Source organism: Tasmannia lanceolata, unplaced genomic scaffold (genome assembly GCF_043159265.1).
Source record: "Tasmannia lanceolata isolate RefF3 unplaced genomic scaffold, GAP_Taslan_0.1 ptg000023l, whole genome shotgun sequence".
Taxonomy (NCBI): domain Eukaryota; kingdom Viridiplantae; phylum Streptophyta; class Magnoliopsida; order Canellales; family Winteraceae; genus Tasmannia; species Tasmannia lanceolata.
In genome coordinates, this window is record NW_027518700.1 from 5,654,172 (window position 1) to 5,764,482 (window position 110,311).

Sequence of the window (110,311 nt, forward strand, 5' to 3'; positions counted from 1 at the left end):
TTCTCCGCCATCTTCATATCATAGGATCACATTAGTAATCTAAATTATAACTCATATGAGATATGTTTATGTTTAGGGTTTATCTTGTGATACCCTAATTCTGAATATGGACTGAGTTATGATATGATGACGGATGGACGCGTTATAGTCCTCCATATGCACGTGGGTAAAGACGACTCTAGAGAGTGTAAATCTAGAGGATTATGAGCCGAGGTATGGCTACGGTAGACGCGTTATAGTCCTCCATGTGCACGTGGGTAAAGACGACTCTAGAGAGTGTAAATCTAGAGGATTATGAGCCGAGGTATGGCTATGAATGGGCCGAGATATGGCTATGAATGAAAGCATCTATGCTTAATGAAGTCTATATATCTTGATATCAAGTTCTGAAAGTTTTCTCTATACGTTTGGAAAGCATGTTGTGCTTATTCTTTCTTTCCATGTTTATAATGTGAGATGTCCTATCTGCAAAATATCATGTTCTTATGAGCTTGACAATTCTACATCACTTGTTGTTTATACCCTACTGGGCTATTTGAGCTCACCCCTTTTCCCTTGTTTTATGGTTCCAAACCCCAGGTGAAGTATAGATGGAAGATGAGGAATGCTAGAGTTGAATGCAGAACTGTTCTAAAGAACAATTATGTTTTAAATGTGTATCAACTATGTCTTGAATTACGATGTAATAAGTTAGACCTAATTTCTGTAAATCCTCTAAACGTATTTGAGATCTTGGGAATAATGAAAGTTTTTTAGAAATATGATGTCATATTCTTCTACGCACCGAGTTGGTATTTTCAAGAAAAACCGGGGCGTTACAGTAGTAATAAGATAAATTGATTACCACAAATCAGCGCTATCAATTACCAGAAAATAAGTATCAAAATCAGATTTAATTATCATAAAATGAGTATCAAAATCAGATTCGATTAACATAAAATGACAGATTCGATTAACATAAAATGACACAAAATGAGTACCAAAATCTCACCCAAAACCTAAATTTAAATTAAGTCAACTTAAATTTAAATTAAGTTAGTTTGTGTTAATTACTTGACTCATGCCAAATTTAGCATCACTACATAATTACGCAGTGTGTAAGCCATCCTTCAGCATCATTTCCACCACCTCCTCCTCCAGGAGCATTTCCACCACCTCCTCCTCCGCCTCTAGCATTTCCATCACCACCACCTCCTCCAACATTTCCACCACCACGACCTCCTCCTCCTCCAGCATTTCACCATCTGGATGTGCCAAGATTTCTAAGAGATGGCCCAAAGCAGCAGTGCTCATTGAATTTTCTAGTTGTTGCTGAAATCAAAGAAGAATAGCCGGGAGAGCCTCATTAAGATGATTTTTAAGGCTTACCAGCTGATTTAGTAATTCGGCATTAATAGCATTTAACCATGCATTTTTTGCATGAATTCCTAAGACAGGATCCAAGACCCTGGCTTTTTCTTGTTCGACCAGTGCGTCGAAGAAAGCGGCTAGACGATCTGATCTAACACAGCATGGAACTTCCTTTGGATCTTGACCATGCCATTAAAGTTATGCAAAGTTGTGAAGTCTTGAGCTCTCTGAATAAGAAAGTATCGCCTATACCAACCAGAAAAGAATTTACCCTAGCACGTCGGAACTTAAATGTGATAAACCATAAGAGAATTTACCATAGCATGTCGGAATTTAAATGCGATAAAGCAGAAGAAAATTTACCTTACTCGTCGGAAGTTAAGTGCGATAAACCAGAAGAGAATTTACCCTAGCTCGTCGGAAAAATGCGATAGACCATAAGGGTAAATAATTTATCCTAGCCCCCCACTAATATTAAGGAGTAGTTATAAGACAAACTATTTACCACAAATTAGCACTATAAATAACCAGAAAAAGAGTACTAAAATCAGATTAAATTACCTTAAAATGAGTATCAAAATCAGATTAATTTAACGTAAAATAACACAAAATGCGTACCAAAATTGAGCTCTCTGAATAGGAAAGTATGGCCTATACCAACATTGCCCAGGACGGGGACAAAGCTGGCCTCGAGCCCTACAGCCGCCGCATATAAGTTCTTCCATGAGTGATAAACCATAAAAGAATTTACCCTACCACTTCGGAACTTAGATGCGACAAACCAGAAGAAAATTTACACTAGCACATTGGAACTTAAATACGATAAACCAGAAGAAAATTTACCTTACTCATCAGAACTTAAGTGCGATAAACCAAAAGTGAATTTATCCAAGCTCGTCGGAAAAGTGAGATAAACCATAAGGGTAATTAATTTACCCTAGCCACCTACTAGTATTAAGGAGTAGTCATAAGATAAATTATTGACGACAAATCAACGCCATCAATTACCACAAAATGAGTATCAAATGAAATTCAATTATCATAAAATGAGTATCAAAATTAGTTTCGATTAACATAAAATGACACAAAATGAATACCAAAATCTAACCCAAAACCTTAATTGAAATTAAGTCAACCTAAATTTAAATTAAGTTAGTTTGTGTTAATTACTTGGCCTATACTAAATTTAACATCAGTACAAAATTACGCAGTGTGTAAGCCATCCTCCAGCAGCATTTGCATCACCTTCTCCACAAGCAGCATTTCCACCATCTCCTCCACTTTCAGTATTTCCATCACCACCACCACCTCCTCGTCTAGCATTTCCACCGCCTGGCTGTGCTAAGATTTCTAAGAGATGGCTCAAAGCAGCAATGTTGATTGGATTTTCACGTTACTACTGAAATGAAAGAAGAATAGCAAGGAGAGCCTCTTTAAGATGGTTTTTAAGGCTTACCAACTGATTTTGCAATTCAGCATCCACAACATTTAACCTTGCTATTTTTTCACGAATTCCTAAGACATGATCCAAGACCCTAGCTTTTTTTTCGACTAGTGCGTTGAAAAAAGCGGCTCGACGATCTTGATCTAACACAGCATAGAACTTCCTCCCAATTCTGACCGTGTCATTAAAGTTATACAGAGTTGTTAAGTCTTGAGCTCTCTAAATAGAAAAGTATGGCTTGTACCAACATTGTACAGAACCGGAACAAAGCTGGCCTCGAGCCCTACAACTGTCACATATCAGTTCTTATACGAATGATAAACGCGAAGAGAATTTACCCTAGCACATCGGAACTTAAATGCGATAAACCATAAGAGAATTTACCTTAACACGTCGGACTTCAATGCGATAAAATAGAAGAGAATTCACAATCTTCGTCGGAAGTTTTGTGCAATAAACTAGAATAGAATTTACCCTAGCTCGTTAGAAAAGTGCGATAAACCATAAGGCTAAATAATTTACCGTAGCCGCCCACTAGTATTAATGATTAGTTATAAGACAAATTAATTACTACAAATCAGCGCAATCAATTACAAGAAAATGAGTATAAAAATCAAGTTCAATTAACATAAAATAAGTATCAAAATAAGATTCAATTAACATAAAATGAGTAGCAAAATCTCACCCAAAACCTAAATTTAAATTAAGTTAGTTTGTCTTAATTACTTGACAAATGCCAAATTCAACATCACCAAATAATTACGCAGCGTGTAAGCCACCCTCCAGCAGCATGTCCACCACCTTCTCCTTTACCAGCATTTCTACCTCTTCCAGCATTTCCATCACCGCCTCCTCCTCCTCCAGCATTTCAACCACCTAATAGTGCTAAGATTGGTAAGAGATGACCCAAAGCAGCAGTGTTTGATTAGATTTTCTGTTTGCTGCTGAAATGAAAGAAGAATAGCCAGGAGAGCCTCATTCAAATGGTTTTTAAGGTTTAGCAGCTGATTTTGCAATTCAGCATTCACATCATTTAACCTTAATATTTTTGCATGAATTTCCAAGACAGAATCCATGACCATAGCTTTTTCTTGTTCGACATGTGCGTCGAAGAAAGCGGCTCGACGATCCTGATCTAACACGGCACAAAACTTCCACAGAATTCTGAACATGCCATTAAAGTTATGCAGAGTTGCGAATTCTTGAGCTCTCTGAATAGGAAGTATGGCCTATACCAACATTGCCCAGGACCGGGACAAAGCCAGCCTCGTACCCTACAGCCGCTGCATATCAGTTCTTACATGAGCGATAAACCAGAAAAGAATTTACCCTAGCATGTCGGAACTTAAATGCGATAAACCATAACAGAATTTACCTTAGCATGTTGGAACTTAAATGCGATAAGCCAAAGAAAATTTACCCTACTCCATCGGAACTAAAGTGCAATAAATCAGAAGAGAATTTACCCTATCTCGTTAGAAAAGTGAGATAAACCATAAGGGTAAATAATTTACCATATCCCCACACTTGTATTAAGGAGTAGTCATAAGACAAATTGATTACCACAAATCAGCGCCATCACTAGAAAATGAGTATCAAAATCTGATTCAATTACCATAACATGAGTATCAAAATCATACTCGATTAACATAAAATGAGACAAAAATGAGTTCCAAAATCTCACCCAAAATCTAAATTTAAATTAAGTCAACCTAAATTTAAATTAAGTTAGTCTGTATTAAATTCCTAAATTAAGTTAGTTTGTGTTAATTTCCTTATCAATGCCAAATTCAACATCACTACATAATTACGCAGTGTGTAAGTGTAGACACCCCATTTTGCTCTACCTTAATCGATAAAGAAATTAGGGTTTGTTTTCCGTCGGTTTTCCAATGTCTTTCTTTCCCGCATCCGTTTGTTACATTTCTAAATATTTTTGGTCGTTTCCGTCGTGTTTCGTATTTTCCCGCTAAATGTTGAGAAGGATTATTCAGAAAAATCTAAACCAGAGAGAATTGGGACCCGTTTGGTGGGCCCGCATTGGGTGCTTCGATTAAATTTGGATCGAGAAAGTTGGACCCATTTGGTGGGGCCGCATGATGCATTTTGATTAAATTTGGACTCGTTTGGTGGGCCCGCATTGAACATTTGTTTAAAATCGAATCAACCGAGGGCCCACATTGTGGGGCCCGCGTTGTGGGGCCTCAGTGGGGCCTCTTGTGAGGCCTCTTATGAAGAGCAATGATGGTAGCTCTCCACTAAGAAACATGATGGGCCCTCCACTAAGAGCAATAATGATGGACTCTTCACTAAGAAACATGATGGGCCCTCCACTAAGAGCAATAATGATGGACTCTCCACTAAGAAACATGATGGGCCCTCCACTAAGAGCAATAATGATGGACTCTCCACTAAGAAACATGATGGGCCCTCCACTAAGAGCAATAATGATGGACTCTCCACTAAGAAACATGATGGGCCCTCCACTAAGAACAATAATGATGGATTCTCCACTAAGAGGGACAACATGATGAGCTCTCCACCAACATATCTCTCTCTCTCTCTTTCTCTCCCTATATATATCTCCCTTCCCATCCACCAGAGGAAAAAAAAAAAAGAAATTTATCTTCCATTATCTCTTCTAATCACTCCCTCCAATCCCTTTCCTCAATATATTCTTCCATCCCTCTCCCTAATATTCTTCTTCCATTATCTCTTCACTCCCTCAATCACTCCCTCTAAACACTCCAGAGAAAGCGAAAGACGGCGGAGCGGATCGGCGGCGGCAGGATTTTTTATATTTTTTTGGATTGGGCGGAGATCTTCACCACAGGTAGGTGCATTGTTCTCAAAATATTTCTGTATTTTTCCGAATTTTTCTGATTTTTTCCGCAAATTGTGTTTTAAAAATGGAAAACTCTTCAAAAAACATCTTTTGACGAAGAAAAATTAAATTATATACCAAACAGATTCTAAAATTAATGAAATTTCGTGGGAAAATAATATGTTACTGATTCATTTTACCATGAATTTGTAAAGATTTTTGGAGTTTATTTGGTATATTATTTAATATTTTCTTTGAAACTTATCAGATTTTAGGAGAATTTTTACTAACATCAGATCATCATTAAAATTCATAAAATTTTTACAGTAGTCTTATCTTCCATATTACTTGTTACTGTAAACGTTTCGTGTGATTTGGATCTGTTTTAATATGGGATGTAGTGTTAATTTATAATCTGGTCTGGAAATTGTAAAATCCAAAATTGGTAGTAAATAATTTCTAAAATTCATGAAAATCTCACTGCATGCGATTTTGATTCATATAGTATTTCTGTAGAAATTTCATAGAATTTAGAGTTATATTTCTACTAGTTTATGTGTTAATTGTGCAATCTGGACATTTAATGGTTTAATCAAGATTAAATGTGAATTTAATGTAAAAATATGCAAAACTCATCCTGTAAGCTACATACATTTTCATCTTGCTGCTGTAGAAATTTCAAATCATTTCGAATTTATTTGCAACAATTTCACTTGTAAAACCGCTCATATGCTTAAAATTGATAAAATCCATGGAAAATTCGAAATTAATTGAAAATCATATAAAAATTCCTAAAGAACTTTAAAATTCTGTCACATGTTCACTCCTTAATCCATTGAAACAGAAATTTTAGGATCTTTAGATTTTCCTGGAAAAATGGCCCGTGCATCCATAATCGTATCCCAATTGCAACTTGATCTTTGACAATTTGAATATTTAGGTTATAGCATGTTGTTGGCTCCGAGGTTAGTGTCCACGGAAATCCTGAGATTCTGCCAGGCAATAAGATGCTATAACCTAAGTATTAAATTGCACAAGGAAAGAGCGCACGATTCCCTCCTTTGGATGCCATTCAAGGCCGAAATTGGTGAACCCTAGAACCATTGGTAATCCTTAAATGTCTAGAAACTGAAAATCTTCGAAATCTGAAACTCATTAACCTCGAGAACTTAAATCGATTTATCTTGTGTCTTTCGGAACCATTGGATTATGGTTTCCAATCTAAGAACCATTAGAGCCCAATTTAGGAATACTGGTGTCGTGCCGTGTCCTAGGTTTTAGGGAGTCCTAGAGTTAGGAGTCCAGCCTCATCACGGACGCTTGCTATGAATAGCAACCGTACCATAGGTCCAGTTACACTAGTCACCCGATCTTTCCCTAGGACAAGCCTAGTAAACTAGGATGTAGGCAAAACCTGCATTAGTCTAAGGGACAACTTGCATTCAGATAAGAATCATATAGCATCTTAGATGAAATCCTAAGATAATAAAATCCTCAACTTGAATTAAATAACTACTTTTAAAACTGTTGAAACAGTCAAATCCGTCTAAGTCGGTGTCCTAGTTGAGTTAGGCATATGTAGCTTAGCTTAGGTTCACCGAACTACGTCGACTCTGATCCCAGTGAGGCTTGGGTACGTAGGCAGCTTGGATGTCTGACGGCATACCACCCGCGAGTCGGCACCACAACAAATTGTGGTGTTTTGTATATTAATTTTCTTGTAAATGCTTAATCAAATCACTTAGGATTTTTCATGAAATTAGAATTTTAGGAGAACTTTCACCTAGATTGAATCCAGACAAATTAAGAAATCAAGATACACATTTAGGATTCACATTGAAATTAGATCATAGGATGCTGTGGACCCCGATCCGGAGAGGACGAGTGCGGCGAGGGACGCGAGGTCCCCACAGCAATCCTCTAAGATCTCCACAATGTGAAGGAGAGCTCTGCCAAGGAACTCTCGAAACGGATGCCACCCTCATTGCATAGCACGAGTGGCGATATAAAAAGAAAGGGATATGTCTTGATTCGGAACCGAGGTTCGAAACCGAGACATACCCAAAATAAACTCAGAGTCGCCATCCATGGATAGGCCATGGAACCCTAAAATCAAATCCTCTGTGCAATGGATAACCAGAAATATATATGGGTTCGTGCCTGGTTACGAATGGGGAAGGTCTGAGAGCACCCCCAATTCGCCCGAGTGCAAGCACTTGGTCTCTTATGCCATTTTCATTAATTCCAAAGAAGTTTGAGTAAAAATCATGTGAAATGGGAACAATCCTCAGGAATCGTCTACCTAAGCATGCATTTCCTGAGAATGGAGAAATAAACACGTAAAATGAAATGAAAAATGTGTCACCTAAGCAAAGCTAGGTTATGAGTGACATGCCTAATGGGTGTCTAAGTTTCTGGTGGACACGCACATGCAAGCTACAACCAAAGGTATAGTATCAGTACAAGAAAGTAAGAAAACATATCAAAACATGAGACACAAATCTATGCTATGTATGACGGGACAAGACAAGTCCTAACTCTAATGCAGGACTGGACTCGGACCAGAATGGCCATCCATCCTAGCTGCACTACGTATCCCGGCCTCGGGAAGAATCGGAGCCCACGTAGTTCGATGCCCTATTCAAAATTATGATGCCTAAGACACCTAGACCTCTATCCTAGACTCGATCTAAAAGACCGGACTAGTTATTAAAGCTTCTTGAACTATTATTTAAATTCCAATGAATGGTGGATTTTAGGACATCCTATATGCCCTAACTAAATGCAGATTGATTAGCCTTAAGCTAATGCAGGTGGTTCCTACAATCCTATGTGTAACTAGGCCGTGCAACCTAATGAAAACCACGGGATGACTATATGCCTAGTCTAGCCATCGGTTCGACTAAATGTCTAACCGATCGACTCGAGGCCTCCTAACTCTAGGGACACTCACACGACAGGACATACCATATCAATACAAATCAAGACAAACTCCTAACTCTAGAACACTACCTAAACAGCTAGGACATACTCCTAACTCTAGAGGAAGATCTTTTTGAAAATGGTTTGAATATTTTTGTAACTTTGAAAGATTTAAAATTTTTATTTTTAAAGGTTTGGCTGGACTTGGGATGTGGATCCCAAGCTGCACTACGTACCTCGTGGAAGAGGATCAAGCCAACGTAGTTCGAAACGAACTCTCTACCTATCAAACACTTACGGCAAATCAACTATGCTCTAATAATACTATTATAAGAGCAAATGAGTCAAAGACTCTCTAATGACAGTAACTGGAGAATAAATGAGTCAAAGACTCTCTAATAAAAGCGACTAAAGGATAAACGAGTCAAAGACTCTCTAATAAGAGCAACTGATAACACTGAAATGAGATAACGAAGTCAAAGACTCTCTAATAATACTGCAAATAAAACAAATGAGTCAAAGACTCTCTAAAAACGGAAACACGAGTCAAAGACTCCAATGACACCAACTAAAAGATAAATGAGTCAAAGACTCTCTAAAGGAAAAGAAACACGAGTCAAAGACTCCACTAACATTAACTAAAGGATTAATGAGTAAAGACTCTCTAAAAGAGATGAAAAACACGAGTCAAAGACTCCACTAACACCAACTAAAGGATATATGAGTCAAAGACTCTCTAAAGGAAAAGAAATACGAGTCAAAGACTCCACTAACACCAACTAAAGGATAAATGAGTCAAAGACTCTCTAAAAGAGATGAAAATACGAGTCAAAGACTCCACTAACACCAACTAAAGGATATATGAGTCAAAGACTCTCTAAAGGAAAAGAAATACGAGTCAAAGACTCCACTAACACCAACTAAAGGATAAATGAGTCAAAGACTCTCTAAAAGAGATGAAAATACGAGTCAAAGACTCCACTAACACCAACTAAAGGATATATGAGTCAAAGACTCTCTAAAGGAAAAGAAACACGAGTCAAAGACTCTACTAACACCAACTAAAGGCTAAATGAGTCAAAGACTCTCTAAAGGAAAAGAAACATGAGTCAAAGACTCTACTAACACCAACTAAAGGATAAATGAGTCAAAGACTCTCTAAAAGAGGTGAAAACACGAGTCAAAGACTCTACTAACACCAACTAAAGGATATACGAGTCAAAGACTCTCTAAAGGAAAAGAAACACGAGTCAAAGACTCCACTAACACCAACTAAAGGATAAATGAGTCAAAGACTCTCTAAAAGAGATGAAAACACGAGTCAAATCAGATAATATAAGATTGAAAATCTGTGATCAAGATGAAATGAGATAGCATAAGATTGCTTTCAACGGATGGATCATGAATGACTAATCCTATGAGATCTTTGGAAATGAATGGGATTTACATCCTAACCCCAAAGGAAAATTTTTTTAATCTTCACACATTTTATCAGTGTTACCTGAAGGCATCAACCCTAACCCTAATCTAGCGGAGTGGAGAAAGGATCTCGACTCATGACTTTGTTTGTGTACCTAGGACCGATCGTAGCCATTGGAAGATGGACTACGGCCTAATCTAGACATAAATGGGTAGGATATCCTAAACTAGGCTCACACACGTGATGCACATGTGTTCGTATACTACATGCATGTGTGGGTTAATCTAGGGGTAAGGCCAAGAGTTCCCTTAGCGCGAATCCATGTTCGATATACTGTACCAGTGTCCGGCGTATCAGTACGTGAACAAGAGATCCGTTTACGTACCATAAAGGTACTAGGCTAAGGGTGGAATGCTTCTCTAGCACAGAGGCACCAGGTGATGAAATCCCAGTCAACCATGCTAGATAACACTCCGGGTTCCTAAAATAGGACGTGTGTGCATGTGAGATGCAGGGGTTTAGATGCAAGTGATGTAAGTGTGTGCAATAAGTTCGCGCAATCTATGATACCTTCAGGTTTTGTTAGATTAAGTTTGAGTAAATGTGATGAGAAAATAAAACATACAAACTAATCACAGCATCAGGATTTTACAAAGGAAATCAGTGATTCCTAAGGTTTCTATTTTGATAATTTAATGATTGAATATGTGATGGAATATTATGATCTGGAAATTTTTAAAACAATTTGATTTTAATTCAATTTACTCAAGGATTTTAAAAGGTTTCAATTCAGATTGTAGATTTACACATCAACATATAACAAATCTTTTCAGAACAAGATGAAATTTTTACAGTAACTTCTCCTTAATTATATAAGATTATAATAAAAATTTCATAGATTTTAAATGTGGTTTGCTATTAGTTTTTCAATGTTGAAAGTTTCTGTCCAGATTGTGAATTAACACAGTAACGTATAGCAAATCAATTCAAAACAATATGAAATTTCTATAGTATGTGTATTACAATAAGAAAGGATTACTGTAAAAGTTTCATAAATTTTAAAAATGATTTACTATTAATTTACGATTTTACAAATATCCATCCAGATTATGAATTAACAAAGAAACACATAGTAAATCAAATCCAAATCAGTTTAAACTTTATGAAAACATGTAATTCCAGTAGTAATTATCAAACAAATATTTTCAGAAGTTTTCATTGCAATTTACTATTTTTATCAGATTTAATACAGCATGCATGATTTTACGTAAAAAATCATAAACAAATATCCAACAGCAACCAAAAATCTTGAAAAATTCACGGGAGATTAGATTAGATTTAATTTGCATCTCATCCAAATTTCACTTTTGAAAACATTATAGAGTTTTTGAAAATTGGTTTTTTCCAAAAATACCCCTAGAGTTAAATGAATTTTTAAACCCTTTAAATCAAATCAAGAATTCATAAAGAAATTCGTACTAATTCAAAATCTTACAATTATGTTATGTTTAAATTTTCATTGATTTTGGATCTATGTTGACATCTTCTTAAATTCAATCTTTAGAATTTTACCCCTTTGAGGGTAAAGTTCAAAAGGTCAAATTACGGTCAAAACGAAGTCAAAATTCTTCGAAATTCCAGATTTCTACACTTCTTAATGTGCAAAACACTCAGAGATTGAAAAAAACATATTTTGAATAACAATAAGAAAAAATAAAAATAAATCACAAATTCTATCCTAGCATGCTTCTAGTTTAAGATATATGAAAGAGGGTTTTGGAATACCAACCTTGCTAGCTCTCCTTGTCTCTAGGGTAAGTAATCCTCGGATATACGCTTTGTCTTACCCTTTCAATTAGCAAAGAAAACCCCAAAAAAAAAAATGTTGCCGCCGATCCGTTCCGCCGTCTTTCACTTTCTCTTAGAGGGAAGGATTGGGACGTGATTGGGAGAGATAATGGAAGAAGAATATAGGGAAAGGGATTGGAGGGAGTGATTGGAAGAGATAATGGAAGAGAAAAAGATAATGGAAGATAAATCTCTCCTTTTTCTCCTTTTTTTTATGGATGGGAAGGAAGATATATATAGGGAGAGAAAGAGAGAGAGAGAGATGTGTTGGTGGAGAGCTCATCATGTTGTCCCTCTTAGTGGAGAATCCATCATCATTCTTCTTAGTGGAGGGCCCATCATGTTTCTTAGTGGAGAATCCATCATCATTCTTCTTAGTGGAGGGCCCATCATGTTTCTTAGTGGAGAATCCATCATCATTCTTCTTAGTGGAGGGCCCATCATGTTTCTTAGTGGAGAATCCATCATCATTCTTCTTAGTGGAGGGCCCATCATGTTTCTTAGTGGAGAATCCATCATTATTGTTCTTAGTGGAGGGCCCATCATGTTTTTTTAGTGGAGAATCCATCATTATTGTTCTTCATAAGAGGCCTCACAAGAGGCCCTACTGAGGCCCCACAATGTGGGCCCCACAACGTGGGCCCCACAACGCGGGCCCCACAACGTGGGCCCCACAATGTGGGCCCTCGGTTGATTCGAATTTTAAACAAATGTTCAATGCGGGCCCACCAAACGGGTCCAAATTCTCCCTCGCTTGGATTCTTATGAATAATCTCTCTCAACCTCTCACGGAAAAATGCGAAACATGGCGGAAATGATCGGATGGGGTTTCTCCCAAGCATAGCGAACTTGGGTCCGGTCAAAATGGGGTGTCTACAGATGCATGTCACTTAGTTCGCACAATAACATAGAGTTGAATGAGCCATTTAAAATAAATTTAAAAGAGTTAGCTTTTGGAATCGAAGACCGATTATCGGGCAAGAATGGTGCATGTGGTGGATAACTCCCCATACCTTCCATTCTCGTAACCAGGTAGCGAGTCTAGATTTCTGGTTAATTATGGGTCCTAGATCCCACATCTAGGTGGCGACTCTGTCAATCTCTTTCGTGTGGAATTCGGATTGCCTTAGTGATCCCAAGTTCACAGGAAAGACGAATTCAAATCAACAAATAAAATGCACACGCCAATCGCGTGGGTACGAGAGACCAAGAGAGAGAGCGCGGCGGCTCGCGCCACGCCCCTCTCGCGGGATCTGGCTCCCACAGTCTGGCGACTCTGCTGGGGACCACCTAACTTCATTAAAATTTCAAAAGATAATTCATTTGAATTTAATTTAACTGGCTCATAAAAACTCTATACTTGTTAGATTAGTTTGTCTCGTTTTATTTTCTCATCACATTTTACTCGAACTTAATTTAACAAAACCTGAAGGCATCATAGATTGCGCGAACTTATTGCACACACTTACATCACTTGCATCTAAACCCTTGCATTTCACATGCACACACGTCCTATTTTAGGAACCCGGAGTGTTATCTAGCATGGTTGACTGGGATTTCATCACCTGGTGCCTCTGTGCTAGAGAAGCATTCCACCCTTAGCCTAGTACCTTTATGGTGCGTAAACGGATCTCTTGTTCACGTACTGATACGCCGGACACTGGTACAGTATATCGAACATGGATTCGCGCTAAGGGGACTCTTGGCCTTACCCCTAGATTAACCCACACATGCATGCAGTATACGAACACATGTGCACCACATGTGTGAGCCTAGTTTAGGATATCTTACCCATTTGTGTCTAGATTAGGCCGTAGTCCATCTTCCAATGGCTACGATCGGTCCTAGGTACACAAACAAAGTCATGAGTCGAGATCCTCTCTCCACTCCGCTAGATTAGGATTAGGGTTGATGCCTTCAGGTAACACTGATAAAATGTGTGAAGATTAAAAATTTTCCCTTTGGGGTTAGGATATAAATCCCATCATTTTCAAAGATCTCATAGGATTAGTCATTCATGATCTATCTGTTGAAAGCAATCTTATACTATCTCATCTAATCTCTTGATCGTGCGTCTTTCATTCTCCTGTCATACGATTCGATCGTATCTTCATGCCATCCCCTAACTGGCAGGAGCAGAATCTCACAATCTTTCGATTATGCAATCTCATGATCTGATCATGCCTGGTCCAGATGATCCAATCTTGCTTGTACCTTTGGTCCTTTCTTACTCTAAGGGCAACCTTTTTCAAGAATATTTTGCTAAGTCCTTCAGAGTTCACTATCATAATCCTTGAACTAGGGGCATTCCCCTATGCGAATCAGTCATCATGGTCAGTACAATTGTTGAGTCCGGTCTTACATTTCAAGGTCAATGCCTAGTCCAGGCAACTCATCTCTCTTTTTTATTTAGAGTTGTGAATCCTGAGCATGTTCAGGATAGGTCGTGTCCAATAATTCACTTGTGTCTGTTTCTTAAGTTTGCTTCTGATCTTAAAGTAAGACTCCCTCCTCAAATGAGGACAAAATTGACGAAACTCCACTTGAGTCACAGCAATTACTTGAATAAGAGGAGGAGCGCCAATCTCAGCCTTTCAAAGATGAAATTAAAGTGGTAAACACTGGCACTGAAACCTTGATCCAGTAAATGCCGATTGAAAATACATTACCCTCTGAAAAGTGTGAAGAATTGGTAAACCCATTTTGAGGATAAAAAGATGGTCCGGTAAGTGTTACCATTAATGCCAAGAGAAAGACCCAGATAGAAGGTTCAAGAAAGAATGAAGTGAATATCATATGCTATGCAAGGGGCATGGAGTGGAAACAACTTTCATATTTCCAATCAATGACCTTGGTTCTCAAATTCATAACATGAAGCCATCAAATTCAAGATAAGAAGTTCAAGAGCAAGCATTGAAAAGTGATCATCAGATATCAAGAGTTACAAATCCATAGATGGAGGATGTCAAAGAACAAGTTTCGCTTTATGAAAGTCGAAAGTACGCATTGGAATCTTGGAAGAAGAAGATACATTATCTCTTACCTGGAAATGCCGTCAAACTCCATGAAAAAAAAAAAGAAAAATAAATAAATAATCAGTACCAGAGAGACTCTAGTAACCTAGATCGATTCTCATTCTGAACATCGGAAGGCCTCCTTTGGCCGAATAAATCCCAAAATCAGAACCCAACGTCAAAAGAATACCGGTTTGCAAACCCTCCGAGCCTGAATCAAATTTTCTTGAAAACCCATCAAACTCGGGGCATTCGCCCCGAACTACGCGAGACCTGATCCCTACACTGGGGTACGTAGGCAGCTCGGTTAAACTGAGTTCGGTCAATTCAAAAAAGAAAAGCAATTCAATCAATCCAAAAAAAAAAAAAAGAAATTCAATCCTTTCAGAAAAAAAAGGGGACAAGTTCCTAAAGAAGAGAAGTCAATTATTCCAGAAAGAAGAAAAAAAAAAGAAAAATCAATAAACTTTCGAACAATTTATCTTCAAACTAGGGGCATTCGCCCTGAACTATACATGACCTGATTCCTACCTTGGGATATGTAGGCAACCTATTCACAGGTTCGGTCGAAATCTTTGTTGAACCTTAAGCCATTCTTTGAAAAGCCCTATCCTACCTATAAAGTCCTTCCGGTGTTCAGAACTAATGATCTAGGTCCCGAAACAAAAAAAAAATGATGATGAATAAAAAAAAATGGAGTTTGAAGATCTGCTAGACTGAAAACCTGAAAGGGCGGTTTAGGCAAAATTTAAGATCATTCCCTGCTAAGTTGAAAACGCGAAAGGGCGGCTTAGGCAAAAGCTAAGGGGATAGCCTGCTGAATCGAAAACCTAGAAGGGCGGTTCAGGCAAAAGTTAAGGCTACCACGGTCCGCCAAGTTAAAAACCCTGAAGAGGTGACTTGGTCATGGTAAGAGAATCATTGTAAGAAGGCTACAGCCGGTATCAGGACTGAAGATCAACTGAAGTTCAAGCAAATTCAAGTGACATCCTCAAAACTGGGGGCATTGGAGCTAAGCAATCCTAGGAGTTGTAATTAAATCATTGAGGCATTACTATTTTAAGGAAAAAGTCCAGTGTTTACCAATTGAAAAAAATATTCCTTGAAAGGATAGACTTACCAAATAAAACGTTAACTAAGTCAGAAGCATTACTGTGTCTGTCAGTGTAGTTAATCAATCGTTGTTATTCTATGTTCATTCCTTCAGAGCTCCTCAATCCTTTGAGTAGTGTCTTTTATCTAAGTTTTCTCTTTAAAAAGAGTCAATCGTCGTCCTTGTGTCCAAAATGATGCAACTGTCTCGGTGAAGGAGGCCCGGCTTCGTCAGCTCCCTGCGATTGTACCTGAAAGAGCTTGAGAATCCAGTCAAACAGCTTCATTTCAAAGATGATCAACTCAGAAGAGTTCAGAAGTAGAAACATCAGAAAGCCCAGCTTCCGTAAAAAGATCATACCCCAGGAAGGCATCTTAAGCTTGGAAGAGCCTCAGATGCAATGATGGTCGAGCCAATTTCTCAGAAAGATGAACCGTTAAAATTCAGAATTTCCTTCCAGTTAGTTAAATACTTTCCTGGTCAAGAAATGTTTATCTAAACACCTATCAAGAGGCAAGTCCCACTTTTCCATGATTATATCCAAGAGAGCCGTTGTTCTAGATTACCAATTTCAAGTGTCTTGTTCAAGGTTTCAGTCATCCAAATCCCCAAAGACAAGACCAGCAGTCTCTTTGAGAAAAATCTTGTTGAAGTTTCATAAAAGTGTTTCTAATCCATTCTTGTTAGTAATGGTTCTTCGGTTTGCCGTTTCATCATTCGTCAAAGTCCTAGTTTCCGATATCTTTGTCAGGCACGATCTATAACATCCTCGATTTCATTAAGTTCAAAAAAATCAAAAATTCATCAAATCCAATCCTATGTCAAATTCAAGTTCATGAAAAATCTCTAAATTCTTCGTTATTGAATTCATCAATCAAAGCTATCTTGTTTCTTTGAGCCTGTTTGTGAACGGTGCCTCTTTTCTCGAGTCCATTTGTAAATGGTCTCGTCTTCTCCTTGAACCCGTTTATGAACGGTGTCTCATTTTTCTGAGTCCATTTACGGTCTCATGTCCTCCTTGAGCCCGTTTGTGGACGGTGCCTTATTTCTGAAAAATCAAAAATTCATCAAATCCAATCCTATGTCAAATTCAAGTTCATGAAAAAACTCTAAATTCTTCGTTGTTGAGTTCATCAATCAAAGCTATCTTGTTTCTTTGAGCCCGTTTGTGAACGGTGCCTCATTTCTCGAGTCCATTTGTAAATGGTCCCGTCTTCTCCTTAAGCCCGTTTGTGAACGGTACTTCATTTTCTGAGTCTATTTGTGAATGACCTCATGTCCTCCTTGAGCCCGTTTGTGGACGCTGCCTTATTTCTGAAAAATCAAAAATTCATCAAATCCAATCCTACGTCAAATTCAAGTTTATGAAAAATCTCTAAATTCTTCGTGGTTGAAGCTATCTTGTTTCTTTGAGCCCATTTGTGAACGGTGCCTCATTTCTCGAGTCCATTTATGAATGGTCTCATGTTCTCCTAGAGCCCGTTTGTGAACGGTGCCTCGTTTCTCGAGTCCATTTGTAAATGGTCTCGTCTTCTCCTTGAACCCGTTTGTGAACGGTGTCTCATTTTTCTGAGTCCATTTACGGTCTCATGTCCTCCTTGAGCCCGTTTGTGGACGGTGCCTTATTTCTGAAAAATCAAAAATTCATCAAATCCAATCCTATGTCAAATTCAAGTTCATGAAAAAACTCTAAATTCTTCGTTGTTGAGTTCATCAATCAAAGCTATTTTGTTTCTTTGAGCCCGTCTGTGAACGGTGCCTCATTTCTCGAGTCCATTTGTAAATGGTCCCGTCTTCTCCTTAAGCCCGTTTGTGAACGGTACTTCATTTTCTAAGTCTATTTGTGAATGGTCTCATGTCCTCCTTGAGCCCGTTTGTGGACGCTGCCTTATTTCTGAAAAATCAAAAATTCATCAAATCCAATCCTACGTCAAATTCAAGTTTATGAAAAATCTCTAAATTCTTCGTGGTTGAAGCTATCTTGTTTCTTTGAGCCCATTTGTGAACGGTGCCTCATTTCTCGAGTCCATTTATGAATGGTCTCATGTTCTCCTAGAGCCCGTTTGTGAACGGTGCCTCGTTTCTCGAGTCCATTTGTGAATGGTCTCGTCTTCTCCTTAAGCCCGTTTGTGAACGGTACCTCATTTTCTGAGTCTATTTGTGAATGGTCTCATGTTTTCCTTGAGCCCGTTTGTGAACGGTGCCTCGTTTCTCGAGTCCATTTGTGAATGGTCATGTGTTCTCTTTAAGCCCGTTTGTAAACGGTACCTCATTTTCGAGTCCATTTGTGAATGGTCTCGTCTTCTCCTTGAGCCCGTTTGTGAACGGTACCTCATTTTCTGAATCCATTTGTGAATGGTCTCTTATCCTCCTTGAGCCCGCTTGTGAAAGATGTCTCATTTTCTTTTTTTTTTAAAAAAAAAAAAAAAAAAACCGCTTGAGAACGATCTTTGTTCTTTCTGTTCGGAATCCATTCGAAAGTGGTATCTCATTCTCTCGTTGCCCGTTTGTGAACGGCACCGCATCAGGATTTCTTATTATGTTCTAATTCTAGGATTTCATTTAGGGCCTTGCATTAGGTAGTAAATGTTTGCGTCTAAGTTCCGTTTGTGTAGAGTCTTTTGTTGATTAAAGCTACGCAAAATGGCTCTGTCATTTTGACTTTGGTATTCGATGACTACGTCATCTCTACCAAAGAGGGGCATCTGTAGACACCCCATTTTGCTCTACCTTAATCGATAAAGAAATTAGGGTTTGTTTTCCGTCGGTTTTCCAATGTCTTTCTTTCCCGCATCCGTTTGTTACATTTCTAAATATTTTTGGTCGTTTCCGTCGTGTTTCGTATTTTCCCGCTAAATGTTGAGAAGGATTATTCAGAAAAATCTAAACCAGAGAGAATTGGGACCCGTTTGGTGGGCCCGCATTGGGTGCTTCGATTAAATTTGGATCGAGAAAGTTGGACCCATTTGGTGGGGCCGCATGATGCATTTTGATTAAATTTGGACTCGTTTGGTGGGCCCGCATTGAACATTTGTTTAAAATCGAATCAACCGAGGGCCCACATTGTGGGGCCCGCGTTGTGGGGCCTCAGTGGGGCCTCTTGTGAGGCCTCTTATGAAGAGCAATGATGGTAGCTCTCCACTAAGAAACATGATGGGCCCTCCACTAAGAGCAATAATGATGGACTCTTCACTAAGAAACATGATGGGCCCTCCACTAAGAGCAATAATGATGGACTCTCCACTAAGAAACATGATGGGCCCTCCACTAAGAGCAATAATGATGGACTCTCCACTAAGAAACATGATGGGCCCTCCACTAAGAACAATAATGATGGATTCTCCACTAAGAGGGACAACATGATGAGCTCTCCACCAACATATCTCTCTCTCTCTCTTTCTCTCCCTATATATATCTCCCTTCCCATCCACCAGAGGAAAAAAAAAAAAAGAAATTTATCTTCCATTATCTCTTCTAATCACTCCCTCCAATCCCTTTCCTCAATATATTCTTCCATCCCTCTCCCTAATATTCTTCTTCCATTATCTCTTCACTCCCTCAATCACTCCCTCTAAACACTCCAGAGAAAGCGAAAGACGGCGGAGCGGATCGGCGGCGGCAGGATTTTTTATATTTTTTTGGATTGGGCGGAGATCTTCACCACAGGTAGGTGCATTGTTCTCAAAATATTTCTGTATTTTTCCGAATTTTTCTGATTTTTTTCCGCAAATTGTGTTTTAAAAATGGAAAACTCTTCAAAAAACATCTTTTGACGAAGAAAAATTAAATTATATACCAAACAGATTCTAAAATTAATGAAATTTCGTGGGAAAATAATATGTTACTGATTCATTTTACCATGAATTTGTAAAGATTTTTGGAGTTTATTTGGTATATTATTTAATATTTTCTTTGAAACTTATCAGATTTTAGGAGAATTTTTACTAACATCAGATCATCATTAAAATTCATAAAATTTTTACAGTAGTCTTATCTTCCATATTACTTGTTACTGTAAACTTTTCGTGTGATTTGGATCTGTTTTAATATGGGATGTAGTGTTAATTTATAATCTGGTCTGGAAATTGTAAAATCCGAAATTGGTAGTAAATAATTTCTAAAATTCATGAAAATCTCACTGCATGCTATTTTGATTCATATAGTATTTCTGTAGAAATTTCATAGAATTTAGAGTTATATTTCTACTAGTTTATGTGTTAATTGTGCAATCTGGACATTTAATGGTTTAATCAAGATTAAATGTGAATTTAATGTAAAAATATGCAAAACTCATCCTGTAAGCTACATACATTTTCATCTTGCTGCTGTAGAAATTTCAAATCATTTCGAATTTATTTGCAACAATTTCACTTGTAAAACCGCTCATATGCTTAAAATTGATAAAATCCATGGAAAATTCGAAATTAATTGAAAATCATATAAAAATTCCTAAAGAACTTTAAAATTCTGTCACATGTTCACTCCTTAATCCATTGAAACAGAAATTTTAGGATCTTTAGATTTTCCTGGAAAAATGGCCCGTGCATCCATAATCGTATCCCAATTGCAACTTGATCTTTGACAATTTGAATATTTAGGTTATAGCATGTTGTTGGCTCCGAGGTTAGTGTCCACGGAAATCCTGAGATTCTGCCAGGCAATAAGATGCTATAACCTAAGTATTAAATTGCACAAGGAAAGAGCGCACGATTCCCTCCTTTGGATGCCATTCAAGGCCGAAATTGGTGAACCCTAGAACCATTGGTAATCCTTAAATGTCTAGAAACTGAAAATCTTCGAAATCTGAAACTCATTAACCTCGAGAACTTAAATCGATTTATCTTGTGTCTTTCGGAACCATTGGATTATGGTTTCCAATCTAAGAACCATTAGAGCCCAATTTAGGAATACTGGTGTCGTGCCGTGTCCTAGGTTTTAGGGAGTCCTAGAGTTAGGAGTCCAGCCTCATCACGGACGCTTGCTATGAATAGCAACCGTACCATAGGTCCAGTTACACTAGTCACCCGATCTTTCCCTAGGACAAGCCTAGTAAACTAGGATGTAGGCAAAACCTGCATTAGTCTAAGGGACAACTTGCATTCAGATAAGAATCATATAGCATCTTAGATGAAATCCTAAGATAATAAAATCCTCAACTTGAATTAAATAACTACTTTTAAAACTGTTGAAACAGTCAAATCCGTCTAAGTCGGTGTCCTAGTTGAGTTAGGCATATGTAGCTTAGCTTAGGTTCACCGAACTACGTCGACTCTGATCCCAGTGAGGCTTGGGTACGTAGGCAGCTTGGATGTCTGACGGCATACCACCCGCGAGTCGGCACCACAACAAATTGTGGTGTTTTGTATATTAATTTTCTTGTAAATGCTTAATCAAATCACTTAGGATTTTTCATGAAATTAGAATTTTAGGAGAACTTTCACCTAGATTGAATCCAGACAAATTAAGAAATCAAGATACACATTTAGGATTCACATTGAAATTAGATCATAGGATGCATGTCACTTAGTTCGCACAATAACATAGAGTTGAATGAGCCATTTAAAATAAATTTAAAAGAGTTAGCTTTTGGAATCGAAGACCGATTATCGGGCAAGAATGGTGCATGTGGTGGATAACTCCCCATACCTTCCATTCTCGTAACCAGGTAGCGAGTCTAGATTTCTGGTTAATTATGGGTCCTAGATCCCACATCTAGGTGGCGACTCTGTCAATCTCTTTCGTGTGGAATTCGGATTGCCTTAGTGATCCCAAGTTCACAGGAAAGACGAATTCAAATCAACAAATAAAATGCACACGCCAATCGCGTGGGTACGAGAGACCAAGAGAGAGAGCGCGGCGGCTCGCGCCACGCCCCTCTCGCGGGATCTGGCTCCCACAGTAAGCAATCCTCCAGCAGCATTTCTATCACCTTCTCCTCCAGCAACATTTCCACTACCTCCTCCTCCTCCAACATTTTTATCACCACCACTTCCTCCTCCTCCAGCATTTCCACAACCTAGCTCTGCCAAGATTGGTAAGAGATGGCCCAAAGCAACAGTGTTTGATTAGATTTTTTGGTTGCTGCTGAAATGAAAGAAGAATAGCCAGGGAGAGCCTCATTCAAATGGTTTTTAAGGTTTACCAGCTGATTTTGCAATTCAGCATTCACATAATTTAACCTTAATATTTTTGCATGAATTTCCAAGACAGAATCCAAGACCATAGCTTTTTCTTCTTCGACTTGTGCGTCAAAGAAAGCGGCTCGACGATCTTGATCTAACATAGCATAGAACTTCCACAGAATTTCGAACATGCCATTAAAGTTATGCAGAGTTGCGAATTCTTGAGCTCTCTGAATAGGAAAGTATGGCCTATACCAACATTGCCCAGGACCGGGACAAAGCCAGCCTCGCGCTCTACAGCCGCCGCATATCAATTCTTTCATGAGCGATAAACCAAAAGGGAATTTACCCTAGCACGTCGGAACTTAAATGCGATAAACCCGAACAGAATTTACCTTAGCATGTCAGAACTTAAATGCGATAAACCAGAAAAAAATTTACCCTACTCATCGGAACTTAAGTGCGATAAATCAGAAGAGAATTTACCCTATCTCGTTGGACAAGTGCAATAAACCATAAGGGTAAATAATTTACCATATCCCCACACTTGTATTAAGGAGTAGTCATAAGACAAATTAATTACTACAAATCAGCGCCATCACCAGAAAATGAGTATCAAAATCTTATTCAATTATCACAAAATGAGTATCAAAATCATACTCGATTAACATAAAATGAGTACCAAAATCTAAATTTAAATTAAGTAAACCTAAATTTAAATTAAGTTAGTTTGTGTTAAAAGCTTCATGAATTTTTTTTCTAAAGGATTCATTTAGCCGACCCCAACTAGCTTGGGAGAAAGGCTTTGTTGAGTTGAGTTGAGTTTGTATTAATTTCCTAAATTAAGTTAGTTTGTGTTAATTTCCTTATCAAGGCCAAATACAACATCACTACATAATTACGCAGTGTGTAAGCAATCCTCCAGCAGCATTTCTATCACCTTCTCCTCCATCAGCACTTCCACCACCTCCTCCTCCTCCAGCATTTTTATCACCACCACTTTCTCCTCCTCCAGCATTTCCACAACCTAGCTCTGCCAAGATTGCTAAGAGATGGCTCAAAGCAGCAGTGTTGATTGGATTTTCTGGTTGCTCCTGAAATGAAAAAGAATAGCCATAAGAGCCTCATTAAGATGGTTTTTAAGGCTTACCAGTTGATTTTGCAATTCAACATTCACAGCATTTAACTTTACTATTTTGCATGAATTCCTTAGACAGGATCCAAGCCGCTGGCTTTTTTGTGTTCGATCAGCAGTGCGTCGAAGAAAGTGGCTCGACGATATTAATCTAACACAACACAAAAATTCTTCCAGATTCCGACCGTGTCATTAAAGTTATGCAGAGTTGCTAAGTCTTGAAATCTCTGAATAAGAAAGTATGACCTATACCACCAACATTGCTCAAGAGCGGGACAAATCTGGCCTCGAGCCATATAGTCCTCGCATATCAGTTCTTCCATTAGCGGTAAACTAGAAAAGAATTTACCCTAACACGTCAGAACTTAAATGCGATAGACAGAAGCAAATTTACCCTATCATGTAGGAACTCAAATGCGATAAACTAGAAGAAAATTTACCCTACTCGTCGGAACTTAAGTTCAATAAACTAAAAGAGAATTTACTATATCTCGTCAGAAAAGTGCGATAAACCATAAGGGTAAATAATTTACCCTAGCCGCCATTAGTATTAAGGAGTAGTCATAAGAGAAATTAATTAACACAAATCAACGCCATCAATTACCAGAAAATTAGTATCAAAATCAGATTTAATTAACAAAAAATGAGTATCAAAACCAGTTTCGATTAATATAAAATAACACTAAATGAGTACCAAAATCTCACCTAAAACTTAAATTTAAATTAAGTTAACCTAAATTTAAATTAAGTTACTTTGTGTTAATTGCCTGACTCATGCAAAATTTAACATCACTATGCCATCCTCCAACACCATTTCCATCACCTTCTCCTCAAGCAGCATTTCCACCTCCTCCTTCAATATTTCCATCACCACCACCTCCTCCTCCTCCAGCATTTTCACCACCACCTCCCCCTCTTCTAGCACTTCCACCACTTGGCTGTGCCAAGATTGCTAAGAGATTGCCCAAAGCAACAATGTTGATTTGATTTTCTAGTTGCTGCTTAAATGAAAGAAGAATAGCTGAGAGAGCCTCATTAATGGTTGGATGTTTGGATTATATGATGTGTTATCATTGGGCAAATCCAAAGCAACGCCTATCAATCAATTTATTTACATTAGCCGAAAAGTGGGACCCACTATAGCCCCTCATTTTATCACAATTTAGGTTCAGCTCACATCAGCCAAAAATGGGATCCACTAAAGCAGGAGTGACTCACAACTTTACTTGATCTGATCGTCTATCACATAGGCCATTATGACTAGACCTAGCAAAACTGACCCATGCCCGCGGGTTGACTCGACCTGCCCGCAAATTTGCGAGCACGGGTCCGGGTTTTAGTGGCCAGCCAAAACAGACCCGCGGGCCACCCGACCCCCAAAACCATGGGTCGGGTCGGGTCGGGTCAACCAATGGGTACCCATGGGTTTTATGCCTTTTTTTTGTTTTTATTATTTCTTTAAAAAAACTAAAAAAGACCCAAAGTCTTTTATGCCTTTTACCATGTCTTGTTGTTCTTTGTGAGTTCCTGGCCTTTAGTCGTTCTTCAAATGACTCATTTCCATGGAAAATAATGATGTGGTTTCAATATTACAAGTTTTTCTCGTCCTTTAAATGCCATTTCCATGGAAAATAAGGATGTTGTTTCAATATTACAAGTGATTAGGATGTTACTGGAGCCAAATGTATTTCAGATAAAAGAAACATCTTTTCAGACAAATTTGTTTTCCTCGAAGTGATAATAAATTAAAAAATGCTTTGAATTTGCGGGTGACCCACCCGCGCTAGGCGCGGATCACGTAAATTCTGACCCGCAAAAATGTGGGTCATTTCCTGACCCAACCCGTGTGACCCGCACCCGCATCACCTACGGGTTGGCCCGGCCCGGCCCACCCGTTTGCCAGGTCTAATTATGACTTATGAGCATGGTTTTAAATTTCGAAATTTGACCCAAAAAATCTGTTTTTTTAATTAATTTAATATTTCACCGAAATTTCGACCGAAATTACTGAAATTACCGAAATTTTGGTAATTTAATTTCGGCCGAAATTTAATATTGAATAAAATATTAGTTTCCATTTTTGTACCAGATTTCGACCGAAATTTCGAAATTTCAGGGTCCGAAACCGGTACCACCGAAGCCGAAATTTTAAACCTTGCTATGAGATCCAACCATAATATTAATCTTTATCAATGTTATAAAATGAGGTGCTACAGTGGGTCCCACTTTTGGCTGATGTGATTGGCCAAAAGTGGGATCCACCTTTACTTGATCTGACTGTCTATCAAGTAATTAGAATGAAGGGTACCAAATTCATTCCAGCCCGTTTTGGAAGGTTGGCTGAAATTTTGAAGCAAAATTGATCATATAAGAAATTCATCATATAACAAAGTCTTGCCGATCTTGCACACAAAATAGTTCCTACTTTACATTTCCTATTTTTTAGCCCTCCGATCTAAAGAGAAACTACATATTATGGAACCTCTATAGATTGGAGGGTTGTGATCATCCTATGGAAATAATTTTTGGGGGCACAACCTATTTACGTTGCGGCCCAGTAAATGGACGGCTTGGCCTATGGTGTGCATACACTTCATTTTGAAAAATATGGGTGGGGCCTACAATTGGTCCTTAATGTTACTGTACCACCCACACCATATGATGATCCAAGCCGTCCATTTGATGAGTGACAATGTAAATAGGTTGTGCCACAAATTATCATTTCCATAGGATGATCCTAGCCCTCCAATCTATAGAGGTTTACATAATATGCACTTTCTCTTTAAATCGGAGGGCTAGGATCATCCCATGGAAATGATATTTTGTGGCACAACCTATTTATGTTGTGGCCCGTCAAATGGACAGTTTGGATCATCCTATGGTGTAGGCGGCACAGTTCATTTTGAAAAATATGTGTGAGGCCTACATTCTTCAAAGATTTCAACAAATTAATTGTTAGGCCTACCAACCGTTCATGTTGCGGAGGGGTGTGTGGAGGGACAGGGAGAGACCGGTTTTGTGCAAATATCAACATATCCAAAGACAGCGGGGTTTGTGCAAATATCAACACTTGCTTGTGCTGATAACGCCTTCCCTATCTAACTTGTCAAAAAGAAATTTTGGATATATGTTTGAGTGGGGACGCAAGTCAGACCGGGTTGAGTCGGTTTGAGGCGAACCCTGACCCAACCAAAGGACCCAAAAGCAACTCGGGCCAGGTTGAGTCTGCTTGAGGCTAACCCTAGCCCAACCCAAGGACCCAAAAACTCAACCCTAACCCAGCCCGATTTTCCAAATGGGATTGGGTTCGGTCGAGTTCGAACGAATTAGGTTGGGGTAGGGCCAAGGTAAAAATAAATAAATAAAAAATATAAAAATCACAATAAAATCATGATAAAATTTGGGCATGGGTCGGGTTGCCCAAGATCTCAACTAGGGTTGCAATAGGGTCATGTTGGGTCGGGTTTTTCAAAACCCTAACCCAACCCTGGATCCCATTATCTCGGCCCTGACCCGCCCTGACCCTGAGTCAAGGCCGAAAAACGTCAACCCATTGCCCGCCCTACAGGGCTTAGTGCGGCCCTGGCCCGCCCTAATTGGATAGGGCCGGGCTGGCCTTGATTGACCCTAGTGTAAATACCTGTTAAGAGTGCCAAAAATAAAGCAACCACGTATCATATAGAACAAAATGATCAATAAACAGAGAAATGGAACAAAATAAGACAATATGAATTCAACATGACGGGCAACAGAGACAATTAATAATAATAATCTAAAGAAATATCAATCCAAGATAATAGAAAACATTAACAAAAGAAACATGCACAGATGGTTCAATTCTATAATAGAAAACTTAGGGTCAGGTCGGGTCAGGGTAACCCAAGGCATTAACCCAGAACCCAACCCGACCTGAATCAGGGTCTAAAAAAATGAACCCTAGGCCGTCAGGGTTGGAAAATCCAGCCCTGACCCTGTTCGGGCTCAGGGTGGGTCAGGGTTGACAGGGCCAAATTTGCACCCCTAGCCTCAACCCAACGCTAACCCAGATTGTTGGCTTTTCCTAACCCTAGCCTAACCCAAAGAAATTTATTTACTTAATACCCTGCTTACTATATATAACAGAAAAACTTGGGCAGCTCCCAAGGTCATTTAAAACCTTATAAATGTAAAGTTTATTTTAACTATTATATAACTTATAAATGTAAAGTTCTTTAAAACTATTAACTTATTCATGTTTATCTATGTTAAAATTTCATTTAACTATTAAATTTCTTTATGAGAAAAGTGTAGCTACTCATACGGGTAGCTAACTCAGCTACTCCGTCGGCTTAAAATAGAGTGGGCCCCACATTGTTTGGGTGATCGAAACCATTCATTTGATAGGCCCTCACAATTTTATTTTATTTTTATTTTTTATTTTTTATTTTTTAAATGGAGATAGGCCCTCACATTGATAGGGTGTGCCCAAAAAATCAGCTCCATTGGATCATCCCAACCCTTCAAACTGTGGAGGAAAAAATGGACAGATTTGTGAGGTTTTTACACGTCTATTTTTGCCTCGAGAAATCGTAGGGTTGGGATGATCATGTGGAGCTGATTTTTTTGTACGTGTAGCTACACTTTTCTTTATAACTATTAAGTATCTTCAACATGTCTATTTAAAGTTTGTAATAGAATGAAGCTCTTCTGAATCTCTTCAACCCGTATAGTGAAACACACTGTTCAAAATCTCTTCAACCCATCAGTTTACCTACTTTGCTTCTCAAACCCATATGAGAACTAGCCTTCAGAGCCTCCTCTAGTTCATCCTATCCGATGGTTGAAACCTCACATGCTATGCATGCGTGTAAATGGTCTGCAAGCCATCAAATTAGGGGTGTCATATGGTGGTCCGCACCTAAGAATCTCCATCTTAAACCCATTTCTCCCAATTAAAAAGGTGAAATTGTGGCAGAATTAAATTAGTAGTGCCAAAACTGAATTTGCAGTGGAAAACCAGACATTTTCATATAGCATTCTTGGCCCATGCTATGCATGGGTGTAAAACAATGGACCCCAGCCCATCAAAACATGAGGGGTAAAATGTAGACCCCACCATATGCATGGACCTGGTTGAGATTGTGGCCCATGCTATGCATGGGATGAAAATGATTCTTCCACCTAACACCCAACCGATCTTTTTCTTTGTGGGGGTAATTATTCTTAAATCTTAATAGCATTCTAATGATATACCTATGACAATAGACAATACTCAAGTGGCCACTTTCCCATCCATCACTCACATAAACCTAACAATATTCATGCAAGAAACAGAAAAAAACAATAACAAGATGAAAATCTCTCATACAATCAACAATCAAAATTCTGAAAAGTGAGGGGTCCATACGTGTGGTTGATGAAATCTGCAGTCTGATACTATTAGAGTAATTAGGTCAAGCAAGAGGTTGCTTGAAGCATTACACCCAAGGTATCTAATTTGGAATCCCAAGTTTGTTGCCTCCAGTTCCTATATATATTAGATACACTAGGGTTTTAATAGGTTAGTGGGCTCTAGCCCAAATAGGCCCACTACACCGGTCCATTATCTTATTGGGCTTATATTAGAACATACATGGGTTATATTATATACCCAACAAATACTGGGGCAAACCCATCAAACTTCGCTTCAAAATTCATCACTTTCCAAGTTCATAAAACTAATTTGAAAACAATTAGTTCCTATAGCATTCAATTTTTCAATGGACCATACAATCCGGGTACAATTTTTTTAAAATAGGAATCAAGTTCAACAATGATTCATTTTCCATCTAATTTTAATCAAACAACAGGATTTAACTCAAAATTCAGGAAGGCAGAAAGCACATAACTTAAAGGGCATAGATCTTATCAAAGATATAGACAGAAGTCTCACAAGGACAATGTGTTTTCACGATTAACATATATAGAGTAACCTCACCTGCTTTGAACCCTGCATCTCTCACACCACATTGCGAGAATTTCTTTACATAAACACAAAAATCCTCGCAAAAACCAATAAATTGGAATTTAACTTATAAGTAAAATAGAAAACCAATATATGTGGAAAAAGTAAAAAAATAAATAAAACATATTTGATGTATCAAAGATAATCAAAACAGATGGATTGGAAAGGCGGTTCTGTAAGGAGAGGGAGAATTCTGTCATGGAAGTAAAAAAGGGAGAGGAGAATGTCACAACATCACGAAAATTACCGAAATACACAGCACAGAACCTAAAATTAAATTTTCCTTTCGAGGCGCCGCCCAGAAACCCCGACAAAGGCGCTACCCCCTGCACCACCAGCTCAACCCGTGTGTGCGTTGCACACATTAGTCCGTTAGGGTGCTGAATAATGCCAGTATACAAGACATATGCACAACAGCCAGTAACATAGTTTTTTGTTATTTTTTTTTTAAAAAGGAGATGAGGTTCCGCGTAGTATATTGTTGCAAATTTCTAAGCATGTAGTTATTAATAGGAGTTTCTCTATAAAAAAATCCCTTGCAGTTGTTTTATGTGGGGTATTTTATAGATAAGTCCTATGGTAGTAATCAACTAGGATCCGATCAGTTTTCTGCTAAAAATTATACTTTTTTATACTTTCCGGCCAGGATCACATCGACTCTTGAACCTTATTTTCTTGTAAAAGCATCTCCAAGACTACAACTGTGGATTCCCTTGCTAAGCGAGGGGTGTCTAAATCATCCATGTATCCGAAATTTGCATTTACATAAACCATCTTGGGCCAATAACAACACGTTTGCCTCAGCTTCATTAGCATCACATTCTCCTGCAGGACCAGAAAATGACATGACCGTCGAGCAAAAAATTCATGTACTTCACCAAACATAATATAATTCCTACTATCACAAATGCAAACTCCTAAGCAAACAATTACTGAAAGTAACAGAGCAAAACCCATGCAAATGAAGAAACCAAATGGTGAATTACCGGAAATATTATGTAGAAGCATCAAGGAGTTTGGGTTATCATTTGCACCATCTGATGGAGTTCTCAGTCCCATCAATCCAAAATTATGTGTAAGAAGCTTCGTCATGAGCTTTATCCAGGTTTTAAGAGCAGGGGCAGGGCCTCCACCTCAATTTATTTAATTCCTGCTTGGAGTTCAAATGAAATAGAAAGAAGCTGCAGGAGTAAAAACGGAATTCCAAACGTTTGAATTTTAGTTGTACAAAATAGGAATTTTGTCTTGGAGTTCTCAACAAATTCAGTTTGTGTTCTTTTGTTTGTTCATGATGGATCTTAACCTTTGTACCAAGAATCCTTCACCCAATGCGCCATTCCTAGTACAGAATATTGCTCATGTTACTGATTCTGAACCTCCTCCCTTTCATACCACTAACTACCATCATGTGATTCCAATAATGCTACCTTTATCTCGATAACTATTGTTCTACTTATAGCCTTTGTCAATTCCACAACTAGTTGTGTTAAGTTTCTATAAACACAACCCAAAAAAGTCAATTTCTGTAATTTAGTCAATATGAAGAAAATAACAATGTGATACAATACACCATAAGATCTTTACCCATGGCCATGGAAGAGCAAATTATGTTCTAGAAATGCTCAACATTAGTAGAAAATATCGCCAAATTCAATCACATCACAAGAACCATTTGGATGGCAGATGGTTTGGCAAGAGAGGGATTAGACCGGAAAAAGCTTGTAACTGGGGTAGTGGTACCTTTATAGAGCATGAACTTTTAAATTGTATTTTGCTTTACGGGACAGCTTGTTCTTGTTACTCTATACAGTTTCCTGGATCAATAAACTCTTTCTTAGGTATTGCACCAAAAAGGAAAAATATTAAAATTTTAATATCACTCTATACATGGCTTTCAAAGGCACCCCCCGCTTTCTAAATTTATTGGGAACCACCCACCCAGCTCCCCAACCAGGACTAGCTCTAACTTCCATTTTGTGCGACTAGGCCCTGAACAGAAAGCTTGGACAGATGTTGGTCCTTTATGATTAAGTAAAGACCGAGAGCATAAGGGCCGGGCAAGAAAATTTACAATCCATTAGAACTTGCAAGAGATGATAAAAAGTCAACTTTTAATTCCCTGTAAATAGTTAATCAAGACAATATTAACTGCCTTACCGTTCGGAATGAATAGTGCCATGCCATGGCGCAACTATTTGAACAAGTGCGTGCGGTTAATCAGTATTTTGAGCTTGACATTCCTATCTGCTTCATCCACAGTGACCACTTAACAGCCTCTAAAAAGTTGTCATTCTTTTGCAGAGCACCAATAAGATTGAAATAGGTTACGTGGTCAGGTTCAATCCCATTTTCTCTCATTTCCTTCACTACATTCACAGCCTCTTCAACCATCCCGGCAATCCCATATGCCTTAATTAGAGTGTTGTAACTCCATAAATCAGGTTCCAGTCCATGTTCCTTCAATTCAGCAAGTACATGAGAAACTTCTTCAATCCAACCCCTTTTCCCATAAATATTGATCATAATATTGTATGTGTAATGATCAAAGACACAACTAGCGTCTTTCATCTTTTGCATCACATCTGTGAATTCCTCGAGTTGGTCTTCTTTTCCATACGCGTCCAACATAGAGTTATAGGCTTCGAGGGAAATGGGAATTCCGACATACTGCATTTTCCGAGCCACAGATCGCATGTTCTTAAAATCCTTGTTTTGCCCATATGCCGCTATGATAGTGTTGTAAGAAATCACATCAGCTAAACCCAGCTTTTCAGCCATCCAAAGAACCTTCCTGGCTTTCTTAAAGAGACCGGCTTTTCCATAAACATCAAGCATAACATTGAGGGTAATAATATTAGCGGCAAATCCATATTGAAGCATTTCATTGAAAAGTCGAGAGAGCTCATCCACGGGCAAAGCACGGGCACAACAGTTTATGACACAGTTATACATTGCCTCATCCCACTTAATTCCGGCCTTCAATATTTTGTAGTAAACATCTGCTAATTTTTCATGCATGCCACACTGTTGATAAATTCGAAGCATGTCACGGAACAAAAAAGTGTCGGGAACTATATCTTTATGTTTCTCCATCATGTCTAGAACCAAACAAGCATCTTTCAGAGACCCAGCTTTGATATACATCCTCACAATCACACTATATGAGACCATATCCAACATAATTTCTGAAGCTTTTAACTTCAGGTAAAGATTCTCAGCTTCATTAAATCTACCCAACGAACTATAAATGTCTATCATAGAGCATATTATATGCAGATTTGGGTTGGAATCAGATTTGGGGATTTGAGTAAATATCTTAACGGCATCCTCATAAGAACCCTCCTCCTTGCAGGTACATATCAATAAATGGTACAAGTGATCCTCAAAAATTTGATCCGTCCACTGCTTGTCCAGTAGGACCCGCAAAGCGTCATCCAACAAGCCATGTTGGACATAAGCCATGGCGAGAATCGAACAAGAAGTCTGATCTACCAATATGTTATCATAAAAGGAAGCTTTCAAAATGAGAGGGACTTTATCCATCCTTTCAACCCTTTCATATGCTTGTAAAAGAATACCGAGGATCGACGAATATTGACAGCCCATCACCCTCATATCTTTGAGAGTTTGGATGGCACCCTCTTCATCCTTATGCTTAGCTTGTAAGTTTATCATTGTATAAAAGTTGGAAGAGTTTGGACGAAATCCCGAATGCTTGAGCTCCTTATAATACCACATTGCCTCTTTGTAATGGTTAGCCCTACCACAACCTTCAACCATGGACCTGTAAGTTGTTTCATCAGGCTCCAGGCCGATATTTTGGAGACTTTTGAATATCCGGCAAGCAGCGTCTGTATTACCCACTTTTCCATATCCAGTGATAAGTGTGTTGTAAGCAATAATGTTTGGGGAAATTCCCACTTTTTGCATTGACTTCAATACCAACTCGGCCTCCTCTAATTTACCTTGCTGACTATAAGCATTAAGCTGAACCAACCAATTTTCTAAATTTGGAACCAACTTATCTTCTTTCATTAAGTTGATAATCCCTTCTGATTTATCGTACCAACCCAACCGTGTATATATCGTAATCATCGCAGAGTAAGCAGCGTGGCAATGCAGGTTACGGCTCCTCATCTGACCAAAGGCAAACTCAGCATCCATGACAATTCCACCCTTCTGATACAGGCTCATGAGCATACCAAAGGTGGCAAGGTTGGGCTGAACCTCTTTGTCTAACATCATATGAAACCACTCTGTTCCCTGTTTAGCGAGCCCTTTTTTATAACACGCATATATGAGAGTGTTGAACACTTGGAAGTTGAGTTCGCAATGTGACTCAGTAGTCATCTCTTGAAGCAATGCCTCAGCTCTACTCCAATCTCCGTTCCTTCCTAGTACTCGGAGGGCCAAGTTGTAGGCCGTTATATTCTCTTTCAATTTTCCATTCCTTCTCATCCATTCGAAAAAGCTCAATGTCTTGTCATTGCCACTATGCTCTAGCTTTTTCAAAAGTGAGTTGCAATGCTCCACGCTTGACTCGGGCCTAATTGCAGAGAGTGATTCCTCCAACACATTATCGACATAAGAAACTGACTCCCCATCATTTCTTCTATACACAGCTGATTGTCCAGTCTTTCTAGAACTGGATTTTGATGCTTTTTCTGGTATTGCTCTCTTCACCCCTAATTCATTATCGACATAAGAAACTGATTCCCTGTGATTTCTTCTATACACGAATGGTTGTTCAGTCCTTTTAGGAACAGGTACTGATGCCTTTCTTTCTATTTCTCTCTTCACACTTGGAAAGTGCCTCCAGAGTTCTATTCCTCTCCTCTTTGCCACTTTGTGTGCAGCATTTTTATTTTCTACAACATTAGAACTTTTATTCTTCAAAATCAAGCTCTCACCGCCCAACGATCTCATTTCATTATCGACTTGACTAAACTCAGATTGAACGACTAATTCAGATGCAGGCACAGATACACTGGCCCCTTCCAATCCAGTGATCTTGATGCATTTCAACCTACTGAAATGGTTAAGATTAGGCCGACCACATGTCTGAACACAATGAGAAAAAGAAAAAGATGGAATTCTTGAAACACAATCGTTCGATGGATCTTCTGGTCTATAATCAACACAAAAGCCATAACATCTTACTACTGTTCTTCTAATTATCTTCTTCTTACTGAGTGATAGCCATAACTCACAAATCAAACTACGGTCAGAGCATCGATCAAAATTCTGAAAAGAATTAAAATTCCTTGGATGGTAAATCTCCGATGATGTAGAAAAATTGAAGGAGGCCATGCTTTCCACTGCCCCCCAACCAACACTCTTGCATCAATCAATTCAAGACTTTACGAAATCCATAGCGAAAATTCCCTAAAATTTTCAATGAAACCAATTAATGACAACTCAGATAGTAAAACTAAAACATCCAAAGCTTAAACAAACTAAAACATGAGAATGAGCTAAAAATGTGAACCTATTCGACAAGGAATTGAGGAATGAAATAATAGTAAAAAAAGAAGAAGAGCAAAATCATATCATTTTTTTCATGTATAGCATTCAAATTCAAAGTCTGCAGACTAGGACTGCTACAAAATGGAGATTAAAATTTATAACCACAGAATAACAGAGAAAGAAGCATATAACAAAATTCAGTAAGATTTCCACCTCGATCAATTTGGGAGATCAAAACCCATAATTTTCCACATCTTTTTAGGAGAATTAACAACAGTTGGAGACTTGGAGTCATATCTGATTGCAGAGAAGTGAAGTAAATCCAAAATTCCAAACAGGTTATACAATAAAAATGAGAAACTTCAAGAGAAGAGAGAAAACCCAGCAAAGAGGAATAAAAAGAGATCCCTTTTCAGGTTATACAATAAAAATGAGAAGCTTCAAAAGAAGAGAGAAAACCCAGAAAGGAGCAATAAAAAGAGATCATTTTTTCAGTTCATACAATAAAAATGATAAGCTTCCAGAGAAAAGAGAAAACCCAGAAAAGAGATAATTTTTTTCAGCTTCATACCTGTTTGGATTCTTCAGACAACGAGCGAAATATCCTAAAGAAGTTCACTTGTTTTCCATTTTATCCGTTGTGTGGACGAAAAATCAGATTTTCCATGGTGGGCCCCACCGTTATGCTTTAAATATCTAAATTATTGAATGATAATGACCGTCGGATAAATAGATCGCCTGACCCAATAGTTGCTTTGACGGTCGGATCATCTAATTGGTGGATTTCTAGCCATTTATAGATCCAATCTGGCCCCCTTGATTGGATGACAAGGTCATCTGATCAATGCATGATTTTGACCATTACAAGCCTGATGTGGGTCCCAACAAAATCTAGTGGTCCCTGAGGGCCCTACGTTATCCATTCTAACATGGGATCAAAATCGTTCATTTGTTGGACCATAAGGTAAATAAGTTGTAACCCGTAGATCATGTCCATAGGATTATCCTAACCCTCTGATTTGTAGAGGGACTGCAGATTATAGAAATTTCTTTAGATCGGAGGGCTAAAATCTTCATATGGAGATGATTTACTGGGTACAGCCGACAAATGAACGGTTTGGATCGACCTGTGAAGGGGGTCCCACTCTACTTAAGCCACACTCACCTTGTAAAATCTCTTAATGGATCACCATTCAAAAAGAATAAAAAATAATAAGGGGACCTGTGATGAGATCCATTGATTTTGCATTCTCTGCCACTTTGATAATGGCAATTCCTACTTCATTAACCTTTATTTTATTTTTTTGGGTTGCTGATAGCTTCAAGGGAATTGCTAATTAGAAAAAAGTTTTAAGGTAGAGTTTAGGAAGGTGAAAATGTGTTTAGGACAGTTGTAACTCTCCTTCAGAATGTTCATTTAAATAAAAAACAGAAACAGAAACTGAACATGTTCAAAAGATTCTATGATGCACCAGTAGCTGCAAAACTTAGAAGTCTCGTATGACCTGAAACAAATATTAGAGTCCTGTGATTATGAGAAGTGGCCATATATTCAAAAACCTTTAGAAGCCACAGTGCACAGAATAGTTCAGAAGATATAAAATTGTAAATTTGTAGTTTTTTCTCCCTTGAGACATGACCAACCAACCTTCTTTTGTTTCACAGTCTCTAACAAGCCAAGATTCATTAAGCATTTTTTGGTACAATAAAAGGAGTTGGGTAAACCAACTTTTCACAACTAGGAAAGTTCCAAAGAAATAAATTGTAAGTTGGTTGGTTTTTCTCCTTTCAGACATGGCCAACCAACTTTTCTTTGTTTCTTCAGTGTCTCTAACAAGCCAAGATTCATTGAAGGAAATAAGCTTTTTTTTTTTTTTTTTTTTGGGTACAATAAAGGAGTTGGGCAATCACAAGTTCACAACTAGGAAAGGTCAACAATCATCATCAATCACCAGAATAGTTCTCTCACATGGGAAGTCTCTCTACGATATTGTCTTCTGTTAAGCATGCTTTGAAGCAAATTCTACTTTATTACCAACTTAAGCCGCTATCTGCATCACGCGAATGAATAGAATCATCTGGCCGTACGATGTTGACATCCTCGAACTCGTTGTCATCTGGAAAAGTAACAAACTAGAATAAGCACAAGCACCAAAGAGTGAACAGTCACAACACACATAATGGTACGATAATAAAAAAATCAAGATATACAGTGCCCTCCAATGGGTACTATGTTATTTGCTGGATGAAGTAACAGTTTTGCAATTTGTTTTCATATGGTAATGTTCAATAAATTGCCCTAATTTCTTTCATGTGTGAAGATAAAGAAGCAAAAATCAAGCTTCTGATGTAGGTATTTGTGTTGTGCCGCTAGGGTATTATTTCACAACGTATCAGATGGACATGAGGACTTGATATGTGAGATTTCTCGCTATGCTACAAGTGGACATTTTCTTGCCCCCTGGTAAAATGTCAATCCATATTTTGAAAAACGCCAAAAAATTCAGCATTTTGTTGTCTTTTCTTCTATAGAAATGCCTTGCCAAAAGCAGCCATGGGAGTGACTACTTCACACTGACAAGGATACCCATCTATGTATTTCTACAGACAAAAATGTCTTGTAGAAATGCCTTCCACCATCACACATGTCCGACCAGTTCATCAGGCTTTTGCTTGGAACTGACTTAGTTCTTAATATTTATGTTTTTTCTAACCTATTGCTAGGTGAACAAATAATCAGTTACTGACATTGTAAACGAGGTGGCACCAGAAATTCTAAAAACAGATAAAAGGAAGAAAGGCAATTAAAGATTTGTATGGTAAAAGACAACATGGGAAGAAACACATCTCCTATAATATAGCTTTCATTACATGCTATTGTAAGAGAAACAAACAATATATTCCCATTTGGAAGTGCAGAAAAACTGCAGAAAGTGAAGTGGGGTGAAACAACCATTACACCAAACGCTTACGCTGTTAGAGTTGGTGCTATTGAATCAATTATACTTCAACACTCCCCCTCACGTGTGGCCCTTCCTTTTGGGTTGGCCATAAGCGTCGCACATGTGGCCCCTCTTTTGGATTGGCCGTACACGTGGATTTTTAATATCAAGGAGTTGTTGGGTTTAGAACCCAGGACCTTCTGTGAGGCAATAGTTCTGATACCATGTGAAGCAACCAATTACTTCAAAAGCTTAGGCTGTTAGAGTTGGTGCTATTTAATCATTTATACTTCAACAAGGGGGAATTTTTTTTTTTTTTTTTGAAAGTTCAACAGGGGGGAAATATGAAATAAGAAGTAATGGGAACTTAGAAAAAAGGCATCCCATTTTTCAGAAAAAATGCGGAACTGTAGCAAAATGAAGAGAAGAGCATAAGGGTTAACCTGAAAGACTGTAATTTATGACTAACAAGGAGCTTAGCCTACTGCCAACACTTATCAGACACTCAAAATGCATGTAGTTAAATCCAGTTACATGCATACAGGCTTAGACCAGTGATCATCCATCTTGTATGAAAAATAATAAATTAAATTACAGTTCCTAAACCAGCCCATAGCTCTACGATTTAATCGATTGAATACCCATAAATTTTACACCCCAACAAGCCTCCCAACAGCCCACCTTCGGGCCTAGACTTTAGTGTTGGATTGTTGATCTGATGGTGGTGGATAATCTGATCAAGATTCTGACGATCCTGACCGTTGATCCTTGCAATTTGGAGGGATGCACCTGCAACACTTTGTCCCTATCAGTATGACTTTTATTGTGGCAGATTGCTATCAATCTATGCTTAGCTTCCTTTTTATTTTTGCAACGTGCTTGCTGTTTTGCCTCTTAAGATATTTTCTCTCTCTCATATTTCAACATATTTTATGTTTTTTAGCTTCTTGGTGTGCATCCTATCATGGATAGAACTTCTATAGATAGTTATAAATCATTAATAACAAAAAAAATATACACACTAGTTTCACTACCATTAAGCTTGCTTCATCGAATCACTTGCAATGAGCTCATATTATCAGTCGTTACATGCAACGTCACATGAAGATGGACCTCCTTACTTAAACTACACCTCGACCCAAGACGAGCTCTCCAGACAAACTCGGACGTCGAATAATTCAATTATCCTTGGTTTTCTATTTAACTTTATGGATTTGTTTATTGCTCAGATAGACATGTTCTATAATTCCGCTTCCAAACTATAGAACAAGTTGGTTGCGACTTTTGTTCTTGGTGAACATGATAACCATGTTTATCAACTTATCCATGCGAAAGCAACATGTAAGCAAGGGGATTGATCTATGAAGGAGTATTTCAGTTCAATAGAGAGCACATGGGAAGAGCTCAAATATTATGAGCCCCTATCTGAGTTTTTGAGAAAAGAAGCTGTTAAGCTTGCTAAACGTGAGGAGAGACATCAGATTTACAAGTTCCTTGATGGACTCCATCCTTTAGATTGAACAAACCTGGACTCTTATACTTGCTACTCAACCACTGCCTCTTCTCATCACTATTGATAGCATTCTCTTTGCTGCAGAGGAGGGTCAATCTCTGATTTCTAGCTCTACAGTTGTTCCTCAAGATAGTGCTGCCTTTGCATTTAATTCTCATCCCCCTCCAGCTAGTCTTGGTAAAAGGATTGATAGGGGCCATGATGGCCATGGAGGTCGTGAATGTGCCATGTCTTCTGTTACCTGCTCTCACTATAGAGTCATAGGTCATGACAGTGACCGTTGCTACAAGCTACAAGGATATCCTGATAGGCCATCAGCTCTCCCTTCAGCTCGCTCCTCTGCTCCAGCTCGCTCCTTGCACTCACAAAGTTACAACCGATTTATCCTATGTTGCATCTGCTATATCGTCTTACTCGCTTAGATCTTTGAGGACTGAGATGGCAGAGATGATCTGTGCTGACTTGCTCTCTCAGGCTCATACCATCGATCTAATAGGACCTTCCTCCTCTACAGTTGCTGCTGACCTTCCAGGTACTTTAGTATCATCTTCCTTTGTTGCCACTTTCTCACCCCAGTCCTCTCGTTGGATCATTGATTCAGGGGCAACAAATCACACAACTGACAAGTCTCAGAGTTTCTGTGTGTTCTCCACCTTCCACGCCTAGTTGGCTTCAATTAGCTGATGGTTCCTCTACTCTGATCATGAGTGGGAACCATCTCGATATCATCTAATTTTTTTACTTCGTACCGTTTTACATGTTCATCATCTCTCCTCCAATCTTTTTATTGTCAGTAGTCTTGCAAAACAATTGAATTCTCTTGTGATATTTTACTTTCTCACTGTGCACTGTGCATTTCAGGAGCTTAATACGAGGATGATTGTAGGTAGAGGAGTTGCGAGTGGGGGTTGTACTATTTTGATGTTGATCTGGGTCGCCCAACAATTGTTATTGCTAACGCAAATGCAAATCTTCTTATTTTCATTTTTAGTTTTGCTTTTCCTATTGTAGCCAGTCATGAGACTTAAATTTTGTGGAAAGGCTAGCTGAGGTAATGTGTAATTTCAGTCCCTATGCACCATGATTCCTACTATTAAAATCTTTTATAGAAGTGTAAAGCTTCAATGTGACACAAACTTTCTAAACACATTAGAGCAGTTAACCCCTCTTGCATGCTCGATGTTGATCTTCTTTTGATTTGGTTCATTCTAATGTATGAGTTCCCTCCCTAATCACACCTATTGATGGTTTTAGTATTTTTTTAACATTCATAGACGATTACTCTCGCGTCGGTTGGGTCCATCTCATGAAGTCTAAGGATGAGGTTTTCTCTATGTTTTACAAGTTCCATGACATGATTTACACTCAGTATGTAGGGCTTATAAAGGCACTTTGATCTGACAATGGAGGTGAGTAAACCAGTGTTTAAAAACGCGGATGCGGAGCGGAATGCGGCCGAAGAAAATCCTAGTTTACTCAGCACGGCGTGGTCGAGTACTCAGTTGATGCGGCTGAGTACTTGATTTACGCGGCCATAATTCGGGAGAGTGAAGGAGTTATTATTGACTCTGCAAGGCAAAACGCGGAACGCGGCCAAGGTAAAAGTGAGTCGACGCGGATGCGGGAGAGTTTTAAAACTGTGGAGTAAACCTCCTTGTTTATCTGTTCAGTGTTTTTAAGAACATGGAATAGTTCAACAGTCTTCTTGCCCATACACCCTACAGCAGAATGAGGTTGATGGGCGCAAGAATAAAAACCTTATTGGAGCTACTCAATCTTTGTTGCGGGGTATGCATGTTCCTAAAACTTATCGTTTGATGGCTATACTTACTATGTGCTATCTGATTAATCACACTCCCTCTCATATTTTACATGGTCATACTCCTTTTTAGATTTTACTATATAAGGATCCTTGCTTTCTAATAGAGCCTCATATTTTTTGATATGTGTGGTTTGTTCAGGACCTTCGCCCTTCGGACTATCCATGTATATGTTGACGACATTATCGCTACTAGAGATGATGCCGCTTTCACTACCTATGAGAAACGGCAGCTTGGTCGTATTTTTGAAATTAAGGATTTGGGCAGTATGAAGTTCCTTCTGGGTCTCGAGGTTTCTTGATTTAGAAAAAGGATCTTTCTTTCTCAGATAAAGCATGTCATTTGAGCTAATGAACGATACTGGAATGGTAGGGTGCAAACCCTCTCATTCCCGCTGTCAGCATGGTTGGCCGGTTTGAGAATGAACCCCATTCTCCACATCTAGCAGCAGTTCATCGCATCCAGCGCTACATATCCTTGTTCTACATCTGGATATTGTACCTTATCTCCTAAGGAGAAATTTGTTTTCATGGAAGAGCAAACAATAGTATGTTCTTTCTCGCTCTAGTTCTATATTAGAGTATAAGGTTGTGTCCCATGGCACATGTTAGCTTCTATGGCTTATTTCACTGATCTATGGGTTAGGATTTTCTATTGGTCAGCATATGGCTCTTTATTGCGATAATAAAGCAGCAATCCAAATTGTCTCTAACTCTATCCTTCATGAGCGAACCGAACCTATTAAAGTTGATGTGCACTTTGTTAGGGAGAAGGCTCGTGATGTATTTCTAGTGATTACTTATCTTCTCTCATCACATTAGCTTATCAATATTTTTACTAAGATTGTAGGGCCTACTATTCTTCAGGATACTTGCTTCAAGTTGGGCATGTCTGATCTATATGCTTCAGCCTGAGGAGAGTGTTGTTAGGTGCATAAAGAGAGTAGTGATGTATGTTAGTGTTATATTTGTTTCATCCTCATCGTGGGTATTATTGTCATTGTAATAGGTGGTCTAGGTAGTATACTATAAGGCGAAGGAAGCCTTTTGTCTACTTGCGCATTCCATACATATTTTTCAACTCTTCTTCTTCTTCTTTATGTCTTCTCCTTCTGCTCTTCATTTCTTTCCATCATCACCACTAATCAATTCAAATCACGCCAAATTCAGCATCTCAAAGTCCATTTGCATTCCCAAAATTCTCAAGACCACATCGGAATGATGCGACATCAGTTCCACGCAAGTATCACTCTCTCACTATTAACATAATCATCAGTTCCAGTTCTGACATACATGCACAAGCAATTAATACAGTTGTCATAAATAAAGTGAACAAAAGTAATACACAAATTCACATGAAAAATGTGTGCAATAGTACCAATGCAAAATGCCAGTAAGTAAAAGTCCCGGCAGACCTACACATTACAATTCTCTTGAGCTGAAATTGTACTAGAGATGCAGCACAGATTTGTCTACCACTTGTTCACCGCATTCAAAGCTCCATTGGAGAGGAGGATAGAGAAAGGAGAAGAGGCGAAGAGGTATAGAGAAAAGAGGAGAGAGAGTAGATTATCTCTCCCTCTCATAAAACATAATATGTGTGTGTGTGTTACTAGGGTTACATATGAAATGTCAAGAATACCCCTAATCGGGTATGTAAATTACGCTACTTCATCTAACACCACTAAACTCAAAATCTCAATTTTTCGAGGTGGAAAAATCAGACCAATCATTTCACTCAATGAACTTGGTAAATACTTGGTTAAAAAGAAAGTGATTTCAGGGCATAAATTGTCAAAGCATTGAAATAAGAACAGCCAAATGGCTGATCACACTAGTCAGACCTATAGTTTCAGTCAGTGAAATAGGTAAACGCTTTGTTGAAAAGAATGTGATTTCAGGGCATAAATTGTCCCATTGAAAGAGGAACAGCCAAATGGCTGATAACAGTTAGTCTGGATATTTGTTGATGACATCTGAGTTGGCCGTTAGAAAGAGAAAAACAAGCCCAATTTGATTCAAACTAAGACTGCTATTAGATAGAATTCTCTCGTGTCTTTTGTTAACCAAGAACCAAATAAGAAACCTATATTATTTGCAAATTTAGGTAAAAATATAACATCTCATAAAAAGAAGCTTATAGGCAATGAAAACATATCAGGATAAGAAAAGCAACCTTTTCTCAGAGTCAATGCGACAATAGCGTCATTTTCAACCTGCAAAAAGGAGAAAAACATAAAAAAATATATAAAATACATGACATACTTTTAATTCTCAACTTATTGTCCAAGTAATGGACATACTAGAAAAAAGATTAGAGTGGCAACCGTCTACCTGCTTCATTCAAAAATTAAGGATCTTCTTGTTAAGTTACCAACTTCCCCAAAAGCTTAAGCTATTGGAGAAGTTCGTAAGTTAATATGGTATCAGAGCCAAAGGTCTCGAGTTCAAACCTCCCGGATAGCGAAAATCCACATGCAATGGTTAGCCCAAAGTGGGACCACATGTTCCACATGTTTGCCAAGTGGGCCACACGTGCAGGGGAGTGTTAAAGTATAAAAAAATAAATAACGCCTTTCTCCAACAGCTTAAGCTATTGGAGAAGTTGGTAAGTTAATATGTGCCACGTGTTTGCCAAGCGAAGAAGATAACTACCGATGGGGAAACCATCGTAGACAAGGTCGACGGGGAAACCGTCGCTTGGAGAGAAGAACAGATAGAGAAGACAACCAAAAATAACAAAAAATACAATAAGATCTGATACCATATTAACTTACCAACTTCTCCAATAGCTTAAGCTGTTGGAGAAAGGCGTTATTTATTTTTTTATACTTTAACACTTCTCAATTGGGAGAGAGAGAGAGAGAGAGAGAGGAGGCGGAAAATTAATATTGGTACCTTCTGATCTGCCAATGTCTTTAAATCGTCCAATACTTCGCTAGTTGCTACTAGAATCAAACGTTGATCATTAACTGGCTGATCAATGAGCTCATGCAACTTTTGCTTAATGTCTAAGATTGTTTCAGTTGGATCACATTGCAGAAAATAGGTGGTCTTATCACGCTTAACACGAATGTACATGGCCTGCATTATATGTATAGACAGTACTATCACAAACTTGAGAACATGCAGGAAAAAGGTGAAGGCACAGAAAGTAAAGCCAGCACACTAGGCTGGTCAACTCCTGCATTAATGAAGAACCCAAAACTTACGGAGGGCCCAAAGCCCCGCCAAAAGAAAAAATAGCTTTACTGTGCCATAAGCAAACCCACATGCATTGTTATCTATCAATGTCCATCCATTATTTGTGTGTGTCTGTGTCTGTGACTCTGCGCCCTCGAGCATCCTATGATCTTAATCTAAGAACATTACACCCTGAAATTGTAGTCACACAGCATTATTCCTAGATATTTGGAAGTCAATAGTCCCCTTTGCCAACATGAAGGCAAGGTTTCAGATTTCGACCGAAATTCGAAATTTTGGGTTTCGGTCGAGACCGAAACCGAAATTGGGTGAAGTCAAAACGTCACAAAATTTCGACCGAAATTTCGGGAATTTCTCCAAAAAATCAGGTTTTTATTCATTATTTAATATTATCCCGAAATTTCAGCCAAAATTTTCTATGGGATAAAATATTACTTTACTGTATTTCGATAGATTTTGTCCGAATTTCGAAATTTCGGCTGAAATTTCGGTTTCGTTGAGGGCCGAAAGCATTCTGAAACTGAAATTTAAAACCTTGCATAAAGGACCTACAGATGTTGGCATGGTCTGGAGTGTATGAGCATGTCTGTAGAGATATTGATCATATTTTGGTTGTCCAGACTATGTCTTAAACCATTTTTTCAGATATTTGGAAGTCAATGATGAAAAAAAGCATGGCAATGTATTGTTCACCAAAAATAATCAGTGACAAAGTTTCATATTGTTACGTTACTTTCCAGAAAGTGGTTTAGCAACATATTTCTGAAGATATTGGCTTGCAATCTGTGAAGTTCCAGATAAGAAACGAAATGGTTAGAATGACCTTAGCTAAAGACATTTGCTGTGTCAAGATGAAAAAAAGAGAGGTTAACACTCAGTTCAATGGTTTAGAAGTATCATGCTGAAAAGGGAAAAACATAAGATGACTCATCTTATGTTGGTGTGAACTCTCTCTCAAAAAATTTGGAGCTTTCAACAAGTTCTACAGTTTAAGATAGGATCAACCCTGGTGCATGATTTTTGGCAGGGTTGGTTACCTAGCAGAAAATAAGCAGAGGTTCTTGGCACTTGGGACTATTTCCTACTTTGCCATTCTTTTAAGCCTTTTGTGCAAGAAAAACTAGCGGGTTTTACTGTCTTTCTCCAATAAGGCTCCTCTCATCAACTGAACGAAATGGGAAGTGAGGGAGAGAGTTTCTTCTCATCCTCTCAATTGTGGACTAGTGAACGGTTAAACAAGTTTATGTAAGAATTTCTTATGCCAGATAGGACTTTGATCGTTTGAGTTCCTCCATGGAAGAGTTGTTGTGTTGATGTGGATTAGCATAAAACGCTCATTGTGAGTGAATTGTGGGATGGTGAGAGGAATGCCAAGGGCGAATCCCTTGGAATCAATCAATGGGTACCAAAAAGTTAATTGATATCATGTCAAGGATGGGTGAGTAATTTGTGAATATTTTGGCATACTTTTGGAATTAACAGGTTTAGACTTTAGATTATACCAGCAAGGAAGATAGTGCATTGACAAATAGATAGAACTTTCATGAATCCTCTTTTGAATTGAATGAATGATCATTTTCACAGAATTGGTGAAATTTACAAGAACATCACCCCTCTTTTTCTCTTCAATGCACTCTAATACTAGTACAGCAAACTGCATTTTCATCTTGGATGTTGATGCAAATGGATCAAAAGCAAGAAAAGAAAGAGCATATACATACCATTTTCTGTGCAGTAACTTGAGAGAAACTACTGAAGACTTATTTTGATACTTTCTTTGAGAGCCTTCAAATGTTGCGAAAAAATCTTGGTCAAGCCAATGACATCCAACCTGTATCCATAATGAGTTACAAATGACATAAAATTCTTACAACTATGTAATTGATGGTTTGATTTTTAAGCCATTAAAATATGATTAAAGAAAATGAAATCATGTTTCTCGGTTATTCACATGTGTCTGACTGTCCGCAACAATAATTGTTCCAGAGTGACAACCAAGAGAAAGTGAACGGGGGCAGTATACCTGGAAGAGAAGTCCTGCCATCTCAGCATATTGATTTTTTTATGATAAATTCAAAACAGAAAATGAACACCATATTTGTAGTGTTTGATATTAAAATAGGTTAAGTATAAAATTCAGATTAAAAGAACAAATATAAAAGTTAACAGTTCCAATAAGCTCCAAAAGCACTTGAAAAAGTGCCTTCTGCCGAAACAAAAAAGCGTACTAGAAAGCTCCAAAAAACGAGGTTCAAGTTCAAAGCTAGAGGAAAATCTAATAAAGCATCTGCATAAAGAAGACAGTTATTCTGATACTTGTTCATATCCAACTCGAACTGATAAAAGCATAATATTTTTTTACCATTGATAGCACAACAATTACTTGAAATAACAAAAAAAACAATTAATTTTTCCTTTTCTCAAAAAATGATCAGATTGGAAAAGATAACATAAATTTGATAAAAGAATAACCAAAGGACAACATGCACATCCATTTAGAGGATTACTAGAAGAATTGCTTCAAGAATACTTTTTTAATGGCAACAACGTCAAGAATAATAAGGCAGATATTTGAAAATAGCACACATGCCAGCCAAAACAAGAAACTAAAAATCGCCCAGCCCAACTCAGTTAATCCACAGACTTACAAATTTACAATGCTAAAGACATCAGACCCACTCTACCAATTGCACACAATGTGCCCAAATAATCACTTCACAAATAAGAGCCTGAAGAATCTAGGTTTGAATTTTGATTTGAAAGCCGGAGTTTTAGACACAAACACGCTTCCCATTCCCATACTTGGGCCCTGTTTGTTTAAGATTAAGACAACCGATTGTGAGTCCAAAGTCAATTATTGAACTCAAAATTAAGCGTAAATTTGAGTCTGATAATTGGTTTTGGACTCAGTCGATTGTCATAATCTTAACGCCCTGTTTGTTTTAGATTATGACAACCGATTGTGGAGTCCCCAACCGATTATTCGACTGAAAGAATGGGGAAATGGAACAGGTCAAGAACACCAGAAAGCTAATAATTAATTACTAGAAAATGATGTGCTATGCCAACAAAAACAATATTGTAATGAGATCTTTCGACGCAATACAGTAAAGATGCAGACTCACAATGCCAAAGATCGCAAGCCCTTTTATCAATTCCAACAACAACAAAAAAAAAAACCCTCCAAAAAATAACAATCACTTAAAAAAGAGGCACTGTACTTGAATTCTAAATTAAGGGCACCAATAATTTCTTCAAATAACACATACCCACAAGAAATCAAACTTCCTTTTTGCTGTAAACACATTTTACAGACTCAATTTGATAGTGCAATTCAATTTAAACGAGAAGAAAATGGGATTAAATAGGGAAAAACATGTAATTCCTTAAATTAATGTACTAAACCATCCAAACCAAATTCTGATGCAATCTTTAAACTCAATTCTTTTGAAGGAAAATATAACAAAAACCCATCTCATCAATTTCAATATAAGGAAACAAAGAGCCAAGAAAACAATCAGATTTGAAATTCTGTTAGTGGGTACCAAAGTATTCATTCCAAAAACGACATGCCCAAATTCTCAGTGCTTAATTCGAGGAATATAAAACCAATTATAACTTGTATACCCAATAACATCCTCTATAGATCAAACCCATTGAAGTGGAGAATCACTAGCTTTGATTGATTTCTAGTTTAGATATTTAAATAGAATAGCAATGAAAGACTCTGATATGAATTATTGCAGTCAAAATTAGCAAACAAACCTGAAAAAGTCTGCAAAATTTCGATCGGGTGTGGGATTTCTTGCGCGGAACTCGATACTCTACTATTCTCGTGCAGAAACGACTTTTTAATAGAAAAAAAAGGGAGAAACTTCACGTGGCTTCCGGGTTAATGATAAATCCGCACCCCTGTAGGATAATTCACACCACTGTAACGCTTTTTTTTCTTTTTTTTAACGTGGCAGACTTTAACGCTTTTTAATGTCCAGTGGTGCGAATTATCTTACAGGGGGTGCAATTTTATCATTGCCCCGGTCCGGTGTAATTTACTCAAAAGCTCTTGTTTGTTTGGATGTAAAACATGGGTAAATTAAAATTTTATTTTGGGAAGTGATATATTCGCCCTCCTTCTTTTTTTTGTACTCCTCTTACACACACTAGAGGGGGTTGTCCCAGCTAAAACAAAGGGACAAGTATATCATTTCCTGTTTTTTTTTTTTTTTTTTCTTTAAATTTCGGTATGCCGATTTTCCACTCCTTTCATTTGTTGGTTTTTGGGTGTAAATGAAAATTTTCAACCATAGATTTTGAGTGATGCTGTTATTTTCACTCACTACGCATGCGCCCCCCTTATAACATGTTTTTTTTTACTGTAGCCGTCGATAGGAAAAACGGTAGGTGAAATTATTATTTTTTCCATCCAACCAACAATCATTCGTCATCCGGGTTAAAAAAAACCTTGTTTTTTTTTTGTTCGTCTCGATGAAAGTTAGGGCGAAATCGGTTGAGCTCGGAGTCGTTCTAATCAGACTCATGGTCATCTCGGTCGTACTCATTTTACTTTTACATCATTTTGATTTCCTTCTATTCCTCTCATCTTTACCTTCCTGTGTCTAAAAACTTACATTCTATGCTCCAGTGAGAAGAAGTAACTCGTGCCAAGTTGATAGAGTAAAAAGAGGTAGGGATGACAGAAAACAACTGCGAAACTACAAGTTACTCCAAAAGCTTAAACTGTTAGAGAAGGCATTATTTAATCTATTGTACTTTAACACTCCACCTCACGTGAGCCCCTCTTTTTAGGGTTAGCCTACACGTGGCTCATGTGGCCCCTCTTTTTGGGTCTAACATTGGCCGCATGTGAATTTTTACCATTAAGGAGGTCTGAACCCAAGCATTTGCTCTTATACCATATTAAACTACCAGTTACTCCAAAAGCTTAAGCTATTGGAGAAGGTGTTATTTAATCTATTGTACTTTAACAACAACGAGTAGAAACAGTGGGGAACCCCAACTAGTTTGGGACAAAGGCTTAGTTGAGTTGAGCACTAGGCTCACAGGGCTGGTGTGTGTGCCCATCTATTAAAGAGGGCTTTTTTGTACTTTTGCATTTCTCATCGAGAACAGCCCTGGTAAGTAAGTTGGGATCTAGGGGTGTAAACGAGCCGAGCCGAGCCGAGCTTGGCCAGGCTCGGCTCGGCTTGGTCAGGCTCGCGAGCCTTATCGAGCTCGAATTATATTAATTTCACACCCCTCATCTTCCCTGGACAGCCCTATCTAGTGTTCTTTTATTACTCTTTTTACACTACAGGGGTGGTCCAAGTAACAAATGGGGTTCCAAAAAAGAAGTGACATATTTTGCATCCCCCTTTCATTCCCTAGACAACCCTTTTAGTGTATATATTAATATATATTTAAATATATTAAATTCTTAACGAGCCTCAACGAGCCGAGCCTGGCCTAATTCGGGCTCGGCTCGTTAAGCTTAACGAGCCTGGCCAGCCGGCTCGGCTCGTTAATGATTCGAGCCGAGCTCGAGCGAGCTTCCGAGCCCGAGCCAAAATTGACACCCTTACTGGATCATAGTATATAACCCATAGTAAATTTGAAGGGACGGAAAAAGCCTATGAAGGGACTAAAATGTAAATTTACAAGTTTCCTCACCAAACTATTTGGCCGTTCTTAATATAAGCGGCAGTTAGTAAAAAGCTTCGAATAGCTCTAATGGCGAAATTAGGGTTTATCCAGACCCAAAAAAATCCTTCCAATCCCTTTCAATTTTCACTAAATCTTTCCCTATAAATCCTTCAATCTCTCCCCTGCAAAAAAACAATGGGAAATGCTTCGTCAATGCTCACTCAATACGACATAGAAGAAGTCCAAGAGCATTGCAACCATGCTTGTAAGTTTATACGTTTCGATCCCTTCGATCTTTGAAGTTTTGCCTTGAATTTGATGCGATTTAAGTTTTAGATTAGACTGGATTTGAGAAATGAGTATTTCAGATTTCTAGGGTTTTGATTTGGTAGTTTTATGAGTGTTTCAGATTTCTAGGGTTTTGATTTGGTACTTGTATTTTTGATGTTTTCAACAGTTTCACAGCATGAGATCGTTTCGCTCTATCAGAGGTTTTGTCAACTCGATCGAAACGGAGGTGGATTCATCTCTGCTGATGAGTTCTTATCTGTGCCAGAATTTGCTGTCAATCCTCTCTCTCAGGTTTTTTTTTAAAATTTTTAGGAACTGTTTTAATAATTGCACAAACTCAGATTGTCTTTTCTATTTTAATTCTGGCTTGTGAGAGCGTTTTGGGAACTTTAATAACCTTTGATAGCTGTTTAAGTAATAAAAGACAAGATGTGTTAGTGCAATTATCAAAACATGGTTGTGCAAATATCAGTAACGCCTTTTTCCTTCTTTTCTAGTATTATTATTCCTGTCTGCAGCTGCTTTATTGCAATTTTATCGATTTCTGTGATCATTTTTATTTTTGCTCCAGAGATTGTTGAGGATGCTAGACGTCTTGAACTTTAAGGACTTCGTGGCGTTCTTGTCCGCATTCAGTTCTCGCGCAAGTATGCAACAGAAAATTGAATGTAATTTTCTTTTTACTCAAACTTTGTGTTTGTGTTTGTGTTTGCAGTGTCTTGGTGGGTCTGCTCTTTTCGGTTCTAGCTTCTTTTTATTTATTCGGTTTTGCTTCTTTGTTTGTTTGTTTGTTTGTTGTAGTCATCTTCAAGGTCTATGATTCAGACTGTAATGGGAAAGTTTCTTTCAATGATATATTGGACGTATTGCGGGATTTGGCAGGGATATTTATCTCTGAACAACAGAAGCAGGTTGGGCATTACTGATTTTCCTTTGCCTACTTTTTTCCATCTTTCTTTTCAATACGTTCTTGCTGAATACTTCTTTTGAACTAGTTTGAATGGCTGAAGTTACTGGCTTAAGTTTACAGCGTAGAGTTCATTCAAATCCTTAAGTTCTTCCCATGATTGCCAACTATCATATCTATTCTTATCAATTTAATCTTGGTATTTGGTAATTTAGTATCGGTTCATGTGATTGTATCTGCATGTATTGTTTGCTGGTTTCGTTTTCTTACTTGCTAGGATTTTTTTAATTTTTTGCAAAAACATGATTTTTTGCATAATTTACAAACTCATATGAACCCAAAGTGATATTTGACTTGGCCGAAGATTTGCTCATGATTAGGTATAGTGGTACTGAAATATTGAGGTTGAAGTTTAAATTATTTAAGGACTTCATGTTCTTCATGGTATTAGATAAAGCTCTTTCCATTGGAATCGACGTCATAAGAGTCAGGAATAAAGCATTAATCGCATGGTGGATATGCCGATAGGGATAGGAGAAAGAAGCCTTATGGTACCAAGTAATTAGGGAAAACTACAGGCGGGGCTGGGGAGATTGGGAGAGTAGGAACCCTACAGTAGGATTCTGGACCAAACTCAAGGACAAACTCTCACGACCATCGGATTCTGGACCCTTGAAACTCTCAAAGAATCTCTATGTTCAATCTTTCTTTTACAGATTAATATAGGAGAACAAGGAGGATCAACTCTTTTTGCAAAGATATGGAAATCGATTGCTCCACCTAGAGTAATGACACTAGTTTGGATGACGGCAAGAAAAAGGATCAACACATGTGATCGCTTAAGAAAATGAAAATTTCAGCTTGCCAACAAATACATACTATGCAATAAGGAGGAGTCACTATATCACCTTATGATACATTGCCCCATTGCTCATCTAAGTTTGGCAAATCTTGGTCAAAAGCATTGGAATGCCATGGGTGTTCCAAAGATCAATCATGATCATTCATAGTTGGTGTAATGGGCCTTTGGGAAACATCGGACAGTTATTATGGAGGTGTTTACTGTATGCAGCAATTTGGCATGTCTAGAAAGAGAGGAATAATCAAATATTCAAAGAAAAAGAAGAAAAGCCAGGAAGGATTGCTCTTGATACCAAGATCGACCTCATGGGGATATACTTAGAAATTGGGGAAACAACCACAAAAGAAAAAAAGAGTAGTGAAGAAAGAAACACCAAGATGGCAGCCTGCCCCACATGGCATGTCTAGAAAGAGAGGAATAATCAAATATTCAAAGAAAAAGAAGAAAAGCCAGGAAGGATTGCTCTTGATACCAGGATCGACCTCATGGGGGTATACTTAGAAATTGGGGAAACAACCACAAAAGAAAAAAAGAGTAGTGAAGAAAGAAACACCAAGATGGCAACCTGTCCCACATGGCAGGGTAAAGCTCAATTTTGACGCCGGTTCCAAAGGTAATCTCAGTCTTGCGTGAATTAGAGGTGCTCTCTGTGATTACGAAGGAGACATAATCCTATCTTTTTTCTTTTTTTTTTTTGATATGAAGGAGGCATAATCCTATCTTAGGGACCAATGGGAGTTTGTGACTCAAATGAGGCGGAAACTGCAACCCTCCTTTGGGGCTAGAGGTGGTTTGCAAAGCACCTGTCCAGTCTGTTGATTATAGAAGGTGTTTCAGCTAATGTTTTGTCTTGGGCAAGATACAAAGTGGCTGGATCATGGAAACTAGAGGACATAATCTCAAAGATCAAGAGACTTGCGTGAGGGGATAGAGATTATATTTAATAAAATGAAGAAATCGGCTAAAAGAGTGGAGAAGGAAGAGATGACCGTGGTTAATCTTACTCTAGAAGATGATGGTGATTTACATGTTTCTGTAGTATATACTGCAAGGGACGCCTTGTCCCTGCCATATGTACAATCTGGTTTAATCAATAAAAACATTACCTTTCAAAAAATAAATGCATGTGTATCTTCTTGGAAGCTACTAAACAAAGATTCCCACATATATCAATCGTTCCTTGACAACTTTTCTCACCCCAAGGAAAAATATGTCAAGACTTGCACAATAAATTATCAAATAAAATGCATTCTCTTTTATGGCACAAACTCTTCCTTTTAGACCTAAATATTCTTCTTCTCTTCCAAAGGAAATGGCTTTGTAACCTTCCCAACGTATCTGGCTTTGCCCTCAACATCTTGCTAAGCGAGATAGGCTGGAAAGGGAAGATTTGATGTGAGTTATACGACCACCCAATGAAAGATAATGATGATTCCACCCCACTAGCTTCCATTGAGCCCTCTTGATGTTCAGGTCCTGAAAGGTATATATGGTATTTCAACCTCGACGGAAACCCACGATATGGCATGGTCAAATCTCTTTTTTGCACTTTAATACCTCCAGAAGACCTTTAAGGGCACATTTGGATTGCCGGAATCAAGAATCACAATCAACATCCTATACCAATTCTGCCCAATTCCAGCATTTGGTTCAAATAAATGACGGAATAGGGGAACACAATTGACACCAGGGCGGAATAGATGGGCGAATTTATGGTGCCATTTGTTTCCCGCCCAAGAGATGGTATTCTGATTGCAGCAGAGTCGGAATGCCGATGCCGATTCTGATTCCTATTTTTGGCAATCCAACCAAGCACACCTTCTCTATTTCTTGTTCTTTCTTATTCCAACCCCTGAGCTCTTCTCTAAGTTTCTGTTCAATCAATGCATAGAAGTTGGTACCTGTTGCAGTATTTTGACTATTTTCTTCTTTTAACTACTTTGAAGCACTAAACATGGCATCCTTTATTCCTTTATATGATTACCTTGGCAATGCTTCATAATTTATGTGTATATTGTAATTCACACAATTTTCTAGGATAGAAATATCACCCTAAGTTAAAGAAAGAAAAATATTACCTCAAATTTCGAGTTATCCTAACATTCTTGACTCCAGGTGCAGTGACTAATTTATTTTTGTATTTGATTCAGGAAGTTCTGACTCATGCCCTAGAGGAAGCTGGATACACAAAGGATTCTTTGTTAACTTTAGCCGACTTTACAAAGGTATTGTGTTTTTTGTCACGCAAAATTTCCATCTGGCTTGCCTTGGTTAATAAGTGGAACTTTAGAAGTTATAATGAAGAGATATACTTGATTTTTCCTCAAAATCATGACTCATTTTCTGTAGTTTCACTCTTTATATTTCATATAATACCATAGCACTAGCTCAATTTATACTATATGCTTGGCGAATTTCTGTTTGACAATAACATTATGCAGCACAAGGTTTTTTTTTTATAAAGTTTTTTATTTGCCTCCTCATAAAATAGGTTGCATCACATGGACCTAGCTATTGTAGTCACAAATTTCTCCGATATTTTTTGAAATATCGCGATAGTTATGGTATTTTTATAAAACGACAAAATCCCAAAATTTTACTGCGATTTTGAAAATTGCCGAGAATATCCCTATAAATTCAAAATATTATTTATCGTTCTAATTTTGTTCTTAAATTTTTTTTTTATATATATTTTATTTTCCCAGTTTTTTCTGGGCATAAACCCGAAAATAACAATTTCTTTTTAAGTATTCCGCGATAAGACATTCTTCATGAGACAAATATTTGTGACTATGTTTGGTTCACCTGGACTTAGTTTTATGCACTTCTTTTTTCATCCCCAAATAAAGGTGTAGTTGTTCTTGATGTGCTTGATGAATTATGGTACAGATTTAGAGGTAATTTGATGCGAGTTACTCGACTGCCCCAATGAACGTTTTGTACCTGTCTTCCTTGTGCAGATTCTTGGTGACTCTTGTTTGAAGATGGAGGTTGAAGTTCCAGTTGATTAGTGTGCACTACATTTTCTGTAGCTAAATATCTTGAGGGTACAAAGTTTTCAATTGTCCTACCTGATCTGTTTTAACACCATCACAGAAATGTAACTTCATCTGATGGTAGGCATTGTAGGATACTGTTGTTTATTTAATACAGGATTTCCCAAATTTGATGTACTGTATGAACTTCTAAACCTTGAAGAAATGGCAAATTCCTGAAGCTCTTTAACTCATTAAAAAGGTTTGAACTTCCCATTGACATGGCCATTTCTGAAGACAATTTTTCATGGAATATTTGCGCGCGCATGCATGCGTGCGTGTGTGAGAGGGTAAACAAATATTTCCATGAAATTTTTATCATGGTTGCCAACCATGCCCTAAGGTTTAGTGAAAGAGGTGTGCTACCAGGATGGTGAGTAGGGTGGCGTCCCCAGGACCACCACTCCCTTCAATACCACCCTCCTTAGTGAAAGGTGGATAGTTTATCATGCACATTTTTTTCTTCTCTAAATAGAAAAAGGATTTTTCCTCTAAATCCCTATTTTGCAAAGTATTTTCCAATTAGTCATTGAAAATTATGAAATGGCCAAAAAAATTCCAACTTTTAGAAAAATTTCCAAAGGCCCCTAAATAATAGACCCAACTTTGTTGCCTAAAACACCCTTTACTCAACTATAAAAATTATGATTTATTTTGCCTATATATTTTTTAGTCTGTGTTTTTTCATATTGAAATGATTGAAGCTTTCATTAAAAAATATAAAAACATTTTTTTAGGGTTACTCAAAGGACATGTTTTGTTTCAAAAAGGTTCAAAGCCTAATGAATGTTACCATAAGTAGTGTCTGGGGACTGTTTTTACTTTTTAGAATGTTGAATTTTTTGGTTATATAATGAGTCTCAATTACCAATTGGAATATATTTTATACTAGTAAAAAACCCGTGCGATGCACGGGCCGACAAAGAACTGTACGGACCACGTCATAGGTTGATCCAAACCGTCCATGTGATGGAACACAACATAAATAGGTTATGCCCCAAAAATCATTTCCATAGGCCGATCCTAGCCCTCAAATCTATAGATGTTTCCATAATTCCTCTTATCTTAAATCGGATGGTCAAGATCACCTTATAGTTTTTTAATTAAAAAACCATAAAGGAGGGGGTAAGATCGAAATTATTCGGCTCTAATGGGTGCCTTTGTTAAAAGCATAAAGGAGGGGTATGATTGAAATTATATGATCTAATGGGTGCCTTTGTTAAAAGCATAAAGGAGGGTGGGTAGGATTGCAATTATATGAGTTGAATGGGGGCATTTGTTCAAAAAAGTCAAAAAATGTGAGGTGTAATTCTCACGGATTTTTCAAAAAAATCAAAAAAACTCTCTCTTTTCATCCCGGCTTATTGTAGTAGATATGAGAGAACGGTTCCTACACATATGTGTAGATAAGTTATCTACACACTAGCTTAAAATACAGTGGGGGCCACATTATTTGGGTGATCCAAACCATTTATTTTTAAGGCCCTCACATAGATAGGGTGTCCACAAAAAATCAGATCCATAGGATCATCCTAACCATTCGAACTGTGGAGGCAAAAAATGGACTAATTTGTGAAGGTTTAAAGACATCCATTTTACCTCCACAAATCGTAGGGTTGGGATGATCCTATGGATCTGATTTTTTGTAGACACTCTATCTACGTGAGGGCCTTTAAAATGGATGGCTTGGATCACCCAAACAATGTGGGCTCCCACTGTATTTTAAGCTAGTGTGTAGAGAACTCTCTGCACATATGTGTAGGAACCGTTTTCTCTTGATATATTAAGGATTTATTTTGTGAAAATCCCAATAAAAAAATAAGGGCAGCTAGGTGATAATCACTTTGTTCAAGGATCCAAACCACCATTCATCTACTGGGTTCCACCTTGGGTAAGTGTGGCCCCAAAAAATTTACCCCATCCACTGAAAGCTTCAAAATCATTTTGTAGAGGAGCTAATTTTCTTTGGAATTAAGGTGTTATTAATCAACGAAAAATGTTTACAACCAGAGAATATAGAATTATCCTGATAAAGTTCCACAAGAAAGTGAGAACAGAAGATGATTTCTTCCCTTTCTAACAATTTCTCCATCAACAGCTTTGGTAGCATTTAAGTAGTATATGAGATTTCTCTTGGCAGGCAATCTTGGAGAAATTTGGGGTTGCTAAACTGCATTGTAAAGTTTTCCTTCCTCCAGCCAAACTTGCAAATTTCACTGACTTGGTGGTCACTTTGATATCCATCTTGCACAGAAGCTATAAATTTGAATATAAATCAAAACCCACTGCTCTACATTAGTTTGTAGAAAAGTTGAATGTCCAGTGGAAACTGGAAGCTACAAGCTTAAAATCTCCATTACCTTCATAACAGTTGAATTTTGAAAGCTGAACTGAATAACAAATCACCCCCTTTTTTTTTTTTTAATGAAAAAAGGTACCGATTTTTTTACGAAAAAGGATTACAAGTGCACTTCTGGGGATAAAGATTGCCCATATAAAATGAGGCCCTAGAATGTCCTCATTTAGCAAGGTGAACAGTCAAACCGTTGGCTCTTCTAGGAATAAGAGAGAATGATAAAACACTGTACAAACACAACTCTTTTATCTGTTTTATAAGATTGGCTAGTCTCCATGGGCCAACACTAATTCCTTTAGCCCACAAGATTGTGTTGGAGAAATTACTTTCCACTCCCAAGCTATCCTCCATCTGCGTGATGAAAATGGTCAATCCTTGGTGAAGGGAACGCACCTTGGCTTCTGTGTATTCAGTGATGCCGACTAGTCCCGCAAAAGAGTAATTGTTGTCACCCCTAGAATATCTCAAAATGCCTCCAATACCTGCATTGCCTGGGTTGCCAAGGGAACAACCAGTGACATTAACTTTGATGATGTTTCTATGAAGCGGTTTCCACCTTGCCACCACTTGAGATTTGGGAATGCTGCCTCTCAAAATTGTGTTTTAACTTCTAATGATGATATCTGACATACTAGCCGTTGTCTCCTCTAGTAATAGTGGAAGATGATATTCCCAATGATGATGCAAAGGTTGCGGTTGTGTCACCGGAAAGATAACGTTTCAGTCGATCCAAGTCATCGGCTGCATCGATCATGGTGGGTCTGATTGAAGGAGCATCTTGGGTGCAAAATAGACCCAGTTCAATTAGTTCTACAATTGCAACTTCCCACATGTTTTTAACTTCTGGGCTTTGATCCCATGAAGCTCTCAAAAGAGAGGAGTCTGTAACCTTTTCCAAACGGCCATGATAGTGTTTCTTCACCCACTTATGCAAGGTCAGACCCCCATTAAACATGTCATCAGTGGGTCTTTTTCTAGTAACCACTTCTAGCACGAGAATGCCGAAGCTGTATACATCGCCCTTCGTAGATGGCACTCTCCCGAATCCATACTCTGAAGCATCATCACATAGGAAAGCAGCATCTTAAATTAAAATGCCTAATATACTTTCAATTTCAAGTACTGAACATGTGTAAAGGCTTAAAGCCTCTCTACTCTGAACTAGATTAAATATACATTATGCATAGGTACATAAATACACAATTTTGTATGTACATATGTGCATTTCCCTTGTATTTGAATCATATTTATGCACTGTACATAGATAGATTGAGATAAAGAGATATGGCATATGCAACATCAGTAATCATATTTGGGAAATTTAGAGATGGAGAGATTAGTTGATTTTACAGGCATTTATAGGCAAGGAAACAATGAAATTTGCCTCTTTTCTGTCATTTAGAATATTGCAGGTACAAGTGTCTTTCATGACTTAATGTTTCTGTTGTGTACTTATTTCTTTCTTTCTTCACATCTGTAAACAATTTATAATATCTAATATTAATATCTTAGGTTTCATGGAGGAGTTCTGATAAGAAGAATCTTTGTATTGGTTTCAGTAAAATCTGATCCAAATTGTTGCTAACTACATAGGTTTATGCGACTCCAATGAGGCGGAAGCAAAAGAACTTCTCTGGGGGCTAAGATAGTATGTAAATGTAAATCTTGGACTCTGGATTATTGAAGGAGATTCCGCAAATGTCTTAGCCTGGGCTACCAACAAGATAATCTTTTCTCGGAAGATAACTAGCATTATAGCAGAAATAAGGGTTCTTGTTCTGAAAATTGGGCCTCAACTTCAGCACCAGAGAAGATCTGCAAACGAGCAGGCTGATAAACTGGCAAAAGGTGGGGTGGAAAAGGAGGGTGTGGAGGTAATTACTGCACCACAAGAGGAGTGATGGGGGTCTAGTTGAGTGAATGGCAAGGCAGAAAAATTTCTGGATAGTTGGTGGGAAATCTGTGAAGGAAAAACTACCACAATCAGTTCTCTGTTGGAGCTGGTTCCAAGCGGTGGATTTCTTGATGAATATGAAATTTTTTTTTCTGATGGGTAAGCTGGGGTTTAGCGGGGATGAATAGGAAATGTTTCCGGCTCATTGGTGAGAATAGGAATCAGTCTCTCTAGTGAAGAAAGGAGGAAGCTGTCAAAAATACTGAAAGGGGATTGTTGAGTGTTCTTCTCAGGTCTATTACTATCCATATCAGGCCTGGTAATTAGCAGTGTTGGATCAGGTTAATTCCCACTAGGTGGCCAGTTGCATGGAAAAAGGATTGCTGTTCCTCGTCTGTAAAGTGGGCCTAAACCAGGTGTGAAATTGTTACATATTCCCGCATGATATAATTAAAAAGAAGGCAATCCGTTGAGGGAGGCTGAGCTGAGTGTCATTCCTTTGGATTGTCGGAGAGTGGTGGGATTCAACAACGTAAAGGGTGATGTGATTATAGTTCAACGGGTGGGGGAGAGGTTAGAGGGTGGCATTGGTGCTCGCAAATCTGGGTTTGGCATAGCTGTTGTTTGCACGAGTGGGATGCCTCGTCCCCGTTTATGTAATTTGGTTCTGTTAGGGTCATAAGTGGGACCCATCCTGGTATGTGACAGGTTTAAAGGGCCTATCCTAACGCGTTTCATCAGCTCTAGAACTTTCGGCATATTGGTTAGGTACCTAACATCTTGGTATCAGAGCCCTCACCACGTCATGTGTTCGAGTCACGGAATGGGTGACCTGTGGAGAGGGCAACCTGAAAAAGGCTTCTGGGTAAAAAAATCTAGAGTGGGGTGACCGGTGACCTATGAAAAGCGTTACTTGGGAAAAAAAAAAGACTAGAGTGAAAGCCGGCACAGAGTGGGCCGCCGTGGACGGCAGATGCAGAAGCGTGATGGAATGTTACGGCCTTAAGTGTGTGTGCAGGGGTTGGGGGAGGGTCCAACTTGTAAGGGTATGGGATTAGGTGGGACCCAGCTTGGTATGGGACACATTTAAAGGGCCTAGCCTAACACATTCTATCAGCTCTGGAGCTTTTCGCGTATTGGTTAGGTACCCTAATAGATTCTGCCTTACCAATAAAATTTGTTAAAAAAATACACAGGTTAATGCAGTTAAGCTGAAGTAATTGGCATTTTCATAGAAAGCTATTCAGTACCCAGCCTTAATCTATCATGTTGAAAACTCAAAATGCATGAGTCTTTGTCAGTTAGAAATGCATACCTGGAGCAATGTATCCAATCGATCCGCAGAGTGAATTGGTTGCATTTTCAGCTGTTGCATTTCCCTCCCCAACTGCCATAACCAATCTAGCGATGCCAAAATCTGTTATAAGTGCAGTCATGTCATCGTTAAGTAGGATATTGCTTGGCTTCAAGTCACAATGGATGACTTGAACAGGTGAATGGTGGTGCAAGTAAACAATCCCCTCAGCTATATCACTACAGATATTCACTCTTTCAATCAAAGTCAAGTCTGAAAAACCAGAGTTTTGTGTCTGAGGGTAGAGATGGCTCTCTAGACTCCCATTGGCCATGAATGGGAGAACCAAAGCCTTGAAATCTGGCAAACTGCAAGCTGTTATGATTCTCATCAGGTTCCTATGCCGAATTCTCTTCAAAACTTGACATTCTCTATTAAAGCTCTTTGTTGAGTTTCTAGCTTGCAACTGTAAAACTTTCACTGCAACTACACTACCATCTCTCAACACTCCTTTGAAGACGCGCCCAAAACTACCGGACCCAATCAATCTGCTCTGCTCGAACCCTTCTGTAGCCTCCTCGATTTCTCTATAAGTAATTCTTGGGAAATTCCATTTTAAGGCTGGAGCTGACTTGTTTAAATTTCCATTTTTTCTTCTAAATCCTGTTCTTCTAATCATTCTGAACCCAACCACACTACAAATTGTAAACATAAAACACAATGTGGACACAATGCAGACAAGAAAGACCAGGAATTTGCGAGAGTGTAGCCTGGTTGTTTTCGTAGAATGACAACTTGGCGGCTCGGATGATAACCCACAGAGATGAAGATTCCCCTTGAAGGATTCTGCTGTCAAAGAATCAAAGACACCGCCTTTTGGTATCATTCCCGTTAAGTTGTTTGAGGCAAGATTTAGTTGGATGAGAGTGTTACAATACTGCAAAGAGGCTGGAATCTCACCGGAAATTTGGTTGTTTGAGAGATCCAAGGATTGGATGCTTAGTAGATTCCCCAAGGACAATGGTATTTTTCCTTGAAGAGAATTGTGAGAAAGATTGATCAACTCAGCAGCAAGGCAGCTGCCCAAATTGGAAGGAATGTCTCCAGTGAAATTGTTCCATGACAAATCGATTGCCCGGATTTTTTCCATTTTACTGAGCGCCATAGGGAGTGATCCTTGTAGGGAATTGTTAGAAAAATTCAAGTATATTGTCATATCCCTCAAGCCCGCGACTTCTACCGGTATGACTCCTGTTAGCCTGTTGTAAGATAAGTCCAATATCTCTAAACTCGCACATCGGCCGAGGCTCGAAGGTATGGTTCCAGAAAGCATATTTCCATTGAGAATAAGCTTCCTCAGTTGAGTGAGGTTTGCTAGAGTACTTGGAATCATGCCCGATAGTTTGTTTTTCGACAGGTCTAACAGTCCCAAATGCCTAAGAACACCAAGTTCTGGAATTCTGCCATGTAATAAATTGTTCGACAAGCACAGCCTCTCTAGCTTTGGTAGAAGGCATATTTCTGAGGGAATGGTTCCATTGAGAAGGTTGCTAGATAAGTTCAAGAGCGTAAGGTTAAGAAGGTTTGCTATATTTGTTGGAATTGCACCATGAATGAGGTTGTCTTCTAGATGAAGCTCTGAAAGATTAATCCGGCCAAATAGCGAGGGTAACTCGCCTCCAATATTGTTACCTGCCAGCTCAAGCTCCCTCAAGTGGGTCAAATTCGAAATGGAGGTAAAGAAAGGGCTAAGATTTGTATTACTATCATCACTCAAGAGGTTGTTATATGAAAGGTGTAATGTTTCCAGACGGGGCATGTGCCTTACAATTTCGGACGGCAATTTACCTGTCAGAAAATTATACTCCAGATCAAGATCCTTCATATGTGAGCAATTGGAGAGGGACACTGGAATGGTATGACTCAATTGGTTCTCATAAAGAAAAAGTGTTTCCAACAGAGGCAGTTGGTTTCCAACCTGTGAAGGAATGAAGCCAATGAATGAGTTGTAAGAAAGATCTATGTACTGTAGCCAAGTGCAGTTGTAAAATAGAGAGGAGGGAATCCGGCCTTGTAGTTGGTTTTTGCTCAAGTCAACATAAAGAAGTCTTGTGAGCTGCCCAAAGCTCTCAGGGATCTCATGTTTCATCAAGTTTGCTTTTAAGCTGAGTTCCTCTAATTTAGCTAGAGCTCCAAGCTCGGCGGGAATGGGTCCTTCGAGCGAGTTCTCCGAAAGATCAAGTTGCTCAAGGCAAGAAATGTTTGACAAAAATGGTGAGATTTTTCCTTGTAGATTGCTCCTCCAAAGGTCAAGTGCGATTACTCTTCGGCCATTCGAACTACAACTGATCCCATTCCAGTTACAAACATGAATGGTTTCAGTCCAATTATGGAGTGCATTCTGAGGATCAACAACTATGCCTTTCTTGAAAGCCAACAGCGCTGATCTGTCGGTGTTTATATCGTCATGTTGGCAGAGGTCTTGAAGAGGAAGAACAGAGGATGGGAAGGTGAGGAGGAGAAATTGGATTATGAATATGTTGAGAAACCCCATTTGATAATTTTTTGTATGTTACTGTGGCTAATGAATGTTTCCTTGTATGATGGAAGAGACCCAAAGGACAAGGAGACTATAGAACCCACATCATTAAAGAACTGAAGACTGAAAGAAAGGAGGGAAGGTGCTAGTAAAGCTCCCCATTCAAAAAGATATTTTTGAAGTGGTTGATTGGATGTAAGAAATATAGTTATATGGGGAAAGGCAATTAGGCTAGTGGGATGTAAAGGTAATAATTTTCCTTCAGAAAATGCATATAGTAGTCTTGAGAGCAACTGCACCTATGAAGTGGGAGCCTGACCCATTGAGTCCAATATAGACTCCACTACCTCTCTTATCTTCTGAACTTCTAAAAGAGATGCTATGGAAAAGTCACATGTTTCTCATTTTAGCACTATCCTGTTGATCAAGAACGACCAAGTATTTCCACTTTTTGTGGCCATTTATATACAGGCCATCATTAGATTCTCAGTTTGACACCATTTTTTTGTGGGCTACTTTTGGTTGTCTTTAATTTTTTTTGCCATGTTTTGGATGTTATTTTTGGTAACAAAAATCAAATAATTGTGGTAAATGTATAAAAATATTCTTGTAGTAAATATTGTTTCCCTGGCTCTTGATGATTCTTCTGGGATTTATCCATACAAGAAGAAGAGATATATATAGAGGTTGTTTCTGGTTAGTCACAACCACAGGGATTTGTCTCACATCACTAGTGTCTGTAGTACAGGCTACATATTCATGGTACAGAGTTAAAAGAGCAACAGCTCATTAAGCTTAATTTTGGTAAATAAAGAAAAATCATTTGATGGGCTTCGGAAATGTTAGCCTTCTCTCCTAATATGGGTTGTTAAGGGTAAGTCTTTCTCTTTTCTCAAAAATTTCCCAAGTTAGTTTTTGGTATCAATCTGGTCAAAGAAGTAATTTTTTTAACCTTCATCTTTGTGGGTTTGTTTGGGTATCGTTCTTTTTCTTTTCTTTTTTCTTTTATTTTCATGTCATTTTATCCAACGTAGGCCTTTGGATGCTCCAGTGAGAAGAAGTGACCCGTGCCAAGTTGATGGAGTAAAAAGAGGTAAGGGCAGACCGATAACAACTTGGGAAGAAACAGTGAAGAAAGACTTGAGGGCTAGGAACATAACAGAGAACATGACCTTGGATAGGAGAGAATGGAAGAAAATGATCCATGTAGACAAACCCAACTAATGTCAGGATTAGACTTGTGAGCCGGGTAGATCCTTTCACCTTCTTCATGAAAATTTTCTAAAGGATTCATTAGCCGACCCCAACTAGTTTGGGACAAAGGCTTAGTTGAGTTGAGTATTTTTTTCATGCCATTTCCAGATTGTTTTTTCTTGGTATAAATCTAATGATCCCTCCTTTAAATTATGGTAAAATAATAGATCATTTTTCTCCTCTGTGGTGTTACTCTTGGCAAAGGAACAGAACAATCATATTTTCTGTCTTTATTCAACTAATACAATTTACACCTTTCCTGTTGGTAGGTTACCCAGTCATCATGCAAATGGTTTCAAATGATTAGATTTTTCTGTTATTACATTTCTCCACTAAACATAACAACAGTTTTAGGGAACCAAGCTGTTGGTTCAAACGCAGTTTTAGGGAACCAAGCTGTTGGATTTCAGTATAACAACCTTGTCAATGATTTGACAAATTCACTATATTTTACTAATCAAAAGTCCTTGGTGGTTCAAAGATTTGAACAACACTCTAAACTCCACTGTATTTCTTCTGCTTCGAATGATGAGATCAAACATCAAATGATGCGCTATTTTTAGAGAGGACAAAATCTTTATGCTAGAAATTCTAGAACTATGGCCCTGTTTGGATTGCAAGAAAAACATTTGTGGCGGAATTTTTATTTTTTGTAGATTGTATTTCTTTTCCGTGATTTAGAAAGAAATGATATTGATATGGGTAAATTTAGAGGAATATTATCACAATTTGAAGGCCCTCTAAATAAAACTTGAACCCCAATGTTAAAAGTTTATCTTTTTCATGGGATTTGCTAGCGTCCATCGCAAAGGGCATTTTGTGGAACATCTGTTGCATGCGACAGCAGCCACATCATGAATAATGACAAAATCTGTTGGAAAGTGAGCCTATGTGGCTGCTGTCACATGCAACAAACGTTCCACGAAATGCCCTTTGCGATGGATGCTAGCAAATCCCCTTTTCATTTGTACTCTTACTAACAATAGAAAATTTTAGGGAAAAAACATTTCCATTCCAAACTTTTCCAAAAATTTTGAAAATTTTCCTTTCCCAATCTATCTGTAGTATCTATTTGTATTTATATCTGTAACAGGGAAAAGATATGGTGATGCCAAACACACATAGTAAGAGTTTGCTATGGGTTAATCATATGGCAGTCCAAAATGATCCCCACTTGCTTTTCTTTCAAGAGTGGTGGGTTCAGGGTGGGGGACGTCGACCACGTACCGTAGGATCTTTGATGCGATTGTGGTAAAATCCATCCACACGAACTATGAACATCATCACGAATATCACCTAGAATGAACATTTCTAAGGATATTTTGCGGTACAGCATTATGCTGGTGATGATAAATAGAAAATTATGGTGCTATTTCTCAATATGTGTGTGTGTGTCTGTGTGAAAAAATCAACTTAATTTTGATGCGGCAAGATGAGGCATGGATAAAGTCACTCTCTTTAAGGTGAATTTGAGCCTCTACGTAACGGTAGAATTTCAAGTGCTACATTTACAATGAATGTATGCTAACACGTTCCATCAGTCATGGGGCTTTTGGCGTATTGGCTAGCTACCTAACATTTGGTATCAAAACCAACACTATGTCTCCTGTTCAAGTCACATGAGGAGCGACTTGTGAAAAAGGGCTATATTTAGGGGTGTCAATGGACCCAAACAGTCCAATGGACTATCCGAATCCGATATTATCAAATTATTTTATGAAAATACCCTCCAATTCTTATTACATTAAGGTTTATTTCAAGGGTATTTTAGTAAAAATAAGCCATAACAATTTTTCAAGCGATTTCTATTTTCAGTATTTTGTCATTCAACTGTCTCAAGTCTCGAGTTACACTCCTCCGAATCTGATCTCACCAACAAGAGATTTGAATGGATCGTGAAAGTCATCACAGAGTGAGCTGCTCAAATTGTGCAGTAAGCACATGCATCTGGCCCCATACGCGAACAAGATAAGAACAGCTTACGCCCGTTCTTATCTCATCTTCAAATGAGCACCAAAGTTGCACATGAATCTCACATATTCCTGCAATGATCCGCTGCGAAAGCCATTGCCACCCATGTCGTGTTACACGAACTGTAAATTCAGTACGCCATTTCTTCACCTCATTTTGAGCCAAACAAGGAGCATACAATAGTGTGGATCACATCTGTATTGCACTTACAGAGAAAATCGTGTGGCACATGAATGTAGATTCACATACTATCCCACCATGCTCATGAAAATGACTGTGATAGCTACCCAAGAGGAGAAGCCTTGAGGGTGACATGACAATAACAGAAAATGCAGTACAAAGAATGCTTGAGATCTTCTGCTGGGGAGAATTGGTTTTATTGGATTATGTCTTGTTTGCCATGGTTGATGAGATTCCTTTATTAGTGTAGCTTTGGGAAAGTGAAATGGTTATAAAAAGAGTCTCTCATAGGTACTTTCCACGTACATTCTCCCAAAACCACATGAAAAGTAGATTTTTTGATATTTTTTCCTGTCAAACTGCTTGATGTATAAAAAAAACATCCTTTCCATCTGTTTGGTTTCAGGTATTTACTTCGTAGAGTAGTGGTATAAGTAGCCAACAGGGAGGAGATAAGCCTTGGATTTACCTAGAACATACCTGGTAGAATAGTCTAGTGTGTTTGGTTGTCAACCTCGTAGAGTAGTGGTAGGGGTGTCATCACCAAGAGAGAGAGAGAGAGAGAGAGAGAGAGAGAGAGAGAGAGAGAGAGAGAGAGAGCATCATTCATAAGAAATCTAAGCAAAAACAAAAACACCTTTTTGTAGTTTTTTTGCTTGGATTTTGTTGGAAGGAGACAAGGATGACACATTACCAGACAAGGAGTAGACAACCCAGAGACATCCCTAGTAGTTTATAAAGATTTCATTCTCAACAAAACAAGAGTTTTGATGACGTGGCACCGAAACCCCAAGTAAAACTCTATAAATTAAAGCCAGGCTTTGGTGCAACCAAACGGATATGTATAACGTGAGAGAGTGTTACGGTCCTGAGTGGGGGCCCGCCTAGGTATGGGACTGGATGGGACCCAGCCGGGTATGGGACATGTTTAAAGGGCCTTGCCTAACTTGTTCCATCAGCTTTGGAGCTTTTGGTGTATTGGTGAGGTACCTAACAGAGAGTTGGAGATTTTTCGCTCAAGAAAGAGACGCTGAGGAGCGTGGGTGGGGGGAAGGGCGGGATTGTGTGGCCTTTAGGTTAAAGAGAGGTAAAATTGCAGGTTTGGGGATTGGGTTTTTCTTATCTTGGGTTCCTCTCATAGTGGAAAGATCATAATCAGCAGTAGACCTATGTCAAATATCAAGGGTGGCACATTCGTCGTACCCCATTACACTTGGCAATGTGCGGACACTACATAATTTCACCTGTTGTTGTACCATGTAAAATTTTGGCATTCCTGTGAGTAACGTTTTCTTCTTTATTTTATTTACTTCCATATGCATGTGGATTTTATCATAAAATCACGATCGGAGCGACTTCTAATGCCCAGTTTGTTTTGAATTTTGAGAATCAATGAGTCCAAAAATGATTAGGCTCAAATTTACTGTTTGTTTTGGATTTTGAAAACCGGTTGCGAGTCCAAAACTGATTATTGGACTCAAAATTAGTTTATCTTTGTTTTGGGTATTGAGAATCGATTGTGAGTCTAAGAGTTGCACCCCAAAAGAAATAGTGGACCATTATTGCCGATGACTTAGATGGAACACACATAAACAAAAAAAAAACGAAAGAAAGAAAGAAACAACTCTTGAAATATTAGACAATTCTAAAATGGGATTTGCTAGCGTCCATCACATCAGGCATTTCGCGGAGCGTCTGTTGCATGAGCGAGCAGCCACCTCAGATGAATTAAATTAATAAGACAAAAGCTATGCTGATGTGGCTGCTCTCTCGTGCAACAGATGCTCCGCGAAATGCCTTCTGCAATGGACTCTAGCAAATTGCTTCTAAAATTTAGCCTGCTCGAAAGTGAAAAGATATGAAAATACCTTTTCACATGTGACTTTTGAATAAAGAAAGTAGTCATGCTAATTTCAAAAGGAGGAATGATGCGCCCTTGCATAAAGAGCCGGAAAAGGGCCCTGGATTGGATCATGTCATTAAGTGTAACTAATTTGACTTTCGAACCGATTTTAAAAAGTAACCGAAAATGACGTGGATCCAATCAAGGGCCCTTTTCTGACTCTTTATGCAAGGGCGCCATTGCCTCTATCATTCCTCTTTTAAAAATACTAATATTTTGAAAATGGGATTTGCTAGCATCCATTGCATAAGGCATTTCGTGGATGGGCTGTTGCATGTGAGAGCAGCCACACAGGCTCACTGTTCAGCAGATTTTGTCTTCATTCAGGAGGTGGCTGCTCTCACATGCAAGAGCCCATCAGCGAAATGCCTTCTGCGATGGACGCTAGCAATCCCTTTGAAATTACCCAACATCTTCATGGGTGAGATCATTGCATAGACTTCATTGATATTCCAACGGAGCCACTTGTTAGTAGATAAAAGATGTATGTATCATGTGCAGTGTTTATTGTGTGCGGTGAAGTTGAGTATTTCTCAGAAAGTACAGTGGGGCCCACTTTGATGGGCAACAACATGAATAGACTGTACCCCATAAATCATCTCCACAGGCTGATCCTATCCCTTCGATCATGTAATGGGACTGTAGACTGTAGAAACCTTTACAAATCGGAGACTTGGGCCATGTTTGGCTGCCAGGAATTTTTTTTCATGATAAATCCGTGTATGATGTATCCAAGTGGTGAGAGAGAGGTAGGGCAGTGAGAGAAGGAGAGAGATTTGAGATGGCAAGATTGAGATGAGCCTGAAAATAAATAAAAATCAGGAAAAAGTCGTTCCGAATTTGAGTAGAGGTTTTTGTTTCCTATTTTTTTGCCACTCCTCATCACAAGAGACACTAAATTGTTGTTTTTTGTTTCCTCATTTTTAGCCACTTCATCCTCATCTCCACTTGGGACAAAGGCTTTGTTGAGTTGAGTATCCTCATCTCCACTTGAAGACACCGATTTATCATGAAAAAAAAATCATCATAGTATCTATCATTTTTACAATCATAATGATTATCGGAACGAAGACCATATTAGAAGTCTTCTCCTTTCTTATAAGGTGATGAACTATTTAGGCCTAGTATAAAAACTCTTTTGAGTCAATCATCAACATACCCAAATTGACTCAATTTTATCTTAGTTGAGTTCTTATGTAAGTCCAAGTTTTCGCTATACTACGTCAACCTTGCCTGAGTTGACTCAGTTTCATCTTAGTGGAGTTCTTGTTTAACTCCAAGTTTCGACTTACTAAGTCAACGAAAATGCATTTGACTTGCCCAGAAAAATGGTGGCCCAGTGCACGAGGTTCCCGCCATTTGACTCGCCCAAGTTAATGAAAGTTCCCCTACATGAGTTACTAACTTTCCTGAATCGGTTTCCCTTTATCTTAGTCGAGTTCTCGTCCGAGCCTAAGTTTTTAAAAGCTAGTTAGACCCTTCAAAGTACTACTATGTTTGTTAGAAACCCCATCCTAGATTGGTTAGGAGGGTGTTCAAATTGTCAAAATTATGTAAAACTGAAATTAAAGAACCTTGAACCCTTTATCATAATAAATCTTAAGGTCTGGCGAGTTTTCTTAATTCAGGCGGATAAAAGGAGTTTTCTGATTAACAAGGTAGGGCCAAAATCAACTCCACTTAGGCGAGTCAATGATTATCGCGTGAAATTTTAAAATTTAATAGCTATGAACTTCTCCTTTTCTGAATTTCCTGCTTTTAGATTCATATTTTGTCATCTCAAACACAGGCAGCGATGGCTCTTCGCGGCAGTGGCTCTTCCATATACCTTGCAACTCCATTCATTTTGCGTCTGATCCTTAGATTCTTCAAGTTCTGACCTTTTGTAGCCCAACCCCATTCTAGCTGGAGATGATTTATTTTAGAGTGATGGGCTCTGCCTTGGCACTCGTAGGGAAAACTTGGGTTGCACATGAGGTTATTTAAGACCTTATGAATGTAAAGTCTCCTTCAGCTATTAAATACCCTGTAAGTATTCTTTATGGTTATTAAATATCTTATACTTTTAAGCTTTGGCTTTGTTTCTACCTCATAAAAAATTTAAGTATAAAATCAAGTATTCTCAAATGAATAATGTTTGCACATAGTGCATGCATGCCTTCTTCTTATAGATAATTGGAGAAGTGGGGTGGTCACAGATTAATCAAAACCTTATACATGAAAACTGAAAAGTTCTAATTGATTATTAAATACCCTATGGGCATGTTTGGCGACCATGAAAAAATTTTCCATGGAATATTTGTCGGGCCAATTGTGATAGAGGGGTGGAGAAGATGGGAGAGGGAGAGACCTAAGAGAGGGTAACAGTGGAGAGAGCATGAGATATCCCTAAAACAACGAAAAAAAAAAAACTCTACTTAGAACTGCGTTTTTTCCCCTGTTTGGAGGGGCTTTCATGCTTTCCTCGCACCCACCCTATCAACTCTCTCCTTCACCAGCCCAACTATCACAACTGTCCCACAAACATTCCATGAAATATTTTTTACATAGTTGCCAAGCATGCCCTGTAAGATTAAGCGGAATGATAAAATGAACGGCGCCCTTGCAAAAAAACTCCCTTGGTTTATCATTCCTCTAAATATTATCTTCTCCGTGTAAAAAAAACTTAGCTGAAGATCTTTTTTTTTTTTTTTTTGTATAATTTCCTTTCCAAAGATTTAAGAGCCCATGTGTATCCCACTTGACTTCCAATGCCATAATCACTATTGCTTGACTGGTGAAACTGTCATGTCGCACCATTACTAGTCATTTCCTCAAAATTTTACAAGGATATGGTCTGGTCCTGCACTCCTGCTGTAATTGTTGAAGAACCCTTTCAAGGTCCATTTCCTCAATTGAAATAGCTATCAGGGATATGGTATCTGCACTGCACTCATATATTTTGACAATGGTCTTTCCTGAACACTTCCCTGATTGGATGTAAGGCCATGTTTGGCAACCATGAAAAGAAAATGCATGGAATATTTTTTTTACCCATTGTCAGAGTAGGGTAGATGTCTGACGGGAGAGAGGGGACAATATTACCAAGCAAGTGTGTGCAACAATTCCAGTGTGATGGGCCTGTTAAGGAGTAAGGACCATCCCGGAAGGCATTTCGTGGGCTGGCTGTTGCATGAGAGAGCAGCCACATAGGCTCAGATTTTGTCTTTCTCTTTCATTTAATTCATATGGTGTGGCTGCTCTGTCATGCAACAGCCGGCCCACGAAATGCCTTCTGCAATGGTCCCTAGCAAATCCCCTCAAAACAAATATATAAGAAAATCCATATCTTATAAAATGACCAAGCTAATCCCCAAAAACCATCTCCATCGGATGACCCTGACCCTCCAATCTTATATACGACGGGCACCTCATGTAAATATCTCTAGTGTTTGAAGAGTTAGGATCATCTTAGAGAGATGATTTTTTGGCCAAGGCCTATGTAGCTGGGCCGCAACAAATAAACGGTTTGGATCTTCGAATAAAGTGACCTCAAATTATTTTTTATTTTTATTTTTTTGAAAAATACACTCTTTATGGTGTGCACTTTCTTTAAAGATCTTTACTATTCATTCTTGGGCACACTAAGGATTCATGTTCAAATAGAGAAGGGAGAGAGACAGAGTACTGGTTGTGGGAGAATGAGTGGGGCCCACCTTGTTCAAAGATCTAAACATTAAAGCTTTTTGGGCCCCAAGGGAGGGGGGCGGGGGGAGAGAGATGGTGATTTATCCTACAAAGAGGGGGGGGATTTATCACCGGCCTAAAGCTTTTGGGGAACTCTAATACCCTTTGACGGCTCAATTTGTAAACCCCTACTCACCTAAAAAAAGGTCAGTTAGTACCTCGATTAAAGCATGGTATTGCAAACATCAGCTGCCTTCGATTAAAAAGACGAAGCACCACAATTTGAATTGAGAAAAAAAATACCAATCACAATATCTCGTGAAAATGAGGAAAAAAAAAAGGGAAGTGATATATCCGCCCGTTTTGATCACCAGGAACACCCCCCTGTCAACGTATCAATGACTCAAGAGGGGCTGTTGTACTTATGTCAGGAGAATTCAATGCCCTTGATTGCCACAAACACTGACAAGGGGTGTTCCTGGTGATCAAAAGGGGCGGATATATCATTTCCCAAAAAAAACCACTCTCTCATAGAAAATAGCCAGAATAACCCATTTTCAAAAGATAGGAGGTTTTTTTTTCATTTTTATGATATAGGGTTTTTTTTGTTATTTTCCTATAAGACATGGTTATTATTATCATTTTAAGAAATATGAATGGTTTGGTAGTTTTCTATGAGATAGGTAGTTTATCATTTTATAAAAAAACCGACATTTTTGTATTTTCCTTGAGATTTAAGTATTAGTGTCATTTTTGGAACAAAAAAAAATGATGTGATGCATGGCCGTATGAATCGGTATTTTTCAAAAAGTATGGTACGTCCCACACCATAGGATGATCCAAACCATCCATTGTGAGAGAGGACTTGATGTTACAAAACTAGTGTGTGCAACAATTCAAGTGTGTAGTGAAAGAAAGAAAGAAAACATAAAATCAAGAGACACAAGAGATTTACTTGGTTCGGCAAGGAGAGATTTCTAAAACTTGGATTTCCTACTTAAAATCCAAGAAACGCTGTCAGGACAGCAGTTGATCATGAACCCTCTTTTACACTGTTTTCAAACTAAAACCTGGATTCTAAAATCCGCGTATCCAAACGACCTCATTTTAGAATCTTGGATTTCCTCAAAATCGTAGTTGGGAGACGAGACTAGAAGGACCGACTGCTTCAATTCTCTTTAGAATCTTGGATTTTAAGTAAGAAATCCAGGTTTTTTTAAATCTCTCTCACATCCTGAGATTTCTAAAACCTAGAAACATGGGATGGCCTTACTATTCTCTTGTTGATGGAAAGAAGGGCGAGAAAAAAAACAAACGACAGTTGGCCCTCCTTCTTCTCACGTCTCCCAACTACGATTTGGAGGAAATCCAAGATTCTAAAATCCACGTATCCAAACGCCCCTAAGTGATAAGATTTCTAATGAGGTGTAAGGGCCTACAAAAAAAATGACAAAATAAGGGCCTACCAAAAATGTAAGTGGGGCATGTGATGATTGTGGGACCACTATACCAGCAAAAACCTCTTTGCTTCATATAATTTTGGTTACACAAGCGCTCGGAATTCATTGGAATTTCAAATGCCAATGAATGCCGATTCCTTATTTGGTTGCCATTATTGTAATGAAACTCCACTTGACTACCTAACATGTTTGAGGCATTATTATAGCTTTTTCCTCATGTGGCGCTCATGTGGCACAAATCTTTTCCCTACTCATTTTCCAAACAAATTCTACCAAACTGGTAAATTTTTGGTAGAAGAATAGTGGATAAGGTCTTGCTTCTCTCTCTCTCTCTCTAAATTGGTAATGAAACATTTTCCACTACTCTCCGAAAGGATTGCTGTGCAACCAAACTGTTATTGGTGAAGCCCATTCTCAGTCTAATATGAAAAGTATGGTACAGTTTCATGAATTAGGGTTTTTCCCTCTATTGTAACGCGTCTCGGAACGCCATATATAGGGTGTGATAATTTATTTATATTTTGCACTTGATAGTGTGTTGGCTGTTGCTTAGGAAAGTTAAGTAGAGTTAAGAAGTGTTACTCTCTATTTGAAATGCAGCTTATATTTTGAGCCTTGTATCTTCATCTATTAGAAGCCAATTCAGTGAAATTTGAAGTCTTTAGACTAATATAACAACTTCTCCTTTGTTCTTATTTGAATCTAATCTTCTACCTCCATGTAGTCATACAACCGGACATAATGCCCAATTTTATTTTTCATTGCTATTCAATAACACTTTCTCGACGGAAGATCTTTAGAAACATTGTTGGACAGTTGAAGCAAAAACTGATTTATAATCGGGTCGAAATCATATGCTCAAGCCCTAACCAAATGGGAAATAGAAGACTCAATACTAGTCCACTGGGCACCCACTAGTTAATTGGATACATAATAGCTATGATCCAGGCCCATTCTCATTGTCTAAACAAATGGACTATTATGTTTGACCATTCAGAGGATCACACATCTGTATGGAGCCCACTGACCATATGGTTAAGATTGTCCGATCAGTCTTGTCGACGGGCCCACCATATGGATGGTTCAGGCCCACCATATGGAGTGTCCTTGTAAAGGCACTCAGATCCCATTAGATCACATCCCTGATGAGCTGAAGATCATCATCCATTCTGATAAAAATGGAACAGTGTATCAGCGTTTGTAGTCTTTTTTGTAGTTTCTTGTTTGGAAATTTTCCTCCTAGTTTGCTCTTTCAGCCCCATGTACTCCCCCCATTCTATCAATGATAGTCTGGTTTATTAGTATATCTGGTGGGGGTCTTGCCTAACCCTAGCTTACTCATAAAAAAAAAAAAAAAAAAATGCAACTTTATCGGATAAATAGAAAAAGACAGATTTGCTAGGGACTTTCGCAGGAAGGCATTTCATGATTCGTTGTTGGAAATTGCCAAATTGGCTCCCCAGACATTGACAGAGATCCCGGGGGCCAATGAAGTGCACCAATCCAGCGATGGTGTTGTTCCATGAGAGTGCAGCCAGCAACACAGGCTCACTTTTCAGCAAATTTTGTCTTATTCATTTAATTCATACGAGGTCGTTGCTCTCTCATGCAACAGCCAGCTCGGAAATGCCTTTTTGTGAAAGTCCCTAGCAAATCCCAAGAAAAAAAATAGGGATATCCTGAAACCCTTTTAAATTTTGTTGCTAAAATGGATTTGCTAGGCAATTTCGCAGAAATGGCGGGGCTCATATTTGACAGCCACCTCAAATGAATTGATTCAATTGAACAATAAGACAAAATCCACTAAAAATTTAGAAATCTACTTAAAAGTAAGCATGTGTGGCCGTTCTCTCCTGCAAAATTAGCATGGAAGTGGCTTTCCGTGAAATTAACTAGCAAATCCCTCTTAATAAAGTGGCACAACCATGTTTGATAATTGCAAAAACCTATATTGTCTTTTATTATTTAAAAAAGAATAATGATATGGTAACCGATTTGCGACCGATAGTTGAACCAAACAAATAGCTTCTTAACGCACTAGAAATCTTTCCCTTGCTTTTTAACTCTCTTTTAAGCAGGCCAAATAATAGGTCTGAATTCACACATTGCGTTTTTGGTACAACACTACAACTTTCCTCTCATAATATTGGCAAAACTAATAATACCTCCATGGGGCATGTGGGGATTTGTTAGGTTATACTCTCGGTTCCACACTCAGCCTCCGTTTGGAAAATAAAAAGGGATAGGCATGACCGTTGATTTGACCGTTTTAAAGGTGTATTTTGTTACGGTCCTAAGTGGGGGCCCGTCTAGGTATGGGATTGGGTGGGACCCAGCCTGGTATGAGACAGGTTTAAAGGGCCTTGCCTAACCCGTTCCATCAGCTCTGGAGCTTTTGGCGTATCGGTAAGGTACGTAACATTTTGTATCAGAGTAGCCATCACGTCCTGTGTTCGAGTCGCAGAAGGACCGACCTGTGAAAAGGGCTACCTAGAAAAAAAATAAGAGTGAAAAGCTGTTACAGAGTGACCGCAGAGGACGGCAGGTGCAGAAGCATGGTGGTATATTACGGTCCTAAGTGGGAGCCCGCCTAGGAATGGGACTCGGTGGGACCCAGCCTGGTATGGGACAGGTTTAAAGGGCCTTGCCTAACGCGTTCCATCAGCTCTAGAGCATTTTGGCGTATCGGTAAGGTACCTAACATTTGGTATCAAAGTAGCCACCACGTCTCATGTTCGAGTCACGGAAGGAGCGACCTGGAAAAAAGGCCAGAGTGAAAGCTGTCACAGAGTGGGCCGCCGAAGACGGCAGATGATGAAGCGTGGTGGTATGTTACGGTTCTAAGTAGGGGCCCGCCTAGGTATGAGACTGGGGGACCCAGCCTGGTATGGGACAGGCTTAAAGAGCCTTGCCTAACGCGTTCCATTAGCTCTGGAGCTTTTAGTGTATCGGTAAGGTACCTAACATATTTATTGCTTTTACGGGATTTGAACCTCTTTCTTTGTCTTGTCTTTTAGTGGAAGCGGCTCCTTTGATTGATGACCTAGCAAATCTCTTAAAAACCTGTACAGTGTTATAACTTATCACACTTACTAAAAACTCTTACAAACCAATTAAAGAAAGGAAAATTGTCCAATTATTAAAGCATGGTTATGCTGTTATCCATTTCCCTTTCGAAATTGTAATGAGTGGTGCCATTATTAAAAAAAAAATGGAGTGTGGATATCAAATCCCAAACCTCACAAACTTAAAAATAAAATCACCGAAGCCCCTCATTCCTCAAAAGCCTTATCACAAACTCCCCATTTTCTTGCTCTATTTTTCTCCTGAAAACTCCTCCCATGGCCTTCTCTTCCAAGCTCATGCCCTTCCAACTCTTCTCTTCAAACCCTAACGCTTCCCCCAATTTCTCCAACACAAGAAGGCCCACATTTTATCTTCCCCACACAACAACAACAACATCCCTTCAAATCAGCTGTGCAAAAAGGACAGGAAAACAGAGATACCCTTCGGAGAAGAAAAAGCTACAGAGGCAAACCAAAACCCTAACCCTAACTGATGTAAAGAACAAAGAAGAAGGGTTTTGGAGAATCTCCAAGCTCCGTGTTCCCGTCGATAAAGATCCAGGAAAAGATTTTCTTGGTGTCTCTGATGGCCTCCTCGAGGCCATTGCTAAGGTTCTCGAGTTCCCGGTAAATTTTCTTTTCCCTGTTTGGTTTGCCAGAATTTTTTTTTTATTTTCACAATTTAAAGAGAATGATAAATTTTGGGTGATGATATCTTCGCACCCCCTGTAGGATGATACGCACCACTGATAACGTGATTTGACGTCAAAAAGCGTTAAAAGTGAAAAGTCTGCCATAGTTAAATTTATAAGGTGGTGCGAATCATCCTACAGTGGGTGCGAATCTATTGTCTCCCTAAATTTTAGGGTATCATTATAAATTAAGGAAATGATATCAGCACAACCATTTTTAGTAATTACACAAACTCTGCTTGTCTTTTCTTTTTTAATAGGCTCTTCAGAGCTTCTGTGAAGTGTGATAACCTTTGACAGCTCTTTAAGTAATAAAAGACAAGATCAGTTAGTGCAATTATTAAAATGATGTTGTACTGATATCATTTCCCTAAATTAAAAGTGTATATAAAATTATAAATATTGGCTACTGATGTTGGCACTACCATTTTTTGATAATTTCACCCCCAGTATGGTAATTCGCACCCCTTTTAACCTGATTTAACGTCAAAAAGCATTACACAATTCACGGGAGCAAATTATCCTAGAGGGGGTGCGAATTTATAATCTCCCTTCACTACTTCAGCTTGTCTTTTATTATTTAAACAGCTGTCAAAGGTTATTACAGTTCTCAAAATGCTCTCAGAAGCCCAATTTAAAAAAATAAAAGAAAAGAAAGAAGAAAAGACAGGCTGGGATTGTGCAATTATTAAAACATGGTAGTGCAAATATCAGTAGCGTAAATTTAACTTGAATTGCCATGGCTATAATTACTTCATTTTATATGTAACCAAGTAATGAAAAATCATGAAATTTTGGAAAAAGTTTTTCTTTTCCAAACATTTTAAAAAAATTTCTGCAATCCAAACAGGGCCTTAAGGTTTATTTACCAGCGTCTTTCTGCGTTGCAATGTATGGTGATGTACTGATGTTAGCAATGTGCCTATATTTTCTTGTTTATGTGGTGGAATTCTATTTATGAGATTCTTTGTTTTTATTTTCTTCTAGTTTATGCTATAATATGGGCTGATTTTGGTTGTCTTTTGTTTTCATAGGTTCCTTCTATGTTACCTCATGAACCTTTCTCCGTAGTTCGGAAGTCTTTCGATGCAAGAAAGGTTGGTTCGATACAGTAAATAAATTCATTTGTTTGGCAGTAAGTTTTGGTAAAATCAAGTCATATTTTCATGTTGTAGTTGTGAAAAAAGCATGTTCTGGGTAATTTAGGTAATTATATGACCTTAGCTGTTGAAAATTTTATATGTATCTTTGCTCCTCCATTGTATAGCCATATGAATGTTGGGTAGTAGGTATATGAGGATATGCCATTTCATATTGAATTGGTGTTTTAATTCTAGCAATTAAGTAGAGGTTGCCAAATGTAACGAAGCAAAGGAACGTGAGCATGTCAAAGAGGGAGAAGCATTGAATCATGAAAATTCACACCTACAGATCATGATTGTGAAGGCCTTGAACAAGCATTGACAATTCATTTTTGTAACGTATACGGAAGTTCAAAGTAATGTTAGTGATCTTTGGGGAAATGCAAAAGGCGTAATGCTTGGATTTTCTCAATTCCTCAAAAAGGATTTTGTAAGGATATCAGTTAGTTTATATTTGCATTCCAAAATACAGCCTTCAACAGGTCATTGTTACCTCAGTTCTTCAGAAGTACGTAAAACACTAAAACCTGAAAATGCAATATGAATTAGACTCACCAAAAGCCAATATAGCATACCGTGTATTCCAATGGAAACATAGTAACAATGTTTGTATTGGGTGATTTTATGGTTTAGAGTTTGTATAGCAGTAAAAAAAGGGTTTAAACTTTAGAGTTTGTATTGGATTATTCATACAAATTTTCATCTGTATCATCCGACATCCGACTGATAGTGTCAAGCATATCGTTATTGAATAGTTCTTAAGCCCCTGTTTGCAACTTTTCAAAATGACTTATACTGATTTTTATGGGATGCCTTTGAGGCTTCTCACTCGCTTTTAATCAGTAAAATTATTCCCTGTTTATGATGCGGTATTGTTTAATTCGAGCATATTTTTTTTCAAAAATGGTAACGATAAATTGATCATTGTTTAATTTGAACATTCTCTAGACAAATCTTTCACGTGTGTATGGAAAAACTTGGAAAGACATTGATATTTAGCCCCCTCCCTTGTCCCCATAACCTGTTGTAACTTCATGTAGGTTACAGTTATTGTGACATGTGAGCACTGACTTCACTGAATAACATCTACTGAAAGTTGCTAATGATTTGAAACTATATGAATTTCTGCTAATATTTATTTTTAGTCCTCTTATCTTTTAATAATAGTTCTTTCTTGTTGTTTCTGCAGTTGTTGAAGGAGCCGACTTTTGTATATACCGTGGACATGGATGCTAAAAAACTTCTGAATTTGGAGCCGCGTACATGGGACTTCATTTCTCGGTTAGAGCCGAAAATTGGGCTTGTAGAGTTTATGCCTCAAGAAGAAGTTTCTGGTGATTTAATTAGCATAATACGCGATCGTAAATGGACCCATACTGACATGGAATTGAGGGATGGGCACAACATTCACATTGAGAATTCAAGCAAGTTCTTGTCATCTAAAAGTCCTAAAGTTGCAGTTGTGGGCAGTGGGCCATCAGGCTTATTCGCTTCTCTTGTGCTTGGGGAACTTGGTGCAGAGGTTACCCTAATAGAAAGGGGTCAAGCAGTTGAACAGAGAGGGCGTGATATTGGTGCTTTGATAGTTCGTCGCATCTTGCAATCAGAAAGCAACTTTTGCTTTGGGGAGGTTATCTCTTGATTTACATCCTTGGTAGTCTCAATAATAGTTTTTCTTTAATACCCCTGTATTTTATAATCCACTACTGTGCTCATCCTTTTTGTGTCTACAATTACTTGCATCGATTCCCAATTTATTTGTGTATATGATGGAGGTGATGTACTTTGTGAATGCCTACTAGTGAGCAACTGCTTGGATGTTGTATTTTATATCGTGAAGAAACTAACTCTTACCATATAAAGTCGGCCCTCTATTATTATTTATGCTATTCCTTCTCATTTACCTTATATGAATTCTATTATAGTGTAGTTCCTAAGGAAAGGATTAGATAAGGATGCAGTCCAGATCCTAATGAGATATTCCTTTTGTTTTATTCGAAAAGGGACGAGATAAGACTGAAAAAAGAAGAATGAATTGATCGATTAGTTCTTATGAATGATTCAATAAATGAAAGAGATTCAAATTCCAAGTTTTAAATGAAATGAGCAGATTGGAATCAGTAGTATAATAGATAATATGGTAGAAAGATTCATATAGTTCTTTCTACCACACTATCTATTATTATTATTATTATTGTATTGTATAAAGTCTTTCCCATATATTTTTCACACCTTTTCCCTTAACCAAATTAAAACGCTACCTTGATTCCATCACCTATTATTATTCCCCTTACCCCTTTAGGTGTCCTCTTGAGCCTTTGTTGGCCTTATTTTTATGGATCTGTTCTTTAGGATTCATTTAATTGGCATCTAATTTATCTTTCATTTCTTGATTTTTTTCTTTGGATCTGATCTTCGGGAGAAGGGGTGCTCTCCTATCTTTTGATTAGGAAAGCGGCACATATCGGGGGGTAGCAACTGTTTATTAAAAATATAGGACTCTACTAAGTGGTAACACGATGTATAGAGTCTGACACGTGCCTGGTGCTGGAAGGTCGGAAGGAGAAGTGTGATAAGCTTTGAATGGAAGCCCCGGTAAATGGAGGCAGTAACTCTAACATCCCAAAAGTAGCAAAATTCCTTGTCGCATAAGTAGCTACCTGCAAAGCAGGGGTAAGGCTGCGTACATCTAGCCCTCCCCAGGCCCCACAATGGCAGGAGCCTCGTGCACTGGGCCGCCCTTTATAAGTAGCGACCTGCACAAATGGTGTAACAACTGCTCTGTTGTCTCTTACATGGCCCCGGTGAAGTTGAATTCTACGTGAAGATGCGGCGTACTGACGGCTAGACGGTAGGACCCCATGCACCTTAACTATAGCTTCATGGTGACGACCTTGTTCGAATGTGTGGAACGTACTTGAGATGAATTATTTTCTATTTGATGTGTGAATTCAAAGGCTTTGAATTTCCAAGAAAACTATAGTTGCAATTGATTATTTTGTTATATTTAATTTGATTTGGGATACATTGCTTCCCATACTGACCTAGAGTGCTAGACACCATTTTCTGCTCCAAAGTTCCATTTTCTGCTCCAACGTTCCTAGAAATTAACTTGTGAACCTTGGGTTTGCACCAAGTGTGGAAGTTCAAGGGAAGATTGGAAGGAGAGGGAGATCTGCGCAGATGGTATGCAAAATCTCTAGAAACATCTTAGAGAAAGAATTTCTTTGAAGTTGGCTGACGGGGCCAGGCCTCTGTGGCACCAACATAACGTAATAGCCCCCTGCTGTATTTGGCCATTTTTTCTTCTTCCTCATCTACTAGGTCTACAAAAATGGGGAAATTCATATACAGTCAGTTAAAAGGTTAAATTTATTGTACTAGATCAGGATTGCTTTACCATAACACAACCAAATGCAATCTATTGGATAATGATAGTGATGGAGAGTGGCATATCACTGTCACGGATTGAATGCGTAGATGGGCATACAGAAGACTTCATGGGTAGTCAAGTTATGAATACCATGATATGTTTGTAGTTTAAACAAGTTAAACTTCCAGCAGCTCCTGTTTTCTGGTCTGGTAGCATTTGTAGAATAGTACCCAAAGAAGGTTTTATCCAAAGTGTTGTTCACCGCTCAAAGTCTTGCATTCTACATCCTAATTTCTAGGTGCTACCTGACAGTGTGGCCAACTTTCTGGTGCATATTACCTAGTTTCAAGATGATTTACTTTTAATCTCGGGAACTGTTGATTTCACTATGTTGTGATCAACTTGAGGCAATTGATGCTGCATGCGTTCTTGTGAGTTGTTTGCTGATTTTGAATGATCTTGGTCTGTTGTGGTATTTCCATTTGTTCATTAAGAACCTCTATGGAAGTCTTCTATGAATGGCTGGCACCCACATCAGAAGTGCTGGAACCAGGGTCAGTGGTTGAATAGATACATTACTAGCACGTGTTACTCTTCTAAGTGAATCATTGATGAAACTTCTAGAGTGATGCCCAAATCAACAGGATTTTTTTTTGAAAGATAGAAGCTTTTCATTAATAACAAAGGAGAACCGAGGAGGTCCACCCAAATACAGAAAAGAGAAAAATGAACAGGATTGGCCATGAGAAACTCTGGCCATAAACAAAAGGAAAGTAACTCATGCTTAATCAGAATCAGAATCACAGGTGACTTTCACATTGTTTTCGAAAGAAGTGAAGGAAGACTACCTCACTTTCCCTATTTTGAAGCTTGGATATTAGAAGTTCTATCTTTATATGCATATATTAATGGTTGGTAAATCTCATTCTCTCTTTAGTTATCGAAGAAAGCATGTCAGCCATAATGCTATAAAGTCAGGCAGGTGTTGGTCATGCCGCCCTTGCTTTGATACGCCCATCTCTTTATTTTAAACTTCTCTTGTTAGCTGTTGGAAGCTTGTTAATAATCTGTAATTGCAGACGAGAGAAATTTAAAATAAAAAGTGGGGTGCAAACATCAACACAAGGGGGTGTGAGTGTCAGTTTCCTAAGCCTATACTTGTTTGAGGTATTGCTACAATGATGCTACTGGTCTATTTCTTTACATTTTATTCCTTGCCCAGGTTATCATTTTTTTCAGCCTCAGCTTTATTTTTCTTTGTTCTCATATCATTTGTTGAGGACTTAAGTATGGCAGGGTGGTGCAGGTACTTGGAGTGATGGGAAACTGGTGACTAGAATTGGAAGAAACAGCGACAGTGTGCAGGCGGTGAGAATATTAATCTTGTCCTATTCATGTTTTGGTATTTCATTTACAAGATTTGGCTTTTATATGTTAAATTCTGTGTGTATAACCTGCAGAAACCGTACCAAAAAAAAAAAAAAAAACCTGCAGAGACTACTATTATACTTTCAATTTCAGGATTGTACTGTTATTCTCATGCAGTTGCGCTTCTTGTTTTTTATTGTCATTCACATTTTAGTCTTTTTTGGTATTGTTGTTGACATGGTTTTCAATTTCCACCAAAACTGATACGAAACGACCGAAATGTTTCTGTTTCCATCCCCACCGAAGCGCACACTGAAACTGAAACGAATATCGAAACCAAAACTGCAAGTGTATTAGTCATATACTATCTAAGTTTGTTATATAGTTATATTTATATGAATTGCATGTGAAATGTGGTGTATGTATTATGTATAAATATTTATATGAATTACACATGAAATATGGTCTTGCTTAATTATCATACATGCGCTGTCACACATGTCATTAGGTGTTCGATGTTTGTCGCGCACGGCACTAGGTGTTCCATGTTTTTAAACCATTATGAATGGCCGTCTTGCCTATGTGAAGGTTTTTAATTGTGTTTTTATGCTTATTCTAGCATTTTCTTAAGTTTAATCTTAAAATTCTATCATTTGCATACATTTCCATACATTTTCATGGTTTTATGGGATTTCTACCTAAATTTCCATTCGAAATCGAAACGTTTCCATTTGTGGGACAATTGAAACCAAAACTGAAGGTCAAAACCTTTGTTGATGATAAGTTGGTTACTTTGAAATGACTGAAATTCTTGATATTTTAGACTCACGGCCATGTCTAAATGCAGTTTTGGAGGCTGAGCTTATGAGAGGAACATTAGGACCACTGGGTTGTGTTCTTTTCCCTGGGTGGAGCTTGTTATACTTACAATTTTACCATTGAGTATTATAACAATCTGCGGACATTATACCTATTGAGATATCCAAATTCCAAACTTCCTCTTCAAAGAGGACACATCGGATCTCTATCAGAGCAGCATGGAACACCATCTCTATATTCTTTCCTTAAACACACATTATAGATATCATAATGGGTGTAATTTGACCCCACAAGCTTGAACTTACGCATTCACTTATTCCACAGCCGTGTACATAGCCACACGTCGAGTAAGGAAATTTCACAAGCTCACTTTATTCATTCAATACGATGAACACATCAAAACTTCCACATAATATTTTGTGAAATATTTGATTAATCATTCGATAATGCCTGGGAACCCAACTGTGGGCCTATGATTAGAAAATTGAATCTAGAAATAAAAATAGTCATAGTATAGTGTAAGGGATGCTTCCCTTATAGACCTACAAGGGAAGCAAGTTTGTTTAGTGGATCCTCGTAACCTATGACTTGTGGACATGGACACGAGTGTCGTGTGTCGACACTGACACGGAGTGTCGGACACAGCAAACTCCCAAAATTTAGAAGCGAGGACACGTCCAAAATAGAAAGTACATATAATCATGATTTGTAGACACATATTCATGTGCTGAGTTTCAACACGGATACGAGGTTTCTGACATGGAAACCCCTAAAAATCTAGAAATAGTGGCACACTCATACACAACTACATATAAAGTTACTGACACTTCTAGCAGTACACTTATAAGTGTCTAAAGGAGTGTTGATACGTGTGGACACGGGTGTTGTGTCGGACACGACACAACACGTGTGTCTAGCAACAAATTCAAAGTGTCGGCCAAATCATAGCTCGTAACCCAGTTTGGCTGAAGCGAATAGTAAGTTTGATTTTCAACTTCCACGGGCAAATGTCGATTTTAGACAACATGCGTCGTCTTCTGTGGGGATTGACTTCGGACCGAAGTAAGTTTGATTCCTTTTGTAGCACCCTCGTACCAAAAACCCCAATATATGTAAGAAATATTAATGCCATTCCATGACCAACTCTAATTAATGTTGTTCCATTAATAAGATGAACAAGTTGAAAATTAAAAGGAGGGAGATGATTTTTTCACCCTCCCCACCAAAGTAGGATTATGTGCCCCCCTATTAACATGATTGACGTCAAAAAGCGTTTAAACTTGCCCACAATTCGGTTAAAAGGGGGGCGCATGATCCTACACGGGGGGACGCGCCGCGCCGGGGGGGGGGTGTTGAAAAAATCATCTCCCTTAAAAGAAATGGCACAATCATTAACTTCTAATACATGTGAGATATCCATGTTTAATATGAGCCTTACTATTCCAGCTCACACATGTCATGAGGTGTTTAGTCTTATTAAACCATTATGAATGGTTGTCTTGCTTATGTGATGGTTTCTAGGTGAGTATTTGTGCTTATTCTATTGTTTTTTGATGTTTCATTGTCTTGCTTATGTAATTCCCTTATGCCTTCTATCATCTTGTATTTTTTGTCTATGATTTTGCTCTTGTACTCTTGGATCTTCATTAGAGACTTGTGGATTTGTTCGGTAGATATTTTTATTCTCTTGTTGATTGTGGCTTCTATTCTATTCTTTGGGTTCATTTTTATAACTTTGGACACTTGAAGCCCCCTTTTGAAGTTCCGTGTTTCTGTTATGATATTTCATTCTTCACTGATAAGAAAATATTTTGTCCTTTTGGCATTCTCATAACTAGATAGCAAGTACATTTAAGTAGTGTTTTAAAATATGAGTCTATGCACAGATGGGAAGTTAGCTTCATTGAGTTAAACTGGTTGCACAGAAGCGAGAAAAGAATTCTACTCATTTCTGGCTTTTTTCTCACCATGCATGTGTATACCTAAATTTTTATCAGTTGACCCCTAAACTAAATGATGATGCCAAAATCCGGATCTGGGCGTCGGACGAGCGCTATCGGCAAAACCAGCAGCTTAGGTTGGTAGAGCTCCTATTCATGGGTGCCTGCGCTCATAGAAAACAACGTTAGAAGGGCCCCGGAGTGGGGACTCGGGGGCACCCTCCGACGCTCAAGTCAGGTATCGGTATCACAGGTATCTAAGCAAGACTAATAGAGATAAACATGCTTATGGGGGGAAGAAGAGTCTCCTTTTACCGTTGAGCAAGGGGGTGCCTTTTATAGGCTTAGAGTTCTTACACCATGTTTTGGTGTATAAGCCACTTGTCCTTGTGCATGGCAAGTTTTTAGCATGTTTGCCACTTGTCGTAGTGCTTGCCATGCATTAGCATGTATGCCATGTGTCCAAAGTAAAAGGGGAATTTATTTAGTTTTCCCCCAACACTTGTCTTTATACTTTTCTTGATCATAATTAGATTCTTTTGGTATAAGGGTGACACGTGGCGGGCTCTAACGGTCATACCGTATTTTCTCCCTATCACTAAACAATTGTGTTCATTTGTTTGCTTTTAGGTCATGAGAACTCTACTTCACTTTGGAGCCCCACCGAATATTTTGGTTGATGGGAAACCTCATTTGGGAACAGATAGGTTGATTCCATTACTGCGCAACTTTCGAAAACATCTACAGGGCTTGGGTGTGAGTTCCATACCTTTAGCATCACTGTTAATGGAAAAACATATTTTTTTAAAGTTCACTTGTACTTCATACCTTTGGAATACTTATCACTTCTCTATTTGATATATTATAGGTTAAGATCCAATTTGGGACCAGGTTGGATGATCTGCTTGTAGAGAACAGACGGGTTGTGGGAGTTAAAGTTTCTGATGCCAGAGATGAGTTACATTCTGGTGGTGATCAGAAGTTGGCATTTGATGCTGTTGTTTTAGCAGTTGGGCACTCTGCGCGCGATGCATATCAAATGCTTCTTGAGCATAATGTTAGCTTGGTCCCTAAAGATTTTGCTGTAAGCTCCAAAAAAATATCATTTAAGCAAGTCATATTTCTTTCTTTTTTCCTATGTTTTTCTGAATTTGGATGGCATCATCTACTAATTTTGTATTGAAATATGTGCATCGTAGACTATGTCCAATGATCATTTTCCCCCTATGCTTTTCTGAATCTGGATGCCGACATCTACTAATTTTGAATTGAAATACGTGCATCATAGAGTATAAACTCCCCCCCCCCCCCCCCCCCCCCCACACACACCAAACAAACACACGCCCACCACCACTCCATTCCACCAAAAGTTAAGTTTTAACATGCAATAGTAGAAGATAGCTTTTCTCCTTTTGTAAGAATTTTTATAAGTTACCATTCAAAAAACAGAATGGAAGAAAATGATCCACGTAGCCAACCCCAACTAGTTTGGGACAAAGGCTTTGTTGAGTTGAGTTGAGTTGACCATTCTATAAACAGAAAAAAGAATTTTTAAAAGTTCATTATGTTGATGGTTCTAACAGAAATAGGCCTGGGGTGGAGATTGTAAGTATAAATCATACATTTCATTCTGTTGTAGTTTGATCTGTGGAGTGGTGATGTGCCCCTAAAGGACAAATTTCCAGATCTGTATCTAGTGGCTTTACATTTGGGTTGCATTGTGAAGGCAAGGACAAATTTTGATTTCGGTTTGGTCACCACAGAAACAGGAACATTTCGCTTTCCATAGGAAATTTCTATGGAAATCTTGTAAAGTCATAGAATTGTATCGAAACATATAAAATGATTGAATTTTAAGATGACACTTGGGAACGCTAGATTAAGCACAAATGCACACTGAGAAACCATCGCATAAGTAAGACAATCATCTATAATGACTTAATATCATCGAACACCTGGTGATATGGATTGCCGTGCCTGTCTGATAATTCAGTACATATCACATGTCACATGTATTTCATAAAAATATTTATACATAATACAAACTCCACATTTCGCATTCAATTTATATAAGGGAAGTGATACACCCCCCCCCCCCCCCCTCCACCCTCTCTTGGGACAGCCAGGTTTTTCCTTCTAGTTCTTAAAGTTCATGAAAGGCGTACTGATTCTCATCTCTTTTAGCCATTTGTGCTGGAAGCCTGGAATATTGTAGTAGGAGTATAAAATCCACAGTTTAGTTTACTGAGAAAGCTGTAATATTTTCTTTCCTTGCATGTTTCTAATCTTTTTGACTAGCGAGAGCCATTTTGATAAGCTTGTACTTGTACACTTGTACACTCCAATTTCTCAATGTTTTCTGTATTTCTAACCTTTTATTTAATGAGAGCCATGTTGATGAGCCGGTTCTTATACACTTGTACTCCAAATTCTCAGTGTTTTCTGTATTTTGATATCTTGTCACATGGGTATACAGGTTGGATTGCGAATTGAGCATCCTCAAGCACTAATAAATAGCATACAGGTAAGTTGACTATTTCTGAGAATTCCAGTCTGTTTCTTCTATGGCTCATGAATGATTGTAAGTCTTTTTCATCAAATGAGAAGCCAATCAGTTTCTTCAATGGCTCATGAATGATTGTAAATGTTTGCCATCAAATGAGAAGCCAATTCTTCAATTGATATTATTATCGTTATTATTCTGCTTTACAGTCTTCAGTGCGTGCTTGCAAGTATAGAGCACCGACCATAGGAGTTCCTTTGGTTTTAATTGAAGAGCATTTGCATTTATCCTGCCATTTATGCTTTGACAGCTTGCATCTCTTTCACGACTTTAGTCCACTGTTTTCCAAGGTTTCAAAACATTATCCAGATTTGGTTTTTGTGACGTATTGAGTTCGGTTGGTTTCAACTCGAGACTTTTCATGTTTTGAAATTTAGCTTGGATTTGTTGGAAGTTCAAAAAGGCCAAGAAATTTACTAGAATACTGGCACAAATACCTATTATATAACAATAATTATTTAATAATCTACACTAATCTTTTAATATTGATTATTTTGTATATTTTCTAATAGTGTTTGCTAAAATGAACAAGTAGGTAGAACCTAATAAAAACACAAATATATCTAAATGCATAGTTATGTACCTAGTATGCTACATTCCAGGGTTCAATCATAGTTAGCCCTCATCTTTAAAAAAAAAAAAAGATCATAACCCTTCATATCTGGCTTGCATCTCTCTGTTTGGGGACAACTTGTCCCCTTGGTTTTTTTTTAAAAAAATTGCCAGTGACATTGTTGAATTAGATCTCATGTTTGTTGAAGGAGAACTCTTTGTAAAAATGTGACCAGGTCACGGACCATGTCATTCTCTTACATAAATAATTATATATTGTGATGATGATTTTCTATTGGGTAGATTATTTATGGTCTCGTGATTATGAGAATTCTTAATTGATCAATTCTGTCAAACTGTAGTATTCTGCTTTGGCCACCGAAGTTCGTGATGGACGCGGAAAGGTACCTGTTGCGGATTACAAGGTTGTAAAGTACGTCAATGAAGAGACTGTTGCCTCGTCCACTATTTCAGGGGAGATTAGTCGTAGCTGTTATTCCTTCTGCATGTGCCCAGGTGGGCAGGTACACTTTCTTTGGCATTCCTAACTCCTAGCTTAGAGGCCGTTTAGATATGTGGATTTTGGAATCGTGGATTTCCTCAAAAATTGTAGATGGGAGACGAGAGAAGGAGACCAGCCGTCGTTTTCTGATTTCTCACCCTTCTTTCCATCAGCAAGAGAAATCATGTCATGTTTCCAGGTTTTATAAATCTCAGGATTGGGGAGAGATTTCTAAACCCTGGATTTCTTACTTAAAATCCAAGATTCTAAAGAGAAGTGAAACAGACGGTCTCCTTCTCTTGTCTAGCATCCAGAATTTTGAGGAAATCCAAGATTCTAAAATCCGCGTATCCAAACGACCTCTCAGAGAAACATCTTTTATTAGTATTATATAAACATGAACGAAAGGTCTTATTGAAGTGCATACTGCCAGGTTGTTCTGACTAGTACGAATCCATCAGAGCTCTGTATCAATGGCATGTCATTTTCTCGACGTGCTTCCAGATGGGCAAATGCAGCACTTGTTGCTACTGTTTCAACAAAGGATTTTGAGGCTTTGCAATGTCACGGACCTCTTGCCGGTGTTGAATTCCAGGTATCTTTTCTGCTTTTCGAGTTTTTTTATACCAGTGACCAAGTTGCCTAAATCAATATTAAGAGTGAGGAATATTTTCTGCATCCATTTTTTTACAAAATATTGCTCGTATTTTGTTTTTTGGAATATTGCTCGTTTACATGTTTATTTATTATTGATGTGGTTTGTTGCTATGTGCTATCAACAGTTGTTATGCTAATGCTATACCTATCCTTGTTGGTTAAGGATGATAATCTTTAGCCATTCAAAACAAAAAAGATGATAATCTTTAAATGCATGTGAAACCATCCAATGATAGACATACTGGAAGTCTTAAGATTTCATGGTTGTGATGAAACCATCTGGAGTATTACTGATCACTGGTGTAATTTTTTGGATGACAGTTGCTGGTCATCATCTATCTATTTGTAAAAATCTTTCCTTTTCACTTGCTTTCAGTAGAGGCCAAAATGAGCAGAAAATTTATACACGTATTTCTATATTTATTCTTGATCTGAAAGCTTTAGAGCACTAGTAAGAGCTCTTATATGTTCTTAGACCCCGGATTATATAAGCACTTCATGTTCTTTCAGTTTGTATTTTCATTTTGTCGTAATGAAAATCTTTGAAATACTGATAACAAAATGCTCCACCATCTTTCCTCTCTTGGCATAATCTAGTTTCCTTTTATCAGAGAGAATTTGAGAGAAGAGCAGCTACAATGGGAGGGGGGAATTTTGTTGTGCCTGTGCAGACTGTTAATGATTTTCTTGAAAGCAGGTTATCAGGTAGAAAACTGTAGAATCACCCTACATTATTCTCTTCGGCCCTGTTTGTTTCAGATTATGACAACCGAATGTCAGCCCTAAACCTATTATTGGGCTCAAATTTAAATGTAATTTTGAGCCCAATAATAGGTTTTGGGCTCACAATCGGTTGTCATAATCTCAAACAAACAGGGCCTTCCAAATTTGCAACCAAGATGATTACTATGTTTATTTGCAGTAACGTCTGTACCATCATCAAGTTATCGGTTGGGTGTTAAGGCAGCAAATCTCCATGAGTTGTTTCCTGTTCATATAACACAGGCCATACAGAATTCAATTTTAATGTTTGACAATGAGGTATTTTTCCAATGGCCTTGCCTTTAAATGAATAGACTGGTGAAGATTTATTTTATCTTAATTTTTACAGAATCTTTGTTTCATATCAAACCTTCTGAAAATTTTCAGCTTCCCGGATTTATCTCCAAGGATGCCCTTCTTCATGGAGTAGAGGTAAAATATGCAACTTTGGCTTGTCAATGTATTTTTTTTTCTTGATGGGTGAGCTGGTGTTAGGCAAGACCCCCACCAGATTGTCAATGTATTTATATTTTGAGATTTTATATGCTGTGGGAGTGTGAAGTCCAGTATTTTACAAAAAAGTACTGTGGGGCCCACTTCATAGGACGATCCAAACCGTTCCTTTGTTTGGCTCACACTTGTATTTTTAATGTGGTGTGGCCTACCTTTGGCAAAAAAAATTACTAAATTTCTACGCCTACATCTTAGTAAGTTAATCAACGAGAAGAGCCCAATTGTGAGGAAAATGAGAAACATTAAGGACATTTTTTTTTCAAAAGGTTTTTGAAAAATTGAATAAAATGAAGTTTTTTAAAAGTTTTATTGAAAAAAAATGTCAAGAATATGGTAACGGAAAAAAATGAAAATAAAATATATTTTGAACAAAAAACAAGTTATTTTGGTATTTATATTTCTTCAAGAGATCATATTCTTCACTTCATTCATTCTTTAGAACAACGAAAAGGATTTTTTTTATTCAAATTCATGTTGTCCACCATTCAGAATACCCAATCCTGTTCCTCCCAAATTTTTCTACTCGCCATTTGAACGGCATTTCAAATGGATTCTGTTAGAATTTCACGCTATCCTTTTGCTTTCAGACGAGGACAAGCTCTCCTGTTCAGATAACACGCGACAGTGAAACTTACGAAAGCACGTCATTGCAAGGACTGTACCCAATCGGAGAAGGTGCCGGATATGCTGGTGGAATTGTAAGTGCTGCTGTTGATGGCTTGTATGCTGGGTTTGCTGTGGCCAAAGATCTCGGTCTGTACGAGGGCGGTATAGAGTCAGTTCTGGGCAAAGCTCAGAAGAACACTGGATTTGTGAAGTACTGAGCTGTTTTTCTACCTTGTTCTCCATTTGTTCAAGTTTGGCTTGTTCTCCATTTGGTTCAATTTTGGCTCGCAGATGAATTGAAATACCAAAAAGTGTAGTCATTTTTCGTAAGGGTTGGTTTGGTGTGTGCAATCTAAATGGATTGTGGATGCAGTCTGTGTTAAATTGCAATCTGAAATCCGAAGGCAAGCTTTGCTCTCTGACATTATAAGAAAAAGATTGTACCGGATTTTTTTTCCAATGAGAAACTGAAAAGGATATCATCTTACTATTTCTTGTCACTTGTAGATCATTTTCCTTTTGTTATCAATGGATTCTATTTATTATGTTTCTATTCAGAACTGGATGTGTATCTCTTTTTTATATGGAAAATGTTTGCAAACTAGACTTGGTGTTCATTTCTGCCATTTGTTCGGGTAAGAAATGTGAGAAGATGAGATTTTCTGAAGCGACTTAGGCTCACTTTTTTGTCTTATTAACATAATTCATTCTATGTGGCTGCTCTCTCATGCATCAGACGGTCCACGAAATGCCTTATGTCGTCCCTAGCAAATCTCTAATTAGATTTGTTGTTTACAAGAGACCCATACAGGGTGGGGTTAAAGGAGAAGATAAGAAGATAAAAATGGCAACTATGCAAATCCTATTCAAATCTGAAACCATAGCAAGTATTATAATAATCTTGATATTCACCTTGATTTTCTCCTACAGACAACTATCCTAATATTTAACTCAGACATCTAGCTGAACTGGGTCAGCTCAGCCGGATCATCATTTTCTGAACATAAATCTTACAGTGTTGATATGTTACATATCATGATCAATGAATTGAAAGAGATTAAAGACGTATAGCGACAGATTAAGGACTAATAGTATAAATAAAATTTCAAGAAAACTAAGAGAAACACGACACTACGAAGGTGTGATAACACTAAGAAATCAGATGCAAATTTCTTCCCTTTTCTCATCATCATTCAAGTGAATATTTGTGTGAGGGTTCTTCGAACCATCGGCTTCCTGAGCTCCTTAAATATGTGCAATTTAACATGACCCAGAGCCACGAAAAGCAGTATAAAGCTCCAATCCTCACAAAGATTCTATCTAAAAAAATCTGCGAGGAAAAGGCAGGTGTCTCTAACCAGGCAAATTGAATTTCTATTCGTAGGAGAGATAGCGATGTTGAAGTATAAATAATTAAAAAACACCAACTCGAGTAATTGGTTGTTTCACATGATATCAGAGCTATTGCCTCACGGAAAGTCATGGGTTCAAAACCTAGCAACTCCTTGATATTAAAACTCCACGTGTATGACCAACCCAAAAAAGAGGGGTCACACCTGAGGGGAAGGGTTGAATTATAAATGATTATACAAAACCAACTCTTAACAGCTTAACCTTTTGGAGTAATTGGCTGTTTCACAAGCAAGATGGTTATCGGAGTACTCACTCTCTCAACAACAGAATGGGCGGCATGAAAGACAAGGAAACCAACTCGTCGGTGCCGCATTTGAAGTTGCTTCAGGATTGGCTGGCTGCGCCGCTTGCTTTTGTTGCGACTGCTCGGATTCCACATTGATAGACCCACTCCTTCCCTTTGTTAATCTGTAAATAAATGATAAGGGGTTCAAGATAACAATTGAAATATATACATTACATAAACTTTTGTTGCTGATGTTTTTCATAAAACAATGGCGGATATTCGCATAATTTTCCCATCTGGAAAGCTGATTACCCTGACCATTTGTCTGGCAAAACGTTGGGCAAGTCCACGATCAATCTCTGTTTCTTCTTCCACCAACTACATATGTATGAAACTATGCAGAGACATGACATTTCCATCCTATTTCCCAGCATTTCCACCCCCTTTTGTTTGTTTTGCAAAAAAAAAAGGGAAGTGATATATCCGCCCCTTTTGATTACTTGGGACACCCAGCAGCAGTGAATCCCACTGCAGAGGGGCTGATGTACTTCACGTCAGAAGGATTCAATGGGGCTGATTGCCACTGCTGCTGGGTGTCTCAAGTAATCAAAAGGCGCGGATATATCACTTCCCAAAAAAAAATGACTTCATTTTTATGAAAGAATCGTGGATTCATCAAAATATTTTAATCAATTCTTAAATTTTAATTTTTTACATAGTAATATGGTTTTTTAATGGTAAATAATTGAATTAATAAAGAAACAGGGGGTGCCCACGCAATCGAGATGATCAATAAAGACTTAATAATATGGTTATAACAAATAATATATTAAAATTTAAATAGGTTAAGTAAATACAATGCTTTATTTCCATACGATGGTTGAAACTCAAACATGTGGTAATTGTAAAGTTGTGGTAATAGTAATATAAAAAAAACCTGGTAAAAGAGATCTATAGGTGCCACAGAGAATCCTTAAGGGGCCGTTTAGATACGCGGATTTTAGAATCTTGGATTTCTCTCCAATACTTAGGGGCCATTTGGATACAAGGATTTTAGAATATTGGATCTAGACGAGAGAAGGAGACCAGCCGTAGTTTTCTGATTTCTCTACCTTCTTTCCGTCAGCAAGAGAGTAGGAGATCATCCCATGTTTCCAGGTTTTAGACATATCAGGATGGGGGAGAGATTTCTAAAACCTGGATTTCTTACTTGAAATCCAAGATTCTAAAGAGAAGTGAAACGGTCGGTCTCTTTCTCTCGTCTCCCAACTACGATTTTGAGGAAATCCAAGATTCTAAAATCCGCGTATCCAAATGGCCCCTAAGTATTGGAATCTGACAAGTGTCCAACACGGGTCCTTTGCCCATTCAGAAGAATCCTTGTTAACATAAGCAGGGAAAGTGGGTAGAAATAACATTTCCAAAATATACATAGATATATGCTTACACCTGCGCATATGCATTCATGTATTGTATATGAATATTTCTGTGATATGGACACATCATGCATTTAGCTAGAGTCAGAAGTGAGAACTTACATTGGAAATGCAAAAGAGCGGTTGCTGGTTCCACTAGTTGAAGAACGGCGAGAGACGCTAGCAGAATGGGGAGGAGGGTGTGGATCTGCTTTAGCAAGATCCTCTGCCGCTGCCCTTAAAACCTCCTTCATGGCTTCAGCGTTCGCAGCCTCGGTTACAGCTGGGTTCACTAACCCCTCATCCATCTCCAACTGGGTTGTGTCAGGGTCTACCTTAGGAGAGGAATACCCACTTGGTGGACTTGGGAAGTTGCCCAGTTCGTCCGATCGGCCTAACAGAAAAACGTGGTCTCTAGAGAAACTAGAATTGCCAGGGTGGATACTGAATAATGATTCATTGGAAGCAACACTCCATTCCATTGGCGTCGTAGATTTAGTCCTCGCAAACACGGAGGAAGGAATCCTATATTGGTCAGCAGCATCTGATTTCCCCATCACTTGAATTGGAGGGGATTGAGTAAAACCAGAGGTACTTGAGAACCCATTTCCCATTGAGATCTCACCATTTTGCACATCAACTACCCGAGCTAAGTGAGCGTCATCGCCAAGTTTAGGAGGGAGTTTTGCAATATTACCCTCTGGGGGAGATTTACTTAGTTCACTTGTAACAAGTTGGAAGAACTCTTCGTCAGAGAAAGAATCAGAAGAGGAGGAAAATGAGTTAGACCTTTCAAGTTGAGACTCATCGCCCAGTTTAAGAAGAACCTCTTCGTCATCTCCAACAACAGAAGTCTCAGTATAAGTTGCATGCTTACTATCATTCCCATGTAAAGATTCCATAAGTGTTATTGTCTGATCAAACCAGGCTTAGAACCTTCTATGCTATACCATGTTGTTCATACTTTCATGCTGCAGGAAGTAAAAATAATAAAAATTAAACTGAAAATAGACAGAGAGAGAAAACCAAAAATTGCGGTTTATAACAAAATAAATCAACATCAATAGAATTGAAAAAAGATAGACATAATTCATGTGCATTGGTGTTCACCATCATGCTGCAAGATGTTGATTATAACAAGATAAATCAATATCCAATTTAATTTAATATATACTATAGCAGTTTATAACTAGATAAATCAACATCCAAATTAATTTAACTGTTTGACATGGTGGTGGGCGTCCAGCAAGCGGGTCTACTGCACCCAAATTTTATTCAACAATAACTGGAAAACCATATTAATTGATAAGGGGGAATAATTCAAGGGGTAGATCTTTCCCCACAAAAATATCAACTTAGAAACATCCTCTCTCACTTAGTAACAGTAGAGATTGGATACTTATCAAACAATTCAAGGGGCAGAGCTTTCCCCACAAAAAGCTCAACTTAGAAAGTTAGAAACATCCTTTCTCACTTAGTAACAGTAGAGATTGGATATAAACAACTTGTAGGAATAGCTGGAAGAAAGAAGCAAATAATGAATCAATAGACGTGGATATAGCTCAACTAGAAGTCATGCAACTGCAAACGGGTGCAATCTGAGACATACAAATGAAAGGGGGGGATATACTGATAAATTGATACAGTTCTGAATTTGAACTGTACTGTCTTTAAAATCATGGCACAAATTTTGGTTAGAAATGAAATTCTTCTACTTCCTAATAGTTATACGACCCTTCAATAATAGAGAAGAAGAATCAGATGCATGAATGGTAAAAAAAATCCTATTAAAAGGCGCAGGGAATTACAAGACCGAGAAGATCTCTGCCCACAAGAAAACAAAGCAAAGACTAAACAAACTAAATGATTAGTACACAAAAAGCATTTTGGATAAGCAATTAGGATTAATTATCAATTTCGGCTTACAAAGATTATGATGACACAATTTGAACTCATGATGATCTCAAAACGAGACAATTTCTAAGGAAATCTGACGTTTTGTTTGTCAATTGCTTCTTTGTTCTTTCCACACCTTTTTTTATACTCGAGGCATTTGCTTTCTTACGAAAACCTCGAGCTTTCCTGCTGCAAAGATTTTAAAATTTAGAAGAACTTTGTTGAGACTCGCACTCTAAATCCCTATCGGAACTCTTTTAGGTACCTAACGAATACGGCAAAAGCCCCTGATGGAACATGTTAAATTTATGAATGGAGGGGCTTTAATTTTCTGCTTATATCCAAAATTCACGAATGTTGATCAATCAAATGGGAGAATTGAGTTTTAAAGGGAAAATTGGCACATTGATGAAAATCTTCGGAACGTTAAATAATCTGGGAATGTATTTATTGTTCATGGTCGTGGAGATGGTATGGAACATGAATTTGGTATAGTCCTACGTATCTAGTCAGGCATGGGACTAGGTGGGACACAGCCGGGTAAGGAACAAGTTTAAGGTCAGTCTGGGGATTTTGGTGTATCGGTTAGGTACAAAAAATTTGGTATCAGAGAAGCTACCGCGTCATGTGTTCGAGTCACGGAAGGGGCGACTTGTGGAGAGGACTACCTAGAAAGGACTACCATGTGAAAATGCCCGAGGGGCCAAAGTGAAAGCAATCAAAGTGAAGTTACCACAGAGTGGGCTGCCGCAGAAGGGGCGACCTATGGAAAAGGCTACCTGGAAAAAAGATCAGAGCAAAACCCCACATAGAGTAGGCCAACAAAGACAGTGGATGCAGAAGCGTGGTGGAGGAATTGCCTAGGTATGGAACGATATGGGACCCAACTTGGTATGTGACAGGTTTAAGGGCTTAGCCTAACGCGTCCCATTAGTACGGGGGCTTTTGGCGTATTGGATTGAACATGTTTGAAAAAAAATTATCATCCTGTGGTTACCACAGCTATTGCATACATAGGTCCAAAGCTAAAGAGTATTGTGAGAAGTTATCCAATAGTCAAATTCATCATAATTACACAGAATGGAAAAGTCGAGAGCATAAAAAAGAATGGTAAAAAAATCTTCAAAGGGAGTAAGCTTCAGGGATGATAAGAACTGAAGACCTGAAATACATTGACTCATGCAATGGAAGGAGGTTTTACCGGCATAAGTATAAGGTGAATGTTCCCGACACGTAGATTGTGAAGAGAGGTTTTTCCTATAGAGACAGATGGTGAAGAGAGTGACACCAGTAGGGAGAGAGTTGTCCGTTCCTGAAAAAATGTCCAAAAAAAGTCAAAATCCATGCCCAAGAACTAGAGACCAATTCCACCACATGATAAAAAATTGCATGGACGGTGACATACAGTGAAAGAGATGCTTCGCAAGTGTATGTTCGGCATGTACTCCAGTGTCTCTCCCTCCCTAAGCCCATGTGCATCCGATTCCCTGATTGTCGGCATAGTTATAAATTTCGTTTCGTTTCGTCCGAAATGGATGAAACATTTCGTTTTCGTTCCGAAAACGAAACGAAATCAACAAAATTTCGTTTCGTCTGAAATTTCGTTCCATTTCGTCCGAAATGGACGAAATTTTGTCCGAAATTGACTATAACGGCTAGTTTGACTGTTTTTTTTTGCAGATTTTACAACAATGCCCCTGGAACGACTCTTTATTGTTTTTGACCATTTTAACCTCAAAATGTGACCGTTTATAGCTGCTGAGAAGGGTATTTTAGTCATTTTTAAATGCACAATCAATTAAAAACTTTATAAATAGCCTTTTCCCTACCTTCTTATCCTCTACCTTCACATAAGTGATTTTCCTTCTTTCTCTACTTTCACTTACATTATCTATTCTACTAAATTTCCTACAAGTCTACCATCTTCTTCAACTCAATCCAAGTCTATTTTGGAGCAAAGGAAAGGCATACATTCAACTTACCACTACAAGAAGTCAAGAACTATTTCCAAAGGCTTATTTCAAGTGAGTGAAGGCTAATTTTTTCTTCTTCTCTTCAACTCAAGTTCAACCTCAAGGTTCTCTTTATTTCTTTCAATTTCCTTTCTTTAATTTCTTACTTCATTTGTCCTCTTCTACTTCATCTTTGTGTAATTTGTTTCAATTTTCTTTCTTCTAATTCATTTTCCCCTTCTTCTACTTCATTTCAGAATGTCTGGGTCGGGCTCGGGACCTTCTGCAGGAGCATCCTCTATTGGTTCGGCACCCGCTAGATCGGATGCCCGGCATGGGCTTACGGTACATTGGTTCTGGGTCAAAAAAATAAAGTAACTTGCATATTCTGTGGCAAAGTCATATCGGGTGGAGGTATAACCCGCTTGAAAGAACATTTAGCGGCTGTTCCTGGTGAAGTAGCATCATGCAAAAAAGTGACTGAAGATGTAAAATATCGAATGAAGCAACTTTTAGATGCAAAGAGAAAAGAAAGGGCTAGGATGAGCCTATCAAGAGCAGAGGTTGGAAGTTTTTATGGCACACCAGACGAAAAAGAAGAGCAGGATGAAGAAAACATTGGCACATAATTGCCTCAACGAAGAGGTAAGGAAGTTCTTGTAGAACCGAGTGGTACAAAAGGAAAAAGAAGGGAATCACAGGAGGGATAAGAAATTTCTTTGCACCATGAACAACCCCTGGAGCCCAGCCAAGCATTAAAAGTGCTTTAGCTACTAAAGAAACAATGGATAGAGCAGACATGGCGGTTGGCATGCTTTGCTACGATGCCAATCTCCCTTTCAACGTTGCCAATTCACCTTTCTGGCAACCTATGTTTGATGCTGTGAATGCCGTGGGTTTGGGTTATAAGGCACCTACTTATCATGCTTTAAGGGGTCCCATTTTGAAGAATACAGTGGATGAGGTAAACAAATACTTGGAGGAGATTAAGATGTCATGGAGACACACTGGCTGTAGCATTATGGCAGATGGATGGATAGACACCAAACAACGTTCCCTAATCAAATTTTTGGTGTACTGCCCTAAAGGAGTCATATTCCTCAAATTCGTTGATGCATCTGGCATAGTGAAGAATGCCGATGAATTATACAATATCTTTGAAAAGATTGTCGGAGAGGTGAATCCGGAATATGTGGTGCAATTTGTAACTGACAGTGAGCCAAGTTACAAAGCTACTGGGAAAAGACTAGAAGCCGCGTTTGGTACATTCTTCTGGACTCCGTGCGCAGCTCATTGCTTAGATCTCATCTTGGAGCATCTGTGCAAACCGACTGTATTTCCTCACATAGCAACCACAATTGAGAGGGCTCGGACGATTACAAAGTTCATCTACAACCATGGAAGCCTCTTGAATTTGATGAGGAAGAAGTTCACAGGTGGGAAGGAGTTGTGCCGCCCTGCTGCAACCAAATTTGCTACAAATTTCATTAGCATACGAAGTCTGGTGTTGAATCGGAAAGCACTTCAGCAGATGTTTGTGTCTGATGAGTATAGTACTGGTAGGTTTGTCCAACACCCACTGAGTGAAGGGGTAGTTAGTACTGTGTTGGATAAATCTTTTTGGGACCAATGCAGGTACATTCTAAACATCAGCGAGCCTTTAGTGAAAGTGCTGCGTTTGGTAGATAGACAGGACAAACCGGCGATGGGTTACCTATATGAGGCCATGGATAAGGCCAAAGAGAACATCAAGGAGAGGTTGAAGAGAAAATCAGATTACAATCCCATCTGGAGGATCATCGACCAAAGATGGGATAGGCAACTCCACAGTCCCCTCTATGCAGCAGGATATTTTCTTAACCCTGCTCTCTTTTTCACTCCTACCTTCTCTAGGCACAGTGAAGTAACCAGAGGCTTGTTGGCATGCATCACTCGACTGGTACCTGATGAAGGTACACAAGACCTCATCACCAATCAGATTGAGGATTATCGAGAGGCTAAGGGTATGTTTGGAATGAAGCTTGCAATCCGCAACCGAACGAAGTTGGGACCAGGTATATTTGAGTTGTTTGTTTAATTAAGTATAATTCATTTTAACTTTCAGTTTCTCAACAAATAATGCTTTACTATTTGTTACTTTACGGTTGCATGGTGGAATCAATTCGGAGGTGACGTGGAAGAATTACAGACCTTTGCGATCAGAATCCTCAGTCAGACCTGCAGTGCGACTGGGTGTGAAAGGAATTGGAGCACCTTTAAACACATTCACTCTGCAAAGAGAAATAGGTTGGAGCACCAGAGATTAGATGACTTGGTGTTTATCCATTACAATCTTAAGTTTCGAGAAAGGTATACAACGTAATATAATATTTTCAACTCTCACCTCATCACTTTAAGCTTTTAAGTTTAACCTTTGACATTAAACTTAATGTTTTCCTTTTCAGGGACTTGTTGAGGAAATCATCTACCACTAGTGACCCTTTGAGCATAGACCATCTGGATGTCATGATGGATTGGGTTGCAGAAGAAGAATATGTCATATTCACGCCGGAAGACATTGGATGGAAAAATCTTGAAGCACCTACTGCTGTGGTTGGGGCTGGGGCTGGGGACGACGACTACTACTTTCTCATGCCTTTTGAAGAAGATGTCCCTACTGGTGGTCTAGGTGGTGATGGCGGCGGCGGCGGCGACGACGACGACGAAGAAGACATTGAGTATGATCATCCGAGTTATGATGACTGAGAGTTGTTGCTACTAGCTATTGTCTATGTTTCACTTTCGTGTATCTCTTATTTTTTTTATGTTTTTCTATGTATCAGACTATCAGTTGGACTTGTGCAAGACTTTATGTGTTTAACTAATGAATATGCCTGTTGGGACACATATTTTGGACTATTTATTAGTTTTTCATCTTTTTCTATTGATTTTTTTTTTGGGATTTTTCTCATATTTTTAAATATATATTTTGTGTGAACGAAAAGTTTCGACCGAAATGCACCGAAATGACCAAAATCCCAAAACGAAATGGCGACCGAAACGGAATTTACAACTAAGATTGTCGGCGACTGAATAGGGGAAAGACACACAATCATGCCTTAACAGAGTAGGAAGATGCCAAAAGATGGAAGGAAAAATGAAAAGCACCAAAATAATAAAATCAAGAGAAAATTGTGCAAAAATTTTGGCTGTATAAAATTTATGTGTCGATCTTTTTTCTTTATTTTTAAAATTTATACATCATTTGACTAATCAAAGACCTGCCCAAGCATCTTAGGTAAGATGTAAAATTTATACATCCTCAGTGCCATGGGAAAAGGCACTGAGGAACTTATAACACTGTTCTAGAAAGTTGTATTTCTAAGATTACCACAACAAAACTCAGCATGCAAAACATACATAAACATTACAGGATTTCCAACAAGTTTCATCATTGAAGGTAACTTAAGATAGAATAGCAACAAAACATAACCTCACAACCAAAACAAAACAATAAGGAAATCCTAACCATAATCAACATAGAGAAGGCTCATTCCCCATCTCCACTATGGAAGAAAAAGAAAGTGAAAACAAATACTCCTACTCCTTCCTAAGAGATTTATGAGTTCGGTCACATTTGCAGAGCGAAACCGAATATGATGAGATGTCAACATAAAGAAACAACGCTAGACTTCTTTGGCCCTGTTGTTTTAGATTTTGTGAACTGATTGTGAGTCCAAAACTGATTATTGGACTCAAAATTAAAGGTCTTCTAACTAGTTTTCGACTCACAATCGGTTCTTAAAAAAAAAAAAAAACAAACAGTCCCTTCAATATGCATCAAACCAAATAAAGAGAGACATAAACTCAAAATTCCTTGGCCAATGAACGAAGAGTGCCCTCAAGCAACCCTTCAGATGGATTTCACAAGTTGAGTTCAAAAAGTGTAAAATCCCCTTCTTTAGAAGCCTGAAGCTGCTTGACCAAAATGAGACCTTCCTTGTTCTGGAACCCCGGAAATCCTAAAAACTGCATATAAGTATTGAATAATGTGATGGTTCCTTCCTCACAACAAACAAACCAAGCACAAAAAACAGAATAACCTAATTTCTTCCATTTTCAGGAAAAAGAAAAAGAGAGAATAACCACAGCCAAAATCAAAACCTAATGCTTGGCATCCTCAAGGATTTCCCAAACAAAAAAGTACATTTTTGGGTAACTTTATGGTGTTTGGTTGCCAATGTAGAGTCGAAATCCCTGGAGACTACCAGACAAGTTTCAGAGGTAATAATTGCATGTCTGGTGACGTGGCATCTTTACTTTCCAAGCCAAATTTCTCAAAAAAAAAGGAGGAATTTAGCATGGAAAATTTTGATTTCTCTCTTTCTCTCTTCTCTTTCCATATTAGAATGAAAATTAATAAGGAACAAAAGCTCATAAACTGTAAAACCTACGTAGAAATTCCAAATAAATCTTACCTCGATTCTGATTCGAACTTATGGGACTCGTTTGCCCTTTCTTTTTCCAAAAAAATAATACATCTCCCACAAATATCCAAGCAGCAAAGGTAAACGTACCACTGGAGTTAATGCCACAAGGTAAAATCTATCAGAAACAACTTATTGACTAAACCCCAAGAAAGATCTCGACAATCTACATTTCGGATAAATAATTCCCGATATTTTTCAGAAAAAAATAAAATACAGAAAATATGATAATTAACATGAGTAAACATCATTTTGACAGAAACCAATCAATGTCTACGGTTCAACAAATTTCTGAGTGACCTGAAAAACACAAACCCTATAGAAAAAGCATGATTGGCAACAGATAGGTAACATTAACTGGAAAAGTAGAAGTGATAAAGTCCTGTTTGGATTGCAAGAAAGAAAGCAGGGGATGCAATGGAAAAAAAAAAAGCAAAGAAATAAGGCCCTGTTTGGATTGCTGGAATTTACTGGAAAAGTTTGGGAAGGGAAAATACTTCTAAAAGCTCCTACTTTGTTTATACCATAGTTATCAGGGTGGGAAATGAATTAAGGAAGCGAAACGTGAAACACAGGAAAAATAGAGGGGGAATGGGAAACAGAAAACGATAGAAAATTGTATGAGAAACACATTGGGAAACGGAAAATGATAGAAAATTGTATGAGAAACATACTGGGAAACGTCTTAGGAAATGCATTAGAAACAACAGAGAAACATCAAAGAAAACATATGAAAGACAAGGAAAAAAAGAAATACGTGGTTGTGTAGATTTAAAATTTGTTAATTTCAAGTTTTTATTTGAATATTTTTTTATTATTACAATATATGTTATTGTTTTCCTTTTTAATATCTATTCGACAATTTCTTTTATGTTTTTCTCCGAATCAGTTTTCGTAAGTTTCACAAGTGTTTCCCGCAAGTTTCAATATGTTTTCTACAAGTTTTCCATACTTTCTCACACGTTTCACACATGTTTCAAGTAAATTTCTCATATGTTTCCCATGTGTTTCGGACACGTTTCCCCTATTTATTTATTTTTATCACGTTTCGGAAACATTTCTGAAACGCATTTTAGGGGAAACGAGTTTCCCACCCGTCCAAGGAGTTTCCTCTAAAGAAGAGGTACTTAAACCAACTCTATTCAATTTTTACTTGCTGGGACCTTTAATTTATGATAATATCCCTTTAAATTAGCAATAATCATATCATTTTCTTCTAAATCATGGAAAGATAAAAATTTCTTAACAAAATAGAAAATGTAAAGGTAATAAAAATGGAAAAGAAAAACCCAGAAAGCAGAGGCTTGTTTGAGAAGTATATAAAGATAAAAGCAAAATCTCCTGAAAGTAGAAAAGAGAGGAAATGTTGCTGTTTTTTGCCAATTCAGAGAAGAAGATAAAAAACCCATCTGTAAAAAACTATCAAACAGCCACTGTAAAATGGAAAAAAAAAACTGGAAGGAGACTATATATTGAAAAACAAAAGGACCCAGAAAATAAAGGAAGAAATAGGGTAAAGAAAGGTTGCAGGGAAGAAGAAGATTACCGTGTAAATGGAGAGGAGGATGAAAGAGAGGGAATGGTTGAGAGGGTTTTCATGGAGATAGAGAGAGAGAAAGGGGATTTTGGTATACGTGCATGTATTGAGGGGCAGTGGGTGGTTTTACGCATAAAGGGCCGAGAAATCCTGGATGTTAACAAATAATAAACACGAGTTGATATATCCAGCCCTTTTAGTTCACAGGGACACCCCCTATACCTCCGACTAGCCGTTGTTTTCTTTTAACCGGCTAACATATCACTTCTTAAAATGACAAAAATGCCCTCCATCTGTCTCTCTCTCTATGTTCAGAGATTTCAGCTAAGCACGCGCCAGTTTGGGAGAAAATAAAGGCGTTAGAGAGGATGGGGGCATTTTTGTCATTTCAAAAAGTGATAAGTTAGCACTAGGAGGTGGTGTGGGGGTGTCCATGTGAATGAAAAAGGGGCGGATATATCAGCTGCCCAAACGAATTCCTTTGGTTTTCTATTCCTTTATTTGTTTCCCACTTCTCTATTTAGGAGTTTCCTCCAAATCACACATGATAGCACTACATACAAAATGGGGGTGCAACATGAGTTCAACCTTATTTTGGGTCGGGTTGGGTTGGGTTGGGAAAAGGCAACCTGATTTAATTTCGGGTGTAGTTAGGTTTGAGGCCTTGCCAGCCGACCCGACCCAAGATAGCATTCCCTCAATCCTAACCCAATCCAACCCAAGCCCAAGCCCCGGCTTGAGGATGGTCAACCCTAACCCAACCCACCTCTAACTCTCTCAACCCTGACACAATCCACCTATCTGAAATTGGCCCCTAATATTTATTTAATCCGAGAAAGGAAAGGAAAGGATTCTCTCTCTCTCTCTCTCTCTCTCTCTCTCTATCTATATCTCTCATGGTAGAAGATTTCCTTAAAATCAAAAGAGACCGAGGTGGTGAAGTACAAAGAGAAGGGCAAAAGAAATAGACACCAGAACAAAAGACAGAAGCAAAACCATCAAGAGGGGAGAAAATCAAAGAGCTCCAAAGACCCTTACACCACACCATCGCTAGCTAACCTATCAACGGCACCATTAGCCATCTATCTAACGTGAAAGAAAGACGGAGACGTTTCCCCCACCAAATCTAGAATCTCATAAAAAAAGAGGCAAATCATCGAGGAAAAGGACGACATCCGCTAAGCTACCTAATCACATTCAACAAGTCCCCTTCTACAATAATTTTTGGGAAATGTTATCAGCACTACTGTATTTTGATGAGGGCACTCCTCACTTTATTAAAAGTATGGTATGGCCCGCAACATAGGATGATCCAAACCGTCCATTAGATGGTCCACAACCTGCCCCAAAAATCATTTCCATAGGTTGATCCTAACCCTCCGATCTATAGAGGGTTAGGATCAACATTCTAACATTCAGATCGGAGGGTTAGGATGAACATATGGAAATGATTTTTCGGGCACAACCTATTTAGGCTGTGGCCCATCTAATGGACGGTTTGGATCATCCTATGGTGGACATAAACTTAAATCCTTGATGTACCGCACGCAATTCTACTTCACTTGAGTCTATAATCCCCACTAGACCCGAAATCGCCCAAGTAACTACTCCGTTCTCATCTCTAAGAACACCTCCAATCTCTTAGGGCCCCGGCTTGCCCAAACTAGATCCATCAAAGTTGAACTTTTGGAAACCTGGTGGAGGATCAAAGTTGAACTTTTGGAAACCTGGTGGAGGGGGCTGTCACTCCTGCACAAAACAGGACTCTCTCTCTCTCTCTCTCTCTCTCTCTCTCTCTCTCTCTCACACACACACACATATTTACTCATATACAACTCAGAACGACATTTCCTATTCTTGCTTTAGGAGTTTTACAAATGCGTTCTCTCCTATTTATGAAAAAAGGCTTATAAAGGAATGAGGATTTTCATATCCTCTTTCCCATGCCCACCTCTCTGTGTACAAATAATCTTTATTAATTCGTGTTTCAGCTAATTCTCTCCTTTATGGAGTTCTTACATGTAATTTAAATTTATCTAATTATCTTCTTCTTCTTCTTTTTTTTATCTTTGTCCGATCTCTATTCTTTGAATAAATCTTTCTTGCATTTGGAGACATTAGAAGAAAATCTCTCTCTCTCTCTCTCTCTCTCTCTCTCTCTCTCTCTCTCTCTCTCTCTCTCTCTCTCTCTCTCTCTCTCTCTCTCTCTCTCTCTCTCTCCGTTGAAGTACATCCATCCTATGAAAAATCGGTGCATGAGATGTACATTAATATTGTTAGTTAGAATGTAGTTATTAATTCTGTAGTTATGGGTTTTGTGTTTTAGGTTGTGTATGCTAGTTATTGCATATGTGTTAAGTAAATGGGTTACTGGGGTAGTGATCTAACTACCTTTATGCTTGTATTTAAGTTTTGTATTTCAATGAAATGAAGAAGAAGAAGAAGATTTTTATAGCAACAAATGAGACTTTGTTCTTAGGAGAGTCGTGGCTCCTCTCGAATTGAGCGGTTAGGAGGTCCGGTTGCCTCGAATCGACACCCTTTTTTGGGTTGGCCATTACAAGTGGATTTTTAATGTCCAGGAGTTTTAAACCTAAGGCCTTTGCTCTGATACCATGTGAAACAACCAATTACTCAGCTGTTGGAGATGGCTTTATTTAATCTTTTGCACTTTAACAGCTTGAAATATCACATTTTCTCTTTCCATCTGCTTCTATTGAATTGTAGCAGTCATATTGTAGAATCTCTGACCATGGCAGCACGTTTCTTTCTCTTTTCATTTCACTATCCATTTCGTTATGATCCTTTTTTTTATTGGTCATCCACAATCTATGGTTCTTGGGCTTTTGGAACTTGGATTTGGTTTATCTCATATTCTAACCATTAGTATCTCCGACTATTTCTCCGTCGTTATTTCAGTATCCATCACTGGTCATAGCAAACTACGGATCCTTCAACTTCTAGGCTTTCTTCATCTATTTACGTTGTAATTGATCTCAAAGTTAAGAGATTTTTTGGTTTTAATGTTGATTACATTCCCTAATAAATAGGAGGCTTTTTGGATATGGAGAGATTTTAGGGGTGAGTGGAGACATTATGAAACGTCCCACTTCTTTATTGTTGGTAACTGCTCTCTCAACTCACCCTTATCTCTTAAAAAAGGAGGAAAAACGTCTTCTTGTTGGGGTTGATCTCTCTTCTCAAAACAACAAGCTTCTCATGAAAAACCCCATCATGGTTTTTTTTTCCACATTTTATTATTTTTTACTTTTATTATATTTTGCGATACGGGCGATGAGAGTTCGTGGGGAGCATTTCACTGGACAGAAACAACCCCGGAAGATTGTTGAATCTTGGGAGATGAACGCCAGTGAACCCAGTGCAGAATGGAGCATTTCATCTCTAAAGAGAGAGCACATTACTGAACCACGTAAATCATTTGTTTTCTTACTTTGTGTGTTTTCATATAATGTATCTCTTTTTTACGATTGGATGCACATCGAGTTTGATCCTGTTTTGAGTTAATAGAGATCTCTTGGTTTTCAATAAAGAGGACGAAACATATCTCCATTTGTTATTATGTTATTCCAAAACAATATGCCAGGAGTAGCATTACGTTTGCTCAATTCTGACACAAGTTGGTAACACCTCATTCTAAGCACAGAACTTATAAGCAACATAGGGTTGAGCATCCTCCAATGCACCCTTTGGCTAGAGTAGAAAATGAGAAACAAAATCATCATTCAGAGTATACCTAGTGGAACTTCCCTATACTTCGTGAAGTGAATGGATCAACAGTGCCTCTAGCCAAACTTGTTGATACACATTAGGCATCCGCATGGTTTGAGGAACCTCATATCTTTATCAGGTTCTCTCAAAAGACCATGCTCAGCATGTACATGTAATGTTTTCTACTAAGAAAATGATATTTCCACCCAGTTTAAAAAATGGGAGTAAATTTGTTTGATGCCCATTTTACGGTGCCGAAAGAACAAAGAGGGGGTGAAAATATAAATAAATAAAAACCTTTTGCAAATAAAAAAAGTTGTGATGATATGACATGATTATGACCATCCACGTGGTATCCTAATAACCTGGAGTCTTCATTCTCACCCAATATTTAATTTTGTAGGGTATGTTCCCATCCACACTACACATGAACTTAGTAGTACTACAAAGAATGTCACATGCCACTTTGTTATTTTGTCTTTTGAGTTGTATTTTCGAGCAAGGGCAGTGGTCCAATATAAATGGATTCATGCCATTTCTAATTAATACTTCAAGCCATGCACACTTGTGTGGAGCCCTTCATAGATACCCTTCAATTAGGGGCACAACTTGGGCCCAGCTCAACTCGAAGGTTCAACCCGATTTTGGCTCTGGTTGGATTGACATTTCCTCGGATTGGGATGGGTTAGGGTTGGTAAAAGCTAAACCCATTTAATTTTGGGGCTAAGTTGGGGTTGGGTCCTTGGGGCAACCAACCCGACCTGTCACTCTAATTTTATCATTATTTTATCGCAATTTTTAAAATCTTAGGATTTATTTTGTTTTTGTCCTGGGCCAACTCGAACTCAACCTAACATAATTTGGAAAATTGGGTTAGAATGGTGGGTTGGGTTAGGGTTAGGGTTAGGGTTAGCCCTCCTCAACCCAAGACTCAGGTTGGGTCAGGTTAGGATTCAGGTAATGCTACTCGGGTTGGTCTCGGGTGTGCCTCAATCCAACCCAACCAGGCCTGAGTTGCACACCTACCTTCAATCGCAGTACATAATGATACATCGAATCTCACCGAAAATTAACAATGATTAAGGATGAAGGAGATTTGGCTGAGAAATACGACATTTTGATGAAGACCACTAAAACTAAGTGGTTGAAAACATAAGATAACAGTGTAGAACCCTTCGAGCCAAGCGTGAGGACACATCTATAAGGATGGCAACATCATCACCAACACAGCAGTCTAGATAACAAATCTCAGATCTAATCGATATTGATATACTGAGTATTCCGACAATCCCCGGGAACCGAGTTGTATTGTTAGAATTAGAGTATATCGGCAGCGGATCATTAAATGTTGGCAATTTTCTCTATCTAATGAATGAGGTGTTTAGTCTAAAATTGTACTTGCCCTTCATCCAGAATCAAGGGCAGATTGATGCAATAGAAACCACTAATAAAATATCCGCGTCACCCATCAGAAAAAGGACGTTACATAATCACGGGATCATAGTCCCAAGACTGCTTACCAATGGACAAGACACCACCCGTTGGAACATTTGATACTTGCCAAAGAGTCACACCATCCGTAAATAAGACAATTCCCAATAAATAAATGATAATTTGGGAATTGCTAGGGTTTTTTGTCCCCATTCACGAGGTGACTGGTCTCACATGCAACAGACCAGCTGCGAAATGCCTTTTGCGATGGACCCTAGCGAATCCCATGATAATTATCATTTTTTCATTCAAAATAAAAAGTCAACAATGAATTCTAGTAA

General features: G+C 38.3%; 6 protein-coding genes across 9 annotated transcripts; 2 read left to right on the forward strand and 4 right to left on the reverse strand.

Moving 5' to 3' along the window:
* Window positions 1-29,835: 29,835 nt before the first annotated feature.
* LOC143856172 (Tetratricopeptide repeat (TPR)-like superfamily protein) lies at window positions 29,836-35,238 on the reverse strand. 3 transcript variants are annotated; one of them, XM_077366277.1, is made up of 4 exons: window positions 35,193-35,238; window positions 31,313-34,540; window positions 30,142-30,305; window positions 29,836-29,980 (listed from the first exon to the last, which is right to left on the reverse strand). In XM_077366277.1, exon 2 carries the CDS (start codon window positions 34,463-34,465, stop codon window positions 31,373-31,375), a length of 3,093 nt encoding a protein of 1,030 aa, XP_077222392.1. In that variant the 5' UTR covers window positions 34,466-34,540; window positions 35,193-35,238; the 3' UTR covers window positions 29,836-29,980; window positions 30,142-30,305; window positions 31,313-31,372. The 3 variants fall into 3 exon arrangements, with proteins under 3 accessions (XP_077222392.1, XP_077222393.1, XP_077222391.1); XM_077366278.1 differs by lacking the exon at window positions 35,193-35,238 and adding an exon at window positions 34,835-35,186; XM_077366276.1 differs by lacking the exon at window positions 35,193-35,238 and having other exon boundaries at window positions 31,313-35,186.
* A 1,045-nt stretch (window positions 35,239-36,283) lies between these two features.
* LOC143856749 (Ubiquitin-like superfamily protein) lies at window positions 36,284-48,021 on the reverse strand. Of its 2 annotated transcripts, XM_077367024.1 has the most exons (6): window positions 47,865-48,016; window positions 46,051-46,122; window positions 45,821-45,930; window positions 43,794-43,979; window positions 43,072-43,111; window positions 36,284-36,738 (listed from the first exon to the last, which is right to left on the reverse strand). In XM_077367024.1, the coding sequence occupies exons 3-6, from the start codon at window positions 45,821-45,823 to the stop codon at window positions 36,653-36,655; spliced, it is 315 nt and encodes a 104-aa protein (XP_077223139.1). In that variant the 5' UTR covers window positions 45,824-45,930; window positions 46,051-46,122; window positions 47,865-48,016; the 3' UTR covers window positions 36,284-36,652. The 2 variants fall into 2 exon arrangements, with proteins under 2 accessions (XP_077223139.1, XP_077223138.1); XM_077367023.1 differs by lacking the exon at window positions 46,051-46,122 and having other exon boundaries at window positions 47,865-48,021.
* A 1,751-nt stretch (window positions 48,022-49,772) lies between these two features.
* On the forward strand, window positions 49,773-55,035 carry LOC143856390 (uncharacterized). The gene is made up of 6 exons (XM_077366595.1): window positions 49,773-50,004; window positions 50,197-50,321; window positions 50,602-50,698; window positions 50,832-50,941; window positions 53,950-54,024; window positions 54,760-55,035. Exons 1-6 carry the CDS (start codon window positions 49,935-49,937, stop codon window positions 54,808-54,810), a joined length of 528 nt encoding a protein of 175 aa, XP_077222710.1. The 5' UTR covers window positions 49,773-49,934; the 3' UTR covers window positions 54,811-55,035.
* Window positions 55,036-56,967: 1,932 nt separating this feature from the next.
* LOC143856776 (putative leucine-rich repeat receptor-like serine/threonine-protein kinase At2g24130) lies at window positions 56,968-63,087 on the reverse strand. The gene is made up of 2 exons (XM_077367045.1): window positions 60,400-63,087; window positions 56,968-58,243 (listed from the first exon to the last, which is right to left on the reverse strand). The coding sequence occupies exons 1-2, from the start codon at window positions 62,930-62,932 to the stop codon at window positions 57,822-57,824; spliced, it is 2,955 nt and encodes a 984-aa protein (XP_077223160.1). The 5' UTR covers window positions 62,933-63,087; the 3' UTR covers window positions 56,968-57,821.
* Window positions 63,088-76,620: 13,533 nt separating this feature from the next.
* PDE327 (FAD/NAD(P)-binding oxidoreductase family protein) lies at window positions 76,621-92,395 on the forward strand. Its single transcript, XM_077366231.1, has 13 exons — window positions 76,621-77,043; window positions 78,143-78,205; window positions 79,440-79,880; window positions 82,920-82,991; window positions 86,381-86,506; window positions 86,619-86,834; window positions 88,227-88,274; window positions 89,228-89,389; window positions 89,801-89,962; window positions 90,636-90,729; window positions 90,947-91,065; window positions 91,174-91,218; window positions 91,887-92,395. Exons 1-13 carry the CDS (start codon window positions 76,693-76,695, stop codon window positions 92,121-92,123), a joined length of 2,136 nt encoding a protein of 711 aa, XP_077222346.1. The 5' UTR covers window positions 76,621-76,692; the 3' UTR covers window positions 92,124-92,395.
* A 578-nt stretch (window positions 92,396-92,973) lies between these two features.
* Window positions 92,974-95,926, reverse strand: LOC143856798 (uncharacterized). The gene is made up of 2 exons (XM_077367083.1): window positions 95,083-95,926; window positions 92,974-93,726 (listed from the first exon to the last, which is right to left on the reverse strand). The coding sequence occupies exons 1-2, from the start codon at window positions 95,859-95,861 to the stop codon at window positions 93,576-93,578; spliced, it is 930 nt and encodes a 309-aa protein (XP_077223198.1). The 5' UTR covers window positions 95,862-95,926; the 3' UTR covers window positions 92,974-93,575.
* Window positions 95,927-110,311: the final 14,385 nt, after the last annotated feature.

Coding starts and splice junctions, on each gene's coding strand:
- LOC143856390 (XM_077366595.1), top strand. CDS start 49,935: ATGGGAAATGCTTCGTCAATGCTCACTCAATACGACATAGAAGAAGTC. Junction 50,005..50,196: donor AGAGCATTGCAACCATGCTT/GTAAGTTTATAC, acceptor TGTTTTCAACAG/TTTCACAGCATGAGATCGTT. Junction 50,322..50,601: donor CTGTCAATCCTCTCTCTCAG/GTTTTTTTTTAA, acceptor TTTTTGCTCCAG/AGATTGTTGAGGATGCTAGA.
- LOC143856776 (XM_077367045.1), bottom strand. CDS start 62,932: ATGGGGTTTCTCAACATATTCATAATCCAATTTCTCCTCCTCACCTTC. Junction 58,244..60,399: donor GATTGGATACATTGCTCCAG/GTATGCATTTCT, acceptor ATGATGCTTCAG/AGTATGGATTCGGGAGAGTG.
- PDE327 (XM_077366231.1), top strand. CDS start 76,693: ATGGCCTTCTCTTCCAAGCTCATGCCCTTCCAACTCTTCTCTTCAAAC. Junction 78,206..79,439: donor AGTCTTTCGATGCAAGAAAG/GTTGGTTCGATA, acceptor TTGTTTCTGCAG/TTGTTGAAGGAGCCGACTTT. Junction 91,219..91,886: donor CCCTTCTTCATGGAGTAGAG/GTAAAATATGCA, acceptor TTTTGCTTTCAG/ACGAGGACAAGCTCTCCTGT.
- LOC143856749 (XM_077367023.1), bottom strand. Junction 43,112..43,793: donor AGACATTGGCAGATCAGAAG/GTACCAATATTA, acceptor TCCTTTTTGCAG/GTTGAAAATGACGCTATTGT. Junction 36,739..43,071: donor CGCATTGACTCTGAGAAAAG/GTTGCTTTTCTT, acceptor TTACTTTTCCAG/ATGACAACGAGTTCGAGGAT.
- LOC143856798 (XM_077367083.1), bottom strand. CDS start 95,861: ATGGAATCTTTACATGGGAATGATAGTAAGCATGCAACTTATACTGAG. Junction 93,727..95,082: donor CGCTCTTTTGCATTTCCAAT/GTAAGTTCTCAC, acceptor ATTTATTTACAG/ATTAACAAAGGGAAGGAGTG.
- LOC143856172 (XM_077366277.1), bottom strand. CDS start 34,465: ATGGCCTCCTTCAATTTTTCTACATCATCGGAGATTTACCATCCAAGG.